Consider the following 136,960-nt stretch of genomic DNA (forward strand, 5'->3'; position numbering starts at 1 on the left):
TCTGAATCACCCTCTCTTTAGCCATTCTGTGTGGAAACACCTGCCATAATGGTGCCTTGTAGCTTTATAGGTCTACAGTTGCAGACTAGCCCAGCTACTGAGACAGTTTATCAGCCCCCATCTGCTCCATTTGTCATTTTCAGTTTCTGACCACACAGATATTATGTGGGTGGTGGTTCATTCTCAGCACAGCAGTGACACTGACATGGCAGTGTGTGTGGTGCTGGTATGAGTGTATCAAACAGCACTGTTCCAGGGGTTTTTATACACGTCAGTGTCACTGCGATGTTGAGAGTGGACCACCACCCAAAAATATCCAGACAAGAGGGGCTCTTTGGTCAGAAACTGAACACTGATAAAGGGCTAGAGGATGATTAACACAAACTGTGCATCAACAAATAAGCTACAGTCTGACTGTACAGGAGAGGGGTTTCTAATAAAGTGGCCAGTAAGTGTAAAGTGTTTAGAATGGTCCACCACTCAAAAATGATCTGGACAAACAGCACCTGATAGATTTTGTACTATTCCCCCCCCCCGTACTTTTGTCCATGTTTATAGATAACAGCATGTGACAGTGTCACAAGCCACTAGAGAAATTCTATGAGAGGTTCCTTAATGCCACACAGATGTAGGCCTATGTATGATGTTCATCATGCAGTTAGGATGATGCTAATTGGTGGGGTGTAAGCTTTCATTATTGTTGTCTACCTTAACCTCATAGCTCCAGTGCAAAACTCAAGACACAGGGTGGGGACCATGTACATTTACATTTTCTGTGCAATAATTAACTGAAAATAAATAATTGAGTAACATTTAACTGCAATACAGCAGTTTCTCCTTTATACCACAAGAGGGCAGCAAAGCCAAACTGTTCAAAACCCTGTTTCATCACTCTACATCACACTTGAGCTGAACAGGCCCAGTGTACCAAAGCTTAACAAAACAACTAGAAAACACCATCCAGGAGCTACAAAGGGAAAAGAGAAGGACATATACACTATAACTGTCCACTTTATCAGAAACCCCCTTTCTTGTAGCTCCACCTCGGCGGTGTACATTTAGAGATTTGTGTTAGTCATCTAGTCATTCGTCAACGGTCAGTTTCAGACCAGAGAATCACTGTTGGCTGGATGTTTTTAGGGTGTTGGTTCACTCTTAGCACGGTAGTGACTCTGACGTGGTGGTGGCGTGTTAGTGTGTTGTGCTGGTACGAGTGGATCAGACACAGCAGTGCTGCTGGAGTTTTTAAACACTGTTTCCACTCTATTACACACTCTTACCTTGTAGATGTAAAGTCAGAGACAATAGCTCATCTGCTGCTGCACAGTTTGTTGGTCATCCTCTAGTCCTTCATCAGCGGTCACAGGACGCTGCCCACAGGACGCTGTTGGCTGGATATTTTTGGTTGGTGGACTATTCTCAGTCCAGCCGTGACACTGAGGTGTTTAAAAACTCCAGCAGCACTGCTGTGTCTGATCCACTCAGACCAGCGTAACACACACTAACACGTCAGTGTTATTGCCATGCTGTGAATGAACCACCTCCCAAATAGTACCTGCTCTGTGGTGGTCCTGTGGGGGTCCTGACTGTTGAAGAAGGAGGTGGTTTTTATGTATGGCTGATCAGTCTGTCATGCTAGAAGTCACATTAGCAAGTCTATTTGAGATTGTTTCATGCAAATGTGAGGTGATTTAGTCATTAGCATGATGCTAATTAGCACACTTGTTGGCTTTGTTTAGCTTCACTCAGCCAAAAATGTCATGCTGGAGGCTCTCTAGCCTGACTGTGGGCTTCAGTGTGCTTCTTCATGTTCTAATGACCACACTGTACCACTGTAGTCACTCCAGCCCTCTTGGAACCAGAGTTAGAGGGATTTAACTCCGGTTCCAGAGCGCCAAGAGGGATTTGCTGTTCATTGTTTCCCAGACTTCTGCAGTATTAACCTGTCAAATATGAACGTTGAGAGAACAAGGGAAGAATAGCAGAGGCCAGTCAAGGTAATGAGGCGAAAGAGACGGTAAATGAGTCAGTTAAGGCCTCAGCTTTTAGGAGACGTGTTGAGTCTTGCAAGTTAAATACCCTCGATATCTAAAAAAACATTCATTCACTTATTCCACTTAGTTTATATCCCAAAAACAGTCATAATTCATGTTCACATAACCATTTTCCAGCTTATCTTTAACCCTTAGCATTAGTCCAAACTGTTTTTGTTACTGGTGCTTTAATACTGATTCATATAAATTGGAAAAGCAGTCCAGGCTCAAGCAGGCAGAGCTAATCTGCTGTACACTGCAGGGGGGATACACACCAATCAGGCATGACATTATGACCACCTCCTTGTTTCTATGCTCATTGTCCATTTTATCAGCTCCACTTACTATATAGGTGCACTTTGTAGTTCTACAGTTACAGACTGTAGTCCATCTGTTTCTCTGATACTTTGTTAGCCCCCCTTTACCCTGTTCTTCAGTGGTCAGGACCCCCATGGACCCTGACAGAGCAGGTACTATTAGGGTGGTGGATCATTCTCAGCACTGCAGTAACACTGACGTGGGGGTGGTGTTTTAGTGTGTGTTGCGCTGGTCTAAGTGGATCAGACACAGCAGTGCTGCTGGAGTTTTTAAACACTGTCCACTCACTGTCCACTCTATTAGACACTCCTACCTTGTTGGACCACCTTGTAGATGTAAACGCTGCCCCCAGGATGCTGTTGGCTGGATATTTTTGGTTGGTAGCTGCTTGTCCTCCTGGGTTGCTGGGGTGCTGGAGCCTATGCCAGCGGTCATTGGCAGGAAACAACCTGGACAGGTCACCAGTCCACCGCAGGGCACATTTGCTGTAAAAGTGAAGAAACAAAATAATAAAGCCAAAAGCCACACAGTTGGTCCCCTAGTTGTGATGTCAGCACTCAAACGTTTAAACCACATTTGGGCCAAGAGAGTTTTCAATATGAGCTTCAACAATAGTTCAGAAAGGAAAACCTGCTCTTCATACCAAGCACACTGATCAACATGGAGCTACATTTACCCAAAGGCTGTTAGATACTGCTCTGTTGGTGACTGGCTGAATAGTAAAACAAGTTATCGTTCAGCGTTTGAAGGAGGTTGAATCTGCTTGCCTTTCAAAGGTGTTTTGGCAATAATTCAAACTGTGTTCATTTAAAATTGCCTTGTGTGGAAAATTAGTCTCTGTAAATCAGCTTAATTAACTTACTAGTGCAAATAATCCTAAACCCCTGACGGTTCTAGTTCCTGAGGCATGTTTACAAGTGTTGCACACAGGGACCAGTGTTTTTAATCATATGAAATATTGGATTTTAATCTGGAGCCTGTGGGACACAACAGATGCAAACTGGATAATGCATTTCCTATTTGTAGCACTACCAACAAATAGTGACCTGCACAGCTTTGGCCAAAATAATCGCCATGACTTTCATGTGTCGCCATTAGAGAGACACCCATCATAGTGATGACCTACACTGGCCAGATTAGCTTCTGTGACCAGCGAAATCCTCAGTTGTGTGTTATTATTAAAGCCACGTGACGGAAACTTAAGTGTTAGATTTGCTCACTAATTCTAACAGTATTAAAGCACAGTAACGTCATTCAGCAGCTCTATTTAAGCATTTCTGGAATGACTGTAACCAAAACAGATCCATATTTTCTCATTCAGGACCGCATTAAAGGGGAATTCCACCAATTTGTCAAAATTACGGCATAATTCAGTGGCTGAGATGTAAACAACACAATTCAGAGTGGTTTAATGTGAAATGGTTCATTGCAGAGAAACTTACAGACTCTGTCTGCACAGTGGTGGTGATAGGAACTGGGGGTCATTATGTCTAGAACACAAATACGGCCGTTTTATTTACTATCCAAAACCAAAATATGTGACATTGATGATAAAATAGAGGTAAATCTGAAACAAATACATTTTCTTTGGGGACTATTTTTAAATTTGATTATCACTTTTTAAATATGAGGCATAACTTCAGAATAACTTTCTTTACTTAATTTCATTTTTACCATTAATGATTTGAATCCTGAGAAACTGTAGAGTAGTATGTGCACCCACAAATTGGTTTTATATTATTGTGAATGGTGATTACAAGCTTTTGGATGGCGGTCGAGCTCCTCTTGTGCCTTAATGAGCAGCCCAAAGGGTTATTCCAGGGTCCAGGGTGCCTGAATTTGGCCCTGCGTACAGGAGGGGTCTGTTTACTTTACAGATCAGCAGGAAAAACACAAGGATCAACGAAGGAATTTGAACATCTGATCATCAGCCTTCCTCAGTGTTCACCTGCTGCATAAACAAGCCCACATCAGTAGCTTTATCAAGCACAGGACCACTGCATCAGTGGCCCACTGACGTACTGCCACTATATACAGATGATATCAAGTAGCTAACATTAGCTAAGTTGCTTAGCAACAAGAAACTTGTAGTAGATATTGGTCCACATTCGGCTGTTGTGGTGATCACTTGATATTAACCCAGTCATGTTAATTAATTTAGTCCGATGAGGGAAAATGCCACAGAGCGTCTTGTTCTGGTCTAAAGTGATGCACAAACATCTACAGCACCAATTTGAGTCTTATTATTAAATGTAATTTCCACACTTTTATTGGCAATCTGACTGCTAATGGTATCCTCTGGGTCAAAATCAGTCCCATGTGATCAAAATATTAATTAATACGACAGATTTAGTGATAAAAATTTACTTTTTAGCCTTATAGTTTGGATGATAACCAAATTTAACATTCCGATATAAAGATTGATGGGTTAGGGGTGCATTTTGGGATATAGTAGTGCCCTCAAAATCATTTGGCTAGGTTAGCCTCAGTGATCGAATTAGCAAGCCATGCAAACTTTGTAATGCAGAACAGTTTTGAGAAGAACATAACCTTGATTGTGATCATCTATTGGTCCGCTGGCTTGATAAGGTCGGCACCCCACTGACTGTTTTGTCTAATACTCTGCTCAACCTCCAGTGGACCGCCCTGAAAATGCTGAGCAGAACGCCAGTGGACCGCCAGATTTGCCATCAGTGGGCCACTATCCTCTTGCTATCAGGGAACATACATAAAATTTGTGAATATTACCTTGCGTAGCTATAAGCTTGGTAAAAATGTAATGTATTGCCTTTATTATTTGCTGCCACTAGCTGTGTAGCCTTTAGATTGCTAGCTAGTGTGACAAACAGAGTAATGAGGTTGTATCAGTGGTCAGAATGGGGCAGTTTGTTACCTGGTCTGAACACAGCAAAATCTATTGTAATAGTTTCAAAATATTAAGCATGAACGGTTTTATTGCTATGGCTTTTAAACAGTTCTGTTCACCAATTTTTAGGGGGTTTGAAAAGGGAAATGCAGCATTATGTAGCACCATGTAGCAGATACAGTACAGAGTGCTGATATCATAGATAGCCATACCTAGATGCCAGACACGTCAACGGCGACGCCATTTTAGGGCGGTCAACATCACTGCTGGACTGCATTCAGTACCATTACAGAGCGGCAGTTTGAGAAAGATACTGTCCGAAATTACACTATTTCAAGAATATTACACTAAGAAAGTGGGACAGGATTATATAACGGAGCGAACGCAGTGATCCACACTCATGTCTGTGTGATATTTATGTAGATATGGTCGTGTGGTTGGTGAGGCACAGAGAACCTGTTGATGTGATTGTATTTTTTACATTAAGCTTATTTCATTTAATAGTCCTTACACTCCTTAATCCGTGTAGATATTTATAATAGATTAGCATCTTATTATACGAACCTGAAGTTAGGTTCTTACTTGCCAGCTTCTTGTTCGAATTTTCCCGTTCCACCTTAAATGGTGCATCAGCCAGCTTCTTGTTCGCATTTTCCCGTTCGAACTTAAATGGTGCATCATCCAGCACCTTGTTCGAATTGCCCCGTTCCACCTTAAATGGTGCATCAGCCAGCTTCTTGTTCGAATTTTCCCGTTCCATCTTAAATGGTGCAGCTTCAGGCACCAGAAAGTGACTGCTGCACCATTTAAGGTGGAACGGGAAAACTCGAACAAGAAGCTGGTGAATAGGAAGCCAACTTTAGCCTCGCCCTTCGGTGTATAAGGATTAGACGCGATTCACACATTGAGGGATTTGCTGATTGTGTTTTACCGGAGCTCGCGCTAAAGTCACGTCAGGTGCAGACTGAATACTTTCTCCTGGTCCGGGCGGCTAATTAGCACGAACAGTTATTAAAGAAATAAAAGCTACCGAGAGCAGCCAGTGCAGGCTAGACTAATCTGTGTCTGAGGATTATAACAAAACAAATGTGGTGAAAATCGGTTGAGTAATAAGGAAGTTGTGGCTGATTTAATCCTGAGACTCTTCGTCTCTCAATACACGGGAATTTGTTCACAAGCGGATCTTGACCTCTCCAGCATGGCGGACGCGCAGACGTATCGCCTCACATAGAGAACAACAGGCAACGCGGCATCCAGGTATGTATATCTATGGCTGATGTACACAGAATGCGTTGCTGTGGCAATGCAGATAAACGCCAAGTTAAGGCTCATTTTTACACTATGTACAGAAATTAAATGAAATAATTCTTTCAGCATTATTTATCATGTTTAGCCTGAGCGCACAGACCTGCTGTTTTCCAGCAGGAGGATACAAGGTGAAAACAGGCTAGGATAGTAACGTTAGCTGAGCTAACAAACCATTAGCGTTGATCTGTTTATCTGACAGACTGGCTGCCTTTATCTTTCAAGTTTAAAGCCACATGTTATGTATTATGGCTTTCTGTGGTCTCGATATGGCCTTGATTTTAAAGTGGTAGTAGGGTCATTCTACAGAAACGTCCATTTTAGTGTCCCTAGCGTTTACAGATGTATTACACTTAAAAAAAACATGTTAGGGTTACAATTTATTTATATTTTAAAGTAAAACAATGTTATTTTAACAATTACACCTTCTTGAGCCTCAATTTAGCAATATTGGTTTTTAAGTTAATTATCTAGAATTCCAGGCACCACAGAAGAGCTCGTCCCCACAGTCATGTGTGAAGGGTGAGGCCATATTTTGAAGTAAAAAACACGTTTTTCTGCAATTTTAACTACAATAATCTGTACATGACTATGGAATATATGATTTAAATGATATAAAGAAAACAAATGCCAAATAAATATTATAAAATATGTAATAAAGGTTCCCCAGTGAGTTGTGTCACTGGTGTTACCATGTAACAAAACATCTCTTATTTTGAAATAAAAGTCACACTGATGACATCACTTGACTTTCTTTTACCTGTTTTCTGAGGATCTGTGAAAAAAGCACATGGTGAGTCCACTGTGTCTTTCAGTTATCAGTTATTTAGCTCATGATTTTATATGAACCTTTCAGTTGGCGTCACTGGTGTGACCTAATTTATTCTATGGTAACTGTGAAAAAATAGAACACAAATGGATTAAATTACATATTTTGGTGGATATTCCATTCCATGATTGCCATTTTGTAAAATGCATTTTTCATTAAAAATGTCACTGGTGTTTCTGTCTTTGGTGTTTCTGTCTTTGGTGTTACTGTCTCTGGTGTTACCTTTCTTATGTGTAACACCAATGAGGATCAGTAACACCAGTGATACCTATGGATAGACAGAAAAGTGGACGTTTCCGTAGAATGACCCAGTAGCAAAACGTGATGCTAGTGACTTGTCACCACTGAATGTAGTTCACTTGATCCCTCAGGGCTCATCTAACAAACTTCACTTGTGCTAATAAAGCAATGGCACGGCTCTCACGATGACATCAAGGACTCATTGAAGGGAAATGGTAAAGGCAAGTGGAGGAGGGTTTTGCCGGTCACTCAGCATGGTCATGCTGGTTTGACCAGCATAGCAGCATCCAAACCACAACATATGCTGGTTTTACTGGTGATCAGCAGCATATCAACTTCCACTGCTGCTGACCAGCATAGTGACATGGGTCATTCTACAGAAACGTCCACTTTTTTATCTGTCCATAGGGGTCACTGGTGTTACTGGTTTCTTTTTCATTAAAAATGTCATTGGTGTTACCTTTTTTATGTGTAACACCAGAGACATTTTTAATGAAAATTGCATTTTACAAAATGGCTGCTACAGAGCATCAAACCACATGTTGTCAGACATGAAATATCCACCAAAATTTGTAATTTAATCCGTTTGTGTTCTATTTTTTCACAATTACCTCAGAATAAAGTCGGTCACACCAGTGACGCTAACTAAAAGCTTCATATGAAATCATGAGCTAAATGGGAAAATCTCTGATAACTGAAAGACACAGTGGACTCACCATGTGCTTTTCTTCATAGATCTTCAGAAAACACGTAAAAGGAAGTCAAGTGATGACGCGGTAACACCAGTGACACGACTCCTGGGGACAACAACTTTCATTATATATTTTATAATATTTATTTGGCGTTTAATATTTATTTGGCTCAAGAAGGTGTAATTGTTAAAATAACTTATGGTTTTATTTTAAAATATGAAATATGTTACCCTAACATGTTTTTCAAGTGTAATATATCTGTAAACGCTAGGGACACAAAAATGGACGTTTCCGTAGAACGACTCACATACAAAACACAACATATTCCTGTTGTCAGAAGAAAACCTTGTATCTCCAAAATGGTAACTTTACAGGAGGAGGAAAAAACATACTTTATTTTTAATGTAAGTCAATGGAACTAGACTTTTTCCAAGTCATTTTGGGTCATTTCTTTTGGTCCCTTCATCATGAAATTTACACACAAGATGTAAACAGGCTCTTTCATGTCATGTCAAAAACTGAAAAATGTGCTGATTTTTGTGGTGAGCAGCCATGCTGGTCTATACTGTTTTTCCTAGCAGGGGAAACAGGCGGCCTGATTTCTCAGTGCAATGCGCACCTGATGGGGGATAGAGACTAATTTGGGTCACATGGTAGAATGAGACATCGCAGACATGCAGCAGACATTTCCTGGACCCCGACGTGGAAGCCCAGCATTTTGCTCAATGAGAGAAAAGTAGACGTTACTATCAGATCCACCCACTGCTGCTCCTGAAATAAACCAGCAGTGGCCCACACATACTTCCCTACTGTCTGTCCTGACAATTATCTCACCACACTGTTGTGTAACAGACCCCTCGTCATGTGAGGCAGGTTCGGTAAGTCTAAAAAAAAGAGATGAATCTGGGAAACGATGAACCTCTGGGAGGCTCTTGACAATAAAGTGTCCTACATGGTTTTTGGCCTGGATGTCCTGTACTTCGGAGAGTCCACTTTAGGTGCTTTGTAGATACTTAATTTACTTTCAAGTTACGTTCAACTAAATATCTACTAAATTGACCATAATTTTCTTTACATTTTCTTCAACCCAACCCTCACCCTGCTCCTAGCCCTAACCCTGGTCCAAATCCCAACCCTAACCCCACCACTGTTTAGAATCAGCTGACTTTCATCAGATAGTTTGTTAACAATTTGATCATCTGTAGATGATCTATAGGGGACTATAGTGGACGATTCAAATAAAGTGAGACCGAACATTGAATTGGTAAACAAATGTATATTATATGAAGGCTCTTTAACCCTAAAAGGTTGTGTATCTCTTATTTTCCATTTTTTGAAGATTCACCAACAATTGACAATATGAAACATTTTCATTGCTGCAATGATGGGCCTCGTAAGCTACGTTCCCATTACAAGCCTCGTTGCTCAAATCCAATTTTTTGCTCTAATCTGATTTTTCTGACACGATGGTTCACACTCGTTTAGGTAAGTGATTCAAATCTGTCATTAATGTGACGAACCGGCGTCCTGAAATGACCCTCATGAGCTCATCCTACTCAGTAACGTCACGTGAATGAATCACGTTCATCATCAGCACAAACTAACGAGCAGAACGAGCTTCGCTGAGAAGATCATTAACTCTGATCAGCTCTCAGCTTCATTATTAGAGCGAGACGAAGGAGAAAAACGTGAGATGAGCTGCTTTCCCACCGTTTACAGGCTTTAACTTCTGTTCGGCGCTGCTGCCATGGTAACACTGAATGATGGCGCACGCGCAGTGGAAAAAAAGCACATGAATTCTGATCTGAGCATCACATTAAGGTCGCATGGCCACGAATCGGATACGTATCCGATCTAGGACCACATATGAAAGTGGCTCAGGTCGGATTTGAAAAGATCAGATTTGCGTGTCCGCACAGCCCTGAAAACATCAGATCTGAGTCACATTAGGGCAAAAAATCAGATTTGTGCCACTTCAACCTGGTAATGTGAACGTAGCATATAGGGTTGAACTATAAAAAGGTTTCCACATCTCATTATTAATAATGACTTTAATTTCTGCATAATTTAATAGCTGAGACGTAAACAAAGCCACTCAGCATGGATTGATGTGAAATAATTGTAGCGAAACTGATCAATTTCTTTATAATGGTGGTGATAGGAACTGGGGGTTAGCTCATCTGTTGATGCACAGTTTGTGTTAGCCGTCCTCTAGCTCCTCATCATTGGTCAGTTTCTGACCAAAGAGCCACTCTTGCCTGGATATTTTTGGGTGGCGGTCCACTCTCAAACTAGCAGTGATACTGACGTGCAAAAACCCCAGCAACACCTCTGTATCTGATACACTCGTACCAGCACCACACTAACTACCATGTCAGTGTCACTGCTGTGCTGAATGGACCATCACCCCACATAATATCTGGACAACAGAGGCCCTGTGGTCAGAGAACTGACCAGTGATGAATGGGGTAGAGGGGGCGCTGATAAAGTGTACACCTATAGAGCTGTAAGGCAGGTGCAGCTCATAAAATATATTCCTGCTTTATTTGATCTTCATCTGAAATATTCTACATTTGAAAAGATGCTGTAATCAGAGTGATTAGTATTTTTAAAAGTTTAACAGATGTATTATTAATATTTTATGAGAAAACTTGCAGGGATTTCTCCCTCTCTCTGTTTTTCTCTCTTCTTCTCTCAGTGTGTCGTATCATACGCCGTCTGTGTCACAACATTCGTAAGCTTTTTAAGCCCACATAAACTGAGAGATATGAGTTGACGAAAAGATTTCAAAAGATAAAAAGGAATTTTACACAATTTTCCTTTCACCTCACATGAGCCGTGTTTCGTGTCCAAATGCTTTGTTTTTAGCCTAGCTTTGGAGCAACAAGGCTAAAGTAGCTCACAAGTTATGCTGCGTTTGACTTTGAATGGCATCAGTTTTTACCTCAAAGTGGGAAAAACATGCTAGAGTACTGTTAGCAACAAGCTAGCCAGCTAACATTAGTGATATAACTTCATGACGTATTTATCTTCTTAAATTTAGCCTGTGCTGTGTCTTTATATCGACTCAAGCTAAATTCCCAGATCAGGGAAAGTGTTTGATTTTCTTTGTTTGAGGTGAGTTACGAGCTTCAGTTGAATGCTAACAATTAGCATCATGCTAACTGCATATCTAAATCTTCACACATTAGCCTCAAACTGTGTGGAGTTCGGTAATCTCTAACTTGCTTATGTGGTTTCTTCTATACGAGACAATTATCTATAAAATTGGACAAAAGTACAGCTAAATTCAGGCTTCATGGCTATATTGTCGTTAGCGTGTAAGGAATCAGCCATGCAGCTGTAAATGAATTGATAGATGTGCAGCAGATTGTGATTTTCCCAGTTTTGTGCTGTTTCTCTAACAGCACATTTGTGGTTTAGGCTCAGCACAGTGTGGGTAGGTTTTCTCTCTCTGCTGACTGCAGACAGTGTTGTGCTAGACAGCGCTGTAGCATTGTTTCTGTATTGTTCAGAGCAAAATACTCCCATGCTCTTTTGTCTTCATGCTAACGCTAATTACATGCTACCTCAGCCCACTGTTTCTATCTTTAGGGTCACATTCAATCCCACGCAAACACATCTCAGAGGATCTCTACACATGAGATACATACCTGCCCACCAGGAGAGAACAGACAGTAAAGAGCTCTTTTAAAGTCAACATGAAAGCAAAATGGGCCATTTTTACCTTGTTGGTTAAGGCTTTGGTCATATTAAGTGTGATTTATAATCACATTATTTAAAGCCCTGTTTTTTTCCATAATTCTCCCTCAATACTGGAGATACATGCTTTTTTTTAAAAGACAGAGACAAAATTATGTTTTGTTTTTTTTTACCTAAATAATGATGTTAACATTATGACCACCTGTCTAATATGCCTTGCATGCTGCTAAGACAGCCAATAATATCTGTCTGCAGAACCACAGTTTCACACCAGCAGTTTCACTCCAGCAGCTTCACACCAGTGGCATTCAGCACACTTGTTTTGGTTTTTCTTAGCCAAATTTTAGGCTAATTGGCATTTCAGTTGTTTTATGTGGGTTTCCAGTACATTTGTGATAATTTTGCATTGGGTTAACGTTATATATTTTAAGCTTTAGCGCTAAAACAAACTTTGGTTTGAACACATATAGAGATTCACAGTGTAAATATTACACAAACTACAGCTGATGTGGCGGGTAAACTAATGGGTTATGTAGACATAGAGGTCAGTTTACTTAGCCTTAGTATGGGGGCTTTATGTGTACATTTACATTACATGTACAGAAATAAAACTTTACCTTAAGCAGCTTAAACTGAGCATAATATTGAGCTTTAAGCTAAACTTTAATATTTAAACATATCCCTGCTGAAAAAATCAATAGAAGCCATTCAGCGTTTCTTTTGGTTTCTGATGGTTTCGTAATGTGTTTTGTCTGATGGTTTAACCGGTAACCAGTGGTTGATTTGTATATTGGCAGCGGTCTCCCTTCCTGAATGGTAATATGCTTTGCGACACATACAACCAGCACAAACAGTCGCTGTTTACATCAGAGACGTTATAAATGAGGAGACCGGCCACTGGTTGAAATATGAATGGGATGCTCGTGCTGTCCTCTTGCGCATGCGCTCCACTGGCCTTAAACCACTGGAGTAAATCTGCAGGTGTAAATCTGCGGCTCTGTATTCAGAACCTTCTCAAGACAGCTTCGAACTGCCAAAGCTACTAGACCTCTGAAGGTGATATGTGGTCTCTGGCACCAAGATCGTAGCAGCAGATCCTTCAGGTCGCAGATTAAATGCTCCTCAAACCATGAATGATTGATGCAGTGTGGCAGGTGTACCCAGAGCATCACACTACCTCCACCGGCTTGTCTTCTTTCCAAAGTGCATCCTGGTGCCATCACTACCCCAGGTAAATGGCACACTGACTATGTGATGTAAGAGAGAATGGGACTCATCAGACCAGGCCGCCCATCCATTCCTTTGAGGTCCAGTTCCAACTCTCCTGTGCCCATTGTAGGTGCTCTCAGGGGTTAGCATAGGCACTATGAGTGGTCTGTAGCGATGTAGCACAGACCAGGTGAGACACACTGTGTATTGTGACATGTTCCTCTGTCATTAAAAATTTCAGTGTCTTGTGCCACAGTAGCCCTTCTTCATGCATTAATGAGCAATGGGTGCCCAACATCCTGTCACTGGTTTGTCTCTCCTCTGACCAGTCAGTAAGCACTCACCACCACTGACTGGGAGCACCATTTCGGAGCCTGGCCATTTCGGAGATGGTCATCTGGCCATAACGATTTGTCCCTAGTCAAAGTCGCCCTAGGTCTTCACACCTGCCCATTTCTCCGGCATTAAACACGTCAACTACGAGAACCGACTGTTCCTCTACCGAATATACCAGGCCTTGATATGCAGCATCGTTACGAGATCTTTTATTCTCTTCATCTGGTCATAATGTTTTGGCTCATCAATGTATATTTTTGGCTGATGCATTAGGAGCATTAAACCCTTTAAAAGGGCAGCGGCTGCCAGCAGGCCCAAAGATTTATTACACTCTTCTACACTCTCAGAAATAAAGGTAGTAAACTGTCACTGGGGCAGTGCCCCTCGTCACTGGGGTGGGTAATTGTTCTAAAATACATTGAAATGATATTTTTTTGATAAGTTGTACTGACTCCACACACCCCGTCTCGTCTCCAGGCTTTTTATTTTATTGTTTTGTTTTAAAACATTAGGTTATGAAAAGCTATCATTATGTACTTTTCACCTGGAAAAACTTACTTAAAGTTCACAATTGGACCTTAAAACCATTGATGTACCTTTGAGGGAACATTTACATTGTTTGTACCTTGATGAATGAAAAACGTACCTGAACAGAGCCTTTATTTCTAAGTGTTTAACCTCAACCAGAGCAGCTCAACCAGTTTGCATTGAAGTCCCTGTAGTTACTGAATAATAAGCCTTAGTAAGCAATAAACCTGGGATTTTTAAGGGGTCAAGCATTCAGAGGGATGGAGACGACATTAAAAAATGAGAAAAAGTTGGTTAGAGGGCTGAGCAGTAGGTACAGAAAGGCCGAGCGATGGAACCAACCGCTGTAACTTTTCCTACTCGCCTCTTATATTCGCTCAGTATTATTTTTCTGGTTTAAAGACTAGTAAAGCCCCTTTCAGATGATGTGTCTTGAAGGTGGAAGGAGCTTTTGAAAAACTGTTTGAAATGTTGTTTTTTTGTTGTTTTGGCTTGCTGGCAAATGCAGAAGGAAGCCAGATATAATTCATTCATTAGCTTCTACATCAATGCATATATTTACCTTTTGTTTGTATGATATATTTGTGAACTGCATGCTGGGTATTGTAGTGAGAGAACACAAACAGTGTATACAAAGTTGAAGAATGCGATGCTGTTTTACAGAATACTACATTACATTACAAGTAACATTATATCGCTGCTGTTGGAACAAAACCTCATATCTCCATTTTTGTCATTTTCCAGTTTTTGATATAATATGAAAACGCCTGTTGGCCTTTACATTACGCGTACATTTCTTAATAAAAGAACCAAAAGAAACAGTCCAAAATGACTTGATATGAGGTTTTGTTCTGACAGCAGTGAAATGCTAATGTAAGGCCAAAATGTGTTTCTGAAGGCAGCATTCTAGCTCGTTTTTCTTTTTTTTTGCACTACCTTTATCATGCAAGTGTTTTTAGCACCATTGCTGATTGTATCAATGTGGTAAAATTTTAGTTTTATTTTCCTGATGATTAAAAATTGAACTGCATGGGAATGAACCTCAAATGGCTGCGAACAGAAGCTAGATTCTGACTGTTTAGCTAGTTGCTAACTGTCTCCCACTTGCTCAGGAGATCCTTCTGTGAGACGCTGAGGCTGCTGACTTATTGACCGGTTATTTTTAGTGACATTAGGCGTTTTAATGGCTGTGGCCTTTTGATATCTAAATCTGCTCAGCAGTCAGAGAGGGAGAGAAGCTCGCCGGCCAATTAACGTGTCGATCAATACCGAGAAATGGAGCCGTGCTGTGATTGTGTGTGTGTACTACGTCCACCCAGCTTGTGGTCCACCTCTGGAGGTACAGTAAGGTCACTGCCCTCCTGCGAGCGTCTGCTGGTGACATTTACCCATTCACTTCATTATTCAACATAAAAAATATTGACGAATGGTGATGCATCTTGAACCATGCTCAGCTTCCTATGCTGTGGGTAAGAATTTGCCTGTCAATAGTTCATGCAGATCCTTTAGATTAGCGCCATGTTCATCATCCTTGTTGTGAAGAGCAGCTTTTGCCTTTGATTTCTTTTGTTATTGTTGAAGTCAGTCACTCAGGTGTTAATTAAAGGGCAAACTCCAATCATCAATATGTAAAGTCGTTCAGAGTGGTTTGGTGTGAAACGCTCTGTTCTAGACAAACTTACAGAGTCAGAACTGTTCACAGTGGCGGTGATAGTAACCAGACGTCCACCTCTAAAAGCTCCCTCACAAGACACTGTTACGTTAAATGGTTCCAAATACACTTCCTGGTGCTGGTCACATTGTTTTATGCTGTTTTGTTTGGGTAATAAAAAAATGGCTATTTACGTGTTGTAGTCATGGCGACCCCTGGTTTCTACCACCACCACTGTAAAGAAATCTGAGTCTGTAAGTTTCTCTTCAATCAACTATTTCACACCAAACCACTCTGAATGACTTTGTTCAAACCTCAACCACTGAATTATGCAGGAATTTTGAAAAAATTAGTGGAGTTCCCCTTTAAACACTGCAGTCCAGCACTGTAGGTGCTCACAGTGGAGGTTTGGCTTTGTTCCCAGGGGTCCACTTACAACATGTATATTAGTTTATGTCCCAAAAAAAGGTCAGAATTCATTCTTACATGATTTTGCAACTTGTCTTTATTCGTTTGGATTAAACAGGCTGTTTTTGTTACTGTGCCTGTTAAACTGAGATATGTAAATGAGCTCTGTGCTGATTGGCTGTGCCTCATTCAAAAAACAGTCTGGGCTGAAACACTCCTTGTAACTTCAATATGAAGGGGTGAAGTTAAACAGCTGTAAACGGCTGGTGAATATATGTGAATGAGTTGTGTTTTGTGACATCACAAAAACGATGATTTCAGCTCAAGCTTGGTTTCCATATTTGGGCCGTGGACCCAGCTGAAAAACCCAAAGAAACCATCTAGTGTTTCTGTTGGTTCCTGATGGTTTTTAATGTGTTTTGGCTTTTTAATGGGTTGATATGACAGTGTAATGGTTTAACAGGTGACCAATGGCTGATTGTAAATGCAGTTGATGTTTTTTTTAATGGGATCTATATCTGTTCCACAGGAAACTAGTGGTCCCTATTGGAAAACATAGAGCCAGTTACCATTAGAAAGCAAAAGCCTAATGGTTTCTAATGGTCCTTTTCAGTAGGGAAATGCCCGCTGTGTTTTAAAACTTCTCAAGGTTTACACACCATCAAACACAGAAGCACAGAAATTTCAGTTTTTTGGTGATATGTCCCTTTGAAGGCTATGTTACAGTTCTTACTGCGGCATCACACGCACATCCGCGCGCTTAAACGCCGCCTGTTTAACTGAAATAGTGCTTAGTCATTGTTTTATACACGGAAACCCTCGCGCTCCGGTGCGCTCTGCCGTGGAGAGGAGCTTCACCGGCGCGCGCAAAGGCGCGACTGCGCACGCGCGCCTCTCACAAACGCACAGACGCGCGCGCTCACACTCGCAGGCGGAGTGTTACCATGGTCCTCCTGCCGGCTCCGGCTCCCCGCTCGTGGCCCCGCTCGTGCTCCGGACCGCAGCACCATGCCCGGGGGGAAGCGCGGCCTCGTGGCGCCTCAGAACACCTTCCTGGAGAACATCGTGCGGCGCTCCAGCGGTGAGCATCTCCTCCTTTACTCCTCCTTTTCTCCTGCTTTTCTCCTCCACATCTCCTCCTCCTCCTCCTCTTTCACTCCTTAACCGCGCGCATCACTTTCCAGCGCGCGTTACGGGGGTTTCACCGGGAAAAGTTAATGACGCAGGGCGCGCGCTCAACAAATCGAGGGATTCTAGTCATAATAATAAGGTTAGCAAAGTTGGTACAGTCTTAAAACAGAGGGTTCTTCACGGGTTCTCCAGTAAAGGGAATGGTTCTATTTAAAACCATGAGTTCTATCTAGAACCATTTCATGCTCAAACGGTTCCTTGCTTGGTAAAATGGTTCTTCAGATTGATGGGAAGTTCTTCTATTATTGTCATCATAACAATAGCAGAACCCTTTTAGGTGCTATCTAGAACCATTTTCAAAAAAGTTGTATATAGAACCATATACAGCACATTCTCAATCGATCTATTTCACCATGCAAAGTACCATTTAAGCCTGAAATGGTTCTATACAGAACTCATGGTTCTGAAGAGAACCATTCCTTTTACTAAAGAACTTTGAAGAAATCTTTTTTTTAAAGTGTACAGAATCTTTTTTAAAAGGGTTCTATAGCACCGAAAAGGGTTCTTCTATTGTGACGATGTCAAGCTTGTAACAATAGCAGAACCCTTTTTGGTGCTATCTAGAACGCTAGAAAGGTTCTATATAGAACAGTATACAGCACCATTAATCTAGAGAGCCTTTTCATCATACAAAGAACACTTTAATCATAGAAAGGGTTTTTTGAGTGTTCATGGTTCTGTATGGAACTCTTGAAGAACCCTTATAATAATAATAATAATAATAATAATAATAGAATTAAGAATAATAATATATGTAACACTACTAACAACTAAGCATAATATTACTGCTAATTCTGCTGCATATAATCATATAATAATACATTTATAACAATGTTTACTACAGCTACTACTAATAATGATATTTCCAACCTATTATTTCTTTTGGAAAGAGTTCAGTCTGGTACTACTACTGTTAGAACCTCTACTACAACTAATAATAATAATGGAAAAATACTAGTAGTAACTTTAATAATATATAAATATATATATATATATATATATATATATATATATATATATATATATATTTTTTATTATTTTACATGTGTGTGTTTAATTATTATGGGTGTTTTAATAACCCAGAGAATGTTTATAATGGCCAAAACCCACCAACTAACAAATGGTGCAAATACCATAGAGAGCATTAAATACCAGTAAAGAAGGAGGGTGAATACAGGCCGGTACTGTAACTGCTGCTGCTTTATTTTTGTGTTTTTGTTCTGCATTTAGAACTGGAGGTTAAACATCTGCAGGTTCTGTGTGGGGAAATATTCACACTGTGGTTTTTACTCCCTCACTGGTTTAAAACACTCTCTGACTCCAGTTCCCTCTCAGAAAACGCAGCTTTTCCTTCAGGAACGCTCTGAAAAGAGAAATGAGAGCCTGTCAGTGATGATGATGAACAGGAGATCATCGCTGTCGCACTAGAATTTATTCACAGCTTAATTGCACACCACTAGAGGGCGCAGTTCTGCAGCGTTATTTTCCCCAGTCCCCAAGAACTGCCAAGCATCAGATAGGGGGATATAAGCCCCCCAGCACTGGGCTGTGGAGCAGGGGATCTGAGTTCTCTGGAGTGATGGGGCTCCATCCAATACCTTTAGGATGAGCTGATCATCCAACATCAGTACCTGACCTCACTAATGCTCAATCAAATCCTCACAGCAATGTTCCAACTTCTAATCTAAAGCCTTCCCAGAAGAGTAGAGGCTGTTACTGCAGCAAAGAGGGACAAACTCACTATTAATACCCTTCATTTCAGAAGAAAAGCTGGAGGAACAGGTGTCCACAAACTTTTGGACATATAGGGTTCAAACAATGGTGCTCTGAATGTACATAATTAAATTGTGTCGGCGGGTTTGGTCCAGGTTGAGACTTAAAGGGCTCATATTCATCATTTTTGTATGATCATCTTATATCTGTGTGTGTTTATGTATCAAAACATCTTAATTAATGTTTACATCATTTTCCAACCTCTTTTTATCCCTTACAGTTAATCAGGCTGTTTTTTGTTACTGCGCCTTTAAGACTGATATATGCAAATGTGCTCTGTGCTGATTGGCTGCGCCTCATTCAAAAAGTTAGGCTGGGCTAAGACACTCCTTATAACCTCAATATGAATGGGCGGAGCTAAACTGCTGTAGGCTAAATATATGTGAATATATGTGAATGTTGTTGTTTTTGTGACATTACAAACACAAAGAATTCATCGTGGGCTGTTCTAACGGCCTGATTTCTGTCCATGGACTGGAGAGTGAACGGTCCACTTTGAAACTGTAATAATGTTTATATTATATCCTGTGACAGCATATGTTTTTAAACATTTCCATACGTCAGAAGGAGTGTTTCAGCCCTGCTTTTTAAATGAAGGCAGCCAATCAGAACAGAGATCATTTGCACACGTCATTAACAAAAACAGCCTGTTTAATTGTAAGGGATAAAGAGAGGCAGAGAAATGTTCACGTTAAATAAATTATGGTGGTTTTGGGATATATAACATCACACAAATGTCATCAGGGGCCCATGGGGGTAAATAAAATCCAAGAAAAATATGGAATATGGACCCTTTAAGAATATCTGCTTTACCAGCCTCAGAAGCCCCGCCCCTCTGCACTGCTGGACTTGATTGAACAGGTTCAATCTTATTTAAATAAGACTTCAGACGCTGATAAATCTGATTTGTATCTTTTTCTCCCACGTGATGCGAATCTGATCTTACCTTTTTTCATTTTTCCCACAATTGTCTGATCTGATGCTCTTCAATCTGGTGCTGGTCAGCCTCATGAGGCTTAGCCTGTGAGATGCTGACCACTCACAACAGAGCCAAATTAGTGAAATGAGAAGAGCCCTGCATGAAATGTCCTTTTATTTGCTCTCTCCCTCTCTCTCTCTCTCTCTCTCTCTCTATCTCTCTTTCTCTCTCCCTCTATCTCTCTCCCTCCCCCGTCTCTCTCTCCCTCTCTCTCTATCTCTCTTTCTCTCCCCCCTCTCCCTCTCTCTCTCCCTCTCTCTCTCTCCCTCTCCCTCTTTCTCTCTCCACCCCCCCCTCTTTCTCTCTCTCCCTCTCTCTCTCTCCCTCTCTCTCTCCCTCTTTCTCTTTCTCCCTCTCTCTCTCCCTCTCCCTCTTTCTCTCTCCCTCCCTCCCCCCCTCTCTCTCTCTCTCTCTCTCTCTCTCTCTGCAGCCCATCACAGTTAAACTGGCACAGTTGGCTCTGGTCACGGCAAATTTCAGTAAACGCTGAACTGGGATTGAACATGCAGTAGAGCGATGTTAGATAAAATGCAGGCTAGTCTTCATAGTGAAAAGTTTAACCCTTAGAAGTTGCCGATAAAAGCGTGGACTAATTTGATATTAATTAATTCTCACTCGTAGCTCATTGAGCAGAGAAATTGTGTTGAAAGTGCAGATTCTAAACTTTTAATCGAGACCACGTTTGTGTTTGTAAGTAGAAGAGGAGGATCAGTCATGTGCAGAAACCTAGTTGATTTTTGAATGAAAATAAGTTTACAGAGAACACAGAATTTTTAAAATGTTGGTGAAAAAAAGAAATTTGCCTCATTTTATGTTTCAGTTTTTCTCAGATGTGTCAAACTCAGCAAATAAACAGTAACTGCGGAAGTGTGTTCCTCGTAGATGATGTCTTATTTATGCCCATCTGATTGGGGTGCCCAAACTTTTGCAAATCTCTAAATTGTCCAAAAGTTTGTAGACACCTGCTGATCCAGTGTTTTGGAAAAGTTTAAGTGGTATTAATAGGGAGTTTGTCTCCCCTTTGCTGCAGTAACAGCCTCTACTCTTCTGGGAAGTCTTTACTCTAGTTGCTGGAACATTGCTGTGAGGATGGCTGAAACACTCCTTATGACTTCAGAGTGAATGGGTGGGGCGAAACTGCTGCAGGCTGAATAGGCGGATCTATGAATAAATGAGTGACATCACAAAAGCGAAGCTGTTTATGCAGCTCATTTTCCACATATGGACTGTGTTTATATAACACAACCAACTACTTTTCAAAAAAGCAAAGAAAATACAGTTTTTCATGATATGGTCCCTTTAATAATATGACATTCATTGATGCCATGAACGTATGGGAACATAAAAAAAATGCTGTCACAGGATATAATATAAACATTATTAGAGTGTCAAGTGGACCGTTCACTCTCCAGCCCATATAAGGAAATCAGGCTGCTGGAACAGCCCATCTTGAATCCGTTGTTTTTGTGATGTCACAAAAAACAACACATTTACATATATTTACCTATTCAGCCTACAGCAGTTTAGCTCCGCCCATTCACACTGAAGTCATGTTTCGTGTTTCAGCCCGGACTGCTTTTTGAATGAGACACAGTCAATCAGAACAGAGCTCATTTGCATATATCAGTCTTAAAGGCATAGTAACAAAAACAGCCTGTTTAACTGTAAGGGATGAAGGAGAGGATGGAAAATGATAAACATGAATTATGATGTTTGATACGTAAACACACAAACATTTGTTGATGTTGGATGGTCAGTTGTGGATCACTGCAGCTCATCCCAAAGGTATTGGATGGAGCTCCATCACTCCAGAGAACACTCAATTCCAAATTTGATGAATTGTGTACAGTCTTGTTTAGCGGAAAGAGAAAACATCCTTTAGATCACATTTTTACGTCAAAACAAAGGAACAGAAGCCAGAATGCAGATTCAAACCTGAATGTCAACAGTTATATAATTACATGCAATTACGCTGTAACTATATAATAGTTACAATGTAACTATTATCCACTGTAATGATGTAATACTATATAATTACACAATTACTACAGCAAAACACAACTCTAGACTTCTAAGGGATAAACAACACTGAACAGTGTTTGAGTATTTGGGTGCCATTGGGGTTAATCCAATGTGTGGAGCTGTGAGGTGTTTAAACTCTTATTTACTCGTCTTTATCTCAGAAACGAGTTTCCTGCTGGGGAACGCTCAGATCGTGGAGTGGCCGGTGGTCTACAGTAATGACGGCTTCTGCAAACTCTCAGGATACCACAGAGCAGAGGTCATGCAGAAGAGCAGCACATGCAGGTGAGTGTGTCTGTATTTAGCTCTTTGTGGGGACTGAAGGTCTCAAGTTTGACATGGACGTTGGCTCATTTTTCGGATATTAGTCTCATCACCATGAGGAACAATGCTTATCTCCCCTAAAACTGCAGCTTCTATAAGAAGAAGTCAAAGAGGCCAAAGCTGGCCTTTTGATTGCTGTGTAGGTTTGGTTTTGGACCAGCCTGGGCAGTTTTGATCTCTGTTGACCCGTTGGGACTGCTGACTGGACGTTAAAATGCCTGGTTGTATCTCATTCTAAATGCAAACCACTTCTTGAAGTAGAAGTGCTGTTTTAGCCCTGTCATTGCATCTCTCTCTCTCTCTCTCTCTCTCTCTCTCTCTTTCTTGCACACATGCATGTGGGCATTTTAAGTTTTGCTGGGGTTTATTCCACCAATCACAAGCTCTGTAGGCGACCCTGCCAGTCTGCAGTGACAGCAGAGGAGGGTAAAGTTCACCTCACTGCTGGGCTTTAGTTACATTTAGGGAACCATAAGCTTTCAAAGAGGGGCAATTATTTATTATCGCCCACCCCTAATTCTTCAGCGAAAAGAAGCTGAAGTCAGATATTTGTCAGCTTCTCGTTCAAATTTTCTGGCACTTCAGGCATCAGTACTGCTGGACTATTTAAGGTGGAACAGGAAATTTACCTAGCTAGCTACAGAGACATCAGCATACTATTAGCAATGTTTAATGCTTGTTATGAAGAAAAGGACCAAAATACACTGGAACGACATTAAACTAAGATAATACGATGATTATTATAATTTTTTTACAGAGAAAATACTGAAATTTGTGGGTTTCTTGGGTCGTTTGTGCAGACATCTTGTGGGTTTTTCTTTTTTTCTCATATCACTCTGTTTGGAGTCTCTGAAAAACCTCAGTTTGGAGGGCCATGTAGCCCAAACACATTGCCCAACCCCTCCATCTCAACAAAAATCGGGACACCCCCTAGGCATGAACACGTAAAATGGAGGGGTAGGACTAAGTGGTAGGGGTGAGGGGTGTAATGGGATTGGGCCAAAGTGTGTCTGTGTTGAACTGGTAAAACTGTGTTGTTGTAACTGCTGTATTGGCAGGTTAAGCAGTTACTTTATTCACATTTGGACAAGTTAATTAGTAATATCTGCTCTGAGCAAAGCAAAGTGGGTTGTGGCTGCTCCCTCTAATGCTTTCATTTATCTAAGAAACACTTTGTGCTACTTATGTTAAGTATCCATGTGGCAATTGACATACCGTACTGTGCAAAAGTCAGAGACCACCCCTTGGTTATTTAGCTTCCAGCCAAAATGGCCATTGAGTACAGGTTATTCATTTTCAATGTCAGGTAAAGCAGGAAACAAATGTTTAATGGGAAATTATGCAAAAGCCTTAATTAACTCTTCCATCCTTCCAATCCAAAACTGGAGTTCAAAAACTGATTAAAAGCTTCAGAGAAAATGAGACTCCTAACAACCACCTGGAAAAGCTGGTAGACACCAAAACTGTCCCCATCAGATAAACAGCACTGAAAGCTTTGATCTTTGAGAGAGAGGAGAAAATCAAGCAGAAGGCAGTGTGTTCACCGCTGAAGCAGTGAAAGACGCCTCTTAACATGTCTATAACCATCAGTCGAGCACAATGGAGGATCGGTGCAAGTTTGTGGATGTATGGTTGGTGATTTACTTTGATTGAAGGCATCCTGAACACTGATAAGTTTAACCCTCTGGGGTCTGAGATCATTTTCTTGATTGTTGCATATATTCTTAAATATTCAGAACAATTCAGAACAATCTCAGCTCTCTTTATAATGACCTGGAGCACTGAGTAAGGAGATAATTTGGCCCTAAAGCTGAACAACTGAAGTACTGTAAATTCTTAATATCTCTTGTGAAAATATAACTTTACTCATGTGAATGAATTGTTTTGGTGCTTGAAAGTCTTAGGTTCACAGAAGTAGTGGAATGTATGAGTAAAATAGTGGATAAATGTTTCCTCATCACTACTTTCCAAAACCGCTGCAGCAACTTCAGCAATTCCAAACATTTTACACACCATTTCATGTGTGTCTGAGGTGGCTGAACAAAAAACGGAAGGTTTCCAAAGTGAAAGATGAGGACTGAGTAATTTCCTGTGAGTTGATTGGTCAGTTACATGCACAGGAATCCACCAATTACAGGCGAGAGGCAGATAACGGGCACACACATCCACCAGTTACACACAGTGAGAGGCAGGTGGCGTGTGTCTCAACTTATCTTCATTGGCTCATAACTCTGAATGATCTCATGATAAGATGGGATGGAAAAGGTGACTCTACAGATTCAGGAACTGTTTGAACTGTATTTCTGTGCTGTTTTATTGCAAAGATTTTCATGGAAGCACAGAGAAACATCTAATTTGACACACCATCGTTTGTCGATGCCAGAGAGTTAAACAAATTTTAATACATCATGGAAAACATTTGATAAGGAAGAGATTTGGCCTCATTCACCAACCATTCTTAAGAAAAAAAATCTTACACAGTTTTCACCAAGATTCTGACATTGACCAATGTTTTCTTATGTGGTTTAAGATCACGTCATGAATCTGACGTAAACTTTTCCTTTGGACCTTTCTCAAGAACACATTTAAGAAAAAACCCAATGTTTCTACAACAAGATAATGACGCTAAGCACACCGCTGAGATCAAGACATGCTTATCAAAAACAGAAGCTTGTGTTCTCAGAACCTTTTCTTAACCTAGTGCTTTAAAACAGAACAGTAAAATAAAAGCCTGGAGACGAGACGGGGTGTGTGGAGTCAGTACAGCTTAGAACATATCATTTCAGTGGATTATGGTTCAGTTATGTTCCCTGACTAAAGGTACTGAGATGAACCCTTGAGGGTTTCCCCCCAGTGACAGGAGGGGCACTGCCCCAGTGACAGTTTACTACCTTTTTTTAAAGGTAGAGTGACAGACTAAATATTGAAAAGTGTGTTATAATATTTATGTTTTCTGTTTTTTCACACTGAAAAATGAATAACTTGTACATAAAGGCCATTTTAACTGGAAATAGGAAAGGGCAGTTAGTTTCAGACTTCTGCACAGCACTGTATGTCCATATGTTGATGCATGTGCATAAGCTAGACAGGTGTGTCTTGTGTGCACGATGTCCTCGTTGCTGAGGGCTCTTAGTGTAAAATGACCCCTGTGCGGTTTCCATGGAGAAATGTTTCTATAGGGGTCATTTGGCTTAATGCCTACATGGAAAACAAAGTGAGAAAATACAGTATATTCATCTGAATAAACATGTCTGCCACTGTTTTGGTTCAGAAGCTTGTTTCATCTGCATTAGTCATTCTCTCTCATCATTCATTCAGGTTATCTGTGGTCATATTCTATAGAGAAGTGGTGACCATCGTGTCTACTGGGTAAATTACTTATGAACTGACTGTCAAAGACACTGCTTGGTGTCTGCAGCTTATTTCAGAGTGTCTGTACAGATGAGTCATGCTAATGTGTGTTAGTGACCCAGACAAGACGGGTTGGACTTCTTAACCCTTTAAAAATGTGGCTATTTCTGCTGTTTAATCTGCTCTTCTCTGTTATTCACATGATTTTCCAGTGCTGTCGTTTGTTTGATGGGTAAAGAATCTGATCTAACAAAGCCAGGAATGTATAGATTTTTATTCAGTCTGTCTCACTTACTTACTTTTTGAACATGTAAACACATGAATAGGAGTACACTATATAGAAAGAAGTATTGGGACACACCTCCTAATTATTGAGTTCAGGTGTTTCAGCCACACCCATTGCTAACAGGTGGATCAAATTAAGCACATAGCCTTGCAGTCTCGACAGACAAACACTGGCAGTAGAAAAGCATGCCATCACTGGATTCTGGAGCAGTGGATTCTGTGGAGTGACGAATCACGCTTCTCTATCTGACCGTCTGATGGACGAGTCTGGGTTTGGCGAATGCCAGGAGAACGTTACCTGCCTCACTGCACTGTGCCAGCTGTAAAGTTTGGTGGAGGAGGGATGATGATATGGGGTTGTTTTTTCAGGGGTTGGTCTAGAATCCTTAGTTCCAGTGAAGGGAAGTCTTAATGCTCCAGTAGACCAAGACATTTTGGACAATTCTATGCTTCTAACTTTGTCAGAACAGTTTGAGGAAGAACCTTTTCTGTTCTAGCATGACTGAGGACCAGTGCACAAAGCAAGGTCCATAAAGGCATGGCTGGGTGAGTTTGGTGTGGCTCTGACCTCAACCCCATTGAACACCTTTGGGATGAACTAGAACAGAGATAATGAGCCAGGCCCTCTCGTCCAACATCAGTGTCTGACCTCACAAATGCTCTTCTGGATGAATGGGCAAAAATTCACATAGACACTCTCCAAAATCTTGTAGAAGCTTCCCAGAAGAGTGGAAGCTGTTATAGCTGCAAAGGGGGACCAACTCCATATTAATGCCTATAGATTTAGAATGGGATTCATAAAAGCTCCTGTAGGTGTAATGTGTGGGTGTCCCAATACTTAGTCCGTATAGTGTATGTTAAACACCAGTCACTTGTTTTGTTAAACAAATAAGAAGCTCTTACTGATCTAAATGGTGCTCTGAATAAGTTTGTGCGCTCAGTGCATCCAACAGTAAAGGAAGCCTTGTGCATGTTTTACACAGTGATAGGAAAGATGGCAGCACTCTATGGATACACCGATCAGGCATAACATTATGACCACCTCCTTGTTTCTACGCTCATTGTCCATTTTATCAGCTCCACTTACTGTATAGGTGCACTTTGTAGTTCTACAGTTACAGACTGTAGTCCATCTGTTTCTCTGCATACTTTGTTAGCCCCCTTTTACCCTGTTCTTCAGTGCTCAGGACCCCCATGGACCCTCACAGAGCAGGTACTATTTGGGTGGATGATCATTGTTAGCACTGCAGTAACACTGACGTGGTGGTGGTGTGTTAGTGTGTGTTGTGCTGGTACGAGTGGATCAGACACAGTAGTGCTGTATAGTAAGTGGAGCTGATAAAATGGACAGTGAGCATAGAAAAAAGGAAATGGTCATAATGTTATGCCTGATCGGTGTATCCTGTGGCCAATATGTACACACATACACTGTAACTCTTCTGGCCTCAGATTTAAACAGGTTTAAGATGTTATCAGCAAGTTCTCAGAATAGATCTGCGTGAGACGTTCGGCTTCATAGAGTTAAAGCACAGAAGATCATTATGATCATATATGCTGTACTTATGCAGGTGTTGATTATTTTTTGTGGTGCTGTCTTGATTCCCGTATGAATTGTAAATGTAAATGTTGCCACTGTTTTGCTTCAGATTTACACACATTCTCCTTTGATTGTACACACACAACAAAAATGAAACCGATGAATAACAAAACGGTTGGTGAAATTTGTGTCGGCTCATTTTACGATCATATTTGACTGTATGCAACTTTGATGATTAAAGACCAGAGGGAATTAGCCTGGTCAGGACGCTCTCAGCGCACAGTGCAACAACACTGACAAGCTAAAGGCCTCCTGTGTGTGTTGCAGTCTTCTGTAACATGAGTATTGCAAAGGCCAATATCGTGATAACGATTAAAAATTAGACATTGTGCAGTTCTAATCCCAAACTTAATCTCACTGTATTTGTATGCCAGATGAATTCAAATAGACAGATTAACTTTCTAACCATCTTTCAGTCGTCTATGGGGGAAGATCCAAATAAAGAAGGACCCTTAGTGCTTGTCTTTGAGATGGTGACAACTGTGACAGCTCTCTGCACGAACACACGAAACAAGACCCGCTTGAGTCTCAACAGCAAGCAGCGCTTATTTTAACTGGTTTTGATTTCAGTGTGAGCTTCAGTTCCCTGCCAATCCAGCAGGATGATCAAAATAATGGTTTCATCTATTTAAACTCTTTAAACCTGACACAACTCAGCAACCCTAAGGGCGCTAGCTTGTTTGTTGAACAAACACTGAGTGTGTTTACATGCACTCGATAATACGATAACTGCATAAACATTCTGATTTTGTCAGTGATGCGATCAACGTGTTTACATGCACTTAAGTAATCAGATAATGGGGAAACTCCGGGTCTACATGAGTCAGACAGTAATCAGTTATCTGCTTTACAACCAGCCAATAAACTCACAGAAGAAGACATCATGTAAACGTAACGTAAAACTCCGATTTCACTTTATCTGAAAATATGAACATACATCATCTAGAAGATGAAGAATATTTAAATCCTTCATTTCGTCGAGCATGTAGTCGGTTTCAGCATCACTTCAAAAGTGTTTTGCTGCGTCTCGCGGCAACGCCTCTTACTTCCGGTACCGCCGTCTGTTTTCGTACATGTGCAGACTGAGAAGTTCGAAAGAAATCAGAGTAAGAGTTTACATGCACTGAGAAATCTGATTACTGAGCTAAAATCCAGCTCTCTTTATCAGATTTGTGAATCAGATTTCTAGACCTTACTCTGATCTAAGAAATCAGAGTGTGCTGTTTACATGACCATTTGAATAATCAGATTAGAAATCTGATTATGATCAGATTACTGAGTGCATGTAAACACTCTCACTTTGGTGAAATGTCAGATTAACATGGGTTTTCTTTTATCCCAAATGTATATAAATGTTTACAAAAGTATAGACAAAATGTAGGCCTCAAACTGGCAGTTACTACTGTGTTTAGCTGTGTTTAACACACTTTTGTCCATGTTTATAGTTAAAAGTGTGTCATACAGTGTCAGATTACTTAATTACAAGTGTATGATGAGGCATGCAGTTAGCACAATGCTAATTGGTTCAACATTAACTTTGTAGCTCCAGTGCCAAACTAAGGAAGCAAACTGGACACAAAACATGTCTTGACTGTTTACATTTTCATGGTCAGATTTGTTTTCCTCCTGAATGAGGAGAATGAGTTCAGAAGACAATTTTAATTTGATTAAGTGACCCTTATTAATCCCACAACGGGGCAATTTCACCTCCGCATTTAACCCATCCATGTAGTGAAACACCACATACACACTTGTGAACACACACACAAGGGGACAATGAGCACACTTGCCCGGAGTGGTGGGCAGCCCTATCCACGGCGCCCAGGGAGCAGTTGGGGGTTACGTGCCTTGCTCAAGGGCACTTCAGTCACACACTGTCAGCTCAGGGGAATCGAACCAGCAACCTGCTGGTCACAGGGCTGGTTCTCTAACCTCCCACCCATGACTACCACCTTGAAGCCCTTGAAGTCTTCAGTGCAAATTATCTCGATATAACATTATAATAACTCCTTTAATTCTAACACTAAAAAGTGCAACTTAATCTACTCTTTACCAGCCATAACATGATGTTTCAGTGCTGTTGTTGCATTTCATTTATATTCTTGTTAGCTAGATCCTTGAGAAAGGTGCTTCTTGAAAGGTTCTTCAGTGAAAGCAACGAACAGTTATATATAGAACTTGACAACTCAAAGCAGGATGCTGTTCTTCAGTGGTCAGGACCCCCATGGACCCTCACAGAGCAGGTACTATTTGGGTGGTGGATCATTTTCAGCACTGCAGTAACACTGACGTGGTGGTGTGTTAGTCTGTGTTGTGCTGGTACGAGTGGATCAGACACAGCTGTGCTCAAAAAACACCTCAGTGTCACTGCTGGACTGAGAATAGTCCACGAACCAAAAATTTCCAGTCAACAGCCTCCTGTGGGCAGCGTACTGTGACCACCAATGAAGGACTAGAGGACGATTAGCTCATACTGTGCAGCAGCAGATGAGCTATCGTCTCTGACTTTACATCTACAAGGTGGACTGACAAGGTAGGAGTGTCTAATAGAGTGGACAGTGAGTGGACACAGTGTTTAAAAACTCCAGCAGCACTGCTGTGTCTGATCCAATCGTACCAGCACAACACACACTAACACACCACCACCACGTCAGTGTAACTGCAGTGCTGAGAAAGATCCACCACCCAAATAGTACCTGCTCTGTGAGGGTCCATGGGGGTCCTGACCACTGAAGAACAAGGTTTGACAACTCAAAGCGGGACCTTTTAGCGTCTGTGTGTTTGTATAGAGTCATCATTCTCACCCAATACCAGTATAAACACATGCTCTCTCTCTCTCTCTCTCTCTCTCTCTGTCTAGTTTTATGTATGGTGAGCTGACCGATAAGAAGACTATAGAGAAGGTCAGACAGACTTTCGATAACTATGAGTCCAACTGTTTCGAAGTTTTGCTCTACAAGAAGAACAGTGAGTATATCGTACACCCCACACAGACTTACAGTGAGTAATGAACTCTCAATAAAGCACTGAATTCACTTCATTCATGTTTACATTATTTCCACATTAATTAAATTCATCAGCACAGTCACTGCTGAGATGGCGGGAGCTGGAAGAAGCACTGCTGATGTAACAGAAACATGCCATAAACGAGTCATGAGAGATGTCATGATGTTTGATGTCACTGTGTTTAAATATACTCTTAAAAAATATGGTCCTTCAAGGGTTCTTTAGTAAAGACACTGGTTCTATGTGGAACCATGAGCACTCAAAGAACCATTTGCATGATTAAATGGTTCTTTGCATTGTGAAATGGTTCTTCAGATTGATGGAAAACGTGCTATAGATGGTCCTATATAGACCCTTTTTTAAAGGGTTCTATATAGCACCAAAAAGGTTCTTCTATTGTTATAATATCAAGCTTGTTACAATAGAAGAACCCTTTTTGGAGCTATATAGAACCTTTGAACCATCTACAGCCCATTCTCTATGGAAAGAACCCTGTAATCATGCAAAGGGAGTGTTCATGATTCTATATAGGACCATTTTCTTTACTAAAGAACCCTAAAAGAACCATTGTTCACCAATTCCTTAAACCCAACAGTTGGGTTGTTAATTTACAGATATTGTCTGTAATTTTACAGATTTTGCATACAATAAAAAAAAACAGTAAACTACAATAAAAACTTAGTTATTTTGCATAACATGAGGACTTTTTTACAGTGTGAACCTCAGATACAAGAAAAATATAGGATATTGACTTTAAATAAATGAAGGGTGGTCTCTGACACTGCGCAGTGAATTACATTAACATGTACATTTATATTCTGTTTATATTCTGACAGGTATGAGTATATACCTTTGATCTTTTCTTTGTTTTGATGTGAAAAAAATGACATAATTGTGACAAAAATGTAAAAGGTGTTTTTTATTTCCGCAACACAAGAACGTAGACAGAGAAATAACTTTTCATCAAGTTCAGATCGTAATAAAATAATAAAATGTCTCCTCTTCTTATAAACACAAACGTGGTAAGTATCGAGAGTTTAGAATCTGCACTTTCTACACAATTTCTCCACTTATCATAATAAGCCACAGGTGAGAAACTATCTACTAATATGAAATTACAGCATGCTATTGTTACTGCTAGTGGTTTCTATGGGTTAATGGAAGCTGATTGTCTGCAGAGCTTCACTCACATCGTTTCTGACAGCCTGAGTGAGTCTGACATCAATCATGATGAATCTGTCATCAACAGCAGCCCTGAGCTGCGGGGAAACTCATTAGCTCTCAGTGTAATATACTTACAGAAAGCCTCTCTAATCATTCAGCTCTGAGTTATCTCAGTAGATTTACTGCGTTACGTTTGATGTTCTGCTCTTTGACATTTGTCAGGAACCCCGGTGTGGTTCTACATGCAGATCGCACCAATCAGGAACGAGAACGACAAGGTGGTGCTCTTCCTGTGCACGTTCAAAGACATCACTGCTTTCAAACAGCCCATCGAGGATGAGAGCACCCGAGGTGAGAACATACAGCATCGTGGGCAAAAGTTTGGGTGCCTATAATTGAACTGACATGATTTGTTGATATTCTAAGTGAAAAGTTTACAGGTAACACATTTAAACACACAGTTATGGTTTATTTACTGAGAAAAAAAACACAAAGTGTGACCTGTGCAAACATTATAGCACATTTTCTAAATGTAATATTTTTTTCCCAAAACATTAAACAAAATGACTTAAAATTCTGTGCTAAAATTAGCAGAAAATGTCATATTTTTTAATGAAAAATTATTAACAAAACATGTAATTTAACCAGGGTGTTCAAACTTTTGCGTATGACTGTACATGCATACGTGGGTCATTCTACCAAAATAGGACAGAGTCCCTTGCATTAGGACCATTACACAGTTAAAAATGTTAAAACTGTGCATATTTTAACCCTCTATTGCACGACGTTGCCTCAAGGCAACAAACCCATTTTCCTCACTTCACACTAACATTATACATATTTAATGACAATGACAGGGTTAATAAAAAAGGGAAGAGTTTGAGTAAGTCAAGAAAAAGCATGCATTTGGTCATACTACGTCTTAGTGGACACTTTTAAACCTCTTCATTAACATTCAGTATCTTTTTTTTTGTTATGATAATTTGCAGAAGTATGTTTGTTGCCTAGAAGCAACAGTTTAGCGCAGTGGAATGGATTTAGCCAGTCACAAGCCTGATCTCACCTCTTCAGGGAACATGGATCTATATCATTTCATCCCATTGTCGCACTATGTTCCTTCAAGGCAACATACTTCCAAAGGATCCCTGCGCACATTATTATGTGTTTTGGAATTTAATAATCACGTTGATTTTAGGCAAGAAAAGCTAATTGAATATATTTTTTTAAAAATTGCTCTCATAATATGTGCAGTAGAGGGTTAAAAACAACTTTTTTAAATGATAAATGTTTCACTGTTTTCAACAATTCAACAATACTTTTTACAATTAATTTATTATTGTATATTATGTATTATTATGGATTTAATCAATCAATCATTTTTTTAATCTAATTAAAACCTGTTATTACTTTTGAAGACGTTAAACTGTCCTCTTTTGCTATGAACAACCAAATTCAACAATACGGTGTAAAAATTCATATACTGTATTTGAAAACACACATTTTCTAAGCCGCTTATCCTTCTGGGCAGTATTTGAAGACTGCTGTTCATTTATAGAAACAGAATGTAAATTCACAAAAACAAATGATCAGCTTTTTTAAACAGACATTTGTGTCTGATTTAATGTTTTTTACTGTTACTGGTGAAATATTGTATATCACAACTAGTTGAACTAGTGAAACATTTGGAAGGCAATATTTCTAAGAAATGTAAATGTTGTCATTTTGCAGATTTTTACTCTCCTTAAGAAAATATAATTTTAATGGGTTTAATCTGGCGCCCCTGTGGTCGGACTTTTTACCTGTTTTAATAGATTTAATTTTTATTGTGTAGTAAAAAAACTTCTTAAGTAACATTTTCTTTGTGTCCTCAAACTGAAGAAAAGTCCACCCTGTTACTTTACCTTGCACATATCTGATTTTACAGTGTTTCATTTTACAGTTATGAAATTAGGATGACCCACAGGAAATTACATTGGTTTGGTGCAAGAATCCTATTTCTCTGGATTTTTCATTGTTGTCGTCGCTTGGTTGTCAACATGTCAACCCTGCTACTTTAAATTAACTATTAATTTATTAATTCATGTATTATTTTCCATACATAATTAAAAAATACTATGATCACCATGTCCTCTAATGGCTTTCAACACTACTGAAATAATAACCGCTACCATTAGCCCCAAACCAAAGCTAACAGGCCTGATCTCTAAACATTTTTAAAAAGTTTGAAAAGCAAATTGTCCACTTTTTTGCTGAGTGACCCTCACAAACACACCTCTTACACACTTACTCGCACACTTTTAAGTTATTTACATGTGAATATTGTGCATAACGCCCAGTATGTATATGTGTATAAACTATAACACTTCGATTTCCCACCATATTGAGTGCAATATCTGGATTATACAGTTTCATTATTCCTATTTATTATTAGCTTCTGGGTCAATGATGACACAAAAAGTATTAAAAAGAAAGTTTGTTTACATTCCATATAGAAATGTCCATAATTAAACAGTCTATATGCAGATCTTGTTGCTAAGCAACACCACTCAATCAGCAGACTATCCTTCAGTGATGACGGTACATTTACTTGATGACGAGGTTGCATTGAACTTGTTACTTTACTTCAGGGCTGTTATTTTTTTTTCTATGGCTGGTGGTTGTTGCTAGGTTACAGGCTAATAAAGAGATTTAAAAAATGAGGCTGATATTGGAACTCATACAGTTCCTGTCAGCCAATCACAAGTACATTATATTTAGGTTAATAGTGCATTAATGCAACCCCATTTCCAAAAAAGTTGGGACGCTGTGCAGAATGTAAATAAAAATAGGATGCAATGATGTGCAAATCATGTAAAACATGTTTTTAAAGGAAAATACTACAAAGACAACACATCAAAAGTTGAAACTGAGAAATTTGATTGATTTTTGAAAAATATATGCCCATTTTGAATTTGATGCCAACAACATGTTCCAAAAAAGTTGGGACGGGGGCCTGTTTACCACTGTGTTTCATCACCCCTTCTTTTAACAACACTCTGGAACTGAGGAGACACTGCTGACGTTTTGAAAGTGAAATGCTTTCTCATTCTGGTTTGATGTAGGATTTCAGCTGCTCAACAGTTCGGGGGCTCATTTGTTGTATTTTTTATTTCATAATGTGCCAAATGTTATTAGTGGCGACAGGTCTGGACTGCAGACAGGCCAGTTTAGCACCTGGACTCTTTTAATATGGAGCAATGCTGCCGTAATACATGCAGAATATGGTGTGACATAGTCTTGCTGAAATAATCAAGGCTTTCCCTGAAAAAGACGTCGTCTGGATGGCAGCATATGTTGCCAAAAAATGAATATATTGTTCAACATTAATGGTGCCTTCACAGATGTGCACGTCACCCAATAGTATCACGTCAATCACGTCAATAGTATGTTCGGATGAAGCTTATTGATGACGTGATACTATTGGGTGACGTGCACATCTGTGAAGGCACCATTAATGCTGAACAACATTTACATGTTTTGGCAACATATGCTGCCATCCAGACGACGTCTTTTTCAGGAAAAGCCTTGATTATTGTCTACTCGCACATCTATAACAAAATAAACTGCTTTGTAAATGGAAAAAGTTTCAAATTTGAGCAGGTAGACAAATGTGATTAAACGTGATTAACATCATCACAGTAATGTGATCAATATTCATTTCTAATAGTTTGACAGCTGTTCTACTGTATCTTATACCGCCACATTGTCTCGTATCACACATCCAATGGCAGTTAATTCAATCCTCCAACTTCCTGTGTACACATGCACACACACTTTCTCCCTGAGGGTCCGTCTGTCTCCTGTGGGACTCCAGCTCAACATGTGATACACACGCATCACTCACATGTGGAAGCCGCATGTGAGTGCTGTGTGATGGAAGACTCTCAACAATAGAGCAGTAATACTACATCGCTGCACAACCTGATCTCAATCAGTTACCAATCATTTTGATGCGTTTCCCTGTATTTTCCCCATAGATCAGGTGTCCAAGCTTTTTTTAAAGGGGGCCAGGATGGACCTTTTATATAAATACCTGAGGGCTGGTCATTCTTTGCCAGAATGTTAGTCATAAATAATTTGAAATACAGCGTGATTCAAAAATATAAATCCGATTTCAAAATGATTTATTTCACTTGTAAATCAATGCAGTAAACTGTAAATGGTTTAAGTGAGCATAAAGTTTATTATGTAATTTTACAAGTGCTCAACCTCCTCCAGCTGTACAGACAACATCAACACCATAGTCAAATTCATCCCATACTCGACTGAGCATGTGGGGTGTTGCTGCACTCACGGCTCTTTCAGTGCGATTTCGGTGATCATCCAGTGTTGTGATTGGTTCCTAGGCGCCTCACAGTTGTAAAAATATGGCGCTTTGAAATCGGATGAATCTTTTCGAACCAACCTGTATTCTGTAATCAAATATGAAAAACACAAACATACAGAAAAAGTTATATTTATTGTACAAACTACTGAATTTGTTCTGATAAAAAATTGCTTTAGTTTTTTTTGTCTTAAGTCCATCATGGATTTTAAGGTGAAGTGCATTACAGTCTCTTGACATTTGAGGCACACATTTGTTACGGCTCTTGACGAATAAAGTGATGCTCTTGAAATTGCCGGTTGTCACTGTCAGCTGTAGTTATGACTGAATGTCATTTAGTAAATTAATTTGCAGGTTAAATAAATTAAATTAATTAATGTTTACAGCACTGCAGTCGCCATAAAATGAATAACGAATATCGGAACGTATAGGCCGGAGGGCCGGTTAAAATCAATCTGTGGGCCACGTCTGGCCCTGGGGCTGGACTATTATTGGTGAGTTTTGAGTCAGTAGGTTTTCTGTTCTTTTCTAAGTCTGGGAAACATGAAACTACTGTCGATGGTACAGATGTGGCGCATGGAGAGCAGATTAAAAAAAGCTGGAGCATTCCTTTAAAGGTGGCCTTAGGAGAGGCTTCCATCAGGACTTCAGGCTTCTCTATGACTTTGTCAGAGCCTCAGAACCTTCCCAAAACTCCTGCATTCAGACGTTTACCCAGCAATGTCATCAGCAAGAAAACAATAGTACCAAACAGGCATTGACTGGTCTGCTGGCTATGTTTGAGCTGATGAGGAGAGACAGTGCTTTTCATATATCAAAACACTGACGCTGCTGTGTGTGATCTGTCAGGAATAGCAGCTTTTGTTCTGAAGGCCATGGGGGTCACTCAGCTTTCTTATTTGATGTTGTGTCTAAAGGCAATATTTATGGATGCCGTAACAACGAGCTTGCAAAGGTTATCACCCTTTGTACTGTAATGATTTCTTCAATATCCCCTCGGGTGCCATATCGAGACCACGGAAAGGCCATAGTGGATGACCTGGCTTGAAAGTTACACAGAGACAGTGGCATGTTCATTACTGTGTATATTACCGCAGCCTAACTGAATATTATTGGAGGAGCCTGTTAGCCTCTTCGGTTGCCCATCGCTGTATATTGCAGTCATTTCATTAATGTTTTTACTTTTGTCGTATAACAAAGAACATATGATAACACAGCACTGTTTGATGCAAAAACTTTCACTTACTTCTGGTCAACAAAAAGTGCACTACGTAGGAGTTTAAATACTGGATCCTGCAGCCCAACAGAGCAAAATACAGCTAAGAAATAGTCATTTGGGATTCAGACACATCCACACTCGATAAATGATGCACTATTTGTCTGTAGAGGCTAGAATTTCTAAACTTTCATAGCTAGAACACCATTTAGGAGGTACGGAGCCGTTTGGGATTCAGTCTGGGTTTGACGCGACTTCTGACTGAAACACATTCAAAGACTTTCAATTGACATTTTTAGACTTTTATACTGCAGTTTTACAGTTAATCATACCTTAAGTACTTTAATTGAAGCCTGTGATATTAATGATGGAGTTATTTAGGCTATTGGCTGTTTTAGCCCATTAGCTAGCTGACCAGCCTAGTTCTAGGTAAGAACATAAGCTGACAGCCCCTCAGTTTAAACAAAAAATAGGTTCTTACTTCATCAGTACACTCTGTGCTCCATGTGAGCAGCATGAGAGTCAAAGATTATTCCATTAACAGCACAAGGGGTTTTTGTGTCTTGGTGTAGTAATACAGAATTCAGTTGTTGTGAAACAGTCATAGGTATGCTTATATCTTGGATTTTACAGATTTTAGGACCTCTCCGGAACGGGACTCTCCGTTATCCATACATTCGTGAGATCCTGCTGGTGTGGGTTTCCTCTCTTTCAGTAATGCTTGCAAAAGTGATTATAGCTCACCCTTGTGGAGAATCTGCTTGACATAGCTTTACAAAGATCTGGGGATACTTTGTTATTCAAGTTGTGAACTAATCACTGAGTTGATTTATCAAGAATGCAAATTTAAATCAGTTACATTTTTTTAAATCAATTAACTCTGACAGTCCTACAGGTATAGTGAGGTATATCTGGGTATACCTGACCATGCATTCTCAGAAAAAAAGGTACTGAAACTGTCACTGTGGTGGTACCCTCAAGGGTGTGTCTTTAGTACCTTTAGATAGAAACCATAATTGTGCCATATTCCATTGCAGTAATATTTTTATGTGCCATTGACTCCATACATGTTGCCTTGATTCCAGGTCTTATTTTTCATTTTTCTATTTAATAAAGTTTATGAAATTTTCACTGGGGTAAAAATAACTGGTACACAATTGGACTGAAGACCATTAATGTATCTTTAAGGGTACATTTTCACTGTTTGTGTTTTGATAAAAATATATACCTGTTATGTAAGCTTATTCTGACAGTGTACCTGGTCATATATTATCTTATCAGATGTAAGTATAACACTTTTCAACCAATCAGGGTGTGTGATTAGTTCAAAACAATCAGAGTCCTCACCAAACTATCACTTTAGGCACTTTCGGTTGATGATCTAAACAAAATGAACAGTTGAATGAATAGAGAAGCATTTGAATGGTACTACATGATCCACTGAAGCGGTTTAACCTTCGGTTGCATAATCCACACACATGAAGCTGTATGCGTGTGGACACGTGCGCTGCCGGCCGGCCCTAGTGCGCCCAGTTGCTTCAGGATATCTCTCTCTCTTTTTCTCTTCTCCTGACGGGTCAAAAGACTGTCACTGTGCTTTGCTGTGAAGTACAATACTTCTTTCTCTGTGTGTGTCAGACTGAGAGAGGGTTTTTATTGCATCCCTCAGAGCTCTCAGCACAGCGGACAGCAGATTATGGTTTCTGACCCGAAGGCTGTAGGCACTCTTTACAGTGGCCTGTGCAGATGCACATAACTTCTTTTTTGTTGTTTGTCTCCATTTGTGTCAGGCTTATTTGCACTTTCCTGTTTTAGATCTCTGCAGTGAGCAATACATCATAAAATGACAGAAATCCATTTAAAGGAACTAAATATAGCCAGTCAGCCAAGACAGCCAAGGGTGTCTGAAGTTTGCTTATTTAGTTTTGCAATGGAGAAGTAATCAAATCTTATGTTTACTAATTAGCATGATGCTAATGGCAAGCCTAAATCATCACACACTTGCCTTAAACTGTGTTAAATAATCTCATATAGACTTATGTGGTTTCTGACGTATGATATACTGTCTATAATCTACAACCCCATTTACAAAAAAGTTGGGACGCTGTGCAAAATGTAAATAAAAACAAAATGCAATGACGTGTAAATCATTTAAACCCTATATTTCATTGAAGATAGTACCAACATAACATATCAAATGTTGAAACTAAGAAATTTTATTGTTTTTTGAAAAATATTTGCCCATTTTGAATTTGATGCCAACAACATGTTCCAAAAAAGTTGGGATGGGGGCAACAAAAGGCTGGTAAAGTTGTGAAAAACACCTGGTGGCTAATTAGCAACAGGTCAGTAACATGATTGGGTATGAAAAAGCATCCCAGAAAGGATGAGGAGGGGTTCACCACTCTGTGAAAGACTGCATGAGCAAATAGTGCAACAATTCAAGAATAACGTTTCTCAATCGCTGCCATCCAGAAAACGTCTTTTTCTGGGAAGGCCTTGATTATTTAAACGAGACAATGTCAAACCACATTCTGCATGTATTACAGCAGCATGGCTCCACAGTAAGAGAGTCCGGGCACTAAACTGACCTGCCTGCAGTCCAGACCTGTCACCACTGATAACATTTGGTGCATTATAAAATGAAAAATATGACAAATGAGCCCCTGAACCATTGAGCAGCTGAAATCCTACATCAAACAAGAATGGAGAACATTTCACTTTCAAAACGTCAGCAGTGTCTCCTCAGTTCGCTTACAGAGTGTACAGAGTGTGATTTATGAGTAATACTAGTAACTTATTAAGTCTGTGACTGTAATGTAGTTACAACAATTTCAACTGTTATGCACTGAACTTCTTTGTCACTGGAAGAAGTAATTACATTCCTGTAATGCGTTACTTTGTAATGCTTTACCCCCACCGCTGAACGCTATGTCAGAGATTCAGTGTCAGGAGCCACATAAACAAGCCTATTGAAAATGACTTAACACACAAGTGTGTGATGATTTAAGCTCGCAGTTAGCATGATGCTAATTCATGGTATGTTAGCTCTTATTTTCCTATAGCTACATTAGCCTTGTTGTCCAATGCAAAACTAAACAAGCAAACCTCAAGACGCCAAATGTGTTTTGGCTGATCATGTACTGGGGTAAGGGTGGTGGGGGGGTGGGGTGGTTCAAACTACACCTTTGATCTGAGTATTTTTGTAGTAGTAGACGTTCTTTTTAAGATTCCCTGATTCCTGACTCGCTGCCCAGGGCTTGATTGTGTAGCTGCCCTGTTGTGGGACAGACTGAGTGTGTATGATGGCTTTGACACGGTCAGCAGAACTGCTCTGGAGTGAGGAAGGATTGGGAGACTAATGCTCAAGGGAACGTTAGGCTTGATGTGGTTTTATGAGAGCTTTTTATAAAACTTTAATACAGCAAGTTTCCGTGCCATGAGAAAAATCGATATAATGTAATACCCTTCCACCTGCAGGAGTGTGCTGTACATCAGTCATAATGAAACACATCGCTGAGTCAAGCGCAACGTTAAAGATCCTGTAGGCCAGATCCTGCAGCCACTGAGTTGTGGACAAAAGTGATTCAAAGGAACATTTTGACAAAAAAATCAAGTTTATCAATCAATCATTCACAAATGGAGTCAATCAGCTGAGAGACAGTCCAAAGTTTGCGTCTATAGTTTTACAAAAGTGTTCTTGGCTTTGCAGTGTTCTTTCACAGATAACAGCAGTGGCTAACTATGATTATTAGAGCTGGTCCTTCAGTTTAGGCTGCCTTAGGGTCATAAAGGTCAAAACTCTGTCAAAAAATAAGATAAAATTACACCTCTATGATAAGGCTAATTTCTGCTAGCGCCCTAAGGGATTTCTAGCTGTATGTTAGCGCTGTGCTGACGATGCTGCAAATGAACATTTTTGGACTGTTGTAGATTAAAATAAAATGCAGATAAGAAGGCATTCCATATATATTATTTGAGGACTGTAAGAGACATTAACAGTTATATTTAACACTGTTTTCTGAAACGTGTTTGGATTACAGCTTATATGCACAGTGGGTGACTTCCAGAAGGCCTAGAGTGAATTTTTAATATTTCATTGCACTACAGTGTATGCAGGTCTACATGGCTTGCATAGCTCAGTCGGTGGCTCGGATAGCTCAGTTGGTAGAGCATCGGACTTTTAATCTGAGGGTCCAGGGTTCAAGTCCCTGTCTGGGGGTCCAGTCATGGGCTGGAGGTTAGGGAACCAGTCCGGTGACCGGAAGGTCGCTGGTTCAATTCCCTGAGCCAACAGTATGTGACTGAAGTACCCTTGAGCAAGGCAGCTAACCCCTGGGCGCTGTGGGTAGGGTTGCCCACCGCTCTGGGCAAGTGTGCTCACTGCCCCCCACTGTGTGTGTTCACTAGTGTGTGCATGGATGGGTTAAATGCAGAGGTGAAATTTCCCCATTGTGGGACTAATAAGGGTCACTTAATTTTAATGACATTGAGTTTGCGAAATACTAAGTGGGGTACATGAGCTTCATTAATGTTAGCTTTAGCGTTGTAGCTCCAGTGCAAAACTAAAATAGTTAACGTATTTTGGCTGATCGACTACATTTGGTGTGAGGCACTGTAAATTTGAGGTATATCTGATTTTTATCAAACTCTGACAGTACATAGAGCGAAGGGTGGGGAGTCTTTCTAAACTAAATGACCAATAAGTAGTAAATATGACGCAATGATTGTGATGAGATTTACAGACTCTGCTAGGGAGTTTGAGAGAGACTGAGAGTGAGAAAGAACAAGTCAGGAGGACATGAGAAGAAATAAGGGACAGATGTAGCGATCTTAAAAGGGTACAGTGGCCCAAATACAATATTTTTCTTCATATGGGACACAGATGTGACATTTTCAATTCTGATTTGAGACACTTTGGCTACGTTTACACAGCAGGTAAAAGTGGCCCAAATCTGATTTTCTGACCAAATCTAATTTTTTTGTTTGGCTGTTCACATTATCTTTTAAATTTGATCTGTATGCAACATCAGTCTGAACAGATCAGCTCCTAAACCGACCCGCATGCGCAAAAGAACAATGCTTCACGTGTCGTGCTCGTCCAGAGGTAAACAGTTATGACGGTCAGCGAACGCCAGTCGCTCCCGGAGGATTCAGTTTCATCTTCGCCAGCATCACAGGAGCCATCATGAAGCTTCACTGACTGACATCTGGGCTCATCACCCACAATGCGTTTGATTTCACCGGTTTGTGTCCTCGGATTCTTTAAACTGTTCTTTGACGCTGCAGCCTTGGTCTCCTCCAGTCTTTGGCCGTTTCATTCGAAACCTCTTCAAACATGGAGCGGTTGCGATAAAAATCTTCTAATTTTTTGGTACAGAAACATCAGTCTAAATAGACGAATGTGGAGCTGGACTGACATAAACGTCGCATGAGTTCCTGTTCAGACTGAGTCGCATTACTGCAGATCGGATATGGATCAGATTTCAGTACCACATATGAAAGCGTCTCAAATCGGAATTGAAAATCTCAGATTCATTGCGTTGTTTGCTGCTCACACTGACATAAAGACACACATCTGTGTCACATATGAAGAAAAAGATTGGATTTGGGCCACTTTTACCTGCTGTGTAAACGTAGCCTTTCATATGTGATACTGAAATCTGATACGTATCCAATATGCAGCCATGCGACTCTGAACAGCCAGATTGGAATTCATGCAACATTTACACCAAGCCAGCTCCACATTCATCATAATTTAGCGCTGCTGAGACTCATAAACATTTAGGCCGATGTTTCTGTACCAGAAAACTAGAAGAGACTTACTGCAACCGCTCCGTGTTTGAAGAGGTTTCAGCAGGCTGAACGCGGCTGAAGCACTGTTCTTTTGTGCATTAGGGTCAGTTTAGGGGCTGATCTGGTCAGACTGATGTGGCATATAGGTCACATTTACAAGAAATTGTTGCTGAAGTCTAAATTTATGCTAACTTGATTCCTCGCTCCTCCAAACAGGTCATCTAACTAACATCACCTGAGCTAATACAGCAATGGAACAGCCTTTGAGATGGCAGTGGGAAATAGTGATGGGCATGTAAATGAGGGCGTGTTAAAAACAGCATTAAAATGGAAGGTTGGATTCTGAACTGGAGCTAACACCAGAGTGGAATGGAGGCTTTTTCCCAGCTCACGTTTCATCATGAGCCTCCAATTCTGCAATACGCAGAAATTCTCCACTTCTCGTTGCCATGGTGCCGTCCGTATCTTCCACCATCTATGTAGGGCTTTAAATAAACCTTTAGACTGTAACAAATGCTGCTTATTTCATGTCTGTCTAGAAGGTATTGCTTATTTTACCTGTAGGTTCAGCTGATGGTTTAAGAAACTGAACATTTTTAGTGAATATTGGACAGAATGAGACCTTCACTCACTCCAAATCTGCTCTCCTCTCCCTGCCCCAATCTACTTAAAGCCTCTTCCTCCCTTAAATCATTGATGGAGTGAGTGAGGTCCACACCAAAGGTTGAACCACATGCTTTAATGCTGACTCAGCATTGAGGTGCCCTCACTCTGTGGACTCCATAAAAGTCCAGGAGGTGATTGGGGAGCTTGTAGGGATCACTGTGGCCCGGTTCACAGCTGGCAGGAACATCTGTCTCAAGTGATCTGATCACAAGTGGACAGTGAGACCTAAAGTCGTTTACACCTGGCAATCTCTAGTGACCACACGTGGTCAGTTTACATTTGTTGTTCCTTGTTCGTGTACAGGCTGTATGGGCTGATGCAGTAAAGTGAAAAAAGTATTTGCTCCCTTCCTGATTCCCTTTAGTACTGGTTATATTGGATATATTGCTTGTATCTCCAAAATGGTAACTTTACAGGAGAAGGAAAAAACCTTCTTTACTGTTAATGTAAGTCAATGGAATCAGACTTATTTCCAAGTCATTTTGGGATGTTTCTTGTGGCCCATTCATCATGAAATTTACACACAATATACAGGACAATAGGCTTTTTCAAATTATGTAAAAAAACTGAAAAATGACAAAAATGGAGATACAAGGTTTTGACAACAGTGATATATTATATATGTATTCCTTGAATATTGGATATTTGTTTTCAGATCTTTAGACAAAATGTAATATTTAACAAAGGGAATCTTCATAAACAATAACATATTTAAAAAAAAAATATTTCATCTATTTGGGGAACAAAGTTTTCAAACACATGAATCATTCGTGTAAAAAATGTAATTGCCCCCTTATTTACACAAGCCACACTCTTGAAGGGCTCTTCAAGGGTTCTTTAGTGAAGGCAATAGTTCTATTTAGAACAATGAGTTCTATATAGAACCATTTCATGCTTAAATGTTTCTTTGCATAGTGAAATTGATCTTCAGATTGTATATGGTTCAATAAAGAACATTTTTCAAAATTTTTACTATTTTCACAAGCTTGACCTCATAATAATAGCAGAACCATTTCTGGTTATGTATAGAATGTATAGGACCATATGCAACACATTCTTCATCAATCTGAAGAACTATTTCACCAGGCAGAGGACTCATTGTTCTATACTGAACCATTCCCTTTATTAAAGAACCCTTGAGGAACCTTTTTTATGAGTGTACAAATTAACCGAATGTAACTGACAGTGAGATTTAGCTGATTGAACACAACCAGGCTTGAATGTGGACAGCCTGCTGAATGTAAACCTCACTGAATCTTACCATCAGAGTGATATAGTCACCCCAACCTTTTTACCAGCACACTCAGCCACGATCAAAAGAAAATACATAAGAGATGAGATAATAATGGATTTAATGTGTGAACAGTGTTTACATAAGCATTTGTAGGGCATAACAGAACCACAGTGAGGGCCATTACCTACAAACTGAGCACCCCAGGAACATTGTTAAATCTCCCCAGGAGTGACCAATGCAGTGGCTACTTATCTGTGAACTTACCTAACAAAAGATGCAAAGTAAATTGGAAAGAAGCCTGGATTAAAATTCCCTCACACTGACGCGAAAGGCTGATATCAAATCAGTTGCAGTTGGAATCACTGGCTCACAGGTCATTTTATACTATGGGGGGTAACAGGCACCCCTGCCTCAGATAACCATCTCATCCCACAGCTGGCATTTGAACTTGAATTCCAATCAGTGAGGTGTTGACTAACCTTGTGTCCTCCTGCAGGTTGGACCAAGTTTGCGCGGCTGACCCGTGCCCTGACCAACAGCAGGAGTACCATCCAGCAGCTGACTCCTGTGAACAAGACAGACGTTAGCTCACATAAACACTCACGACTAGCAGAGGTATGTGCACATACACATTTACACACTATCACATTACTCCATACCTTTATTTCTAAGAATGTATGCATGGAATGTACACAATTAATCAGTGAGAGTCCCTCACAGCCTTTATTGCCCACCCCTAATTCTTCAGTGATATGAAGCTGAAGTCAGATATTCGGCAGCTTCTTGCTCAGATTTTCCCGTTCCACCTTAAATGGTGCAGCAGTTACATTCTGGCACTTCAGGCGTCAGAACTGCTGGACTATTTAAGGTGAAACGGGTAATTTAGCCAGCTACCAAGACATCAGCACACTACTAGCGAATTTTTTATGCTTGTTATGAAAAAAAAAGATCATAATACACTGAAATGACATTAAACAAAGACAATGCAGTGGTTATCTTTCCGGTCTTTTTTTTTTCCCTCATAACACTCTGTTTGAAGTGTGCCTCTGAAAAACCTCTGTTCGGAGGGCCATGTAGCCCTAACACTTTGCCCTACCCCTATATCGAAACAAGAATCGGGACACCCTACCCCTAGACATGAACATGCAAAACGGAGGGCTAAGGGATAGATAGTAGGGGCGAGGGGCGAAATGAGATTGGGCCTAAATACTGTTTTCTGTTTCTTTTCTTACACTGAAAAATGAATTTATGCTTAATTGCTGTTTTTACTGGAAATTGGATAAACAAACGGGTGGTTTCTGTTTTGCACAGCACTGTATACATGTAACTGCTGCTGTAAATACTGCTACACCTTACACATATACAGTATATACCGCATTGTCTTACAACTTTGACCGCACAGAAAGTTACACTGTCTGTTACAAGGACAAACTTGTAACACAACCACAGGTAAGCGCACACACACATGCACACACTCAAGGACATTATTGTAACACAATCACACACACTGTCTCTGGACGAGTGCTGCTCCTGCAGCTGCCCGGCAGAAGTCATCATCAATAATTTACACCATGTTTTAGCTGTAGTGAATGGGGGCTGGATTGGACTTTCATATTCTCGTTTTTGGGAGTGTGTGGGTGGTGTGGGAGTTTTCCTGGGTTTGTTGTGTGAATTATAGATTCAGTGAGAGGGGGGTTTGTACTCCTGAAGGCAACAATTCGGCCAAAAATCTAATTTACAGTTTCCCCCATTAACCTAAATGTAGTCAGCTAAGATATGTTCGGTGTCTGAAGCTATCAGCACTGGTCAAACTGCAGCTCACTTGCCTCACACTGCCCAAAATATGTACCCAGCACTTTGAGTTTCTACCTCACACTTACCAGGTTAATACCTCCAACTTAAGGGACAGTAAAAGAAGGCATTACTGAACGTTTGGATCTTGTGGAAGTTTTTTAAACTTAAAAAAAAAGCTTCTTCAAACTTATGCGTCTTCACACGTTTCTCTAAGGAACCATTCATTGAAAGCAAATGTGAAAAGCTCTGATGTGTTTCCATGGTTAATACTCACTCTGTATCTCTGTCCACAACACATGCTTCTTCTCCCACTCTCCATCTGTTCAATTCCCTCATGTTTTTACACTCTGTTGTTCGCTCTCAGTGCTCGTCTCTTCATCTATCCAATACCTGATACTCATTCAGTGGGAGCGTAAACATCTGAGCCCACGTTTTGAATTGATTACGATCCTTTAGGAGACGATCCCTAATAGCAAGAGGAGAGTGGGTCACTGCTGGCCCGCTGATGGCAGAACTGGCGGTCCACTGGCATTTTGCTCAGCGTTTTTTGGGCGGCCCATCGGTGGTTAAGCAGAGTATTAGTCAAAATTCCACTTATCATCGCTCATTTTCCACTCACAGTCTGATTTACTTATTTTCCCTTCCTTCATTTCTTTAGTTATACTTTGTAAATTAGTTTAGTAAATTATTTTAATCCAGTACAGTGTCAGCAACATTTTCTATAAAATCAATCATTTTTATATTAATTGTTATTTTTTTTCTCTCAGTTGTTTGTAATATTTGTCTTAGTTTATTTTCTAAAATAAAAGTCTGTGTGCATTTAAAATCTGTTTAAAGGAGATTAAAAACTAGTTAGACCTTGTATGCAGGAAAGTAATCTGGGTGGTGCGAGGGTGGACCAGCAGTAGCAAACAGTCAGTGGGTTGCCGACCTTATCAAGCCAGCGGACCGATATGTGCTCACTATCTGGGATTCATTGCATTGTGAAATTTCAAAATGATTTGATTAAGTTATTTTGATATGATTCGGAATTATTACAACTAACAAGGACACACAGTGCCACTGATGCAAAGCACCTCTCTTCTGAAGAAACTGTGGTGCTAACAGGGCCCCCTTGTGGAGAATTTTCAGACTGCTAAATGTGAGTTAATGAGTGTCAAGTCATATCTAAATGAATATAGCATAGAAAACATCAAAATAGCATCTAAAGCATCTAAAGACTATACAGACATTAGAGTTTTAGTTTTAGCAGTTGTAAATAGTCAGAGAATTTCATTTTTGCCAAAAAAAAGAGTGCATTCTGTATTGAATAGTATTATAATCCATTACAACATTCAAAAATCAATGGAATTGATACTCCACCTTCAGATCATTATGACAGGGTGTTTAATTCTACACTAAATTATGTAGTTAGGGAGATACATTTGCATTTCCAATCACATTTCCGTTCTTTATTAACAGGTTTTGGTCTGCGCTTCTGACTTGTTTGCATTCATGCCAGAAATACCGCAAAATAATACTGTAGACATAACGATAAAAGTTTAGAATCTGCGCTTTCAACATAATTTTTCAGCAAGAAAATGACAAAATGCTTTGTTATAGCTGGCAATAACTGCAAATTCTAAAAGTTACTAATTTATCTCTTGGCTTTCTCAGGTGTTCCAGCTGGGTTCAGACATTCTGCCTCAGTACAAGCAGGAGGCTCCCAAGACCCCCCCTCACATCATCCTACACTACTGCACCTTCAAGACCACCTGGGACTGGGTCATCCTCATCCTCACCTTCTACACAGCCATCATGGTGCCCTACAATGTCTCCTTCAAGACCAAGCAGAACAACGTCACCTGGCTGGTGCTGGACAGCGTGGTGGACGTCATCTTCCTGGTGGACATTGTGCTGAACTTCCACACCACATTCGTGGGGCCTGGAGGCGAGGTGATCTCCGACCCCAAGCTGATTCGGATGAACTATCTGAAGACCTGGTTTGTCATAGACCTGCTGTCGTGCTTGCCCTACGACATCATCAATGCTTTCGAAAACGTGGACGAGGTGAATAGAGCATGAGAAGCTGTGCATTAATGTAATTTCATGATTGCATCACTGCACTCAGATGCAAAGCCCTTAGTTGTGGTAAAATCACTGTAATGCACAGCCCTATGTGGCTTATTGCTTCTTTAAAAAATCCCAGAAATGTAAGATAAAAGGCAAATTCAATACATATTTTAAGCTATAATGAATAATAATCACAAAAATCAATTTGGCTAAGAAATATAATTCATTTAGAATAGACTGTTGTTGCCAAGCTGAAGATTTGCAGTCATTTCATTACATTTTTCCTTTTTTGTCATATAATAATGAATATTTTATAATAGTATAAATAGTATAAAACAGTACGTAAGTAGTCATTGGCTTCCAAACTCCTGCAATGATTATGCTAATTTACCCTAGCACCTCTATGTAAGTCCCTGTGTTGTGTTAGCACCAAAGCTAACAGTGACACACCACACAGAGTACTACAAAATGTCTACATTCAAGTTGCATGTTCCTTATATTACGCACATGTTTATATTGCAGGTTTACAGTGAATTATTCAGTAAATACTTCAGGTAAAACACTGAATATTAATAGAGGTGCCTGTGTCTTTTAGCCTATTTGTCAAGAAAATAAGTTGTTAGCCCTTCAGTTTAGGCAAACTGGCTTTTCACTTACTGTCCATCAATATGCTCGGTGGTCCATACATGCAATAGTGCAGTCCAATCACAGCACAGGGGTTTTTACTGAAGATATTCTGTTAAAAGTGCAGATTTGAAACTTTCAATCTATACTAGACTTGTGTTTGTGAGTAGAATGCATTTTGTATTTTATTATGATTTGATTTTTTTTGGTCATTATTTGACATTAGAACAAAAAGAAAGAAATCAGAAGTGCAGACTCAAATCTGTCAGTAATGTAAGTCGAATGCAAATATAATGCAAATCAAACAGTACCATTCATTTTATTATTATATAGTTACATTCAAACATTATAGCAAAAACAACTGTAGGAACCGTAACTCGAAATCATCCAAGTCCTCAGACAAAAAAATAGTGCATAGCAACGCTAACATAGCCAATGAAAGTCTATGAAATCAATGGGATCAGCTGGATGACATCAGTTCAGATTAGCAGTTGTTTCCTCACTGCTGGAGAAAATGGAATGAAATAACTCTAATTTGTCGGAATCCCTTCAGGGGTTAAAATAAAATGCTCAAGCAAAGCAACAAAGCTAACAATAACAGAGCAGATCAGTGCTAATCACTAACTAATACAGGCTGTTTACAAATGAAACCTGTACTCAGCCCCTTAAACTGGTGTGTCTTGACATCAAGCGACTTCTAGTTCTCTAAAACGTGAAGATTAAAAGGCTCTCCCTGTTGTGAGGCTGGTATTCCTCTCAGACCGGCCTAGCAGCTTCTCTCTCAAGTCTCTTCAAACGAACTAAAGCCAGAGGATTTGCACAGCTTTGGATGGGATCAATACTTTTGGAGATTAATTGATCCTCCATGTAGAGAGACAGAAGGATAGGAAAACAAAGCAGAGCTGTGTTCAACACTTAAGTGTTACGCAGAGAGATGGGGATATAGGAAGGGTGGAATCTCCTGTGTTGGGTAAGCAAATCTGTACTTTAAAAAGTAGTTTAATCTGAACTTTGGCTAATTGATCCGGGTTTCACACAGCTTCCACCAGGCAGTCAAAAGGTTCTGTTTTTGATGACCTGTCCACTGATAGATTGGATCTTGTCAGCAGGGATTTTATTAGGATTAAAAAAGTAGCTGGCTAATCACCAGGCCAGAAGTACGAGTCTACGCAATGCAGATACAACTTCCCTGCTGAAATAATCATAGAAGCCATTCAAAGTTACTGTTGATACCTGGTGGTGTCCAGTAGTCAGTATTTTGTGTTTTTCTGATGGGTTGATATCACAGTGTAAAGGATTCTAATGGTTTAAGGGGGAACTCACATGTAAAAATGGTTTACATGTGAACTTTCAGAGTGGTCCGGTGTGAAATGCGCTTTAAAAATTGTTCACCGTTATAGACATCCGGAGCATTTAATGGCTCTAAAAGAAACATCCCAATAAGTTTTTACTCAAAATGGTTCTGAATGCATTGCTTCATACCTGAGACATTGTTTTGTGATAGTTTTGTTATAAAGTTTTGACCAAAAATGTATTTTTAGTAACTTTTACTCCAGGATTATTTCTGTGTTTCCTCTCAAAACCATTTTCTCAACTGAGATCAGTGAGCGCGAGATAACATGCTGTTGCTGTTACTCGCCTGTAGCTACAGCTGTTCAGCATGGCTAACGCCAGCAGCAGCTTTTGTTTACAGTTTATTTTTATGGTTTTCTTACCTATTTTGGAAGATTGCAGAATATTTATCAGAGGACTTCGAGGAGGTCTGGATCCAAAATGTCGTAGATCCATATCAATCTGAAGGAGAAAAAACAAAGGAGTTGCAGAGGTTTAAAGGAGAGAGAGAGAGAGAGAGAGAGAGAGAGAGAAAGAGAGAGTCAGAGAAGGAGACACTGAACCTGCTGGCGCCAAAGCAGAACAACCCAGAGTGAATGGAATCTGCTGGTGTCAACAACAAACTACTTGCTACTCTGCTTACCAGTTCATGAGGTAGAATAGTGAGGTAGATAGTTTTTGTTTTCTTGCGTGTTCCACTTTAGACAGTCTGTTCTAAGCTAACGGCTAACAGTGACGTATGCACAGTCTCTAACGACGACTAATTTATTTCACTCACAAACGTTTCTTACCTTGATTCCAGTTTCTGCTGGAGTGAAACTGCGGGTGTGTAAATCCGCGGCTCTGCAGTCAGACCCTTCTCCAAAAGGAGTGCAGGGTGGAGAGGTACGTGCAGGGTGTTGTAAGGAAAAAGTAGTCCCCAAAGAAAACTTATTTTTTTCAAATTAGCACTATTTCACCATCATCAATATGACATATAAAAACTTACAAGACACACGTTAGTTCACTGGTCATTTTGGAAGCAGATAAAATGGTGATATTTGTAGTGTAGATATAACGACGTCTGGTTCCTAGTGCTACAATAGTGAACAATTCTGACTTTTAATTTCTCTAGAAAAGAGCATTTGACACCAATGATTTTGTTTACATCTAAACGATTAAATGATTACTTAATTTTGCAAAATCAATGGAGTTCCCCTTTGTGAAACTAATGCTTGTGATGGTCTTATTTCAGCAGGGTTGCTAACAAACTAGTTAGCCCAATTTCCACCTGATAAAAACATTTGGACATTATGAGGTCTAACTTAAAGCTACGTGGTTGAGTGGACTTAGCTGAGCTAACTAGAATGGTTAAATCGACTTGACCCCTGCTTACCTTTTTTATAATGAAATTTGGATGTTGCCCTTTACTGAGGAACCATTTTCTCTGAGTGGAGTCTTCATGTTAGAATTTCAAATGCTGATTCGTCGGACCACAGGACACTTTTTCACTTCACCTCAGTCCATTTTAAATGAGCTTGAGCCCAGAGAAGGTGGAAGCATTTCTGGATCCTGTTTATATGTGATTTCTTCTTTGCGTTTTAGAGTTTTAACTCTGAGCCCATGCAGTGATTTCCACTGCAGAATTATGTCTGTTTTTAATGCAGTGCTGCCTGACGGCCCAAAGATCACGGCCAGCCAATACTGTTTTTTGGCCTTGTCCCTTACATACAGAGATTTATCCAGATTCTCTGAATCTTTTAATGTTATTATGTATTGTAGATGATGAAAAGCAAAAATTCAACATTTTATGTTGAAAAATTCTTGAACTGTTGCACTATTTGATCATGCAGTCTTTCACAGAGTGGTGAACCCCTCCTCATCTTTACACCTGAAAGACTCAGCCTCTCTGGGTTGCTCATTTTATACACAGTCATGTTACTGATCTGTTTCCAAAGACTTTGTGTTGAGATGCTTCTAGCATTTTTTCTTGAGCTGCACTTTTGCAGCTTTGTTATTTTTAAAGAACTGCAGCTTGTTGGCTAGTTTTTGTTGAATTCCTGCTCCAGAGACAGTGAACTCTAGAGTGTTTTGTGCCTCCTTCTATCTCTAAACCAGCCCAGGCTCAATCGATCATGACCTTTCTGTAGCTGTAGGGGGGTCACTCTCCTGCACTGCTGCTGGTGTGTTAGTCATATCATCTGCACAGATCATATTAGCATTAGCATTAAATCAGTTGATGCCTCATTGGCCCAACCAAGTGCTGTGGGAGCTGGTAGTTTCCGAAGACTTACTTTTAACTTACTGTTAAACAGTGTGGGGTTCTGCACAGGTCATATTAGCATCAGCATCATAGCAATAAAAGCTTTATCTGAGAAACTAGCAGTGTTATTAGCCTTATTGCCCACAACCCAGTGCTGTGGAAGCTGTAGGTTTATGCTACACTGTTTAAGTTGCAGAGATGCCTGAGCTAATTAAATATGATATCTATATAGTCTTTGTGTAACTATATATTGTATATCCATACGGCTGGATCTTCTCCATGCTATGCTAGTCTCTTTCATCTCAAAAATATCAAAAATAGCTCTATGTAGTGCTTGTTTACCAGCCGTCATTTGATGTAGAAGTTTCTGATTATGCTGTTTAATCTCTCTGGAGAAGTGCTGAACTTTTTTTTACGTTACTTGCTAATAGTGGCGTTCGGGTTCAGCTTATATGCGTTCCTAAGGGAGGTCTGTGATGAGGTTGGGGCCTAAACAGCAAAATACACACACAAGCATTAGAGCCTGGAGCTAAATCCTTTAATCTCCCTTCAGATCACAAGGTAGCATTAGCTTGCTATGTTTCACTTTGCAAGTTTTCCACTTAGCCGCAAAACAGCTTGCAAAAATGAAACGGAATGTACTCGTTTAATGAATTTTTAGCTTAGAACATAAATATGATTATCAATATTACCTAATCTGCAGTGTTTTTATCTAAAAAATCTAGTTAGCTAACCAATAGCAAGCGTGTGTTGCTGGGTGTCTGTCTTTCACTGCATGACCTTCTACAGTGTTGGTTTTTAGCAGCTCAAAAAACTCAAGGCTAATTACCACATAATAGGTAAATCTCTGAAGGAGACTTTTAAGTGGACAATTGTCAGGCAAGGCTTTTCGGGATATCAGTTTAACCACTTTGCTTTGGCTCAGTTCGAACATCTATGCTTTACTGAGCTTTTGCTTTTGCTAATGAATTTATAATGTCCTTCAGCAAACTTCACGTGTTCAGTTAGTTTCATGTTACAAATGCGGAGAGAATTTTGCTCTTCGCTCCATTTCTTATTCTTTTGGCTGTTCTTATCATTTTTGACATAAAGGGCTTTCAACTTTTAATTATAACTTCCAACAAAAACTCTAAACCATTATAAAATTAATTTAGCATCTTTCATAAATGCCTGCCATGTGATAAAGCTGCACAAAATGTATTCATAATCAGCTCTGTTCAAGGGCTCTATGGCAATCAGAAGCAAAAGGAAGCAAATTAATAAATAGGCTATATAGCAGATTCATTCCATTTCAAACGGTTTTGAAACTGAAAACTAGTTTGCAGCTCTTTTATAGGCATCGGCATCTCCTGATGCTTTATTAGCAGGTTCCTAAGTTGCTGCCTGCTAAAAGTGAACCTGGGTAAAAGACTTTACGATGGATTCATTTCATTGGCTACTACATCGATCAGGCATAACATTATGTCCACCTCCTTGTTTCTACACTCATTGTCCATTTTATCAGCTCCACTTACTATATAGGTGCACTTTGTAGTTCTACAGTTACAGACTGTAGTCCATCTGTTTCTCTGCATACTTTGTTAGCCCCCTTTTGCCCTGTTCTTCAGTGGTCAGGACCCCCATGGACCCTCACAGAGCAGGTACTATTTGGGTGGTGGATCATTCCCAGCACTGCAGTAACACTGACGTGGTGGTGGTGTGTTAGTGTGTGTTGTGCTGGTCTGAGTGGATCAGACACAGCAGTGCTGCTGGAGTTTTTAAACACCTCAGTGTCACTGCTGGACTGAGAATAGTCCACCAACCAAAAATATCCAGCCAACAGTGTCCTGTGAGCAGCGTCCTGTGACCACTGATGAAGGACTAGAGGATGACCAACACAAACTGCAGCAGCAGATGAGCTATCGTCACTGTCTTTACATCTACAAGGTGGACTGACAAGGTAGAGTGTCTAATAGAGTGGACAGTGAGTGGACACAACACACACTAACACACCACCACCATGAGCTCCACTAATGTGCTCTGCATTCATTCACTCTTAGAAGCCTAAAGTTATTATTGTTGTTTTGCTATACAAGTGATTTAAAGTATATAATTATATTGAACATAACAAAGTTGCACAGTTAGTAAGAAAACAGTTATATTCATAATTAATTACTTTTACACTCAACTGACATTCTGTATTGACAGGTTCAGGTTTATATTATTTGATTAAAAAAGTTTTTTCTTTTCACAAAATGTGCACAAGAATAATTCCATCAAATTCAAACTATCTCCTCTGCTTACAAACACAAATGTTATATGGACTTAAAATGTATAATCTGCACTTTCTAAACATTCTACAAATGCTCATTATATGAGTGAGAATTATTTAATATAAAATCAGAGCATAGTTTTATTAACCGTGACTTCAGAGTCTGCATTTAAAGCAGAGCAAAGCACTGACCTCGACAACTGTTGTCTGCTTTCTAACAACTATTTAATCGCTTTCTTTGCCTGCTTTGTGCATCTGCTGCTCCCACAATCCTCTGTGCAAAATTGAAACAAACAACAAACAAAAATATTTCATACCAGATACATTTTGTCCTATGTACACATATGTAGCAAAATATGGATATTGCTACATGCAAGCTAACACTGCTGCACATTAAACTAACATCATAAGACTTCACCAAAATACCCGCACAGAGACCAGCAAGCTGATATGTGGTAGTTAACCTAGAATTTGAGTAGCTGGTGTTGCTATATAAGGCCTAGAGATTTCAGTAAAATACAAAATTCATGTCTGTAATTTTTAGTTCATATATATTTAATAGAGTCATCAGGCTTGTTGTATTTAAATTCTGCAAGGTTGCAGTAAAACTCTTTTTGCATTTTTAATTTAAAACAGAAGGGTTCAATTCTTGAAAGACCCAATGGAAAATTGTCCAATCAGCATTTCTAGGTAGATACCGCCAAGCAAGCTCTCCCATTGGTTAGGACTTCAGGAGCTGGACTGAAAGCCTTACACATCAGATTAACTAGCAACTTAATTCGGAATTGACAGTGAGCACATTTATATGCGCTTAATAAGCCGATAACTGCAGAAAATCAGATTTTGTCAGTAATCCGATCAACGTGTTTGCATGCAATTAATAATCCGATAACTGCAGAAAATCAGATTTTGTCAGTAATCTGATCAAAGTGTTTGCATGCAATTAATAATCCGATAACTTCTAGAGAACAAAGAATTACAGTCAGTCAATGGACTGGGCTTGTTCTTTGTGCTGAAACTGCTTGCAGACGGATTACTGATCGGATTACTGACAAAATCTAAAAACATTGTGCCACATTTCCTGAGAATATGAGCGTACATCAACTAGAAGATGATGAAAATTTAAATCCTTCATTTCGTCAAGCATGTAATTGGTTTCAGCATCGCTCCAAAAGTGTTGTGCTGCATGCGGCAACACTGCTCTCTTATTTCCAGTACCACCGTCTCTTTTCGCACATGCACAGACTGAGAAACTCAAAATAAATCACTAATATACTAATAGAATCCTGTATAGGTGCTAGCAGAAAACAGCATTATCATAGATGTGTATTGTTGACCACATTTTTGACTAAATTTTGACATTTATGGCCCGAGCAAAAGCCTATTTCTCGTCATGTTTCACCACTGGACAAAGCATTACGGTAGACTTACTTTCATGCAACATCAACTCGGTGCGCAGCAGTGTTAGCTCATAATTCAGAGCATCCAGTGACATTCAGCGGAAAATTGTACTCAGGATAACATATATCAACCTTGGAACACTTTTGTTTGCCACAGAGCATATAAGACTAGCTTAGACCAGGAGTTCCTTGCTTGGAAACGAAGGCATCTACAACTTGGCTTTAGTGGTTTATAGAAAACAATGTGAGGAGAAACAAGAATCACTTAATCTGCCATAATGTGTTTGCAATCTAAGGGTTTCCTTGCATGTTGGCAGTGAATGTCATCAGAGGCCTAATGAGTTCATTCTTTGCTATCTTTCAGGGGATTAGCAGTTTGTTTAGCTCCCTGAAGGTGGTGCGGCTGCTGCGGTTGGGGCGTGTGGCACGGAAACTGGACCATTATCTGGAATACGGTGCTGCTGTTTTGGTCTTACTGGTGTGTGTGTTTGGGCTGGTGGCTCATTGGCTAGCCTGTATCTGGTACAGCATCGGAGACTACGAAGTCATTGATGAGCTCACAAACACCATCAAGACAGACAGCTGGCTCTACCAGTTAGCAACTAGCATCGGCTCCCCTTACCGCTACAATGCTAGCGGCTCTGGACAATGGGAAGGCGGCCCTGGGAAAGACTCTCTTTACATTACGTCTCTCTACTTCACCATGACAAGTCTGACCACCATTGGATTTGGGAACATCGCACCGACCACTGATGGAGAGAAGATCTTCTCGGTGGCCATGATGATGGTGGGATGTAAGTGTCAATCTATATTCACTACTTTTTCACTACTTAAAATGAAAAATCAAAATCAAATTTACAGTTTTCCTCCCCGAGTCCACATGTGGTCAGTCAGCCAAGGCATGTTTGCTGATGTCTGAAGTTGGCTTCTTTAGTTTTGCACTGGAACTACAAGGCTAATGTAGCTCACAGGTAATGGATGCAAATGCTGTGCTAAACTAAATTTCTGACCTTTGACTAGGAAAACACCAAAGAGCATGTCCCATAAACTGAATGTCCAACTCAGAAAGTCAGGAAGGTGCCCTTTCAGCATATGACATCATATCAGCAGTAATAAAATACTATAATACTGCTTTAAATCAATCTACATACACATTCATTCATTCAATCATTCATCATCTATAACCACTTAATCCAGGTTGGGTTGCAGTAGAGCAGAGAATCCCAGACGGCCCTGTCTGCAACTTCCTCCAGCTCATTCTGGGGGGACTCCAAGCCGCTCCCAGGCTTGGGGTCGCGTCCCAGTAGGCCGTGCCTGGTAAACCCCGACCAGGAGGCGACCAGGGGACATCCTGACCAGATGCCCGGACAACCTTAACTGGCTCCTCTCAATGCGGAGGAGTAGCAGCTTCACTCTGAGCTCCTCAAAGATGACCGAGCTCCTCACCCTGTCAAGTAGAGTGTAGCCCACCACTGTGTGGAAAGCTCATTTCCATTTTGTATTCGTGATCTCATTTTTTTCGGTCATTACCCACAGCTCATGACCACAGGTGAGGGTCGGGATATAGAACGACCGGCAAACAGAGAGCTTTGCCTTATGGCTCAGCTCCCTTTTCACCACTACAGTCCGGTACAGTGACCGCATTACTGCTGCCGCCTGTCCCAGCCTGTGGCCGATCTCACGATCCCTCTTTTCAATCACTCGTTAGCAAGACCCCCGAAATACTTAAACTCCTCCACCTGAGACAGGTCCTTTCCCCTTACCTGGAGTGGCCTTGCCATTCTTTTCAACATACACTGTAGTTGGTTAAATAAAAATATTAACCATAAAGTTCACTGTTTTGAGATACTAAATGCATCACAAATGTTATCATTCATATCACTAACATCTGTCTAGCTTGTTGCTAACAATACCTGCTTTCTGTAAGGGTCCAGCCTGTGCCGCCAACCACCAGCAGAGGGCAACGGTGGTGAGGCGCCACCAGTTCAGGGAACCCCAATTCCCAAAAGCCTGTGGGGTCCTCTACTTAAGGCCGTGGCAAGCAGCAGCCCGTTGTCGGTACTTAGTGTTGTAAAAGAAATGGAAAGAAAAGAAAAGAGGGCTGAAAAAAGAAATTGCTCCAAAAGTACAGAAAGAAGGAAAAGGGAGCAAAAAAGACTAAATTGCCCCAAAACTACAGAAAAGACAAAAAGAAGGCTTAAACAAGAAACGGCTCCAATGCAAACAAAAAGTTTCTATTCTACAAGCAGCTGAAAGATAAAACTGATCTTCCTCTCATAATTACAGAGGAAGTGTCTTTTGTTTTCTGGTTATCTTTTGTTTTACTTTTCTATCTTAGCCTTTGTTTGAGGATGCTGTTTTCATCCCCTTTGTCTGCCCTTTCCCACCATTTTTTCGCCTATTTTTGCCCCTGCTTCCTGGTGGCGCAGTGGTAACTCCTTGCACCACCATTCAGTACATTGGCGGTTTGAGCCACCCCAACGTGCAGAATCACTCTGTTTACACTCCGTCACCCCGTTAGTTCATTTAAGACCCTTTCTCACAGGTTTTCCTCTCTGCACTTCGGTCCGCCTCCCTGCCGCCCCATAACTCTTTCATGCAGGCAGCCATGTTTGTTGGAAATGACATAAATGTGACCTCCTACTTCCTGTTTTCAAGCTAAGTTGAAAGCAGTTTCACAACTCCTCTAATTAGCACTGTGTACTTTCTGACACTGTATGAAATGGTAATATTCATTTAAAAGTGTGTGAACAGTATCAGTAACAGTTCTTGCTAATAGTTTGTCATACAGTCCACATAAACAAGTCTATTAGCCGTTAGCACCAGGCTAACTGCAAACAGGATAAAAATTTTAGTGGGGTCAGTTTAGCAGAAAAGTCAGCTTTTTCAATCTTGCTTCTCTGTCTTCACTGATTACTGAAGAAAGCATAATGTTACATTAAAAATAGGTTAGAAATGTCTGTCTCTGCCAAAGTCCAGCTAATGGGAAGCAAAGCTACTCAACAGTTAGCCAGACATAATACAGCCTCAAGTGCCTTAATTTCTTAATTTCATCATTATGTCTCATGGTACTTTGCCAACATCACGCTAGTTAGCAGTGAACCTTCTCAAGCTGATTGTAGGTAAGACAACAACTTTGAACTACCACCAAGTTCTTTTGTGATCGCTAATGCAGCAACTGTGGAGCATCAGTCTAAACCAAACAGCTACTGGAGCCAGGCTGAAGCTTGTTGACTAAGCTAGTCATGTTTCAAGTAGTCCAATTTAATAAACTAGTTATGAGGTTTGCATTTTACAAGCATTATCTTAACTGCCCTCATAATCTCTTACATTTTTATCATAGCAATGTCGTATGTTAGCGTTTAGCATGTGTGCTTCATATCTGAACATCTTAAAAAGTCAAAGCCACTCTGGGAAGCGTTAGCATCTCATACAGAGATGGAGTTTCCACACCTAATCTCATATAACCCAGCCACTATGGTTAGCACATTGCTAATGGGTGTAGCATTTTTTAGGCTTCTATTACTTGTTAGCTACATTAGCCTTGTAGCCTCAGGTCAGAACAGTTTCACCTGAGGATCGGGGAATTGGGTAAAATCTGCATTTTCACCAGACTGTTCCTTGGAAACGATTGCCTTCTGATTCTATTCTGTTCTGCTTCTTTATTGATCAAAAAGCAGAGGGAGTTTTTTTTTCTTTCTCGTCTCTGAAGCATCTATAAATTCAGAGATGTGATCGATTTCAGCCCCTTCAGAGCAGAAAGAGATCAGACACAATGCAGGAAGGACAGTCTGCCCTATTTTGACAGCCATTTTCCATCTTTTTTTCCCTTTTTTCTTTCACTCTCTCTCCCTCAAACGTACAGATTTCAGAGTTTAGTGTAATGGCCTATTTAATTTGATCAGTGGATGATATGAGAGAATTGGATGCGCTGGTATGCTGAGCAAGCACACACACACACACACACACACACACACACACACACACAAAACACTGACATTATCGAGCCGCTCTTCAGTTATTTATAAGTCCAGTTTTTCTCTTCTCATTTCAAAGTCATAAAGTTTTTTAGGTTTATTATGTTGTGTCCAGACATTTCAGAAGTACAAATACAGCAGCAGCTCCAAGGCTGATTCTTTACCATATATTTTATATGAGCAGGCATGTCAACAGCCCTGTTTCATAGGTTCAGTACAGCTTGTCTGTGTAAGGACAGATGGAGTTACTGGATTACAGATTTCTGTACTTATGTCAACACAGATACCTTTTAAGACTGATATATGTAAACTACGTCTGTTCTGATTGGCTACCCTGTGTTATGTCTCATTCACAAAGCAGTCCAGGCTGAAAAGTACAGAAAAAATGTTTAGATTTATAATAAACATTTCTTAAAAAACATGACCTCAGTCACTGTTTCTTACGGTGGTCCGGAGAAGCCTTGAGGTAGTTATAATTTTCTGGATTGTTATATTGAGAAAATTATTTAACTATCTTGTGATCTCAAGATAACAAAAGTTGTTATCTTGAGACAATGAGTTAAATATCTTGTAAACTCAAGATAGCAAATGTGTTGAAATTACATTTGAGTGTTACTTTTCAAGAAAACTAAGATTCAGATCAGCCATCCACTGAAACGAGTCTAAAACACTCCTGCTCCTCGATTTCCCTACTACACTTTCCAGAAAAAGGCTTTGAATTAATGGCTCTGAACGCCACTTCAGGGAGGAGTGATGGTGACTAGTTGAAAGTTTGACAGAGATATGAGGCAGCATGACCCAGCGGCTGTCTGTTCTTCTTCCATTTAAGCTGCCTATCATCTGTCTTTCCATCAGTCATCGGTTTTTGCTTCTTGCTTTTTTTTTTGGTCTTTGAGGAAGCAGACAAATTATCCCTCATTTTGAGCTACGTGTGTGAGGATCAGAGAAATAGGGAGAAAAAGAACAAGATAAAGAACAGAACAGAATCTATACTCACTTCATTAGAGACAACTACTTATCACTGATAAATCAAGCAGTAACAGATGAGCTACAGTATGTAATTGCCCACCTATTCAGTGGACCCTACAGGGTAGGTGTTTCTAATAAAGTGGCCAGTGTGTGTGGAAGTACAAGGTAGGTGTTTCTAATAAAGTGGCCAGTGTGTGTGGAAGTACAAGGTAGGTGTTTCTAATAAAGTGGCCAGTGAATGGAAATACAAAGTAGGTGTTTCTAATAAAGTGGCCAGTGAGTAGAAGTACATGGTAGGTGTTTCTAATAAAGTGGCCAATGAGTAGAAGTACAAGGTAGGTGTTTCTAATAAAGTGGCCGGTGAGCGGAAGTAAAAGGTAGGTGTTTCTAATAAAGTGGCCAGTGAATGGAAATACAAAGTAGGTGTTTCTAATAAAGTGGTCAGTGAGTAGAAGTACATGGTAGGTGTTTCTAATAAAGTGGCCAGGGGGTGGAAGTACAGGTTAGGTGTTTCTAATAAAGTGGCCTGTGAGTGGAAATACATGGCTAGTGTTTCTTATAAAATGATCAGTGAAGACATTATAAAATGAAAAGAGTAGAAATGTTTTGGACAGATTTGTTTGTCCGAGCCATGATGTCATCACAGATAATGAATTTCTACTAATGTGCTGTTTTTAAATGTACTGGAGCAGAATGGCAGGACTGCGTTTGAGTGTGTGTGTGTGTGTGTGTGTGTGTGTGTGTGTGTGTGTGTGTGTGGTTGGAACAGATAACTAAATAATAAAGAACTGTCTGCTGTCACTCTGACCCAACCAATGACAACCTGGTCCGCCTTGACAACAGAACATGTCCAGAGACGTCAGCACAGGAGTGTGTGTACGTATTTGTGTGAGTCTGAGTATGTAAGCCTGTTTGTTGCTGTGTGTCTGCTTGTCATCGGATCCACAATTATTGATTTTAACTCATGTCAATTATTCAAAAAAGTAGCTGAGTAGTGAACTTATCATTACGGTTTTGAAAAACATGCAAGTTCCAGTTTGTGAAAAGTGTTTTGATAGTTGCCAACAGGGTCTTGTTCTGGCAACAGATGCTGTGGTTTGAGAAGTGAGACGCACTGCAGGCAAGTTTTTCTTATATTTCATTAAGTTTCAGCCTCAGGCAGTCCATACACAGAAGTACACAGACTGTCTGATGTAAACTGCACGCTAAAATCATCACAGCTCTCAGAAACTCCCCTCTCATGGAGAATTTCAACTCTGGCTAGCCGTGCTTCTGAGCACTGGTTTTATCAGTCAGACGGGAAACAAATGCTTGTTTATCAAGCTGCCTCTCTGCTTACAGTGAGCCTTTCAGGGTGACTTATAGGCCGAGTCACTGGACCAGGAAACATTCACACTGTCCTTTTTCCTGAATCAAGAAACTGTAGGTAGCAAGTAAATGAAATATCCTTGTGCGTTTGTTAACTGCTGCACCACTTTATTTAATAGACGTTTGTTTTTGTTCTTTGATTGGTTGTTTTGCATGTCAGTCAAATGGCTCTTTCCTATCAAAGAAGGCGGTTCTGGAAACCTGCTCGATCTGTGTTACGAGCCTGTATTTCAGTGCAGTCCTACCCAGACTGCAGTGGAATTGGTTTCAGCTTGTATTTTCACACAAAAACTACTCTGTTCATTCTGTTCAGCAGAAAAACTGATTTCTGTTCTCTCCTCTCTCTTCTGTTCTGTTCGCTGCAGTTTTTCACCCCTGCTTGGTTTCAGGCACTGTACTCAAACAGTCGACTGCTGCCCACAGCGCCCACTAGTGTATTTATTAGTCAACTAGCTGATTAGTCTATGCAATCCTTGCTGTACCATTTCATTATAGACCAATTTAATCATTTGGGTTTTTTTTGCCAAAAAATTCAGCCTTTTTTCTCTTTCAGCAGAAAACTGAAAGGGGCACTTCTGACCATTTTTGGACAAAATGTTTGTGGCCGAAATCTTGTTGCATCCTTAGTTTATTATGAGTGATTGTAATGTGCAATATTATTGGTATTCGCTGGTATGTTCCTCTTTCTTCTATCTTTCTTTCTTCTTCTTTTTCTTCTGCTAAATTTTTGTCCTCTAACTCGTCCCACGGTTTTTGCGATTGACACAGTTCCAACTCTGAAATGTTTGGTTAGATCGGGAATGGTGTTCTTGTATATATACATATATATATTTTTTTTATATACAGTTTTCATACAATCATTGTTAAATTCTGAATTTTTGTCCCATAGGAATGAATCAGGTGCAAAAGTATGTGCACCCAAATTATTACCATTATTACTGTGTTTAAAGACAGCAGGTTCTGTAGATTAAAGAACCTTTTAGAAATTGTTCTATACAGCACTAAAAAGGGATCTTTTTGGTACTCTATAGCAGTGGTGGACGAGGTACACAAATCATGTACCTGAGTTAAAGTAGAGATACCCAAGGTAAAATATTACTCCAGTAAAGTTCCTCCCTTTAGACCTCCACTTGAGTAAAAGTACAAAAGTATTTGCCTTCAAATGTACTTAAGTATCGAAAGTAAAAGTACTAAAAGATTAATTATGACTTTAATGTCCTGTTATCATTTTTGTAACAAGACTCGCTTCATTAACTCATTTTAGGTGAAAATGCTGCAGTGTCACTCTTGGTAAACCAGTCTTTTAATAGAAGGTCATTAATTAGTGACGCTGATGTCTATTAAAATTATCATAAGCACAAAACACTGAAGGCAAACAGTTTCCATCAGGTAGAACTGAGTGGCTCTGAAATCACTTTACAAACAAGCAAAGTTTCAGTTTAAGATTTATTTAAACTTAGTTACAGTTTAAGTTTAATAAAAACTTTAAACTCAGATTCACAAATGAGTTTCCTTTACTAAACTGCATCTGTAGGTCTCTGTTCATAAACATAAACTAGCCAAAACACATTTACTATAAAATGAAATAATGTTTGTATAAATTCAGAAAAAAGACACGTCAGTCACAACTGCATATGTGTACATATTTCTATATTGTGGTCTGTTTACACAAAGTTAGGTTAGTTCATCATTTATGTTGAATAGACTCTCACAAAATTTTACGCTGCTGCACTGATGTTGAACCGTGTGCTGCACTGGGTCGGTATGACCAACAGGTCAAAACAAGCTCAAAACAAAGTGACCGCTGTGCCCTGATTGGTGTTTTTGCTTTGCTCTTCTTTCATTTTGAAATGTTACGTTTTTATACACACATAAACCAAAAGGAACGACAGATTTCTCATAATGTAGTGGAGTGAAAGTAAAAAGTCGCCCAAAATGGAAGTACAGATACACAAAAAAACTACCATTGCTAGTTCTCTGTGGAAGCAGAGGTGGATGAATGAGGCCTGTACTGTGTCCTTGATCTATGAGGAAAATAAAAGGCTTGATTAAGTCAGAGCTGGGTGGAGATTTGAGGCTCATTTAAGCAGCTCTGTTTAAACTGTTATTGTCTGAAGTCCCTCTGCAGATTTTCATTGTGTTTGTCAAGGCAGATCTCTCTCTCTCTCTCTCTCTCTCTCTCTCTCTCTCTCTCTTTCTCTCTCTCTCTGTCTGTCTATCTATTAGTGAAGTCCTTTTAGACCTCATTATCTGCTGTTTACACAGATCCTCCTGAGAGCGACCCAGTCTCTTCCTAAAGCTTCTCTGTACCACTTCCACTCTGGTCTACACTGGTATGCTGTTAAAGGAGTAGTTTGGCTAAAAGTCACAATGACCATTTTGTCTCTTTCACCACAAATATAGTCAATCAGCCAAGACCTGTTTAGTGTCAGAAGTTTGCTTCTTTAGTTTAGCACTGGAGCTATGAGGCTAATGTAGCTAACAAGTCATGTTGTATATGAATGTACTGCCAAAATTCAGGTTCATGATAGTTACTGCTAATGGTTTTAAGCAATGCGATGAACCTTCATCATGTGTTTGTAGATGACTGTGTTGTGTCAGAAACCATAAAGTCTATTTGAGATTACTGAACAACCACCCGGTTTGAAGAGAAGTCTATACATCAACACAAATCATGATATCTACGTCATCTACGCTTTCTCACTGGGAAAGTTTAAAGCTGTTGTAAGTTAGCTGATCTGGGGGATCACTGCTCTCATAGCTGTTGTGGGGTTAACATTAGCTAGATGAACTGGAGAACTCACCAGATAGCAAGAGCACAGTGGGCCACTGTTGGCCTGCTGACGACAAAGCTGGCACTGGCTTTTTGCTGTGTGGGTGGCCCACTGGTGGTAGGACAAAATGCTACTTTTCATTGATCATTTTACACTCACAGTCCGGTTTACTTATTTCTCCTTCTTTTCTTTCGATCATTACTCTTCGTAAATTAGTACAGTAAATCATTTTTACAGCGATATCACAAATCACCAGTTATACAGCTGTAGCCAGTCCAGCAACAGTGTCATCAACAACGTTTTTAACAAAATAATTTTAGATTAGGTCTTTATTTTTTTCTCTTAGTTGTGTGTAATATTTGTCTTGGTTTATTCCCCAAAACAAAAGGCTAAAAATCTGCTAGAAAAGACTGAAAATGATATTTCTTGGTTGACACAAATTTGATGTGCAACTGCAGAACTTGAAAACACAGATTTGAACATAAAATCAAAAAACAAGCTCCACTCTACAAACACACATAGGACAATATGTTCAAAATAGTTTTGTTCTTGTATTTTCAACCAGTTGCAGTTAAACAGTACTGAAAATCAGGGGTGCTGCTCTGCCACTTTCCATACTCCCCGTATTGTCACCACCAAGGTGTTGAAATAAGTGAAAACATTCACGATGCTGACTTTTACAGTGTTGTGTAGTGGAGGATCTTCCAGTGAGTCTAAGAGTGACTCTTAAGAAATGAGGCAACCAGGCAGTTTAGTGGCAGATTGAAGCTGAGACATTGTCTTTCTGCCATCTCTCTCTCTCTCTCTCTCTCTCTCTCTCTCTCTCTCAGCAGTGTGCCATTGCTGACTCAGTCTGATAACAGGCTGTGATTTGAATCACTCTGCTCTCTTTTTCTCTCCATTTTGCCTCCTTTCTTTCTCCTCTTTTCACCCTGCCCCTTCATATTTCCTCCCTTTTATTCACTCTTTATTGGTCATGAGTGACGATGAAGTGTTTGCAGAACTATTTCGGGTGAGGTTGCCATGGAGAAAAAGAGCACAGGGTACCGTGGTAACGCTTGCAAGTTTTCTACAAAGGCCAACTTCATATAGTTGCGCATTCCTTCAGATCAGATTAATAAAAAATGTCTCTGCAAGTCACGTTCGGCTAGAATATTTCGCCTTAAAGATGTTGCGTCCGGTATGTCAAACACGAGGCCTGCGGGCCAGATCAGGCACAAAACACAATCCTAACCGGCCTATATTTTCTATATAATATTTTCTATTAATATTAGTCCATTTCACAGTGTGCTGCACTACAATCCCCAGCATGCACTGCCCCCCCCAACAACAATCTATCTAATCATAGTCACGTTTCAGCTGCAGTTTAGCCAACATAAACATTTAGCTCAGCAGCTCAGAAACTGATCCCAAGAATAAAGAACTAAGTAAAAACATGCCTGGTGTGAGTTCAAGCAAACAGGTAGGTTTAAAGGACTTGCCTCCTTTTTTGGGGGGGACTTTTTCATAGTGTAATATTTCAAGCTTTCATGTAATAATTTAAGGTCTACTACAAGTTCCTATATTTTGCTGCTGACGTTTCTCCATATTGTGAATTAACAGTGGCCAGGTTATAAAATAACCTGACAAAACAAAATAGCAAAAATATTATTTAAAAACCAAATAAATTAAATTAAAACACAGAGATTTGTTCAGATTTTTTAACATGTTTGACACCCACACTTCACCTGAACGGACACCCATGCTTTACCTGGGTTTGATTCGCCGGCCGGGCAACCAGGGTCCTTTCTGTGTTGAGTTTGCATGTTCTCCCCATGTCTGCGTGGTCCAAAGACATGCAGTCAGGCGAACTGGAGGTTCGACCCAGGAGGGTAAGCGGCTTGGATGGTGTGTGTGTGTGTGTGTGTGCGTGTGTGTGCGTGCGTGTGTTTGTGTTTATGTGTGTGTTTGTGTGTGTGTGTGTGTGTGTGCGTGCGTGTGTTTGTGTTTATGTGTGTGTTTGTGTTTATGTGTGTGTGTGTGTGTGTATGTGTGTTTGTGTGTGTGTGTATGTGTGTGTGTGTGAATCGTTTGTGCTTTACCTGCATTTTTAAGGAGGCATCGTCCACCCTTTGCTTCAACTTGTAGAAGCTCAGTACAGCACAGTACCACAATCACGCAGCGCTGATGAGCTGAAGTGTCCTGTGTGTGTGTTTTGTTTGTTTGTGTGTGTGTGTGTGTATGTGTGTGTGTGTGTGTGTGTGTGCGTGCGTGTGTTTGTGTTTATGTGTGTGTTTGTGTTTGTGTGTGTGTGTGTGTGTGAGTGTGTATGTGTGTGTGTGTGAATCGTTTGTGCTTTACCTGCATTTTTAAGGAGGCATCGTCCACCCTTTGCTTCAACTTGTAGAAGCTCAGTACAGCACAGTACCACAATCACGCATCCCTACACATTAAGTAAAAATAACAGCATGTCATTGGCCAGTTTGCTTGTCAGTCAAGTGGCCCTTTCTTGTTAACCCCTTAACAAGCCATGTTTTATTACACACTTCTATAACCTAAGAATAGCTCCATTAGTTTGCATTGAAGTCCCTGTAGTTACTGAATAATAAGCCTTTGTATGAAATAAACCTGGGTTGTTAAGGGGTTAATGTCAGTGGTTCTCAGACACGTTAAGAGTGGAAACCTGCTGAACTCTCTGGTCATAATCAGTGATCTGGCTCACAAGGCTAAAGGTGTGTTTATGTCTGTAGTTCGGTTCCTTTGGTCCAGAGTGAAGCAGAACTTATACATGACACATTCAGTGTTCATGCTGACTTATTTGACATCAAACCAAAAGATATAAACAGAAATCATATACAGAAAAAGGTTATGACTTACATTTAGTGATGTTTTGGAGCCATGCTGTACTCCGGCCTAACTGAGCTCATGGGTTTTAAGAGTGACTTGTTTTATACTGTATGTGTCTTGTCATATTATTAAGCTATAACCCATGAGAGGCAGTGGGTTACCATAGTTTTCCCACAATGTGAAGCAGAGTAAAATTACTGTAACACAAGCCTCAAGCAGCTCAGCAGCTCACAGCTTTTAAAGAAAACTTGGCACATTAATACATGATTTAATTGATATGTGCTGTTACATGTGTGTATATAGAGTATTTTAAAGTGGCTTTGATTTGTGCCTCGGTCAAGTTTTAAAATAAAAAATATTAATTGCTGGAATTATCAATTCGGAGCTCAGTAGAGATCGTAAAACATATCCATGTGTCAAAAGAGCATCAGAAATATTTCCGTTTTTAGTATTTAGAGTGAATTCTACAATCCAGTTCAGTATAGACGTCTTTGCTCTGTTTTGCATTCATACTTCAAACAAACCAGCTAGTAGTGGGCGACATACCGGTTCATCCAGTTTACGGGTTGAAATTCTTTTTAAGGTATTTGTTTTGTCATTACTGTTACACCTGTGTGCAAATAAATGCAGATAATGTGACGTATAAACAGTGCAAAACACGCAGATTACCTCTCATGCAGTGAGTTAAATTAGTCCAGTTTATTGTCAAAGGAGCGACATGAGATTTTAATGAGTTAATGAGTTAACGAGGGAAAATAGAGTGGAAGGAAAAGCCAGTCTCTTGGGGTTAGCTGTTAGCCATCAGCCTAGCATGGATACCAGCCAGCTTTCTGTGTGCACTGCCTATGGTGCTCCTTGCTCAGCCAGCTGCTTAAGGCGGCTCTGCAGCTTCTCGGCTAAAACTGATAGAGTGAACGCCTGAAATATTTACTAAATTCCAGCAGCGTCTGATGCTCGTAGATTAAAGCAACATTCAGCGCCATTTTTGCAGTGCTCAGAGAAGCTGCTGTGGGCTTTACATACACTCGCCTTTATCTCGCTAGGGTTAGAAAGCAATATTGACATCGGTGTTTATTGTGCATTTCTGTTTTTAATATGTTGCCTAATAAAAATATTTTAGATTTACAGTAGTTAAATATGTTTTTATTAAAAGTGAAGGGGCATGCAGGGTAATACAGCATTGTTAATCTACAAAAAAGCATCCAAAATGGTTTTATTTGAAAAAAATATACATAAATACACTATACTGTGATGCAGACTGAAACCATCAGTAATCTTAATTATATTGTGTTATAATGTGTTGCCCCTACCACTCATTACTACAACCAACATTGGACCAAGACCATTTTGCCTGCCAGGCTTTGAATGGTGTTCGGCCTTGATATAAAGAAGCACAATAACAGAGCAAATGTAAGCCTCGTTTTAATAGACCACTGTAGACGTGCCGTCATTCTGTGCCATGTTTTTATGCCCATATAAGGAACTCTGGGTCTAAAAGGAATGACTCTTTGACAAGAATGAATGGAATTCTCGGAAATTGCCTTTTTTGCATCCTGGGATTATCAAAAACGTTACAAAGCTGATAAATATTCTTGTCTCGAATATCACTGGATCCTCTGGATTACGAGGTAAGATTTGAAATATGAATATTGCTACATGTAAGCTTATGTTACTGCGCATGGAATTCACATCATTAGACTGGCAGCCTCATTAAAAACCATGCAAACCAGCACGCTTTGTCAGTGTGGTAGCGTATTTCCATGTACAGACTGAGGGCAGGTAAAAAAATCCAGAACAAAAGAAGCAGATTTCCCTGCACTTTTCTGCTCTTCTTCTGATTTTGGCTGAAACATCAGATCTTTCCCTTCTGTTCATAGCTTGATTTAAAAAGCTCTACAAACTTACCTGCACTCAGGCTAATTCAGTACAGACTCAGCTTAACATTACTGCTGACCCCCTGATCAGCTGAATACGCTAATTATTCACTTAATTATCCTAATTATTATTACTAACGATGCCTGTAACGTTTTCTGAGGACATTTTCTCAGGACTTTCAGCAGCTTCTCATTCTATTTTTTCCGTTCCACCTTAAATGGTGCAACATTCTGAACTGCTGCACCATTTAAGGTGGAGCAGGAGTTGAAAAGCCTGATATGAGCAGGCTGGTTCGTTTCTGCTTCACAGCTGAGTAACATAAACATATTTTTGCTGTTTCACAGAACAGGTCAGTGTTGTTTTGTCTTATTTGCTAATGTTTGTGATAGCTGAATCACAACTGCTGCACCATTTAAGGTGGAACAGGAAAACCAGAAAAAGAAGCTATATTCAGTATTCAGTATATAGTATTTTTTGATAAGGAGTTTTAGGCTATCGAAATATCCTATATAAAAGTTTTATTCATGGGCATACCTATAAATACGGTAGGCTACGGTAGGACATTTCGATAAGATAGCACAACTCGTCAGAACATCCATAGCCTTCCTTTGTTTAGCTTAGTGACGTGAAATTGATGCGTAGTGGCTTTAGCTCGCATGTAGCAATAGTAGTCTTAAGGCTCTTCAGTGACCTCGGAGCTCAGAGGATCCAGTGGTATTCGGGAGAAAAATGTACACAGGACAAAACGCGTTGGGTTCTGAACATTTTGAGACAGAGGTTATGTTTTGATATACCCATTCATTCTGTTCTTAGAGAAATCAACCCGGAGTTCCTAACATGGGCATAACGTGAACTACAGAACGACACCCAACTACAGTGGTCCATTAAAGCAAACCTGCCAAGTGTGAACCTAAACTAAGAATATTTCAGCACAGTTTTACTTAATTTCAGTGGAACTGTTTTTTCCACCGCAGTACTTCTAAAACCAGGCACTGTCCCCAGTTAGTCGACCACCACAGTGCCCACTAGTGGACATATTATTCTACTATTCTATGCAGCCTTCATTTTGTTTGTCATTTTTAGCGACTGATTTTGTCTCTATGTCTCTCTTCCAGCTCTTCTCTACGCCACCATCTTCGGTAACGTGACCACCATCTTCCAGCAGATGTACGCGAACACAAACCGCTACCACGAAATGCTGAACAATGTGAGGGACTTCCTGAAGCTCTACCAGGTGCCCAAGGGCCTGAGCGAACGAGTGATGGACTATATCGTCTCCACCTGGTCCATGACCAAGGGCATCGACACTGAGAAGGTCAGAATAGTCTAGCTGGACATATTTACATCTTCACTGGCAGGTAGAAGCTGAGATTAAGATTTTTGGTCAAGATACAGAATCATATTAGAAAACTGCTCCTGAAATTTAATGAAATGGTGAAAGAGAACATTTTAAAACCAAGACACTGATCAGAAAGTCCTTAATTCATCACGGCTCAGATAAAGACGAATGACAGCCGGTGGTGAAACTGCAATATTTTGCTTTGTTAGCTATGACCGCTATTCCCAATACAAGAGATCCCTGATTCAAATGCTGGATGACCCTTCAGTTAATAGCCGTCCACTTTGTGTTATTGTAATTTATGTAATCAGTTTTATTTTACTTTCAAATTGCTAATTTTCATTTCATTTTGCTTTTTGTGTTTGCCCAAAGAAGATTTGCCCCCAGCATATTTAGCATGATAAAGCTCAGTCCATCTGCATCAACCGTCCAGACTTTCAGAATTGTTTTTATTTCTCACTCAGAAACCTTAAAATGTCCAGTCAATTGTATAAGTTTGGCTGCAGCTTCAAGCTTTATTTCAAGTTGTGTAGCCATTTTAAGACACATTGGAGAGACAGATAATAGTGTTCAGTGAAATTGGTAAAAGTGGTGCTGATGCTGAAGTGTGAATCTAAAGTACTTAGCATAAAGTTAGCATGAATCAAAGCAAACCTTTCTGCTCGTTCTTCAGGTGATACTGTTTGAAATTTGAATTTAGGTGGTCAAAAAGGGGTTTTTGAACTAGCACCCTCTACAATTCATGGTTCGGTTAATTAAAAGAGAACATCTGTCCTTACAGACAAAGCAGTTCAGGTTAGTTAAAAATTAGGCTTTAATTAATCCACTCAACTCACAACTGAACATCTTCGCATATTTTCATCTTAACGCTTTTAATTACCAGTGCAAGGATAATAAATGGAATATCAAAGAACGAGATTCAAAACCTTTGTATCTCTTGTCACTTGTTCAAATTACGCTTTCAGATGGGCAGCTTTTAAAGCTTGGTCTAATTTATCCCAAGCAATTTGGGCTAACATAGCATAACAATCATAAACTAAGAGGATTCAATAACAGAAACTGAAAGAAGCTACAATACAGGCCATACAATAGCTGTGTTTGCATGCAAAGACTTTTGCTAATCTAATTGAAAACATTCTGATTATAGATTAAGACTGAGGTGTTTATGCTCACTCTACTCAATAATCTGACGTCGTGTTCTGAGTCACATAAGCTGGATGTCCGTCCCACCGCCGTCTTTTACAGATCAGAGCATAAACTTCGTCTCCTCTGCAGACCAGTTTCTGCTCCACCATATTGAACGGTATAAACTCTCACTATGACGTGGCGAACATGATCATTACGGACTTAAACTTCCCATAGGGAATGTAATCAGATACAGGCGTTTACACGGATATTATTCTTCTATTTAATGGATTATTTACAGGATTACCCACCTCGTTCATAGAAATTGTATTCTGAATGGCCTCAATCGGACTAGTCTATTCCGATTGAGTAGTATACATGGACGTATTCTATTCCGATTGAGCTATTAGTCAGATTATTAATGGGTCATGACAAACAAGTTCTGTTCAGATCTATTTAGCACTGAAACATTCTCTGTTTTTAAGATAATACAGCACTATGCAGAGGTCAGAGAACACTCTTAATTTTCATTCAAAGTGGCCATTAAGTTTTTTTTTTTCACTATTAGGACATATTTTTAATAGAAAATTATACAGAGGCCTCAACAACTAAATATGAATTATTCAGTATTTACTGTGTTCGCTCTTTACCTTTATTGCAGCTTCCATTCTTTTCAGGAGACTCACTTTCAGTTCCTCAAAGAATCTGCAGACACACCTCCAAAGTTCAGTCTTAGAAGCTGGTTGATCATTTTCTGCTTCTCACCATCCAAGTAAACACATTCAGTGATGTTGTTGAGGTCTTCAGTGTTGATTTGCAAGTTTTTCCATTTTTTCCATTTCCTTTCTCAGTAAGGGCTTCTCGACATCCTTTTAGAGCTGCAGCATTGAGTTGTCATAGTTGTTGTTGTTGTTGATAACAAAAGCATACTGTAATTTTACTGTTTCTTTTAGCTCATTGTGAGATGGAGAAACTTTGTGGAAAATGCAGGTTCTAATCTTTTAGTCCATATCACAGTTGGTTTTATACATAGAAGAGGAAATATTTAATTATATTTTGTCATTGTGTTGATATTAAAGCAGTCAGACGTGCAGACTTGAACTTGTCGATATAGAATGCAAATCGAATATGAGTGTAATTCAATACGCAACTAACCATATAATTAAGTTATGCAATTACATTTAAATACTTCAGTAATAACTCTAGACTTCTAAGCATTAAGGTGGTCTTAGCCTCTGGCTTGTAACCCCCCTGTAATCTTATAACTGACATTCATCCTCCTGTCCACAGGTGCTGTCCATATGTCCTAAGGACATGCGTGCGGACATCTGCGTTCACCTGAACAGGAAGGTGTTCAACGAGCACCCTGCGTTCAGGCTGGCCAGCGACGGCTGCCTGCGCTCTTTGGCCGTGGAGTTTCAAACCATCCACTCGGCACCCGGTGACCTCATATTCCACGCCGGGGAGAGCGTGGACACACTCTGCTTTGTGGTGTCAGGGTCACTAGAGGTCATCCAGGATGATGAAGTCATCGCCATACTCGGTGAGTCTGGAACCAGATGCTGAATTAAAAAGCGAAGAACAAGAAAACACACAAAGGTGAAAAGAATGACTGTGAAGGTGCACAGGATAAATATTCTGACATTCTTAAAGGAATAGTTCTGGAAAAAGAATAAAATGTACACATTTCCAACCTTACTCCAAACGTAGTCGATCAGTCAAGACAAGTTTGGTGTTTGAAGTTTACCTCTTTAGTTTTTACATTGGAGCTACAACACAAATATAGACATTTTATTTACCATCCAAAAACACCAGTGAACCTACACCCTCTTCTGAGTTTTATACTTATTGTAAAATAGTGATAAATCTGAAAAAATAAGCTTCCTTTGTGGCCTATTTTGCCTCACAGTGCACTGCATTTATCTCTCCACCAAGAACGAATTATAAAAATTATGCTTTGGTCCAAAAACTATTGAAAACTGTCACAAAACAATGAGTGTGTTTACATGCTCTCAATAATCTGATCATAATCAGATTCTGCAGTTTTCTGATTATTCAAATGGTCATGTAAACAGCACACCCCGATTTCTTAGATCAGAGTAAGGTCTAGAATTGTGATTTATCTCCGATAAAGAGAGATAGATTTTAGCTCAGTAATCAGATTTCTCAGTGCATGTAAACTCTGACTCTGATTTCTTTCGCATTTATCAGTCTGCGCATGTGCAAAAACAGGCGGCAGCGCCGGAAATAAGCGAGCAGTGTTGCCTCGAGACAACACTCCCTTTTGGAGTGATGCTGAAACCAAATACATGCTTGACAAAATGAAGGATTTAAATGTTCTTCGTATTCTAGATGATGTATGTTCATATTCTTAGGTAAAGTGGCGCAATGTTTTAGAAAAAAAGAGTTTTACGTTATGTCTTCTTCTGAGTTTATTGGCTGGTTACAAAGCAGAAATCTGTTTACTGTCTGACTCATGTAGACCCAGAGTTTCCCCATTATCTGATTACACAAGTGCATGTAAATGCGTTGACTGGATTACTGACAAAATCTGATTTTCTGCGGTTATCAGATTATTAAGTGCATGTAAACGCACTCACTCAGGCATCAGGCAGTGAATTCATAACCATTTCATGTAGTAACTTTCTGTGAGGGAGCTTTTGGAAGTGGACGTCTGGTTCCTATCACCACCACTGTGAACAATTCTGGCTTGATTTCACATCAAACCACTCTGAATGACTTTACATCTTAACCATTTAATTATGCAGAAATTTTGAAAAGTAGATGTAATTCCCCTCAAGTAATCTCTAATAGACTTTTTTATGTGGGTCCTGACACTGAATCAGTGTTATCTGTAAAAATGAAAGCCTTAAGATGACTAATACTGTTTTAAACATACTTTTTTAGGTGAGCGTCTGACACCAAACATGTCTTTGCTGATCGACTGCATTTGGAAAAAGAGAAAATTAGATTGATTGCATTTCCATTTCCATTAAAAACCACCACACTTCCAATCATAAACATCACTGAAACCCATACTGTAAACGGCACATGAGTCGTCATGGTGACAGAGTCATACGGAACATTAATCAGTTCCCACAGGAGGCCGGTGGGCCGGGGGGGGCTCCCTCAGCCCGGGAGAGAGGCGGGGGTGGGCCGAGGGAGGCTGGCTCCTGTGGAGGTGATGGCGAGATGGAAAGCAGCAGAACAGCTCTGCAGGGAGCCGCGCTGCAGGAGCTGGAATGGAGAAAAATCTGTCCATTTGTCTCAGTCCTTTTGAGGCCGCCTTCAATTGTGCCTCATCTCCGCTCGCCAGGTTCCAGCCAGAGTGCAGCCTGCCCGCCAATTTCTGAGCAACTCTAAGAGATTAACTTTTGACAATTGACTGCAGAGGCTTGAAAAGATGTGGTTGATTAGCACAGTGGAGAGCTGGACTCTTTTTGTGGAGCTGCTAACTGTTCCAGCTAAGCTCCGCCCACAAATGCACTATTTTATAGCAACTGTTGCGAAATTGGACAGGTTTTACAGAACATTGGCAAAAATTTCATCAGAAATTGTAGCATTGAGCTTAGATTTTTTTGTTGTTGATACTGAAAGAACAACGAAGTAATTTTAAAGGGTTGTATAACATTTCAAAACCAAATATGACCAAATAAAGCCCCTGTGTACTCATTTTCATGATGCTCTTCTGAGTATTATCTTTAGTTTTTGTGATGTTTTTACATTCAACCAGCAGAGAACATGTGCTTTTGGCTTTTTCTGTTGGATTTTTTTTGAGTAGTTTTGCTGCTGCTCTTTCAATTCCATTTGAGTTGGGTGGGACTAAATTTGGTGCAGGTGACATCATATCTACCAAAGCACCAATCAGAGTATCAGAGAAATCTGTATAGGTCAGCTACTGGCATTCATCTCCCTCACATAAAGTGACCGCTCTCCCGCTGAGTCCCAGACAAAACTTAATAGTGCTTATGAAGAAGGTTTATGTTACCATTGTTTGTAGTGTAGCTAGACGCTGTTTCCTGCTTATGTTAGCCATCTGTTGCAGGATCCTCTCTAACATCAAGGCTCACACTGGCTGTGTTTACATGCAAAGATTTTTGCCAATCTGATTGAACACATTCTGATTACAGATTAAGACTGAGGTGTTTGTGCTGACTCTACTCAACAATCTGATGAAAATCTCAGTTTACATGCTCACTACAAGTAATCTGATTCAAAATCACGCACATGCGTAGAGAACCGCTTAGTGTAGACGTTACCATGAGAACGAGCATCATGCGAGTCCAGTCAGAGTGAGATGAGCAGCAGTGAGCAGCGCTTGTGTTTTTAATTGCTTTGAAATGATGTCAGACTCAGGAAAACGTCCTTCACATGTCCTTATTAAAGAAGGCCGAGAGGACGACGTCGTGTTCTGAGACACATAAGCTGGACGTCCGTCCCACCGCCGTCTTTTAAAGATCAGAGCATAAACTTCGTCTCCTCTGCAGACCAGTTTCTGCTCCGCCATGTTGAACGGTATAAACTTTCACTATGATGCAACGAACTTGATCAGACTTAAACTTTCCGATAGGGAATGTAATCAGATACAGGCGTTTACACGGATATTATTCTTCTATTTAACAGATTATTTACAGGATTACCCACTTCGTTTATTTGGATAGAAATTGTATTCCAAATGGCCTCAATCAGACTAGTTTATTCTGACTGAGCTGTTTACATGGACGTATTCTATTCTGATTGAGCTATTAGTCAGATTATTAATGTATTATTAGGCTGCATGTAAACGTAGCTAGTGTTTTCCTACATTTGTACTTTACAGGCACAAATACACAATAAGACACAAGAAATTTCTCCACCATGTGGAGAATATGACCATCTTGACTCTTAATGGGAGCTTGTGTGACCTCAGTTTCAGAAGCATGGTCCAGCAGTTAGCTAGTTAGCTATAGGTTATGGATATAATGTTAGTGCTGAGCCTCCAAATATCGGCCATGTCAATGATCAACCCATCATAGGCTGAAGGCCCTCGTTCTCAAACTAATTAGATCTCTAAAATGACCATTAAACAGTTAATTCTCTGTTTGCACTCTTTACTCACCATCCAGAGGGCGCTTGAGAAGAGTGAAGTGGTCTGATTTTATGTGAGGCGGAACCACACAAACTGGCAGCATTGCTCACCACTGCCACTGGAGTCCTTTTGTTTATGTTGCCTCAGAGACGCCACTGTCAATCATTATGCGTTGGAGCATTTGTCTACTCTTAATTAGAATAATTTATATATATATATATATATATATATATATATATATATATATATATATATATATATATATATGTCTTGTAACACTGATAACTGTGGCCTATCTTTACTATTGAAACAAAAATTTTAACATTTAAAAAAATTTAAATACTTAGTTTCCCCAGCTAAGTGGTTTCACCTGGTCCCCTAACAGTAAGGGAGAAAAAACAGCCCCCTCTGCTGGTCTATAGCATTAAAACCATGTTAACAGAGGCTTTAAAGGTATATGTGAATAATGCATGAAACTCAGCTTGATAGCTAACTTACCAAGACAGTTACAGTAAAGAAACTCTAGCTAACCAAATGGGCTGAGATAGCATGTAGCTCTCATACATGTGCTCCTACTGTCAGACTTGACAAGCTAATGATCGCTTCCAAAGCATTATAATCAACATTTATAAGAAAGAACCGTTCTCTGTATCTATCCGGATCAGCATTCAGTTGAGTTGAACTGAGAGCTGGGATGGCATGGGTAAAGGGTAAAGATCAGCGGCTCCCTTGTGGTTGAAGCTGGTATAGCATGCTAATTTTTAGACACTTACCCTCCCCCAGCTAATGGGCTTCACCTGGTCCCCCAAGGGTAAGGCAGAAAACAAACATCTGCCCCTGCTGGTCAATAGCAGGTGCAGTATGCTAAGTGTTAGCCAAGGTTTCATACAGTGTGAAAAAATTGTTATGGAGAAAAAGAGCTTTAAGGTTTTTGATGGCTGCAATGTTAAAATATTTTGTCTATATTTGGTCTGTTTTACAAGCCAAAAAATTAAGTGGAACTTGGACTCAAGAAGGCACTTTCATTTTTTCCCCATCTCACCCTTCAGGGCTTAAGCACAGTAGTGCATGTTATGAACTCTATTCATAATGCATTATTTTAACAATCCATAATACATGATAAACATGGTTCATTGAAAATATCATTGTTTTTTTCTTTCTTTAAAGCATTGCTGCATATATAACAATAACTTGTCATCAAATTCAAATCATAATAAAATCTCCTCTTCTACTTCTAGTGAGCTATGAGTGAAGTAATTCAACAAAATGTAAGAGAAGGCTTTTCTAGATAGGTACACCATGGTGGCTTAGGAGGGTTATGTCACGTTCATCCCCTGTTGCGTGGAGGTAGAGACAGGAGGGCTCTTTCGGATCACTGGCCGGGTTGATAGGCGCCAGGGACTTGTCAGGGTAGACGGAAGGAGGTTGTAATGTCATTGATCTTTGTTACTTCAAACCTCTAGGCCTACCTCAAAGAGACTACCTGAAAGAAAACATGTCTCTTTCATTCTCACTTCTGTCAGTCTCAGGTTTACCAGTCTGTCTCTCTCACACTGCCCATCAATAATCATTATTTTTTAATGATACACATCCCAAATCTATGATTCATAACCCATATTTTCGAATAAACGCTGTTGACGAATGAAGGAAATTGAGAAAATTAGATTCTGTGGTTATTGTCTCATGCTAATGTAAATCCCCTTTGAGGCACATTAATTTCCTCGTTTATCCTTGCTGTATGAAATCAGTAGAATCTCTCTGGATTTGCATGGAAATCTGGTTTGTCTGCTCCGAGGTTCCCGAGCTTTTGCTGAGATTGATTTTTATTCCTCTCCGACTCGACGGGAATAAACGCCGGCAAATTGCGGCAAAGATTCAGTAGAACAGAGCACGTTCCCTTTGTCAAAGTAGCTCAAACTTTTCAAAGTCGAAGTAGTCGAGGGTCGTGGACAGTCGTTATTTGAATGATTTTTCAGTGTGGAGTTCACAGCACTGCTCTGTTCCTTAAAGAGGCTAAAATTGAGATGCCAGGTTAGACAATTTGCTAATAGCTTTAGCGTGTGGGGCTAATTATGATTGACGCTAATTAAACGTGATGCTAGCTCTTGTCTCCGGCCTTTATCTTTGTGATTTATCATTGGGTCTCCCTCTCTCTCTCTCTCTCTCTCTCTTTTTCCCTCTCTCAGGTAAAGGGGACGTTTTTGGCGATGTTTTCTGGAAGGAGACGACGCTAGCTCATGCCTGCGCTAACGTCAGAGCGCTAACCTACTGTGATCTCCACATCATTCGGAGAGAGGCTCTGCTGAAAGTGCTGGACTTCTACACAGCCTTTGCCAACTCCTTCTCGCGCAACCTCATCCTCACCTGCAACCTGCGCAAACGGGTAAAAAGTTTTTTTTTTTTTTACTGTTGTTTTACAACTTTCCATTTTAGCTTCAAAGAACCAAACTTTCCAGCACTCACAGAAAACCATACTGTTTACAGTTTGTGTCCAAAAGTATCCAGACCCTTCTACTCATTTAATTCAGCTACTTTAAGGTGCAGCCATCACTGACATAGAGGTTACACTGCACACAGTTTGTATAAGGTCACCATATATGCCAAGCATGGGCTACAGGGGTATAAAGCTCCCCAGCATTGGGCTGTTTAGCAGTGGAACTATGTTCTCTGGAGTGATGGAGCTCCATCCAATACCTTTGAGATGAGTTGGAGTGATCCAGAACTGACCACCCAACATCAGTACCTGACCTCATTAATGCTCAATCAAATCCTCACAGCAATGTTCCAACATCTAGTGTTTTCTTTATTCATATTTGCCACACTCTTTGTTTCAAATCATCAGGCAAAATTTAATATAGAGATAAAGAAAACTTGAATATACACCACATACAGTTTTTTAATGATCATTTTGTTTATTGAAAGAAAAAAATGATCCAACACCATCTGGCCCTGAGAAATAATTACCCCGTTGGTTACTCAGCCAACCAGTTAACCCTATTTAGTTGATAATTGGGATCAATTAAACTGCCAGCACTGTGAAGCCAACACAGCATCCCATAAGAACATCATACCAACAGTGAAACATGGTGGTGGTAGTGTGGTGGTGTAGTGATGCTTTACTGTTTCAGTGCCTGGACGACTTGCCATAATTGACAGAACCATGAATTCTGCTCTCTGCCAGAAAAATGCTAAAGTTGGAACAACTAATTTTTAAGCTTACGGGGGCAGATATTTTTTTTTCCTTCAGTAAATGAAATGATCACTTGAAAACTGTTTTGACATGTTCTCCTTGTCTTACATTACATTTTAGATGAGGATCTGAAACCATTTAGTGTGTCAAACATGTACAAGTTGAGGAAATGTTGTTTTGAAAAAGGAAATATTTATTAAAATTTTACATTGATACTTTAAGGCCTTATTTCATAGTGATTTTAGCGAATTTCAGCCAATGGAACAGCATTTGTGATGCCAGGTGGACTGGCTCAGCAGGGGGGACCATCACAGTCACCACACCATTACGTTAGCAGCGATGACAGTTAACAAATTCCAGCAAAATGTGATTAGCATTTAGTTCCAGCATTTAGTTCCAACCAAAAAGGTTTGTTAAATAGAACCCCTGTGAAATGGTCAGGGTGAACCCCTGTCTTGGAGATGTTTGGTCACTACAGAAAGTTAAATGTAAACGTAAAAACACACTTTTGGCTCATTTTTATTTTTTTCTAATCTTGCTACTAGCACTTAACCCTCCTAGGCCACTCTTGTCCATTTCCCACTGCACTTTTGGTGCTGGTGCTGGCGTAAATTTGGGATTTGAGGTGTTTTTCCCAGCAAGCTGATTTGGTAAACAGTGTTTTTCTGCCTCAGAATCCCACTGAAGACTTTAACATAGTCAAAACTCAGCAGCCCCGTGGGCTTCCCTTCTTTACAGCACTTTCAATTCCAATTCAAATCAGCCCCAACAGGCAGGCATCTGATTGGGTCTCATCCCCTCAATGCACTAATCTTATTGGCCACAGTCTGGAGAATAAAGGGGTGTCACGCCCGTCAGGGGGATTATGGGTAGAATGTGGGTCAGTAGTCACAGAGGCTGTTTGGCTGGAAGGGACTGATCCTCCAAACCCAATGAGTCAGTCCAAAAACACAATTCTGACCCCATTCTTGGTTTCCTCAATTCTTCTCTTTTCCCCCTTATGTTCTCACCACTTTCCTTTCTTCTTTCATTCATTATTCCTCAACTTCTCTCTTTTCCTCTGCCCCACTTATAAATCAGCAAACCTCAAGCAAGTGCCTCTGGATCTTGGTTAATGGTCCGATATGAATTTTGCGTGCAGGGCAACGCAGGGTGAGGTGTGCAACCTCTCAAGTTCTCTGTCTCTCTCTCTCTCTCTCTCTATCATTCTCTCTCTCTCTCTCTCTCTCTCTCTCTCTCTCTCTCTATCATTCTCTCTCTCTCTCTCTCTCTCTCTCTCTCTCTCTCTATCATTCCCTCTCTCCCTCTCTCTCTCTATCATTCTCTCTCTCTCTCTCTCTCTCTCTCATTCTCTCTCTCTCTCTCTCTCTCTCTCTATCATTCTCTCTCTCTCTCTCTCTCTCTCTATCATTCCCTCTCTCCCTCTCTCTCTCTATCATTCTCTCTCTCTCTCTCTCTCTCTCTCTATCATTCTCTCTCTCTCTCTCTCTCTCTCTCTCTCTCTGTGCCAAATGGAGGCTGCATTTACACTTTTATCTGTGGGTCAGACCAAAAACCATTTTAGCACAAACAAAATCTTACATCAGCAATGAAGCACAGCTACTGCGCATTTACTGGCCACTTTATCGAAAACACCTCCCTTGTAACTCCACCTCGCTGGTGCAGCCCAACTGCCCAAAGTGTGGCCTAAAAGACAAAGTTGGCCCAGGAGGAGGTTTGGTCCTGATGTTGATACACATGTGTAATTACATAGGCTGTACTTCTGGAATCCATCTGTAACGTTAACTAAATCATAAGTAGTTACAGTGTTGTTGCACATCACTGCTGTCTGAAGAAAACCTCGTATCTCCATCTTTGTCATTTTTCAGTTTTTGACATAATTTGAAAATGCCTGTTGCCTTTTACATTGTGTGTAAATTTAATGAAGAATGGACTAGAAGAAACGACCCAAAATGACTTGGGAAAAAGTCTGGTTCCATTGACTTACATTAAAAGTAAAGTAGGTTTTTTCCTTCTCCTGTAAAGTTACCATTTTGGAGACTTGAGGTTTTCCTCTGACAGCAGTGATATGTTATTCATGTGTAACTACACAGTTATTAGGGGCACTATATAGTGTATATAATAATATAAAGTGGGACTGGAGGTTTGATTTGGCTGGAGTTGTTACCCTTACACTATACAATATGTAATGTATTAAGTTCTTGTTTTCCTTCTTAAAAAGTAATTTAGGAACAAGACGCTGTGTACTCTTACATGCATTTTCAAAACCTTTGAAACTCACCTGCCTTCTTTTGTATATTTATTTCTCTTTTTGCCCCTCAGCCTTCCACAAACACTGCACTTTGGCCCCCCCTAGACAAAGAGTTTAGGGACCCCTGCTCAAGCCCTTCACCACTGGTTGGTTTGTGATCATAGAGACACTATTGTCCGGATATTTTTGGATGCTCAACTGGCAAAACTCCCGCACCAGCACTGTGTCTGATACACTCACCCCAGCACCGCACACACTACCATGTCAGTGTCGCTAATATCCGGACAACAGTGGTCCTGTACGGAAGTCCAGAGAGGCCATGAGTTTAATTATCTTGTGATAACAAGATAATTAACTCGTTATATCAAGATAACAATCCACAAAATTATAGGAACAGCTCATGGCCTCTTTGGACTGTAGTCCTGTGGTCAAAAAAGAAAGGATGATAAATGCAGCAACAGCAACAGATAGACTGCAGACTACACCTGTGTAGTGAACCTGTAGAGAAGGGATTTCTAATAGAGTGGCCGGTGCATATTTACTGTGTAGTGATTCCTATAAGTGATTCCTTAGACAGTACTGTGCAAAAGTCTGACCTAAAGAAACAGTTTAAACTATTTATCTTAGCAGTAACGTGTTTTTTTGCCAGCACAAATTCTACACAACATTAGAAAAAATAGAAATAAACATAAGTACAGTAAAAACTAACAATAAATTCTTTTTTATCAAAAAAGTAGTTGAGATGTTGAGAGCTGGTTAGGAAAACAGATTTCTCTTCAAAGCCCCAAATGAAAGCTAGATTAGATGATAACTACAAAGAGTAAATGAGATAGAAATGGTTAAATGAACACATTGACATAAAACCTTGTAGTATTATTGTAGTATTAATTTTATTATTGTTTATTGTAATATTAGTTTTCCTCCGTGTAAATAAACACTAACTAAATGGCTTTTATACAGGTTCCTAAAACTTTTGCAAAATTCTGTTTGTCTAAAAGTTCATGGATACCTACTTGTCCAGCGTTTTCTCTGAAATCAAGGATATTAATTAGGAGTTGCTGTAAGGATTTGATTGCATTCAGCCACAAGAACATTAGTGGGGTCAGGTACCAATGGTGGATGATCAGTTCCAAATTCCAGCTCATCCCAAAAGTATCCCAAAGGCTTTACACCACTTTAGATGAAGCTTGGCAATAGGCACGGTGACCTCAGGCTCATGTGTGGCTGCTCCACAGATCCCCATTCTATTGATCAATACTTTTCTGTGGGGATAGTATACAAACTATGTGCGCGCCGTTGTCAGCAGTTTGTGCACCTTAAAGTAGTTGGATTTACCCATTAGAATGGTGTCTCAATACTATTAGAAATAAGGGAGTTGGAGCTCGAAAAGTGGTCAGTGAGTGCATATACAGTCCAGTGCTTTGAGGTTCACTCTCCATTTTCTCCTGCTTTGACCTTCTCCACGCTAATGGAAAGTAAGGGCTCGGATTAAGTGGGCTAGTGATTAAGTAAGCCATTGCAGACGGAACGTTCTCGGTGTGTTCTCCGCGTGTCTCGTGGTGTGTTGGGTTTTTGAGTAAGTGCTCTGCAGCACAATAAAAGATTTAGGGTTGGGGTGTGTCTGCTGAGAGATGCTTCCAGAAAAGGAGAGCAGGAGTGAAGATGACACAAAGGAGAGAGGTCGTTCTCAACTCAACTGCATTAGTGATGGCGCATTGCAAAGCATTGTTATCCAACAGTATATCCTTCTTTTTCTTTTTCTTCTTCTTCCTGTACACTTGCAACATTCTAGCATCTATATAGGATACCATAGTATCTGCCTAGCAAAATCCTAGCAACCACCTGGGATACCATAGCAATCAACTGGGACACCATAGCAACAACCTAGTAACACCTTGGCAACCATCTAACAACACCCTAGAAACCACCTAGTAACACCTTAGCAACTGCCTGAGGCACTATAGCAATCACCTAGCAACACCCTAGCAACTACCTAGAATACCATAGCACCCACCTAGTAACATCCTAGCAACCACCTGGGATACCATAGCAAACACCTCAGCAACACCCTAGCAAGCTTATTGGATGCCATAGCAATAACCCAGCAACACCCTAGCAACTACCGAGAATACCATAGCAACCACGTAGAAACACTCTAGCAACCACCTAAGGTAACCATAGTAACCACCTAGTAACATCCTAGCAACCACCTGGGATACCATAGCTAACACCTTAGCAACACCCTAGCAACCTTATTGGATACCATAGCAACACCCTACTAACCACCTGCAACACCCAACCAACGAGATACCATAGCAACCGCTTACCTTATGTAAAATGAAATGTAAGGAATAATATTGAATCAAATTTAATTCAAACCTAAACAGAATAAAACAAACAGCTAATGTACAGTTTTTAAGTTCAGATTTAAGGATCAACGTAAATGTAGTCGGTAAATAGTTCCATATTTCCAGGGCTCTAGATGCAAATTCTGTTTCTCCTTCTGTCTTGGTATCACCAACCAACCTGCATGCTGTGACGTTTGAAGGGACACTCCACCCAACATTTAAAAATCCAACCATCGTTGCATCTGTTGTAAACATGCTCACTCTCCTGCTTTGATGTATCTTGAAAATGGGAGGAACGTTTGAAAAACTATGTGCTTTTATTAAGTAAGATTATCTCACTATGTTGGCAGATAATTTTGCTCGTTTTATGTGCTTAAACCAGCAAAAGTGTCTCCCAGTATAGTGATATAATTTTACTAGACAAACTTACTTAAAAAAGGGAAAGGTGTCCAGAAATAAGCTAGATAACCTTATAATAAGTGCAAAACCATCTCAAAATAGGAAATATTGCACATATTGACTAGATTTTGCCCAAACTGCCTCTGGAAGCAACATCAGAGGACTGCAAACTCAATTCACAGCCACAATCTAACAATAATCCTGCCCAGGACTTTGTATTTATATTGCTGGTTGAATTGAAGAGAGTCAAATTCAACACTTTATATCAAATTTGTGGATACTTATGGTATTTTGTGGAGGCTTTTAGCCTGGTTCTACTGAACTTTGGGCCTTGGTGGCTCATGGAGGCTGTAGGCATTTCTCCTATCTAATAACAATCTGAAGAATCCTACCTAAATCTTTGAATTTATGCTGTTGGTTGTATTGGGAAGAGTCAATTTGGCTCATGTGGTTTCTGAATCTGTATAAACACAATTAAATTCACTAAACTGGGTTCAGTATTTGAAGTATCTACTCTTTGTCCACTGTTTATAGACTATAGTTGAGCACAGGAGCTGTTTTGTCTGTAAGTTTTGAGTCAGTGGGTTTGTGTTTGTGAGCGTAGGAGGAGAGCTGGAGGGGAAGCAGACTGTGGGGTCAAACAGACACACAAACACACACGCACAGAAGCCTAATACATAAATAATGTGGCTCAGACGTGCTGGTGGTGAAGCGTGAGGACCATGAGATGTTTTGGTGTGTTTCTCTGGTGGTGATGATGTGTGTACTGTGTGTGTGTACAGCCAGGAGTGTGTACACTTAGAGAATTACAGGTGTGTATGTGTATGCGTATGTGTGTGTCTGTGTGTGTGTGTGTGTGTGTGTGTGTGTGTGTGTGTGTGTGTGTGCGTGCGTGTAGAGACTCACACTCGTCTCCTTTCTGCCACGTGTGCTAAATTATAAATCACCAAAAAAGCTGTGGAAATTGTCCTCGCACCACCTCCACCTTCACTGCTATATAACAGCTTTGAGATAAAGAGATGGAGGGATACATGCAGGGTGTTCTAGGGCAAAATAGTCCCCAAAGTAAACATATTTTTATAGACTTCCCACTATTTTGCCATCATCAACATTCCATATAAAGCTCGGAAGACGTGTAGGTTCACTGGTGGTTTAGGATGATAAATAAAATGGCTTTATTTGTGTTGTTGCCATAGTGAGCCCTGGTTCTTATCACCACCACTGTAAAGACATCTGAACCATTTCACACCAAACCACTCTGACTCTGTTTACATTGCTATGATTATATTATGCAGAAATTTTGCAGAATTGTCCTTTAAACGAGAGCGATGTTAAAGTCTTCTTATAAACAGAGCTACATTTTAGCCACAGGATATAGTTATAAGTTAGTGACGTTATTGTTATACTTGTTGCTTTTGATGGCTGTGGCTTCACTGGGAATCAAACTCGTGAGGGCCTTTTGCACCACTTGGGAACATCTGATGGTTTTGGGATCTCAGTCAATCAGACTAAAGAGGTGAAGGGTTTGAGACTTTCTTAGGACAATATATGAGAATTCCTTATTTTCTCAGTGTTTCTTTTACAATCCTCTTAAAGTTTTTTGTTTGTAAAGCTTCTGGTTGTAGAGCGAGAGAGGCTTGTTGAAGGAGAGAGAGAGAGAGAAAGAGAAGAGAGAGAGAGAGAGAGAGAGAGAGAGAGAGGAGCTGATATAAAGAGACAGGTTGTGTCATGTCCAGAAGCCAGACACCATGTCAGACGAGTGGGCCATGAGGACACTTTCCTTTCCCTCATCTCTCTCTCTCTCTCTCTCTCTCTCTCTCTCTAACCAAACATCTCTTTCTCTTCCTCGATCAATAATTATTTATCACTCACACTGTATCTAATATAAGAGTAAAAAATGTATTATCTCAGCACCAATCCAATTTCTCTCTCTATCTCTCGTAGTCTCTCTTTTTTCTTTCTCTTTCTCTTTCTCACTGTCTCTCTCTCTGTCTGTCTCTCTCTCTGTCTGTCTCTCCCTCAGTGTGCAATAACATTAGAAACTCATAATGACAGAATGATAATATGTCTCTCTTGTTTCTATCTCTCTCTCTTTCTTGCTCTTTTCTTTCTTTCTCTCTTTCTCTCTCTCTCTCTCTCTCCTCCTATCTCCCTGTCACTTTGTTTCTTTCTCTACTCTCTCTCTCGCCGCGTAATACTATTAGAAGCTCACGATGACAGAAACATTTTAAAGCGGTGGTCTTCATCTCTTGTGGCTGAAGCCGAGGAATCCCCTTTGAGTCTGACTGAGAAAATATCACTCAGGCAGTCTGAGGGGAGAAGGTCAGCGCTCTTCCGCTCTCTGCAAGTCCCTCACTGCCACGGTTACACAATAACAGCCTTTCTGTCCCAGACAGGCTGCTAGAACTCTCTACACCAGCCTGAGAGAGAGAGAGAGAGAGAGACATAAGGAGAGAGACATAAAGAGAGAGAGAAGTGAAAGTAAGAGAGAGAAAGAAGAGAGAGTAAAATAAAGGAAGAATCAAAGCAAAGAAGCTCTGATCATTGTATCAAGTGTGGTTGAATATTGAAAATATTCCTTCTGCTAAAAACATGCTTTAAATATAAAGCCAGAAAACTTAGCAATATCAGGTTCAGCTCAGCTTTTTTCTGCATTCACTAGATCAACCTGAATGTCATTTTGTTCCAGTCAGTTTGGAAAGTATTTCTCAGCCAGTCTTTTTTTGCTGCATTGTTTATTTGTTCAGCTGCCAACTGAAAACCTTGCTTAGAGCCAACAACAGGTTGAGTTTGATGTTAGCTGTGACAGTCTTCAGAATCTGAACAACTGTGCTGCAGCTTAAATATTACTTCATAGTGCTAAAGTAGTGTAGTGACCCTAAACTGGCTGGCGCTGGCCTCTAGACACTCAAGCTAGGAGGGTCATGGAAGGTGCACTGCGTCTGAAAGAGGAGGTTGTTTATGTTGTTGTTTGTCTGATTTGTTGTGTTGTTCTGTGGGTTGGTGGTCACCGTGAGGGTGAAGTGTGTGGTCCATGATGACCTCCCCTGCGAGTCCGGTGCTTTGTATGTACCTTTCCGGTCTGGTGTTTAATAAAGTGCACTTCTTGTAGTGGAATCATGGCCTCTCCTGTGTCTTACTCTATGCCGATGCACCACTGGTGTCAGAAGTGGGATAGTGCCCTCCAGCGGACTGCAGTGAGGAATTGTGCTTTCACAAACTCAAGAGCAGATGGTGAGAAGGGCAGAGCCCGGCCAAAGACTTTGATGATGGGGATAGCGTTGTGAGCCTCCACAGCGATGACCACCTGGATGGTGACACCAAGCGCAGAAAGGCTAAGTGCAACAAGACATGACAGCGTTGCAGGCAAGAACGAGGCCAGCAAAAGTGAACCCATGGAAGACCTCAGTGTGGGAGCGTCACAGCGAGCAGCGGAATGGTTGCTGAGCTAGCTTTACGGAGAGAGACGACACCGCAACATGTGGCACCATGAGCCTGGCGGGTAAATGGATGCTGATCCACAGCTTCAGCAATGGCTGTGGGATGTGAGTCAAGTGCAGCGTGGATGGCAGGCTTATCGCCCTCACCGATATCCCCACTGCGACCAGGCATGCTTGCACATTTCAAGAGAAGCACATCAAACAACTGTGAGGCAGTCATTGTCAGCTCAGAGACCAAATGGCTGCCGGCTGGAGGACAATTGCTGCTGTCGGGACTTGACACTACATGCTGTGCAAAGTTTCACTGCACACAGGAAGAACCGCAGCAGCAAGAAGTGCAGCCCCTGGTAAACGAGTGGGGATGCTTGCTGCAGAGGAGTGTTGCTCCGTGTCGGGGAGAGGGTTCAGTTTGTGTGGGTTCGTGGTCACCATGAGAGTGAAGTGTTTGGCTAGCAGTGACCTCCCTGGCGAGTTCAGTGCTTCTGTATGTGCTGTTCTACCCTGATGTTTAATAAGGTGCACTTCTCATGGGGGAATCATGGCCTCCCCTGTGTCTTACTCTACGCCGAACCTGCAGTAGTAACGGTTAACTGAAGCATAAAGTGACCAGCACTCAGTGGAGTGATACAGTTATGGTGAAAAAAACAGGCTGTTATCACAAATAACATAAGTACGATGCTTCAGTTTGTGTTGCTGTTGTAGAAAACTTGGGTTAAATTACAAAAGTGGGATTACTTTCCTACTTTAACCAAACACCAAAATTTTGAAGGGTGAGCTGCGTTAGTTTTATCAAAACTCCTGTAATGTAACTTGTGGGATCTGACTGGGGGCCAATTCGTGTAATTTCCCAGTTTACCACAAATAGCCTGAACCCAAACCTCATTAAAAGTCCAAACAAACTGTAAGAACTAACTTGGGGGTTACTTCCCCCATTAAAACTAATCCAGCTCTAATAGGTTTATGATGGTCAGTGGGTTTTACAGCACAGTATATCATTAAAGTTGTTTACTGTCTGTTCCCAAGTGTGAATGCATGTGTTGAACTCTGCTACACTGATCTCAGGTAATTACATTCATTTCTCCATCTGTGTGTCGAATGTTGGAATACCAGTAAGGCAGGACACTCCGTCAAGTAATGAGGAGTGTGTGAGCACCTGGACTCCTGCTAATGACCGTCAGACAGTCAGGGAGGACCGGCTGCACTGCACAGCATCATTAGAAAAGCACTCATACAAACACTTCTGGACACATTTAAGGAATCACCACAAATCTGAGAGGATGCTGAGTCACGTATCTGCCACACCGTAGCACTGCGTGCACGCGCGTGTGTGTGTGTGTGTGTGTGTGTGTGTGTGTGTGAGGGATAAAGAGACAGACAGTAATGTTACATAATTGTGTTACCTTGCTATGCACTTTCTGTAATGTAATGTAATACTACTACTACTAATAATAATACTGATGATAATAATAATAATAATAATAATAATCATTATCATCATCACAGTAGTGACAGGGACCCCAATATTGTTCAACTGTTGTTCCTATTGTAGCATTCAAATAAGCTTGGTAAGCATGAAAGAAACTCATGTTTTCTGACGTTCGGTAATATTGAAATGTGTTTTCATGCATGTTATGGAAGCAGCATTCATTTGTTGCTGAATATGAAGCTACATATATACAGTATATCAATACAAATTCATTCCATGCTCTCTAATAGACTGAGGATCTAGCTATAATGTACACTAAATATGTCCAAGAATTGAACCCTGTGGCACACCACATGTATTTCTATGAGTCTTAGATCTAAAGCTGCCCATGAGATTATACTAAAGCCACTTTATACTAAACCTGTCTTTAAGACACCAACAAAATTATAATGTTACTGAAATGAAATGAAGACTGAACGTTAGAGCCAAGATGCACTTTGTATCACATAAGCACAAAATCATGTTAAACAGGCATGAGATGCATTTTTGACCCACTTTTGGTCTAAAGGTCATAACTGTTTCTTTTGTTCGGTTGAATGAGAATTCCAACAAATTAAGGGAAAGTGGGTCAATCCATATTGACGTCTTCAACAAAGAACATCAATACAGTGGGGTTTTGATGTTATTAGGCAGAATCCAGTCGAATGCTGTAACCCTTTTTTACACTGAAGGCTGTTTAAAATATGTACCACGAATTGAAAAAAAAAAAACTTTTTTCTGGCTCATGTGTTGATTTTTGTCTTTTTTATAAGGATTTTTTAAAAATTGTGGTTTAGTTGGCCAAAAAGTTCCTTTTTCACAACATGTCCAAATGTGTACCTTGCAGTGCCTTGCAGTTTGTTTCTAATGTGAGTAAAATAGAGCTTTTGCAATCATTTGAGTTTTATATAGTAAACATTTGCACCTTGTGTGATTTTGAGTTCATCAACTTTTTTTTCATTTATTATCTGATCATAAGTGCTTCCTCCAACCCTTCCAATCAGCCCATCCAGTCTCGTCCCTCTAATTGCCCTGTTAATGACCACTCAATCCCAGCAGCCCTCTTCAGAAATTGCCCCTCTGTTTTAACCTTTCTATGAGGGCTGTTACCAAATGGACAGAAGGGAGGAATTATTGGGTCAGTGGAAATGAGGACAGGAAGGAGAGAATGGCATATGGAGAAGATCTTGCCAATCATACAGTTGTGCCGTTCTCATGCCAAGTGTGTCAGTAACGTATAGCAGACAGTCTATTGTGGTCTGTTGAGTGCTATTTTTACATGTTTTTCCAGTTTCTCATTAATAATCTCATAAATATGTAGCAGAAGACACAAGACACGCCATCTGCGGCAGGTTGAACCCAGATTGTAGCACTTCAGTCATTCATCCCGGAGATGATTTCGAGCTTGTTGTTTTGTTATTGTTTTATTTTGTTGTTTTTTTGGTACACTGTACTGCGTAGGGTTGAGTGGGGTGAAGCTACACTGTCTGTACTTTATCTCACTCATAGTAACAAAAGAGGCTTGTTCAGAAATCCCCTGTTGACTCACACTGCTCACCACCGAACACTCGTCTCGGCCACAGCACAGTGCTGAATGTGAGTGAAGGGTATTTTAACAGCAGTGCGTCATAACTAAAAGTCAAGTGTTCATTCATTCGACCAGGGGCATTACTAGAGATTCATGGATGGGGGGGGGCTAAGCCTTTACTCAGGGGGTTTTGTATATTAAGCACAGATCTTTTACGACCTCAAAACTAAATCTATCTCCTTTTTCTTAGATAAACTGTAGATCCTACGTATGTTATGCGTATCACTGCTTTCGGAACAAAACCTTGTCTCTCCAAAACGATAACTTTACAGGAGAAGGAAAAAAACTAAAAACTTTTTTTTTACTTTTAATGTAAGTCAATGGAACCAGATTTCTTTCCAAGTCTATATATCTAATTGTTTGCTGGGTGTAGTATCCATAATTAATGCTGGTGTAAAACATCCCATTTTAATTACATAAAAGAAAGCAATTCCAATGTTATCAGCTCAGTTTTATCATCACACTTAGCTGGCTGTCTTTTTCACTCTGCAGTGAGAAGCCGTAAAGGCCTGCGATCCCAAACATGTTTACTGAGCGAACCAGTTTTAATTATTCATCCAACAGGCTGCTCCACTTCAAATAAAATGACTTTCCTGAAGTGAGTTGGGAGAGGGCAGCCGGTAGGGAGGATAAAATGATATAATTTAAGAAATGTGGAGTGTAAGCCATCACCGCGGCTATTAGTACAGAATACATCCTCAACGTATCTCTCTCGAGAGAAAGTTTAATCAAATTCACCACATTCATAACAAACCCTAAAACACTTGCAGATTTAATTCTAGCCATAAATAAGCCATTAATCACTCGAGAGCAGCCTGAGGGGGTTTGATGTGTGGTTATAATGAGTATTCATTACTACACATTATTAGGAAATAACAGAAACGCATCTTCCGCAGAGCCTTTAGCTGATGGATATGTCACTGGTAATTTATTATGACTACCCACAAGCTCTTACTATTCGTGGCGAGTCTCACTGGGGTTGCCACCCATCCAGGATTCTCCTGTATTATCCTGGTTTTTAGTTGTGAGATCGCAAAAAAACTTTCAACAGAAAAAGTAAAAGAGTCCAAAGCTGATGTTTTGGTAGCTGAGGTTAAGGTTAGTGGTGGTTTAGGTGAAGCACAGCAGCGTTCAGCTGAAGTAGAAGAATAAGAGTGCCTGCGCAGGCGTGGTGGGGAATATTCTAGATGTGTCCTGCTATCTGGCTGCCGGAGAAGAAAGATAAATGCAGGCAGCGTGTGGGACGACTGCAACTGCATTTGAGCTTTATTTAGTCTTCTGTCAAGTTCTGGGACAAAAATAGAGAACAGAAGAAAGAAGCATGCAGACCGAGACTGAAGTCTCACCTTTATGCAATCTAGCGTTTCCCATGATTCCTGTATAATGTGGTCCAAAATGTATTTCGCTGCTGTCTGAAAAAACCTTGTATCTCCATTTTTGTCGTTTTTCAGTTTTTGGCATAATTTGAAAATACTCTTTGTCTTTTACATTGTGTGTAAATTTCATGAGGAATGGACCAAAAGAAACGGCCCAAAATTACTTGGAAAAAATGTCTGGTTCCATTGACTTGCATTAAAAGTAAAGTAGGTTTTTTCCTTCTCCTGTAAGTTATTATTTTAGAGATAAGTTTTTTCCAGAAAGTGATATTACTTTTTATTTAATTATAGTTTTATAAAATTATAAAAAAAAATGTGCTCCAGCGACCCTGCGGCTCAGGAGAATAAGCAGCTTAGATAATGTGTGTGTGTGTGTGTGTGTGTGTGTGTGTGTGTGTGTGTGTGTGTGCATATCTAAAAAGCACTCTAGAGTTGTACAACTATCTAAGCCAAGGGTGCATAAACTTTTTGTTTTGGGGGAGCAGGTATTCAAATCACTCTCTCACTCACTCATCATCTAAACCACTTATCCTTCTGGGTCACAGGGGATGCTGGAGCCTATCCCAGCCCTCACTTGGCACCATCAAGATTTCTAATCAATCAACAAAAGTGTATTTTATGACATTATACTGTTATTTTTTCTAAAATACTTTAAAAATGCAGAATTTAATAAGTTGTATAAACAATAGTATAAAATGTGATTGTTTTTTCACTGAGAAAGTGGGGTGGGATCAGGGTAACTTACCAGTGGGCCAAATCAAATTACCTCATGGGCGTTTCTTTGGGCAGCTGTGGTCTAAGTTTTGGGCTTGTAGTTGGGATATCATCAGTTCAATCCCCGGCGATGCCACAGTCATCCATGGCTAAAGGTCCAAAAGATCATGATTGTCCTCACTCTTTGAGTGGGTTGGGTGGTCCTCCATCTCAGCCCTCACTCAGTGAGATGCTAGCCAGTGCTGGTATCTGCTAGCTGCTATAATGGAATTTGCAGTTAGTGTTCTCCTCCAAGCATGTTGAGCTGTCCAATGACATTGTGTCAGTGTCAGTTTGAAAAGATACAGCAGAACCTCACATGACTTGGAATTGGACCTGCCATGGGCACATAAAACATAGACAAAAATATGTCTGTTGTCAGAACGAAATCTTGTATCTCCAAAATGGTAACTTTACAGGAAACAGGAAAACCTACTTTACTTTTAATGTAAGTCAATGGAACCAGACATTTTTCCCTAGTCATTTTGGGTTGTTTCTTTTGGTCCATTCTTCATGAAATTTACACACAATGTAAAGAACAACAGGCATTTTCAAATAATGTCAAAAACTGAAAAATGACAAAGATGGAGATACGAGTTTTTCTTCCGACAGCAGCGATATTTTTATACATATATGACTAATTCAATTCTTATTTTCCTTTTATATATATGCTTTTGAAGTATTTTAGTTACAAGCTATCGTGTAATGTTATAAATCAACAGGACAACAAGTTTGGGCACCCCTGCTCTAGAGTCTTTTAACAATCAAACACAGGTATGACACACCAACTACGATCGTGCTTGTTGGCGTTTGTTTGTGTTCATCTGGTTGATGTACTTTGAAGGCCTAAATTTTGCCTTTCACTACCAGATGAAGACAAGGTTGAGGTGACCACTGGATATGTTGCCTGTTTCATTAGAACACAAGGCAGAAATTTTGAGCACTCTTATGACCATGTGCTCCTCTGCGTGGGCGCCATCTTTTCTTTTCCTGCGGACTGTTTGAGGCGTTCATCATCTCAGGAGCGTGTGTGATGAAGCTAAAGGCCGTCATTAATATTTAAAAGCGGAATAATTTGTTGGACCCCTCCCTCCCATCCAGGCACTAATTACTCTCCACCGAGCCTGAGGAGAGCTCCTGTAGGGGGTAGGGGGTGGGGGGTGAGCAGGGTGTGTGAGAGGCAGAAAGGAGGACAAGACGTAGTGAGGGAGAAGAAAATGGATGTATAATTTAAGACAAAGTCTCCAAAAGCAGACCCTCCAGAGAAAGCACTGGTCTCAGAACACAGCTACGTTGACTAAGTTGGACAGACATGGGATATACATTAAAAATGCACAGTGCTTCTACTTCAAAACAGCATAAATGCAGCATCAATGCTGAGTGTGTTTTATTCACAGTGCCACTACGACACCTAGATTTAGGTTCTGTACTCCACTCACTGAGCTCCATCTTTAAGTGTCTATCTATCTATCTATCTATCTATCTATCTATCTATCTATCTATCTACTGAAAAATGCCAACTTGCAACTCAACTGTAACTCACAGCTCTACTCTGGATATGTACAAGTAACTAACTATGTACAAGTAACTAACTTGCAACTCAACTAGTAACTAACTCGCAACTCAACTCATACTCACCAGTAACTGACTCACAACTCAACTCATACTCACCAGTAACTAAATCGGAACTTGGCTCGTACTCACCAGCAACTGACTTGCAACTCAACTCATATTTACCAGTAACTGACTTGCAATGCAACTCGTATTCACCAGTAACTAACCCGCTGGCCAGCTTGCCAGTAACTAACTAGCAACTTAACTCATACTCACCAATAACTGATTTGAAATTCAGGTTAGAGTTAGTCACTCACTGGCAAGTGAGTCACTGACTACTCACCTGTAACTGACTAACTCAACTTGGATTTGCCAGTAACTCACTCGCAACTCAACTCATACTCACCAGTAATTAACTCGCATCTCGATTTGTACTCAGCAGTAACTAACTCGCAACTCAACTCCAGGGTCTCTCTCCCCTCCATTATGGACATTTGCACCACACGCTGCATCTGCAAAGCCACCGGCATTGTGGACGACCCCATCCATCCCTCACACTGACTTTTTTCACTGCTGCTGTCTGGCAGAAGGTACCGGAGCATCCGTGCCATCACTGCCAGACAACTCAACTAGTATTCACCACTAACTCACAACTCAACTTGTACTCAGCATTATAAAACTAAAATTTTCTGCTAACGACTTGAGATTTGACTTGTTCTTGCAACCCAGAGACTTGAGACTCAGCTTGGACTTATGAACATCTCTGGTGCCTTGCAGGAATGTTTTAGGGGAATATATTGGTGCTGTCATAAGAAAACACTTTCAGAATGCACCTGTACTCGTTCATCGAGGTTTTTTCCTTTTCCTACAGTTACCATTTCAGAGATTTTCTTACCATGGTGACAATATGTATGTCTGTGTCTCTCACAAAAATGTTTATCGTCTCCTCTCTTGCTTTCATAGATAATCTTCCGTAAGATCAGTGATGTCAAGAAGGAGGAAGAGGAACGCCAGCGCGCAAAGAACGAGGTCCCGCTGACCATCCCCGTGGACCACCCGGTCAGAAAACTCTTTCAGAAGTTCAAGCAGCAAAAAGAGCTTCGCAACCAGGAGGCATCAGCACAGCATGACCTTGAGAAGAACCAGCAGCACCTTCACACTCACCTCCAACACACGCAGCTACAGCAACCGCACACGACCATTACCCAGAACACGCTCCATTCGGTCCAGAATGGAGCGGCTAGCACTGGTTGCTGTAGCGGCGTAGTCACTATATCCCAGATCACACCCATCCAGAACTCTTTGTCCTTGTCCAAACCTGTCGACCCTGTCAAGCAGAACAACAGTGATATCTTGGATCTTAAGCCTTCTGGTGACCAGACCCCAAGCACAACCCGCTTGAAGGTGAGCAACGCTGCCCGGGCCAAACCGGCAGGGACAGCCCGTGGCTGGATGAGGCTGAAAAACAACATGGCCCCCCCAGGGTCACCACCGGAGGATGGTGGAAAAGAAGGACGGAATAATGTCATCAAAGCCGTGTCCATGGAGCGCCTCTCGCCAGAGGTCAAAGTCCAGATAGAAGGTGTCATTGAAGTCAGCGGTTCCAGAAAGAACTCCCTCCGCAAAACGGACTCATGGGACAGCGGGCTGACCCACAGTGATCAGAGACTGGACCACATGGGAGAAGTGCAGAGTCCCGTATCTGGAGTAGAGGGACCAGGACAAGAGCTTTCGTTCCAAGCAGCGTTGCAGGAGGCCAGGGCAGAACTGCGGGGGGAGATCCAGGCCCTCAGTGGAAGGATGGCTGTTTTGGAGGAACAGGTGGGACAGATTCTCAGACTGCTGTCCGGAAAGAGTGACCCACCAGTCCGGACGTCTACCCCCAGAACATACAGAGACAAGCTCAAAGCACAAGACATTTTTACAGTCTCCACACCTGGTAGCCCTGACTCAGACAAGGAGGATGGGTCAGTCTGAGGGACACTAGGGATGTCCCAAAATGATATGAAAGATACCAGAACCGGTCCAGGCTTATTTTAATAGGATGATTTCAGCTATATTAAGCCAGATCAAATTCTGATCCTGTCTTAAGTCCATTTTGCCACATTGCACTCTATTTATGCCACTGTTATAGAGGTGACGGAAACAGTCCTACTCTGCAACCTACAGCAGTTAGACACATTCTCCAAAGTAGTGTAAATATCTGCAGTGTGTAGAGTGACCACACGTCCTTTTTTCAGACCAAAAACACTAGCTGGAAAAGATCTGGGATATGGCTTTGCTTTCATGTTGACATTTGCTCACCACGGTCTGCCCTGCGCTACCCTCCTGCCCCCAGTGTCCACTTCTTTAAAAAACAAAATCCTAGCAATGTGGAACTATTCTAATGTGTAAGATGAAAACAACACTGCAGCAACTTGTTATATCTGTAGTGCCAGTCTGGTTAACAAATCCAGCATCTCACGAAGGAAGAGCTTTAACGTAGGTGCACTCATCAACATTGTTCGCCAGACACCAAGGTGACCATTAGCCCATAAATGCATTGTTAGGTTAGTATGGCTGAAAAGTCTCCCAAAAAATCTCCAATTAGGCATGAAGATGTAAGTTACCTGTGTGGCGATATATATTACATTCGTTGTTGAGTGGACATTTCAGCCATGCTAAACTGTGATAACAGAAAAGTGTTCTGCTAAATAATGACAGTGGTTCACTAGCTTTTTTTGCCTGGACACTAAAAGAGCATGGACTAGATGTCCATTTTGCACAGTTGTCCCCAGACATGTATTATCGTTAGCACATCTGACTGGTTTTGTACATTTAAAACGTTAAAAAAAACCCACCAAACTGATCACAATTTTAAATACGCGATCCTCACTTAAACATGTTTACCTGCTGCCTCTTTACTGTATCGGAGAAAACAGCAGCAGCAGCTCCACGTTTGTTTATTTGGAGAACCACTTGAGTTCAATGAGTTCCACTCGGTTCAGCAACAGCCCCAAAAAAATCCAGTCGGATAGAGTGAGATGCACAGTCTTTTTATAACCTGTTAAGACTTTAAAAGTCGTGTAGTGAACCTAAGGCTTAAGGTTAAACTAGCCACCTCTTGTTAAAACACGATTAAACAAGTCCCGCTTAATTTGAAGTGCAACTATTACACACTTAGTGGTAAAAGTACCAATGTGTTCAAAAGTTAGAAAAAAGTGGGCTACTTTGTGCATGTTAGTGCAATAAGATACAAAAACAGTGTATTTATTATTTATTTATTATTTTTTTTCTTCAATTTTTACCCGGTTTTCTCCCCAATTTAGTTTTTGCCAATTCCACCTGCTAGTTAGGACTCCCCCAATCACACGGTACTATCAACGCTAGGAGGGTGAAGGCTAACACAGGCTTCCTCCGAGACCTGTGAAACCAGCCACCGCATCTTTTCGAGCTGCCGCTCACGCAACGTCATTGGACAGCCGAACGCGCTCGGAGGAAAGCGCCAACCGCCAGATCTGTTACGTCAGCTAACAGACGCCTGCACTGACTAGCATCGCGCTGAGTGATGGGGGGAGAAGGAGGGGCCGTCCCACCCACCCAGAGAGAGCGAGGCCAGTTGTGCTCTCTCGAACTCCCGGCTACGGATGGCTGTAGCATCACCAGGGATCGAACTCGCGATCTCCTGATGATAGGGCCAACGCTTAGACGGTTGCGCCACTCGGGAGCCTAAAACAGTGTATTTAAAAGACCAAAAAAAGGTCATTGAAAAAAAGAGAGTCAAAAAAAGCAAACAAGGGATGCATAATTATGTTGGAATCTTATTGATATTGGCATTTAGTTATTTAAAAGAATAAAATAAGATAATTGATGATTAGATTTATTGCACTATGGAAGAGTAGAAAAGCTTGGCAATGCTAGGTTACCATGTTAAAATGTCAGCATTTTATTAATTTTACCACATTTGTAACCCTATAAAACTGTTACATTTTACTAATCCAGCTCCCAATTTTGACCTTTTATGAATACAGTTATATCAGCATCAGCCTTGACCGATATGTATGTGAAAACATCAGTGCTGAATTCCCATATCGGTGCATCCCTACGATCGATTTCCGAACACTATGCACATACAAAACACTTTTTGGTTTTCCTGTAGCATTTCAAAGTGGTTGCTTTGCATGTCTGCAAAAAAAGGGGCAAAAAATCGGGACGTCCCGAAGAGACACTGAACAAGGTCTTAAACCAACAGTACTAAACCAAAACCCCATCTTGTGAAGCAGCGGACTGCTTTCGGGAGCAAAATGCTTTGTTTTTTCCACATGGATGTGATATTTTGGATGTGTCAATTGATCTCACTCTGCTAGCACCAACAACTGAGATGCTTTAGAAGCCGTGGAAGACGACAGACGGCAGTTCTGCCTCTAACAGTGCTTAGTTAGCCGTATAGCTGGTACTGGCTAATTTGAATGAACTTCGCGTTTACTTCAAATTCCTTTGCTGGAATGAGTCTTTGTTAGACACCTTACCTTTTGCACATACGTCACCTTCCCCTCGAGAGGGAGATCGAACTATTTTCTGACTTTTCTTTTCATAATTGTGCTGCATGTCCAGCTGGGTTCTGGCTTGCCAAGATAAAAAAACACTCAATGGTACCTGTAATATTTGAATGATATATAAATGCTTGTATATTATGCAGTTGACTGCATGCACGTTAGTGTAAAACCACTGATGTTTACTTATTTACACTGAGTCTGTTCAGAATATAGACCAGGGTTATGAGCAAAAGGGGCATGATACGCTTACAAAAAAGAATGTATTCTTATTAAACTATGAAAGAAGACACAGTGGCATTACGTTATTTGTGGGTGGAATTTTTTTCTAGATTTTGTTTGGGAAAGACCTGCACACTAATCCAAGAAAAGGCCTGATCTTTGATAGGAAAACAAACTACAAAGTATGTTTTAATCACTGATCACCTTCTTCAGACACTTAAGAAAGATTATACGTACTAAACAGTGAGATTAGACCTTCATGCACAAATACTAGATTTATTTTTATGGCTTATACACCTACAAAACTATTGTTTGGTTTTTTTCAGGTGCGATGAGTTTGCTCTGGTTACTCTGGTACATACTAGTACTGGCCAAACAACCTGGCCAGTACTAGTATGTACCAAGGTGGCCAAGGTATTTTTCTATAGCTTTTGATATCAATAACTTTAGTATGCTTTATACACTCACTGAGTACTTTGCTAAGCACACCTACCTTGTATCTACATTTACTGCCCATTTTATCAGCTCCACTGACCATATAGGACAACTTTGAAGTTCTACAGTTACAGACTGTAGTCCATCTGTTTCTCTGTATACTTTGTTACCCTCTTCTTCAATGGTCAGGACCCCCACAGGACCCCCACAGAGCAGGTACTATTTGGGTGGTGGATCATTCTCAGCACTGCAGTAACGCTGATGTGGTGGTGGTGTATTAGTGTGTGTTGCGCTGGTCTGAGTGGATCAGACACAACTGTGCTGCTGGAGTTTTTAAACACCTCAGTGTCACTGCTGGACTGAGAATAGTCCACCAACCAAAAATATCCAGCCAACAACGTCCTGTGACCACTGATGAAGGACTAGAGGATGACCAACACAAACTGTGCAGCAGCAGATGAGCTATCGTCTCTGAGTTTACATCTACAAGGTGGACTGACAAGATAGGAGTGTCTAATAGAGTGGACAGTGAGTGGACACAGTGTTAAAAATCTCTCGGCACTGCAGTAACACTGATGTGGTGGTGGTGTGTTAGTGTGTGTTGTGCTGGTCTGAGTGGATCAGACACAGCAGTGCTACTGGAGTTTTTAAACACTGTGTCCACTCACTGTCCACTCTATCAGGCACTCCTACCTTGTCAGTCCACCTTGTAGATGTTAAGTCAGAGACGATAGCTCATCTGCTGCTGAACAGTTTGTGTTGGTCATCCTCTAGTCCTTCATCAGTGGTCACAGGACGCTGCCCACAGGACGCTGTTGGCTGGATGTTTTTGGTTGGTGGACTATTCTCAGTCCAGCAGTGACACTGAGGTGTTTAAAAACTCCAGCAGCACTGCTGTGTCTGATCCACTCAGACCAGCGCAACACACACTAACACACCACCACCACGTCAGTGTTACTGCAGTGCTGAGAATGATCCACCACCCAAATAGTACCTGCTCTGTGAGGGTCCATGGGGGTCCTGACCACTGAAGAACAGGGTAAAAGGGGGCTAACAAAGTATGCAGAGAAACAGATGGACTACAGTCTGTAACTGTAGAACTACAAAGTGCACCTATATAGTAAGTGGAGCTGATAAAATGGACAATGAGCGTAGAAACAAGGAGGTGGTCATGATGTTAGGCCTGATTGGTGTATCATTAGGTTGAGTTAGACTTTTCATTCTGTATGTCTTGCAATAGTTGCTACAGATGACCGCATTTGTGGGTGAAGGATGGAAAGATCAATTCAACACTGTAGATGTTAATTCAATGCCTGGCACATGTCATCATAGCACAGATCACTGTCATTCACACTTTTCACTCTAACAGACCTGACCAAACATCTAAAATGTGTAATCAAGAGCAGATTAACTGACTCAGGTGTGATAAAATATAGAAAAGTGCTCGACTGCATTATAATTACAGCTTTTAGACTTGACTTTGACACAACTGACAGCACTTTATAAGCGCTAATTTGGAAAGATGCAATGTCAGGCTTCATAAGCATCAGAGCTTCTGGAATTTGTGAGCTTGCATTTTTTTCTTTTTGGCTCGTCTGTCTGTCTGGCAGACCTGCCTTTCAAGTCGTTTGTGCATATGGCCGCCGGTGGTGGGCAGGGATGAAATTCTTTCAGAGTGATTGAATCACTTTTCAAACAGACCCAGCTGAGACAGAAGCAAAGGCTCCTTCTTCTCTGAGAAAAGCCTTCAGAGCTGACAGTTCTTTTAAAGCAGTCTTGCCAGCATCAACACGCCTGGATGGCAGCAACTGTTCTGTTTTTATTGTATTTTTTAATTTTTTTTTACTAATGTTAAATTGTCATGCCATCTGTTTAATTGGTTCTTTGTCGGCACCAGCCATAATTTAACAGAGGATTCTGATTGGTCAGGACCTGATGCAAGCATGTACTCATCACCGGGCCTAGAGCACTGATACTACCATTCAGAGGCACTTTGTTAAGATTGTTTGTAAAATTCTGGGGACTCTACTCAACATCCTACACAGATCAATGATAATAATTAATAAAACTTAAGTAAATTTGATCAGGGAAAAAATGTGACTCCTAACAACGACCTGGAACAGCTGGTCGACACCAAAACTGCCCCCATCAGATAAACAGCACTTAAAGCTTTCATCTCTGAGAGAGAGGAGAAAATCAAGCTGCTTCAGATCTGAAAACATCCACAGGTGTTTCTGTCCATCCTTCCACTGTGAGAAGACGACTCAGCGCTGTGGGTCTGAAAGGATGTGTAGCTGATCAAGAAGAACCTCACTGAGAAAAGGAGACGGACACATCAAACAAAGAAGCTGAACAATGGACTGACCACCCCAGAGTCCAGACCTCAACACCACTGAATGTGTTTGATTACTTCAGAAAATGATCAACCAGCTTCTAAGACTGAACTTTGGAGGTGTGTCTGCAGATTCTTTGAGGAACTGCAAGTGAGACTCCTGAGAAGATTGGAAGCTTGAGAAAAGGGAAAGAGTGACTCACTGAACACTGAAAAGTTGATATTATATTTAGTTGCTGAGGCTTCTTTGAAATTCTAGAGCACAAACATCACGTTGGAATCATTTTGGCCACGTACACTCTTAAAAATAAAACTGGCAAAAAAAGCATTACTTAGAGCAAAGCCATAGAATAAGCACTTTATTTCCCTAAGAAACCTTTCACCCATTTTTGTAAATAAGATGTGAGAGTGTAAAGTGCCTTTTTATACACTCTTTAAAAAGATTAAGGTTCTTTAGTAAAATCAATTGTTCTATCTAGAACCATCGGATTCTTCACATTGATGGAGAATGTGCATATATGTTATAATAAGATTAATTGACCCTTATTAGTCCCACAATGGGGAAATTTCACCTCTGCAATCTAACCCATCCATGCAGTGAGACATGGCGTACACACTAGTGAACACACACACTAGGGAGCAGCAAGCAGTGGGCAGCCCTATCCGCAGCACCCAGGGAGAAGTTGAGGGTTAGGTGTCTTGCTCAAGGGCACCTCAGTCATGTACTGTCGGCTCAGGGGATCGAACCAGCGACCTTCCGGTTGCAAGGCTAGTTCCCTAATCTCCTTATAGCACAAAAAGCATTCTTCTATTGTTATTATGTCAAGCTTACAACAATAGAAGAACCCTGTTTTATGCTATATACAACCATCCGTCCATCCGTCATCTAAACCGCTTATCCTTCTGGGTCGCGGTGGGGTGCTGGAGCCTATCCCAGCTGTCATTGGGCGGAAGGCAGGATACACCCTGGACAGGTCGCCAGTCCATCACAGGGCAGACATGCTATACACAACCATTTTCAAATAGGTCCCTTAAGCATGAACCCTTTAAGCATACGAATGGTTCTTTGAGTGTTCATGCTCCTATATAGAACTGTTGTCTTTACTAGAGAACCCTTAAAGGCAAGGTAGTTCATTTTATTTAGCACCTTTCGTGCACTGCTGTCATCCGAATAGGATAATTAAAAAACAATTAAAAAGTTTTAAATTAAAAGTTAAATTAGGACAAAAAGAAACTGCCAGTTGAAGAACCATTTCTTTAAAGTGGGTAGTTTAAAGAACCTCCATATAATTTAAAAGTTCCAGGTTCACATTATGAGAAAGTTCTTTAAAGATGCTTCTCACCTACAGTTCTCTTTTAAAAACATGGTTCTTCAGGGAACCACGTTGGATTAACCCTTTGTGGGGCCTTTTTTTAAGAGTGTGCCTGCAACAAAACTGGCTTCATATCAATGGCAGCATTGGGCCTCATTCACCAGCCATTCTTACGAAGAAATTTCTGCTTAAAACCCACTTACTTTGGGATTTGTGCTTAGGTAAGAACAGAATCTACACACTCAAGAGCACAAAGGTGAGAACAGTTCTGCACTTTAAAAACACGTTATGAATCTGACGCAGGCTTTTTCTTAGGGCCTTTCTCAAGAGCACATTTAAGAAAAATCTTAGGTAGATACTGGAGAATGAGGCCCTGTGATTCCAAACTTTTGAATCCTTCTCATGAGGGGCTGCAGTCACTGTGGATTCTTCTCAAATGTTTGAAGCTCTCTTCTCCCCACAGACAGATTAAGCTTGGCTAAAATGACAGAGCATTCCCAGAACCAGGACTAATCAATGATACGCACCTGGCAGCAGAAAAAAAACCCAATCCAACTCTAGTCTGAGTTACTTTTCTTCTTTGAATGAAACCTCTCCAGTGATTCTCTCGACTCCCAAGGCCATAAAATCACGAGCTGATGAAAACCAGCCAAGCTGAGTCTCTGAGATTTACTGAAAGGTCTTTTGTGTTTCAGCTTCAGATCTTCCTAAATTACTAAGAAGCTTCCATTCATGTTTTCCTACAAACTTAAAGCTACACGATGTAAGCTTTAGTGTTATGGAGACCTCTATGGTGTAAATACACACAACGTGCGGAAGAACATTTTTTAATGTCAGTTGGGATTCGGACCCCCTGCCCAAGCTGATGAATCTGATGACTAAAAGAGAATTCAAAGAGAACTCAGTCAAAACCTGGTAGGGGTTCCATCTTCTGAGGATGGAAGTGATCATCGTATTTTTATGAGTACGTTGATTTTGTGTTTGAGAGCTTAATTGGACAAATCTGCCTTTAGTTCCAGAGCACCAGCGAGCTGGACCTCATTACAGGAAACACTAAAGGTCAGCTCTCTGGGTCACTCAGTCATTTTAAACTCTGCCTGCAACTGTTTTACCTAATTTTTTTACGATTATTGTCATTTCATTATTTTATTACTTTTTTATTTTTTTTTTATTTATTCTTATTCTTATTTTAATTAAGATTATTTTATTAGTATTTTAGTCATTTTAATTAATGTTTAGTTTCCTTATTATCTTATCCTCCTTTTGTTTTATTTATCTTCTTTTGATTTGATTAACTTTTATATTTTAGCTACGTTTTAATTATGGTTTTATATTTTCTACTGTATTTTTATGTATTTTTTATTATTAATGTTAATTTAATAATTTTTTATATATACCCAATTTGAATCTTTTTTTTATTAAATTTACTTTTATTATTTGATACGTTCTTACACATCATCAATCCCTTTTCCTGTATCAACTCGGCAACATTGTAAATGAGGGTCACCCTCAATGTTGTCCGAGGTTAAATATAGGTTGATTGATTGATTGATATGGAGTCTGTGATGGAAATTCTAATTTTCTACATTTCCGAATAATTTAAACAAACATGCAAACAGAGTGGGTTGTTGTGCTCACAGTGGTGAAGAAATCTTATTGTAGACATTAGGAACTATGGATCCTGATGTCTACAACACAAATATAACCATTTTATTTACTCTCCAAAACCAGTGATCCTACAAGTGTCTTCTGAGTTTTACATGTGATGTTGATGGTGGTAAAATAGTGGTCATTCTCAAAAAGAAGGCTTCCTTTTTGGACTGTTTTTCATTAGAAAAGCATTGACCAATAGAATGGATGCTGTGGTGCGGCCGCACATGAGTTTAAGGTCACCATGCCCGACGCTAAGCGTGGGCTAGAGGCCACAAAGCCCCCCCAGAATTGGGCCGTGCCGCAGTGGAACTGTGTTCTCTGGAATGATGGAGCTCCATCCAATACTTTTGGGATGAGTTGGAGTGATCCTGAACTGACCATCCAACATCAGTATCTGATGCTCAATCAAATCCTCACAGCAATGTTCCAACATCTAGTGTTCCCAGAAGAGTAGAGGCTTTAGTGAAGCAAATCGTAAGTCTGTAGGCACATTTATGGCTGAATGACTACAGTGCTCAGTGGGAAAAATGTTTTTTTTTACCATTTTTTTAAGTTTTAAAGAGAAAAAAAAAGCAGAAAGCAGCACAGTTCAGCTTTAACAACCAGCCTGGAACAACCCCTACACTTTAGTCCTCTGTGTCTCTGTAATTACAATCCATCTACAGGATATGCCTTTCACACCTCTCTCTCTCTTTGCGCTCTCCGTCCACCAATCAGGGTGAAATGAAGGGACGATGTTCAGCATCGCAGAGTCTGCCAGTGATCTTAAACACTCTCTCTCTCAGTTTGTCTATCTCTCTCTAAGCCTCTGCCTTCCTCTTTCTTGAACTGCACTTACTTTCCTGTAGACAAAAGCCTTTTCAGATCCCGCCTTGTACCCTGATTAGACCGCCTTCCGTTAGTATCAAGCAAAATATAAGTGCTTTGAAATTCACATAATGCTAGATAATTTACAGTCAGGTCTATAAATATTTGGACAAAGTCATTGCTTTTTCAGCTATGAACCACAGCACAGACATCGCCAGACACAGGGTTCTTCCCTGGTGATGCTTTGTAAGGCCTTTACTGCAGATATCTTCAGTTGCTGCCTGTTGTTGGGGCATTTTACCTTCAGTTTCCAGTGAATAAAAGGTCAACTAAGGTCAGGTGCTTTACTTGGCCATTGCAGAACCCTCCACTTCCTTTCCTGGGTTGCATTCACACACTTCAGGTCATTGTTTTGTTCATTTGCACTGTGAAGTGCCATCCAGTGAGTCCCAAAGAATTTGGCTGAATCTGAACAGTCAATATAGCCCTATACACTTTAGAATTCATCCTGCTGCTTGTGTCAGGAGTCACATCATCAGGAAATACAAAGGAACCAGTTCCACTGGCAGCCATACATGCCCACACCATGACACTACCTCCACCATGCTTCACAGATGAGGACGTATGCTTTGGATCATGAGCAGTTCCTTCCCTTCTCCATACTCTTCACTTTCTCTCATTCTGGTTGTCTTATTTGCTATTAAGATATTGTCTCAGAACTGTGCAGGCCTTTTTACATCTGGTCTGCCTGTTTTGAGGATCACCGATGGTTTATATTTTGTTTAACTTCTGGTGAAGTCCCACTCTTGATTGTTGAGTTGACACAGACACACTGACCCTCCTGCAGGGTGTTTTTGCTTCGGCCACCTGTTGTGAGTTTTCTTCAGGGGAAAGAAGTTTGCTGTCATCAATCACAGTTTTTCATGGTCTTCTAGGCCTCTTGGTGATCCAGCCAACTGTCCAAGTACTTTTGAGCTCCTAAAAATGAGGGGGCTCTGTATGAAAATGGTCACAATTTCTAAATTTGTAAACACCCTCAAATTAAAGCTGAATATGTGCACTTTCAGTTCATATTCATCATGTAATTTCAACTCCAATATGCTGCATTAGACAGGTGAAATCACAATAACTCTATTGACCTCTAAATATTTATGGATATGATGGTATTAATACCTCTCGTTAGCTGTTATGACAGATTGTACACCATCTAACAAAGCTTTCCACAACAGTTGCCATTGACTGCATTTCATTTTCATTTGAATAATGTTAACACACATTGCTATAACACAAGCAGAAACATCTCACCAAGTTAGTGTAGTTAGTGATCCTGGTTCTGAAAGCGCAGTGCTGCCTTTTTGCAGTGCTGCCTTTTTAGATTAATTTTACTTCTAACTGTCAAAGTTAAGGCTCTGATGGAATCTGCAACTGTAGCTCGTTCATTCAAGTACAGATATAAATGGATTTTAAAGCAAAACGTTTAGCACCTTCAGCAGAATAGTGCTCTGAACATGCTATTGACATATTAAAGAGATGTACAAGCTGGTTAGCGGTTACTAGTGGTTACATTACCTAAGCATTTGTGGTGCACCCAAAATTCAACCAACAGGACGATTTGAAACTTACATATAAACTAATGCGAAACTCAGTCATGGTGAGCATTTACAAAGCATCTCAAGTCAAGTCAAAGTTTATTCATATAGCGTGTTTTACAACAGACGTTGTTACAAAGCAGGTTTACAGGCAAAAATGAGCGTCGCCAATGGCAACAGTGGCAAGGAAAAACTCCCAAAGCACAAGAGGAAGAAACCTTGAGAGGAAGACTCAATAGGGGAACCCATCCTCCTCTGGTCGACACCGGATAGCAAACAACAACAAAGCATCTACAGTGGCCTCTCAGAATAAAGTGCTACTGAGACTCTAGGTATCATGAAGGTATCAGCTGTCTCTTCATAGTTTTTAAAGATATATATTCACCGTCTTGAACAGACTGGACTCTCGACATCATCCAGTGTAACTAGTCATTTTTGTCTTTTCTGACCAGGTGAATGGCATCCTTTGCAAAAAAAAAACCTCCCTTTGCAAGAGGTAAAGATTTTCTGCCCCTTCTAGAAGCCTGAGTTCTTGGCACTGAGCTCTCAGATGTATCCTCATCCTGTCTGTCCTGTCCTGTGCTGTGATATTCCCATCCTGGCAGCATGGATCTCTATCGGACAGGAAAGGAGAGGCATGCTGAGTGATACTCTCAAAGAGCCTTCGGCCCTTCATCAGGTTAGACAAGCTTCACTGCGTCCAGAACAGGGGCTGCAGTGAAGCTATTGGATTCGATTAGATTACATTACATAAGATTTATTGACACATCGCAGTTTACCCTGGAATAAAGTATAAAAGTATAAAAGCAGAGTTGTGCTCTTAGAGCTTATTACTGTCAAATTACCATCTTATTTAAACGTAATAACACAAGTACACTTACTTTTACATTCTGCATCATTATGAGATGGCCAGTTTATCAGAAACAACTCTCCTAGATACTGTAGCTCAGCTGTTAGTGCACAGTTTGTCTTAGCCATTCTCTAGCCCTTCACTGGTGGTCAGTTTCTGTCCAGAGGTGCTTTTGGGCGGTCAGTAGTGAAACTGATGTGTGTAAAAACCACCAGCAACAGTGCTGTCTCTGATACGCACATCACACATCAACATCAAGAATCTCATGCAGAGATAAACATAGTGAGCGGTTAAGTCGGGGGTGGATTTAGTGATTCTGGGACTCGAGGCAAAAGACAGGAATGGGGCATATTTTCGATAATTTTGCTTGTTTTAACCCTCCTGTTGTGTTCAACTGTAAGGAACAGCAATAATGTTCCAGGGTAAATTTGACCTGATTCATGTTTAACCATCCAAAAATAGTAAAAACATATAGATTTCTTCATAAACACTACTAATTTAATCAATATTTAGTCTAATCATGGTATTCAGCCTTTACAGATCATGGTTTATTTCAAATAAATCACTTGATATTCATTAAAATGTTTAACGTTTTTGACATATTATATATTCTGTCATGGGACAGGTTGATTAATACAAACAAAACATCTCTTCTGTTCTGGGTCAAGTTGACCCTTTGAATTCAAATCAAACTAAATGAGGCAGCAGAAAAAAAAGGTTTCATGCTCCAAAAATAATGAAAAATATTATTCCTATATTTTTAAACTTTGAAAGAGGTAAATTTGACCAATAGCAACTAGGAACAAGCAAAATTATCTGTGAATATAGTGAGATAATGGGGTACAGAGGAGCACATAAGTAAAGTAATGAGTAATGAGAGTAAAGTAATGAGTAATGAGAGTAAAGTGATGAGTAGTGAGAGTAATGAGTAATGAGAGTAAAGTAATGAATAATGAGAGTAAAGTGATGAGTAGTGAGAGTAATGAGTAATGAGAGTAAAGTGATGAGAGTAAAATGATGAGTAATGAGAGTAAAGTGATGAGTAATGAGAGTAAAGTAATGAATAATGACAGTAAAGTAATGAGTAATGAAAGTAAAGTGATGAGTAATGAAAGTAAAGTGATGAGTAATGAGAGTAAAGTAATGAGTAATGAGAGTAAAGTAATGAGTAATGAGAGTAAAGTGATGATAATGAGAGTAATGAGAGTAAAGTGAGAGTAAAGATGAGTAATGAGAGTAAAGTGATGAGTAATGAGAGTAAAGTATGATATGACAGTAAAGTAATGAGTAATGAAAGTAAAGTGATGAGTAATGAAAGTAAAGTGATGAGTAATGAGAGTAAAGTAATGAGAGTAAAGTAATGAGTAATGAGAGTAAAGTAATGAGTAATGAGAGTAAAGTGATGAGTAATGAGAGTAAAGTAATGAGTAATGAAAGTAAAGTGATGAGTAATGAGAGTAAAGTGATGAGTAATGAGAGTAAAGTGATGAGAGTAAAGTAATGAGTAATGAGAGTAAAGTGATGACAGTAAAATGATGAGTAATGAGAGTAAAGTGATGAGTAATGAGAGTAAAGTGATGAGTAATGAGAGTAAAGTGATGAGTAATGAGAGTAAAGTAATGAGTAATGAGAGTAAAGTAATGAGAGTAAAGTAATGAGTAATGAGAGTAAAGTGATGAGTAATGAGAGTAAAGTAATGAGAGTAAAGTAATGAGTAATGAGAGTAAAGTGATGAGTAATGAGAGTAAAGTGATGAGAGTAAAATGATGAGTAATGAGAGTAAAGTGATGAGTAATGAGAGTAAAGTAATGAGTAATGAGAGTAAAGTAATGAGTAATGAGAGTAAAGTGATGACAGTAAAATGATGAGTAATGAGAGTAAAGTGATGAGTAATGAGAGTAAAGTGATGAGTAATGAGAGTAAAGTAATGAGTAATGAGAGTAAAGTAATGAGAGTAAAGTAATGAGTAATGAGAGTAAAGTGATGAGTAATGAGAGTAAAGTAATGAGTAATGAGAGTAAAGTAATGAGAGTAAAGTAATGAGTAATGAGAGTAAAGTGATGAGTAATGAGAGTAAAGTAATGAGAGTAAAGTGATGAGTAATGAGAGTAAAGTAATGAGTAATGAGAGTAAAGTAATGAGAGTAAAGATGAGTAATGAGAGTAAAGTAGAGTATGAGAGTAAAGTAATGAGTAATGAGAGTAAAGTAATGAGTAATGAGAGTAAAGTGATGAGTAATGAGAGTAAAGTGATGAATACTTTCTTCAGAAAGTAAAAAGTATCATTATCCCTTTACGTTTTGAGAGAAGTATTTAGTAGCTAGTAATGGATTGCTTTTTTGAGTAAGTACCCAGACACTAGAGCTATCTATACTACTATACTAACATTAAATCAAATCACGTTTATTGTCACATGCATTGAAACTACTAAAAATAATCACTACAATTGAAAATAGCAGCTGTTTTTAATTGTGTGTGTATATTTTGAAATAGGTCCTTTAAAATGAACACATACAGTGTATCTAATTTGATTTTCATTGGGCGTTTGGCTTGTGGGGGCCCTAGATGGTTGCCTACCTTTGCCTACTGCAAAGACCACCCCTGAGTTAAGTCCATGGGCAAACCACCGCTGCTCTGAGGTCAGCTGTGAACCGTGCATTGCTGGATGAAAAGTTTGGCTAAGCTTTTCTACTGTCCATGGCAGCATGTGTATAGACTGGCTCTTAAGACAGGACTTAAGGATTTGTGGAAGTTTGAAAACTGGTGGAACTCAGTCCAGCTGAGTATCTACAAAGCATCTACAGTGGCCTCTCAGAGTAATGAGATACTGTAGGTATGATGAAGGTATCAGCGTGAGCTTTGCCTTCTCTGTGTGCAGATCACTGACCCCCTCCTGAGGAATCCACAGTGATAAAGCCTTCTGATCCGTCTCCTTCTCCATGTGCTAAATATAGATGTTTTCCTTTAATGGTTAATTGAATGGAAGTGATTTGACAGAGGGGGTAATTTTGTTAATTATGCGAAGGCTATACACACTTGAGGAGCTGCCAAAGGTAACATTCAGCACTGGGGTCATAAAAGAAGCACTGCAACACTCAAAGACAGGCCTGATTGATGTTTAGCAATATTAGCTCTTGGAAATAATGTGTTAATACTGTCAGTTTGACATACATTTGATTTAAATTACATCATTATTTAATTAGAATAACATAATTAACCACTTAAATCTTGAAGGCCCTCATGTGGATCCACTTCAGTCCCTCAGTCTCATAACTGCATAACACCTATCAGGCATAACATGATGACCACTTCCTTGTTTCTACGCTCATTGTCCATTTTATCAGCTCCACTTACTATATAGGTGCACTTTGTAGTTCTACAGTTACAGACTGTAGTCCATCTGTTTCTCTGCATACTTTGTTAGCCCCCTTTTACCCTGTTCTTCAGTGGTCAGGAACCCCATGGACCCTCACAGAGCAGGTACTGTTTGGGTGGTGGATCATTCTCAGCACTGCACTTACCATAACTGTGGTGGTGGTGTGTTAGTGTGTGTTGTGCTGGTCTGAGTGGATCAGACACAGCAGTGCTGCTGGAGTTTTTAAACACGGTGTCCACTCACTGTCCACTCTATTAGACACTCCTACCTTGTCAGTCCACCTTGTAGATGTAAAGTCAGAGATGATAGCTCATCTGCTGCTGCACAGTTTGTGTTGGTCATCCTCTAGTCCTTCATCAGTGGTCACAGGACGCTGCCCACAGGATGCTGTTGGCTGGATATTTTTGGTTGGTGGACTATTCTCAGTCCAGCAGTGACACTGAGGTGTTTAAAAACTCCAGCAGCACTGCTGTGTCTGATCCACTTAGACCAGCGCAACACACACTAACACACCACCACCACAGTTATGGTAAGTGGAGCTGATAAAATGGACAATGAGCGTAGAAACAAGGAGGTGGTCATAATTCGGTAGACACATTCACTTTATATGTTTTATTAACAGTCTGGCTTCTAACTTAAAGGCGAATTCCACTGATTTTCCAAAATTTAGGCATAATTAGATTTGGTAAGAAATTCAGAGTGGTTTGGTGTGAAATGCTTCGTTCTAGAGAAATGTACCAAGTTGATATCGTCCACAGTGGTGGTGATAGGAACCAGACGTCTAATTAATGCCTCTAAAATTTCTCATGAATACGCTGCCTGATGTCTCAGACATTAGCTGCGTTCCAAAGCCTAGGCTGCATTTCTCGGCCACTACGACATAGCAGGCCGTTCCAAAGTGACGGACCCTTCATATACAGCCTAGAAATGCAGCTTTCATTCTGAATGATTTCAAGGATGCAACAGAAGTGTCCATCAAGGCCTTCGGCTACCCACAATTCTCTGTGCACAAATGACGTGAAGGAAAAAAACAGCATGACGAAAATTGGGGAAAACGAAGCCGTTGAAGCAGAGCTTGTTTAAATATGTAAGTTGTTCAGTCCTTGAACTCGTCTTCATTACTTATGAAGTATAAAATGACTGATTAATTAAAGCATTCGTCAATTTATCGTATATCGTCCATAGATCGTATTTTCATTTAGAAGTATTTGTGTATATATAGTTTTTCGTACTACATAAGAACATCTCCTCCATTTCCGTGAAGAAATGAAAAAGCAACAAATACAGTGCAACAGGCTCTTTTTCTCTCACCAGTTCCCTCACAAGTTTTATGCCACATTTGTAAGAGGCGGGACCTTTCTGGTGATGTCACCATGCAGCCTCGTTAGGACTGCTCCATTTGTGTGACCGATAGGCTACTAAGGAGGAGTCTTCATAGGACAGTCCTACCGAGGACCCACACTACCTCAGCTGAAGCCCAGGCTTTGTTTCAGAAAGTTGAGGCCTAAACTGGTGGAGGCGTACATATAGGCCGTTGTGAGGCAAAATAGTCCCAGAATAAACTTCTTTTCTCTGATTTATCGCTATTTTACCATCATCTACATTACAAACAAACTCAGAAGACACGTGTACGTTCACTGGTGGTTTGGGAGAGTAAATAAAATGGCTGTCTGTGTGTTGTAGTAAAGAAATCTGAGTTTCCCTAAAGTGAACCATCCTGACTAACTTGTTTATTATTTATTACTTGTTTATTTTAACCTGTTTATTTTTGTCTCAATATTAAATTCTGTAGAACATGTAAAACTTAGTGTAAATAGAACGCGACAAAACATTTAAAGAATGTAAAGAAATTTCTCACGAAAAACAAGACACAATACATTTTTCAATACATGCTTCTTTGTATTTGTACTGGAGCTATGAGGCTAATTTAGCCAAGAAGTAATGGAAGCTAATACCCCACCAATTTTGTCCATATCCAAATTTTCTCTATACTTCTGTCCAAGTTTATAGATAATAGCATGTCATTCAGTTTCATAAACAACATAAGCAAGTCTATTAAAGATTACTGAACAACTCCACACAGTTTGAAGCAGATGTTTAATGATTAGTCCTGCAGTTAGCATAATGCTAATAAGCTCATAAGTGTTCATAAGCTTCCACTGTTTATTCACTATAGTAGCCTCAGGGCTCCAGTAGCTACAACTCTCTTTGTTGATTTTAATTGTGTTTCCATGCAGGTTTTAAAGTGGATAATAATAACAACAATAGCTAACCGCCCGGCGAGCTTCTGAATATGAGTATTTCTCATGTTTCATAACCAGCCGTTCAGGTTATAAAGCATTGTGTAACTGAGTTTGTCTTTCGTTTATGGGGGCTGTAATTATGTGTGCGTTCACTGCTGGTCCGGCTCGTAAGCGGATGGTGGAACGTAACCAGAGAAGAGGTTTTCTCATCATTTTTACATTAGCAAGATGCTGGATCATTTGTCAGCAGCGTCAGTATGACATGCTATAACGATGTTACGGTAATGATGTGCCGCGTGTGGTCAGACTGCAGTGGAGTATGTGACGATTATGTAAAAACAGCACAGTGAAGGCCTTTAAAGAATGAGGGAGTCTGAAGGTTTGAGTGAGCAGATGATGAAGGAGCAAAGGGCCGTTTATAGCTGTAAGGGGTATAAATAGTCACTTTCCCCAATCCCATTTCACCCCTCCCCCTACCACTTAGCCCTTACCCCTCTGTTTTGCGTGTTCATGTCTAGGGGTAGGGTGTCCTGATTCTTGTTGAGATAGAGGGGTTGGGCGAAGTGTTAGGGCTTCATAGCCCTCCAAACGGAGGTTTTTCAGAGACACACTCCAAACAGAGTGTTATGAAAAAAAGAAAAACCAGTAAGCATAAAAACAAGCATAAAAATGTGCTCAAAGCATGCTGACATCTTGTTAGCTAGGCAGCTAAATTTCCCGTTCCACCTTAAATAGTCCAGCAGTTCTGACAGCTGATGCGTCAGAATGTAACTGCTGCTCCATTTAAGGTGGAACAGGAAAATTTGAACAAAAAAAAAGCTGGCAAACAGCTGACTCAGCTTCATATCGCTGAAGAATTAGGGGTGGGCAATAATAAATAATTGCCCCCCTCCCTTGGAAAGCATACAATGCCCTAAATGTAACTAAAGCCCAGCAGTGAGGAGCTGAACTTTACCCTCCTCTGCTGTCACTGCAGACTGGCAGGGTCGCCTACAGAGCAGCGCTGGTAGCTGTTAATGAAGTAATGCTCTTTATTTGAGGGTCCCATTTCAGAGGGAAGATTTCAACCACTACATCTTATAACTTTCGTAAGGGGTAAAAATAAGAAATAGGACTAGGCCTTACAACCCCCTATCCATCAGCCTGGTCCAGCATGACTGAGCCCTGTGGAGGAACTCCAGTGGTCTGCACAGATCCCTGACCTCAACCCCACTGAACAACTTTGAGATGAACTGGAATGTCACTTCTGAGCCAGGCCTTCTCATCCAACATCAGTGTCTGACCTCACCAATGCTCTTTTGACTGAACGGCCACAGATTCCCAGAGAGTTCTAGACAGTTTATTGTTACATTCACTCTGCTTAGCTTCATCCTGATCCAGCTGCTTAATATGCCTGAACATTAAAAGTATCTAAACATTACAACAGCAGTGATGTCATAGTCAGTGGGCTCTAACTACTGGGAAGCGGGGGGCAGTGTTGGGGGGTGTATAATGTGCTGCTTTATTCACTATTATGTTTATGTAAATGTGTTTCAACCTTTTCATTTTTAGTCATCTAATCATCAAATAAACCTGTGCTTAATTGCTTAATTTTTTTGTTTTGGGTTGTTTACTTCATATATACGCTGATGTCTGGTCCCACCTATTAGAACTATATTACAATAGAAGGAACATTTGTAATAGCTCGCTGCATTAATGAGCATAATAAGTGTACATATGACAAGTACAATTTTACAATGGATTTAAACACAGCCAATCAGACTTCAGAATATATATCCATTTTATAGTTGATATTTTGATGGATGCGTCCTTGATTTGAACTAAAGATGGTTGATGATCAGACTAAAGAATTTGTCAAATTGTATAACTAAGATATTTATAAACTTACATTTGTGAGTTCAGACCATGCCTTCAACATGGTGGTGGTAGTATGAGGGAAGAATGATTGAGAGAGGATAGAGTAGCTGTTGTAGGACTGATGTAGGACTGACATCAGTGGTAGGGATTGCAAACACTTTGTCACAGGAACAGAAGGTGAGGATGCGAATTTATAGGGCATTATATTGAAAGAAGGAGGGGTTTCAGGCATGTTCCTCTCCCCAAACTTCAGTTAAAACATTACTACATTTTTAGGACTACTAAGTAGACCACATCAACACAGAGGCTGTAGAGAGTCCCCAGCTCCACGTTCTTGAGAGTCACCCTCACAGAAGGCCTTTCCTGGGTTGGCAACACCTCAGCAGTGTTGGTTAAGGCACTGCAAGGAGGCTAAGAAGAGCCAACCTCCCACAAAAGCTGCTCATCAGCTTTTACAGCTGCACCACAGAGAGCATCCTGACAAACTGCATGACAGTCTGGGACAGCAGCTGCACCAAAGCTGACGAAAAAGCCCTCCAGCGTGTTGTGAAAACACATTGTTCAGCATAGAGTTGCCATCACTAGAACATCTCCCCAGAACTTGCTGTGTGAGGAGGGCTAAGAACATCATAGAAGACGTTACACACCCTGAACACCCTCTGATTAAGCTCCTCCCATCAGGCAGGCGCCTCAGGTCATCTCCTCAGCCTGAGCGACTGATCTGCTGCTAATATTGAAGTAAGTTCAACATTTACTTACATGTCATTTCAAGCACTGATTATATACAGTATTTATACCCCAAACCACACGTCACTCAACACTCACTCCGCACCTTTACTGCACTCATGGCTGCTGCTGCTTTTTGCACCCTGATATTAGCTGTATTTTATACTGTATAATGCTTTTACACACCAATCAGGCATTCAACATTATGACCACCTCCTTGTTTTTACGCTCATTGTCCATTTTATCAGCTCCACTTACTATATAGGTGCACTTTGTAGTTCTACAGTTACAGACTGTAGTCCATCTGTTTCTCTGTGTACTTTGTTGGCCCCCTTTTACCCTGTTCTTCAGTGGTCAGGACCCCCATGGACCCTCACAGAGCAAGTACTATTTGGGTGGTGGATCATTCTCAGCACTGCAGTGACACTGACGTGGTGGTGGTGTGTTAGTGTGTGTTGTGCTGGTGCGAGTGGATCAGACACAGCAGTGCTGCTGGAGTTTTTAAACGCTGTGTCCACTCACTGTCCACTCTATTAGACATCCCTACCTTGTCAGTCCACCTTGTAGATGTAAAGTCAGAGACGATAGCTCATCTGCTGCTGCACAGTTTGTGTTGGTCATCCTCTAGTCCTTCATCAGTGGTCACAGGACGCTGCCCACAGGACGCTGTTGGCTGGATATTTTTGGTTGGTGGACTATTCTCAGTCCAGCAGTGACACTGACGTGTTTAAAAACTCCAGCAGCACTGCTGTGTCTGATCCACTCGTACCAGCACAACACACACTAACACACCACCACCACATCAGTGTTACTGCAGTGCTGAGAATGATCCACCACCCAAATAGTACCTGCTCTGTGAGGGTCCATGGGGGTCCTGACCACTGGAGCTGATAAAATGGACAAGAGCGTAGAAACAAGGAGGTGGTCATAATGTTATGCCTGATCTGTGTATATTGTTTAGATTTCCTACTTATATATTGCTTATATTTTATGTCTCATCTTATTCTTGTCAATTATTTTCTGTAAATATGTTTGAATGCAGCATTTACATGCACAATTGCAAATTCATTGTGCTTACACAGTGACAAAGTTCTTGAATCTTGAGTCCTAAATACATTCACCATATTAGAGGTATGAGGTTTTGTTCTGACAGCAAGAGCTAACCTTATCTGACCTTCTTGCTGATGCATATTTTATTGCTTTTAAATAAAACAAATGTAGGGAAAAGCTATTTTCACACGTTTGCAAACAGAGCGTCATTGTATTCTCCCTGCATGTCTTAAGGAAACAATTCCTGGACAAATAAAATGGGTGGGGGGTCCAAATCCCCTCCAATTTGATGAAAACATGCGCATTTAGGGCTTGTGGAGACAGCTGCCTGCGCTACATGCAGAAAAACACTTACTACAAAATCTCAGGCTTTTATCAGAAAAAGTCAAAGCAGCCGAAGCCGATGTGGCTGTTGAGTTTAAGGTCAGAGAGCACAGCAGCGTTTATACCCACACTTCAGTTCACATCAGTCAGTTCAGACGGACAAAGTAGAAAGAGGTGTGTGGAGAAAAAAGGTCTTATGTAATATTATGTAACACATTTATTGCAGCATATTATTCTTTATTTCTCACTTTTGTGATAAACAAATGCTCACTTTCCAAACTCGCTTCACAATTTCATATATAGTTGTACATAAAAGTGTAAATTGACAACTTAACAAGTTTGTAAAGCTCAGCAGAAGAAATCTTTGATGATAAATGGCAAAAAGTCTGATGTACACAGTTCTCCAAATACTGCTGACCAATGCATGTTTGGTGTCTGGAGTTTGCTTCTTTGGTTTTGCACTGGACCTGTCCAGGGTGTTTCCTGCCTACTGCCCAGTGAGTGTTGAGATAGGCTCCAGCACTCACCCATCCAACCCCCCCTTGACCCAGAAGGATAAGTGGCTTAGATAATGAGTGAGTGATGAGTTTTGCACTGGAGCTACGAGGCTAATGCAGCTATCAAGTAATGGAATCTACACTTTACTGAAGGATAATGTTCATGAGGCTGCATGACACCTCCATAAGCTCTTCAAGACATTAACCTACATAGACATTTATATTAATTTGATAAGAAATTATATCTTAGCAAGTAAAAACATCATAAATCTAGCCAGTACACCTAATATTCCTCATTATGAGATTGCTGTAAGAGTATTATAAGATTAAATAACTTATTTCTTGACCATCTGTGCTGTTTTTAAGTCATCTTATCTCATATAAGTCTCTTATTCCATTGTCAGAACATTTTACCTGTTTTAAGCATTATTTCTTAAAATAGGCAAAATGATCTGCATTATGTCTCAGAACAAATACATGACACTTTTACTAGATAAAATTATTTAAAACAAGTAAAAATGTATAGAAATGAGATAAAAACATGCATTTTCTAAACTGCTTATCCTTCTGGGCCAGTATAGTGAGATAATTTTACTTGATAAAATGACCTAAAACAAGTAAATAGTGTCTAGGATTGGGATTAGATAAGTTTAAAATAACTGCACACCAACGACAAAATGAGAAATATTACATTTATAGACTAGATTAAAGGTCATTTTAGTTGACAAGATACCATTTTTTGCAGTGTTAAATATGAATTGGTTTGGTATTAAGCTACATAATTGACTTTGCAACTTCAGTGCTCATCCAAAGAAGCAAACTTTGGGTATCAACAATATCTCGACTACATTTTTAGTACAGGAAAATGATATGAAATTAGATTTTTCGCTGAATTATCACTTAGTGTCTACATACAAGCACTAAACAGGTCAGTCTGGACGTGACTGTGCACCGTCGCTCTTTTAGACGGAGGTGATACACTCAGTAGTACTGGTCACACAAACTCCGCAGTCGCATCTCAGGGCCACTGGGTAAGTGTAGTGGGGATCCACGCCGGCCGTGCAGTTGGGCAGCTGGACAGTCACAAACTGTGTCTGGTTGTAGGTGCACACCCTCTGGTAGGACTCAATGAAGGGTGGGTCCAGAACTGGCTTCTGTTGGAAATGGACAATAGCATAAAATGTTCAGTGGTTTATATGCGACATGTCCAGGATGCTTCTAATGGGTGAATTCGGCTACTTTAAGGCGCACCTACTGATGACACTGTGCACACAGTTTGGATAATCTCAATAGAAAATCACTGACCAATTGGATGGTACACTTTGGAGCACTTGCACATGAGCCTAAGGTCACTATATCCAATGCCAAGTGTGGGCTAGAGGGTATAAAGCCCCCCAGCATTGGGCTGTGGAGCAGTGGAACTGTATTCTCTGGAGTGATGGAGCTCCATCCAGTACCTTTGGGATGAGTTGGAGTGATCCAGAACTGACCATCTAACGTCAGTACCTGACCTCACTAATGCTCAATCAAATCCTCACAGCAATGTTCCACCATCTAGCGTAAAGCCTTCATAGAAGAGTAGATGCTGTTACTGCAGCAAAGAGGGGCAAACATGCTATTAACACCCTTCATTTCAGAAGAAACGGTGGAGGAGCAGGCGGTTTACACCCCAGTAAGCCACAAACACAGATGGACATTTATAGCGAATGATTATTTGGGTCAAACTAAGTGCTCAGCTCACAGCTTTAGAAAAGTGAGTTACAGTAACATGAGCGCCATCAATAATTCACTTAAATGCTGACGCAGCAGTTATACAGTTATACAGCGTTAAGACTTTCTTCACTCGCCTGTCTTTTATTTCATATTCAGCTTTTCAGAAGCAGTTTGTGTGATTATCTCTGCACAGCTGAATTAACTGGGCTCAGATGCTGGAAGAGTTGCTGAAAGAGTAGATTTGTGTTGATTTCATTACAAACCTCAGCTCATGATGCTGCACTGCTTTTGTCTTGTTTTCTCACTGTGTGTAAACGTGTAGAATGTGCAATGAGGTGTATTGCAAGGTTTTCTGATATCAGTATTGACACTGACGTGTTGACTTTGATCCTGTTTACTGAATGTTACTTTTTTCAATTTCTTTGAAAGTGGGTGTGGCTTAAAATAAATAAATGAGTGTGAGGTGCTGGAGGTGGATGCATTTATGACCGCAATGGACTATCTATCTATCTATCTATCTCTATCTATCTATCTATCTATCTATCTATCGTGTGCATGTCCATCCGTCCGTTCATCCGTCTGTCCATCTTTCTACATATCTACCAACTGTCCATCTGTCTGTCCATGCAGATATATATATATATATGTATATAAAAGCACAGGATTATATATTTATATATTTATGACCACAGTGGACTATCTGTCTATCTAGCTATCTATCTATCTATCTATCTCTCTATCTATCGTGCGCATGTCCGTCCGTCCGTTCATCCGTCTGTCCATCTTTCTATATATCTACCAACTGTCCATCTGTCTGTCCATGCAGGCCTGTAAGCCCCAAAAAATGCCAGACCACCCTTCCAATTGCCCACCTGCCCCTTGCCTCTTTCTCTATCTCTCCTATATATATATATATATATATATATATATATATATATATATATATATATATGTATATAAAAGCACAGGATTATATATTTATATATATTATATATATATTTATATATATATTTATATAGTACTGCCAGATGTGGGTCACTAACAATCACCAACACAGACCATTGATCAGATCTGAGCATCAATCTGATCAATGAGGCTTGTAATGTGAGCGATCAGAATGAAGCGTTGTGCTCAATAACAGCCGCAGCTGCTCCACCTGTGTTTGTGCCACCTGCCTGTGTGCCATCTGTGTGTGTGCCAGGTGGTGAGGAAGACTGCAGCGCCTCACCTCCCAGGTCTCACAGCGCCCCCAGCAGGCGTCCGTGGTGACCTGCAAACCTCCGCAGCCGGGCTTTCGAGCCAGAAAGGTGAACTCCCTCACAGCACAGCCGACAAAACTCTGCAGGTTCACGGCAGACACTTCAGTCGGACCACCGCCATGACCACCACACAGCCAGACAGATATCCCCACACAGAACAGTGTGAGTGGAGACAAACTGGAACAACCACACAAAGAGAGGTCATGATATGATTTCGCTCCAAGCCCTTAAGCTGCACTCTGTCTGTTTATCTACTGCTTGGCTGTCTTAATTAAAACTATTAAAACTATTACATGCTACATGTTACGCTATAGGATTAAGGATAAATATGCCAAAAAGAATTGCATAGAAGAACCACCCTAAAGAACCTTGTGAAGAACTTCTAGAACCTCCACATAGGGCAATGGTTCTATATGTCCAGCACTATATGTCCAGGCCAAGAACCATGTAGAAACATACATACATACATCATCTAAACCGCTTATCCTTCTGGGTCGCGGTGGGGTGCTGGAGCCTATCCCAGCTGTCATTGGGCGGAAGGCAGGATACACCCTGGACAGGTCGCCAGTCCATCGCAGGGCAGACAGACAGACATACACAGTCACACACACACTCACACCTAGGGGCAATTTTAGCACGTCCAATCGGCCTGACTGCATGTTTTTGGACTGTGGGAGGAAACCGGAGTACCCGGAGGAAACCCACGCAGACACGGGGAGAACATGCAAACTCCACACAGAAATGACCCTGGTCGCCCGGCCGGGAATCGAACCCAGGCCATTCTTGCTGTGAGGCAACAGCGCTACCCACTGCGCCACCGTGCCGCCTACCATGTAGAAACCTTTACTTTAAAAACTGTAAAGGAGCTTTACTTTAAGTAAAGTTCTACATAAATTAACATCTTATTTACAACAGTAGTTCCTTAAAGGTTGAAAACTTTCTTTATATGTTACAACACACATAAAAATATATGGATGGAAAACTTGCTGGTGTCACTGCTGGGGCCACCGCTTAAAAATGTACAGCCTAGAGCAGCTCAGTGGTTGAAAAATGACCACTGATAAAGGGATAAACAAAGGCTAACACAAACTGCATCAACAGATGAGCTACAGTCTCTGACTGTACACCAGCAATGTGGAGCTGCAATACAGGGGTTTCTGATAAAGTGGCCAGCGTATAAATAGAGATATTTCTCCTGAGTAAAAATTATGTTACAAGATATGAACCTTCCCGTTAGAAGATAAGACCTTACCATAGTGCTCGAAACCTCCAGAAGGCCATTGATGGATCCAAGCAGGAACGCAGTAAAGATCAGTAGCTGCACTTGTTTTCCTTTTTTTAGAACTGTCAATAAATTTTCTTCTTCAGGTCTGTAGTATCTGACTCAGTACTTGACTGAGCATACATCCAGCTGGAGATCCTAAAAAAACCCCTCCTTGAGTGGCCGTGGGCTCCTGTATCTACGGCAGGAACTTCACCGCACTGCTATTTATATGAATAACCCTACTATTCAGATCCAAAGGGAGACGGAGAGCTGTCTCTACCAGTTTAACTCCATTTTCTCAGGCGCCATTAACAAGCATTGTTGGCGTCTGTCTCTCCACTGTCTCACCAGGTGTTCCATTAGCTTAATGAGCAGGAAACACAGGCTTTTTGTTCCGATTTAGCCACACGGAAAAGTAAGGCACGTTCCCTTATCCCTCAAATCCATCCATCCGTCCATCCACGCACTCGTCCTCATTATCAGACAGACGGCGTATGACTGTGTGATTGTGCGGTTGAGAGTCATTTGGTAGCAGAAGTGCAAGTTTATTACCATTGTTGATCTGCCTGAGGGGCCTGAAGGCTTTAAATATATCCAGTTGATTTCAAGCCCTGCTGAAATAAGCCGCCTGTCACTCAAAGTGCTCTGAGAGTTAGCTGGAGGATTTATTAAAGTCAGACTCAGTGAACAGAGGCCATGCACTGTTTTTGTTTGACACATTAGCTCTATAGCTGCAGCTAACAGGCCGTCATGCCGTTTATTTATTACCACTACCAGTTGGTGGGGCAATCACCCTGGGGCATATGGCTCTCTTACTGGGCCCCTCGTATAGATATTAACGCAATTGTACTCACATATGGAGATATAGTTACTTAACAGCATACAATGTTGTGCAAAAGTCAGAAACCACCTTTTCATTTATTTAATTTCCGTCAAAACAGACAAGTTCATTTTTCAGCATCAAGAAAGCGTATTTGGGTCATTCTCCATTTGGAGTGGGAATTCAGGTGGATACATTTTTATATGCCCATCTTAATATGTCCATTAACATCTCCTATTATCATACATGCAGAAAGGAGAGCTTAATTCCAAACATATTTTACAGTCACTGGTGTTGTATGAATATGGTGTAACACCAGTGATGGTGACTCCAGTGACATTCTGGTTAAAACTGAGGATTTCGTAAATGGTCTGACTCATTGGCTGATCAGGTGACCTTGTGCAACTATTTAAAATCAGCAATAAAAATGATAAATGGCATTATTTTAATAAAATGTTAATTACCCAGCCATTAAAGCACAAAATACCAGTGACACATAGACGTTATGTGCTACAAAATTATTAATAAAGTAATGAAATATAGTGAGCGAGTGCGACTCGCCTTCTCATGCCTTGAGATGCTTCCTCTCTGATGAGCCTCGACCCAAAGAAGCAGTTTAATAGAGCTGAAAATACTGTGTTCAAATGTATATAAGAGTCCTGAAAACACCAGCAACCAAACTATCTGAGACAAATGAATTTTTAAAATGAAATACATTTTTTTCAAATGTAGTTTAACGTTAAAGATATAAAAAGTAAACATGAATCTGTTTTATACAAATTTCCAAGTTAAACCTCTTAAAAATATTGTTTTCTACTAAAAATGGTTTCTCAAATGTTGAAATTTGGTTTTGTGACGAGCTGTTTTACAGATGCAGAGCGACTATAAAACAGGATTAAAAGAAAAATCAGAGAATCATGAGGGAAAAGTGTTATTTAATCGTAGGTCAACTGTGTAAATGTACATGCCGACTTTTGGAGCTGTGCCTCATATTTTAAGCATTTTTTTAAGCCCTGCAGTCTTTGTGACGTGGTTTCCCCTCTGAATGCAGCAAATTACACAGTAGCCTCAATGACTAAATATAATGTCACTTTTTTCAGTATTTCATATGTCCACCATTTACCTTCGTAACCCTTTTGTAACTTCATAACAGCTTTTATTCTTTTCTGACACTCACTTTCCGTTTTTCAAAGAAATCTGCAGGGATATTTTTCCACACCTCCGAAGTTCTCAGAAGTTGGTTGAATTTCCTGTTCTAATCATAATTATAAATGTCTTCATCACTCATCAGTCCATTAAACCTCACTCCATATCTCAGATGTCTCCTTTTCTCAGTGAGGTTCTTCTTGATCAGCTACACATCCTTTCAGACCCACAGCGCTGAGTCGTCTTCTCACAGTGGAAGGATGGACAGAAACACCTGTGGATGTTTTCAGATCTGAAGCAGCTTGATTTTCTCCTCTCTCTCAGAGGTGAAAGCTTTAAGTGCTGTTTATCTGATGGGGGCAGTTTTGGTGTCTACCAGGTCTTCCGGGTGGCTGTTAGCAGCCCCATTTTCTCAGTAGCTTTTAATCAGTTTTTGAACTTCAGTTTTGGAAACTCCTGTTTGTTTCTGCTTCCTGATGGGAGTAGATTGTCTTATATTGACTCTCCTCATAAATATCTCTTGAAATATGACTAACTTGTACTTTATTTGCTGTTTTGAATGGGAATTAAATAAATGAAGGGTGGTCTCTGACTTTTGCTCAATACACATCACAAATTCATTCACATAATATGCAAAATTAGACTGCATGACAGTTTATATTAGATGGTTGTGGGTGGAGTGGCATCATTTATAAGCATCATCTTATTTGAGCAATATGGAGTAAACAAGCAAATTACACTGTACATTTTTTCTATTATTTTAACCTTTTTTATGATGGGCATTCATTTTTTTAATACAAGTTCCTTGTTACACCACTGACTACCACTATACACAGCTGACTCCTACTAACTTGTGTATATTTCAAGTGACACCTTCTGGCAACAGAACTTGAGCCAAAAAAGGCAATGAAAATTCTTGTTTCTGTTTAAAATATGAAAATAAATCTAATGTTTCAGAGTCAGAAATGACAAATATTTGTGCCACATGTAGTTTTTAGCAAAATGTGTCTGTTTTTAATTAAATGGTCAGGACCTGCTGATGAGTCCAAACTTTTGTTTGCACTGTAGTTTTTTTGTTTGTTGTTTTGTTTTGTTTCAACAGTTTGAAGGAGTCTTGTTATCTGAGTAAAACAGTGATTTGGCCTATCATAATAATATACTGACCTCTAGTGGTCATGAGTCTGACTCCTGTCAGTGTTCCCCAGTCCTGGTTCCACAGCATGTCTGCCCTGCATGTTTTAGTACTTTTCCTACTGTAAGGCCAACAGATTTCACCCTTTATCCCAAATGTAGTCAGTCTGCCAAGACATGTTTGGTGGCTGATGTAGCTAACAAGTAATAGAAGCTTATAACCTGCCAGTGAGCACTATGTAACCTACAAAGCTCACTTAGCCCACGTCTAGTTCTTCAGTAATCTCTTATGTGGTTTCTGATGATGTATAATATAATATGAAGTTTTCTATAAATCTGAACAAAACTGCAGGTAAAATTCTGCTGCTGCTCCATTTAGTTTTGTCCATTTCTATAGATAACAATGTGTCATACAGTGGCAGAAACTACATAAGCACAAAGGTTTTTGAGATTAATTAACAACTCAACACAGTTTGAGGTGAGTAATGGTTCAGGCTTGGAGTTAGCATGATGCTAATCAATGAGGTATAAGTGTGCATTTCTTGTTAGCCTTGTAGTTCCAGTGCAAAACTACATAAGCAATCTTCAGACACCAAACACTCTTGTGTGATCGACTACATTTGGGGTAAATACGTCTCTGGAATATCTGAAGAGAAGGCCTAGCTTTGTTAGCATGATTCAAGAGTGGTCCTGCGTAAGTTTGGATGTGGGTCAGGAATGCTGGACCTACTTGGACTCGACAGGCAGGGTCCATACAAGTTAACTAGCTAGTTAAGTACAGCTAGAATGCATATCTATTAGCATTCTGACGGAATTTGCCAAAAATATTCCCTTAACGAGCCCCTCATGATGTGTTTTAGAGCAGGAAAAACACTGTAGGGTCATTCTACAGTGTCCCTAGTGTTTACAGATGTATTACACTTAAAAAAACACGTTAGGGTTACAATTGTTTTACATCTTCAAAAAAAACAATAAGTTATTTTAACAATTAGACCTTCTTGAGCCTCAGTTTAGTAATATTGGTTTTTAAGTCAATTATCTAGAATTCTGAGCACCATAAAAGAGCTCGTCCTCACAGTCATGTATAAAGGCTGAGGCCATATTTTGAAGTAAAAAAAACAAATTTTTCTGCCATTTTAACTACAATAATCTATACATGACTATGGAATATACAAATTAAATGACATAAAGAAAACAAATGCCAAATAAATATTATAAACTATATAATGTAGGTTGTTGTCATCGGGAGTCGTGTCACTGGTGTTACCGCGTAAGAAAAAATCTCTTATTTTGAAATAAAAATCACACTGATGACATCACTTGACTTCCTTATACTTGTTTTCTGAGGATCTATGAAGAAAAGCACATGGTGAGTCTACTGTGTCTTTCAGTTATCAGAGATTTTCTCATTCAGCTCATGATTTCATATGAAGCTTTTAGCTGAAGTCACTGGTGTGACCGACTTTATTCTGAGGTAACTGTGAAAAAATAGAATACAAATGGATTAAATTCCATATTTTAGTGGATATTCCATGATTGACAACATGTGGTTTGATGTTCTGTAGCAGCCACTTTGTAAAATGTTACCTTTCTTATGTGTAACACCAATGAGGATCGGTAGCACCAGTGACTCCTATGGAGAGACAGCAAAGTGGACGTTTCTGTAGAATGACCCTGTAATGTTTTACTCCAGAGGGGCTCAAGAAGCAGGAATGGAAGTCCCCACTTACACATAATCACCATGAGTGATATGGACTGGTCTGAGGAAGCTGTTTAACAACTAAGACTTCACTCTTAAAATGTCTGAGCTTGACTTACTTGTGAAAAAACATATCCCGGCCCAGCATGCAGGCAGGGTGCCAAATGCAGGCAGAGTGGAGGTTATATTTAGAGCCCCCAGTGGGAGGGTCCATCACCCACACCACCACATCCCCCTCAACTCAGTCTAAATCAACTCTGTGCCAATCAATGCTTGCGGTTTGTCCCGTTGATGCCACATTCAACGCACATTGAGAAACTGGAGACTCTACAGGCTGTGCGTTCCCAACTTTTCTCAGCATGTGAGTAGCCCATCTTGTATGACTGGGGTTAAAAGAGCCTTTGTGTGAACTGAGTGTGAGATACTGCAATTCAGAATATGTAGACCGGTTTCTGACTTCTACACGGCTGATCTGAGTTACATTCACTCGTTTGATATTCAGTCACTTGACGTTAAGGCCTGAAAAAAGTGGGAGGTTTATGTTGTTTTTTCTGTGTAACTTTAACTTTGTTAGTTCATTGTTTTTTAGTTAGAACTTGAATTATTGGGCCAAGTGAGATTTAACTTATAAAGAATTTGTCTGGGCATCAGATTACATTGGGAAAGATAACATAAAAGAAATTACCCTGATGTTTTTAAGAAATGACGAGAAAAAAATAACTACATAAATTACTAACTAACTCACTAAATAAATAAATAATATAAGTAAAATGAGTATTTTTTATTATTTATGTTTTTTTTGTTAGTTTTTTTGCTATGCATTATTTTTTAGTTATTTTTTATTTATTATTTATTTGTTTTTGTATTTTACTTACTTTGTTCTGAATGAGATTTTTAGCTTTTTTTTTCCTTTTAGTTGTTTCGTTATTTGTATTTGTGTTTATTATATATACATACACATCTTAATAAAAAAGTAACTAAGTAACTTTTTTACTAACTAACTCAGTTATTAAATTATTTATTTATTTGGATTTAGATCAGCATATTTTGCTAGTTTTTGAATTTTTTGTGTTGATGTTATGAACAGAATGAACTTTGCATGCATTCTGCTCTGTTCAGAGTGAGCAAATTTTATGTTTTCAGCTGTGCTTTAATTGTAGTATCTGTATTTATACCCTCACTGTCTGCTGAATGAAGCTGCTCTTGGTTCTTCTCTTATCATTTCATTGTGCAGTAATAATGCATATGAGCAACTCTTTTGGAGATGAAGAAAGCTGAGCAAAGTTGAAGGTTTGCATCAGCTGGATACTTTTGCAAAGAGCTAAGTTTGTTGGCGCTAGTCCAGAACCGGTCAATGCAAGCAAGGAAAAGCTAAAACAGAACATTTCAGAAGCGAACATGATGGATTTGTGCTGTTTGGCTGTAATATGTTTCCCAGCGCTGTATTGTTTGCTGTTTGTGACTTGTCCTTTGACTTCATATCACGTGCTTGCTGTCGCTGCTGCTGCTCTATTTTGGGTGTGGGGACGTGTCAGAGTGTCAGAGGGCGTGTGGTTTTTTCTGGACTGGAGCAGAGTGTCAGGTGTTTCTGGCTCTGCATTCAACATTTCAGTCTTCAGATTGAGAATTATTCAAAGATTTGATTTCAGAGGCAAACTGAGGTGTGAATATAGTCAGCAATGTCAAACTCTCTACAGGCCCATCGCTTCCCAGCAGATCTGGGAAATAATGACTCAGGCAGAAGTAAAAGTAGACACTAAAAACCAGCCTGAGTAAAAATATCAGGTCCAAAATCTCCTCCAGTAATGAGCTCCCCTTTAGAACTGCAGTGGAATGTCTTGGTAAATCCAACATATCATTGCTGTCGGAACAAAACCTCATATCTCCAAAATAGTAACTTTACAGGAGAAGGAAAAACATACTTTACTTTTAATTTAAGTCAATGGAACCAGACTTTTTTTTTTTTACAAGTGATTTATTATTGATCTATTATTTCTTTTGGTCCATTCATAGTGAGATTTACAGCCATTTTCAAATTATGTCAAAAACTGAAAAATGACAATAATAGAGATGCAAGGTTTTGTTCTGACAGCAGCGATTTATGATTAAAGGAACTGTTTGTTAGGCTCTATTGATCTGTTTTTGGATCCTTTTGGTCAAAAGTAAATTGCTGATGATGGAACAAAACCTTGTATTTCCATTTTTTTTGCCATTTTTCTGTTTTTGACATCATTTGAAAAAGCCCGTTGCCCTTTAGACTTATATAAATTGATAAATGGACCAAAAAATATGGTCCAAAATTACTTTTTGAAAAAGTCTGGTTCCATTGACTTACATTAAAAGTAAAGTAGGCTTTTTTACTTTATCCTGTAAAATGATCATATTGGAGATCCCAGGTTTTGTTCCAATAGCAGCAAAATACTAAAGCACCAAACTGAGAGGTATCAGCAACAGTAAAGCAGCCCAGGAACTGAACCAACACAACATACATGAAATTTAGCCTGAAGGAGTGACTCATTTCCTCTCAAATCTACTTGAGACTTTCTTACATGGTTTTCTGACACTGTATGACACTGTTTTCTATAAAAATGGGTAAAAGCACAAGCTAATAACAACAGTAGCAGCCTTCCTGAAGCCTGGATTTTGATTACAGTTTGTCGTACAGTGTCAAAAACCATAAATAAGTGTATTTGAGCTTACTTTACAGCTCATCATGGTTTGAGGCAAGTTTGTGATGATTTAGGCAGCCAGTTAGCGCAAAGCTAATCCAGTTCTTGTAGCTGCCCTGCTAGAAAATCCAGCATAGAGCAGCATGGCTGGTCACCAGTAACACCAGCATATGTTGTGTTTTGTGTGTTGGTCAGCAACAATGGAAGTTAATACGTTGGTCACCAGCAAAACCAGCATGAATTGTGTTTTGGATGCTGGTGTGACCAGCTAAACCAGCACCAGTCCAGCAGCAGATTAGCATGGAATTTCAGCAGGACACGTTAGCCTTGTAGCTCCAGTCCAAACTTACACTGCAAAAAATGGTTTACTGGCAAGTAAAATTGTCTTAAATCTAGTTCAGCTCATTTCAAGATTATTGTAAGCTTTTAATAAAATTATTTAGCTTATTTCCTGACATTTTTTACGTGATTTGAGTAATTTTATTAAGCCAAATCTCACTTTGTGGCAAATAATTTGGCTTATGTTAAGAAATTGTGCTTGAAACCAGCAAAATTATTTGCCAATATAGTGAGATCATTTTTAAAAGTGTGTAGATTGAGAAGATTTTTGCAAAACTGTCTCTTTAATGTTTGAAAGGTGTGTTAGCTATGTTAGCATAGCTCAGGAGTAGTCTTGTGTAGTTCATCAGATTTCCGAGTACAGCCACCATGCTGGCCTCACCTGTTTACTTTACATATTCATTTATCGCTCATGTTGTGCTGCAGGTTAAGAACCCTGGATCTACCTTCCTTCAGGCTTCAGCTCCAACCCTGATAAACTCCACCTGATCTGTACAACTACAGCCTTCAGAAGTCCTTGATCAGCTGAAGGAGGCATGTTAGATTCGGGTTGGAGGTGGAACCTGTAGGAAGGTAGATCTAGAGTTGGAGTCCACTGTTGTACACTCTTAAAAAAGATGGTTCTTCAAGGGTTCTTTAGTAAGGAAAATGGTTCTGTATAGAACCATGATCACTCAAAGAGCTCTTTGCATGATCAAAGGGTTCTTAGCATCATGAAAGCGCTCTTCAGATTGATGGACAATGTGTTAGAGATGGTTCTATAAATGGTTTCAATGTAGCACCAAAAAGGGTTCTTCTGTTGTTACAAGCTTGACATCATAATAACAGAAGAAGCCTTTTTGGTGCTACATAGAACCATATACAACACATTCTCCATCAAACTGAAGAACCCTTTCATGATGCTAAGAACCCTTTGATCATGCAAAGGGTTCTTTGAGTGTTTATGGTTCTACATAGAATCATTTTCTTTACTGAAGAACCCTTCAAGAACCATCTTTTAAATGAGAGCTACAGCACAAAAGTGCAAGGAAGTGGATTAGCCATACTTAACCACGGCTAGCTTAAGTAGATATGTTAGCAAAAATGTTTTAGCTCAGCTAGGTTAGGTTCTACATGTTTTTGAGGGTTTTGTTTCCTCGGTGCTAAAGACTTTTAGCTCTTTATAGGGTTCTGATGTCTCTAGTAAGGAAATATCTAAACAAATGCTTTTGCTAATAGATGAATATTGAGAAATGTAGATTTGTTCCCAACAAATGAGTTGCTATGTGTTCAGCCCATGACGGTGCATATGGCTGTGTCTGTTTAGCTTGGCCAGGTTACTGTGCGACGGCTCTAATGTGTGCTGGATGTGTTAGATGCCAGAGCTGCTTGTGTGGTCACCTCGTTTGAGACTGCATGCACAAATGCGCTCGTTCTTTCCAGCAGCCATTGCTGGGCTTCCAGCATACAAATAAAAATATTTTCCTTTGGCCTTTTTCCATTCATGTCTTTTCAAGTATGGCCAACATGCAAGCCTCACCTGTTCACTTTACTTATTCATTTATCCCTCGTGTTCTGCTGCGTACGCTCAGATTTGTTTGTTAGTCTTTATTTCCACAGCCGCTGCTATGTTAGGCCTTGGCAATGTGATGTTATGTTATTGTGATAAATTCCTCTAGCCTAGCGTCTCCGAGCGTATCAGGGTTATGATACATTTGTACATTTATACTAATGACGCACAGAAATTAAATCCAGGAAAAACAGTTTACATAAAACAAACTTACTAAGATTATTACTGTATTTAGGCTACAATATGTGCCACAAAATTCAATGTGCTTGGCAACAGGGAATGGCTGGTCATCCAAGGCATTTAAAAACCATAATTTTTTTGTTCTACTTTCCACTTTGCTCTAATATTTGTCAACGTTTTCGTTTTTGGGTGTTGTAACTTCCTCTTGATACACGACGACACGAACAGTGATTATATATGTATACATATGATTATATATGATCTAATGTTCTTTGTAAAAACCATGAAAGTTAAATCAGCTGATATTTTCACTGTTTATCTTCAAAATTGTTTGAACGTGTCTTAAAATATTTAATGGTAAAGAGAATTTACAGTGATTATGATCACTCATTGCAGCCCTATTTCATCTTTGTTTATTGTTAATGAAAGGTTTCAGCATTTTTTTCCTCTTTTATAAAAAAACAGAGCTATTTTTGAGAATTTTTGGCTTAAAAATTTCAGTGGGCAAAATTGCGATGCATCTCTAATTTAGACCTGTTAAAGAGAGCCAGTAAACAAAAACAAGAACAACCAGGATATAATAACTGCATAATCTGCATAGTAACAATAGCTGACTGGATGTCAGTCCTTCATGACATCATCTTATTATATTCATTTATTTGTAGCGATTGTTTATCTTTTTCCTCCTGTTTCTTTTTTCTTTTTTTGTGTTTTTTGGGGGCACTACTCTTTCTTGGTACATTTTGTCCATTCAACACACTAAATATCATGGTATATACAGTAAATTGCAAAAAAAAAGTATTGTGATGCTATATTTCTGACACACTGCCCACCCTTATGCTTTAAATTGAACTTTCTTCTGAAATCTTGACTGTAAACAAAACTCCAAAATGAGCCGCCCATATTGCAACTAAAGAAAATTGCAGTGAAATTCTTAATTTCAGCTTGCTGTGAAAATCACTGACCTGCTGCAGTTCCGTGTAACAGCTTGACAGCTTAGACTGACACAGGTCCTAATCATTACGTCAGATTTTTGAATTAATTTTTGTTCTTTTTTTTTTTTACTCGTTCATTAGAGTTACCACTCCATTGACTTTCTGTTGCAAATAACAGATTGATTTATTAAAATCACATTAAAGTCTTATTTTCAACTTCATTTTCACTAGTTTTTCCACATTATCTTCTCTATTCCACCTGTTATGTTTTTGGATTAAATTTTACATTTACACCATTTAAAAAAAGCACAAGCTGCCCTTTACAGTTTGCATATTTTATAATGGATGGACTATTTTTTTTTCTTTTTTTACAGTATAAACTTACAATTTGGGAGACATAAAATGAGTTATGTCAGTGATTGAATGTACCTTTTACCTGAAAAAAAAACAAACAAACAAAAGAAAATATTTTCTTATTTTCTTCCTAACGTTTTGCTGCAGTTCTGATAGAGGGCGCCATTGCTGCCTGTGCCTGCCTGACTGTCTATATAATCAGAGGCACGCTGTGTCTTCATTCCGTACGGTGTGTCTAAATTCACATACTTGGTGCTAACAGTCTGATCTTTATGGAGGCCTATATTTACCTCAGACTCTGTACAGAGTTTGTTTGAGTGTCACCTTTTAAGAGAACAACAACAAAGGCTCCCCAAACATAGACTCAGTGGCCACTTTATCAGAAACCCCTCTCTTGTAGCTCCACCTTGCTGGTGTACAGTGAGAGTCTGTGTATCTGTTGATGCACAGTATGTATTTGCCATCCTCTAGCCCCTCATCAATAGCCAGTTTCTGACCACAGAGCTGCTCTTGGCTGGATATTTTAGGATGGTGGTCCACTCTCAACCTCTGGAAACCTCAGACCTCAGAGTGGGTGCTTCCAGGCCCTGTGGGCTAAAAGTATTTTGATAAGCAAAACTATCAATTTGGAATTGTTTATTAGAGTAAAACCTGATGGTCTAAGCCAGTCGATGTGGCTTTATGCTGGTCTGGTCTTGGTTTAGCTGGTCACCCAGCATGGTCATGATGGTTGACGAGCATACCAGCATCCAAAACAGAACATTGCTGATGACCAGCCATGCTGATTTATGCTGCTTTTTTCAGCAGGAAAACTCAAGAATAACAAAAAAGTTGCATTTTGTCAACTTTGTATTGCTGGTTTCAGGAGAGCTAGACTTGTTGAAAGGCTGGTATTCATCAGTGATCAAAGGTCACTTCTTGTTGGTGAACTTTCTCCCCATTTCCTAAATGAGGAGCTTTTAATTGCTTTAAACTCCATATGTGGGGCCACAGTTCAACTAAATAACTTACCCATTAAGTTCATAGTTCATAGTACTTACTGGATAATTTATAGTTATTGGATAATACATATAAAGATTAGGGCCTGAGCAATAAGCCTGCAGTTCAGGTCAGCTGAAGTCGTTTTGGGATGGATGCTGACATGTTGCTGGTGTTGATGAGGAGGATGCAGCTCTACTGAGATAAAGTGCTAATAGGGTTGGAGGGAAAGACAGGTCAGCAGACTATTGTTCATTTGCTGTCAATCAGATGGAAAACTGGCAGTGTGTATGTAAATGATGTATGTAAATTGGTGATTGGTCTCTGATAAGGTGAAACAAACTGATCATTGGTACTTAAATGTGTGGGCACACTTGGGTTTTTCATTGTTTGTATAAATGACCATGTGACCCTTCAATTTCAGGTTCAAAATTCAGCAGGTAAAATTATGAAATCCTCAAAACTGTGATGTATAATATATTTCTCTGTACAGACTGATACCATTATTTTAGACGTCCATTCATTTGAATGACTCTGAAGAACTTCACTGCTGACCAAAATCTCTTCTTTTTCTCCTTAGATTAACACAATGTTTTAGAAAAGTTCTCATCTGCTTTGTCACTTTGGGGTCACCATGGCATCAGAGAGGACATCT

At 40.1% G+C, this 136,960-nt stretch overlaps 2 protein-coding genes and 1 non-coding gene across 4 annotated transcripts; 2 read left to right on the plus strand and 1 right to left on the minus strand.

The window, feature by feature from the left end:
* The first annotated feature begins 17,125 nt into the window (after positions 1-17,125).
* On the plus strand, positions 17,126-98,441 carry kcnh5b (potassium voltage-gated channel, subfamily H (eag-related), member 5b). 2 transcript variants are annotated; one of them, XM_036573519.1, is made up of 12 exons: positions 17,126-17,198; positions 22,244-22,367; positions 30,500-30,606; positions 32,032-32,160; positions 45,581-45,699; positions 48,535-48,927; positions 57,144-57,573; positions 71,684-71,883; positions 74,323-74,575; positions 80,287-80,483; positions 97,428-97,629; positions 97,687-98,441. In XM_036573519.1, exons 1-12 carry the CDS (start codon positions 17,126-17,128, stop codon positions 98,439-98,441), a joined length of 2,982 nt encoding a protein of 993 aa, XP_036429412.1. The 2 variants fall into 2 exon arrangements, with proteins under 2 accessions (XP_036429412.1, XP_036429411.1); XM_036573518.1 differs by having other exon boundaries at positions 97,428-98,441.
* trnak-uuu lies at positions 41,538-41,614 on the plus strand. Its single transcript has one exon. It is a non-coding gene; the product is annotated as a tRNA-Lys (tRNA).
* A 22,790-nt stretch (positions 98,442-121,231) lies between the features above and the next one.
* On the minus strand, positions 121,232-124,522 carry gphb5 (glycoprotein hormone subunit beta 5). Its single transcript, XM_036575315.1, has 3 exons — positions 124,494-124,522; positions 123,211-123,418; positions 121,232-121,423 (listed from the first exon to the last, which is right to left on the minus strand). Exons 1-3 carry the CDS (start codon positions 124,520-124,522, stop codon positions 121,232-121,234), a joined length of 429 nt encoding a protein of 142 aa, XP_036431208.1.
* Between the last annotated feature and the right edge of the window lie 12,438 nt (positions 124,523-136,960).

The sequence above is a fragment of the Colossoma macropomum genome, unplaced genomic scaffold (assembly GCF_904425465.1).
Source record: "Colossoma macropomum unplaced genomic scaffold, Colossoma_macropomum, whole genome shotgun sequence".
Taxonomy (NCBI): domain Eukaryota; kingdom Metazoa; phylum Chordata; class Actinopteri; order Characiformes; family Serrasalmidae; genus Colossoma; species Colossoma macropomum.

Excerpts from the sequence above, each read along its gene's own strand:
- kcnh5b (XM_036573518.1), top strand. The coding sequence starts at position 17,126 with ATGCCCGGGGGGAAGCGCGGCCTCGTGGCGCCTCAGAACACCTTCCTG. Across the intron at positions 17,199-22,243 it reads CATCGTGCGGCGCTCCAGCG|AAACGAGTTTCCTGCTGGGG; the intron begins GTGAGCATCTCC and ends TCTTTATCTCAG. Across the intron at positions 57,574-71,683 it reads GGCCATGATGATGGTGGGAT|CTCTTCTCTACGCCACCATC; the intron begins GTAAGTGTCAAT and ends TCTCTCTTCCAG.
- gphb5 (XM_036575315.1), bottom strand. The coding sequence starts at position 124,522 with ATGGCCTTCTGGAGGTTTCGAGCACTATG. Across the intron at positions 123,419-124,493 it reads TGGAGGTTTCGAGCACTATG|TTTGTCTCCACTCACACTGT; the intron begins GTAAGGTCTTAT and ends TGGTTGTTCCAG. Across the intron at positions 121,424-123,210 it reads GGCGCTGTGAGACCTGGGAG|AAGCCAGTTCTGGACCCACC; the intron begins GTGAGGCGCTGC and ends CATTTCCAACAG.